General features: G+C 31.4%; 8 protein-coding genes across 15 annotated transcripts; 6 read left to right on the forward strand and 2 right to left on the reverse strand.

The window, feature by feature from the left end:
- The first annotated feature begins 9,287 nt into the window (after positions 1-9,287).
- On the forward strand, positions 9,288-10,212 carry maf-S (MAF bZIP transcription factor K). Of its 4 annotated transcripts, none has more exons than XM_036362091.2 (3): positions 9,288-9,423; positions 9,555-9,599; positions 9,700-10,212. In XM_036362091.2, exons 2-3 carry the CDS (start codon positions 9,579-9,581, stop codon positions 10,063-10,065), a joined length of 387 nt encoding a protein of 128 aa, XP_036217984.1. In that variant the 5' UTR covers positions 9,288-9,423; positions 9,555-9,578; the 3' UTR covers positions 10,066-10,212. The 4 variants fall into 4 exon arrangements, with proteins under 4 accessions (XP_036217984.1, XP_036217986.1, XP_036217982.1 ...); XM_036362093.2 differs by having other exon boundaries at positions 9,555-9,581; XM_036362089.2 differs by lacking the exon at positions 9,288-9,423 and having other exon boundaries at positions 9,476-9,599.
- Positions 10,181-30,666, reverse strand: LOC106622065 (zinc finger protein Xfin). Its single transcript, XM_070110298.1, has 13 exons — positions 30,098-30,666; positions 29,610-30,036; positions 28,989-29,546; positions 27,825-28,356; positions 27,544-27,761; positions 26,761-27,301; positions 26,485-26,681; positions 13,966-14,123; positions 12,329-12,793; positions 11,929-12,271; positions 11,665-11,865; positions 11,069-11,603; positions 10,181-10,503 (listed from the first exon to the last, which is right to left on the reverse strand). The coding sequence occupies exons 1-13, from the start codon at positions 30,527-30,529 to the stop codon at positions 10,296-10,298; spliced, it is 4,815 nt and encodes a 1,604-aa protein (XP_069966399.1). The 5' UTR covers positions 30,530-30,666; the 3' UTR covers positions 10,181-10,295.
- LOC106622063 (zinc finger C4H2 domain-containing protein) lies at positions 13,152-14,898 on the forward strand. The gene has a single exon (XM_014241133.3). It carries the CDS (start codon positions 13,424-13,426, stop codon positions 14,336-14,338), a length of 915 nt encoding a protein of 304 aa, XP_014096608.1. The 5' UTR covers positions 13,152-13,423; the 3' UTR covers positions 14,339-14,898.
- LOC106622060 (zinc finger protein 260) lies at positions 15,370-18,112 on the forward strand. Its single transcript, XM_014241130.3, has 4 exons — positions 15,370-15,888; positions 15,956-16,922; positions 17,001-17,535; positions 17,599-18,112. The coding sequence occupies exons 1-4, from the start codon at positions 15,607-15,609 to the stop codon at positions 17,765-17,767; spliced, it is 1,953 nt and encodes a 650-aa protein (XP_014096605.2). The 5' UTR covers positions 15,370-15,606; the 3' UTR covers positions 17,768-18,112.
- On the forward strand, positions 18,618-22,130 carry LOC138857498 (zinc finger protein 420-like). Its single transcript, XM_070110273.1, has 5 exons — positions 18,618-19,023; positions 19,079-20,180; positions 20,242-20,955; positions 21,035-21,569; positions 21,638-22,130. Exons 1-5 carry the CDS (start codon positions 18,724-18,726, stop codon positions 21,795-21,797), a joined length of 2,811 nt encoding a protein of 936 aa, XP_069966374.1. The 5' UTR covers positions 18,618-18,723; the 3' UTR covers positions 21,798-22,130.
- On the forward strand, positions 22,962-25,552 carry LOC106622059 (gastrula zinc finger protein XlCGF58.1). Its single transcript, XM_014241128.3, has 5 exons — positions 22,962-23,383; positions 23,450-23,774; positions 23,834-24,658; positions 24,721-25,249; positions 25,321-25,552. The coding sequence occupies exons 1-5, from the start codon at positions 23,093-23,095 to the stop codon at positions 25,475-25,477; spliced, it is 2,127 nt and encodes a 708-aa protein (XP_014096603.3). The 5' UTR covers positions 22,962-23,092; the 3' UTR covers positions 25,478-25,552.
- Positions 30,667-30,826: 160 nt separating the features above from the next.
- wus (TM2 and DnaJ domain-containing protein wurst) lies at positions 30,827-32,871 on the forward strand. The gene is made up of 2 exons (XM_070110274.1): positions 30,827-31,335; positions 31,478-32,871. The coding sequence occupies exon 2, from the start codon at positions 31,483-31,485 to the stop codon at positions 32,686-32,688; it is 1,206 nt and encodes a 401-aa protein (XP_069966375.1). The 5' UTR covers positions 30,827-31,335; positions 31,478-31,482; the 3' UTR covers positions 32,689-32,871.
- A 1,718-nt stretch (positions 32,872-34,589) lies between these two features.
- Positions 34,590-110,297, reverse strand: LOC106622067 (UNC93-like protein). Of its 5 annotated transcripts, none has more exons than XM_036362080.2 (9): positions 110,148-110,297; positions 108,262-108,458; positions 81,724-81,826; positions 60,198-60,391; positions 40,216-40,350; positions 39,604-39,800; positions 39,094-39,302; positions 38,054-38,907; positions 34,590-37,987 (listed from the first exon to the last, which is right to left on the reverse strand). In XM_036362080.2, the coding sequence occupies exons 4-9, from the start codon at positions 60,243-60,245 to the stop codon at positions 37,826-37,828; spliced, it is 1,605 nt and encodes a 534-aa protein (XP_036217973.1). In that variant the 5' UTR covers positions 60,246-60,391; positions 81,724-81,826; positions 108,262-108,458; positions 110,148-110,297; the 3' UTR covers positions 34,590-37,825. The 5 variants fall into 5 exon arrangements, with proteins under 5 accessions (XP_036217973.1, XP_069966607.1, XP_036217975.1 ...); XM_070110506.1 differs by lacking the exon at positions 110,148-110,297 and adding an exon at positions 110,004-110,020; XM_036362082.2 differs by lacking the exon at positions 110,148-110,297 and adding an exon at positions 108,894-109,222.
- Positions 110,298-144,179: the final 33,882 nt, after the last annotated feature.

Raw genomic sequence — 144,179 nt, forward strand, 5'->3', positions numbered from 1 at the left:
ATGTGACTCTAATAAGAGCATGAATAAAATTCTTGCAACTGCAACTATATAAAATGTACATATTTAGACACTTTTCGGTGCTGCTTACTTCCCACAGATATCTATGCATATTCTCGCGATTTTATATAAAGTATATTCTTAGAAATCGTATGGCTAAAACCCGCGCTTTTCTAAAAAATAATTATTTAATATCTAATGCTGAGTTTCCCCAGCATGCGGCAGCTTGCTTAAAACCAGTTTATTTTACAAGTATTCTGAATCAGCAGATATAAGCACCATTACCATTAAATGAAATATTTAATTGCTGGGGCGGTAGGGTTGGTGACGTCGCTCAATGCTTAACTTCACATAAAATGTTTTGCAACAAATAATTGTGTTTATATGTTTAACACTATGAAGTTTTTCTTATTCTTAATTTCTAAATTTCCTTCAGGTGCTGGGGAGAGGACGGGGTTATAATCCGATCTCATCCATTTTCACACTGTCCGTAGGGGTTCTAAAGTATTTTTCCTAAGCGAATTTGGGTGATATAGCTGCAATAGTTTGGAAAATATGCACATTAAACTTATTGGAGGGCAGTTCCACGCCCATTTTTAAAAAATTTCCAAACTAACAAATTACAAGGCAATGCTTCATTCGGCGCCAAACTTACTGGGCAAAAATCACTCATACGCCTTACCCTCTATTTCCAATATGTCCTTGATACAATAAATATTTATTTTTATTTATTTATAATTTCTTATATATATAACAGTTATAACAAGTGAGTTCTGCAACATTGACAACATGACGAAGGTAATTACAAACGTGACTTTTGCATTTCACTACTGAAAATTCCTAGCAAACAATATCGAATTCATTTTCATTCATTATTATTTCAGTCGCAGCAATAGTGAGCATGAATGAACTTGCAAACGTTGCTGTTAGTTTGCAATAAAATTGTTTATAAACGTATACACACATATGTACATACGTCACATTAGTTTCTCCCAAGTGAGTGTTACAGATGTGCAGTACTAATTATACACAAATAACAAATTTGCGCAGTTGTGTGTATGTACAAATGTATATTATAATATAAAAATATGTAGGTCTGTTTACACGAGTATACCTGGGCATGCATGCATGGAGTATACGAACAATTTCTAGTTTTACTCATAGTCTGCCTATAAATTTTTGTCCAGTACGAGCGATTGCTTAATATAAATATGTACATACTTACATACATATGTACGTCTTTATGCATATCTGTAAACTGATTTTAATAGCCTATTGGTTCTTTGTAACACCTTAAAGTACGGGAAATGGAAGTATTTTATTAAAATGCTCAGGTAAAATAGATTGATTTAGCTAGTCTGTCTGTCCATCCTTAGTGTTAACATAGTAACCATTATATAGAAATACATAAATAAATCACTCACTAATTAAGCAACACATAAATTAAATTTATTAAGGTGGATTACGGTGATAAAATGCATCAACAGTTTGAAAATCTTTGAAAAGTAGGAGTGGCCTAATGTAGACATCTGACAAACTACTAAAGCAAACAAAGCTTTTCTGGAAACTCGCTCCAAATATACTCACAATCTATCTATACATTTTGCTATAAATCGTATCGAATATACCATCTCATCAAATTTGACCAGGACTGACAACACAAAAATAAATTTCACATAATTTAAAGCAAATCTTTATTATCGCCTTCAAAATAGGCTCCGGAGCGAATATAAACAAGGCAACGTTTAAGGGGTTACATGGGTTGAGCAAAAGCGCCCTATTTTCAATAATTTTTTTCATATAAAAAATGAAATATTTTTTTTAAACTTTTTATTATTCCGAAGACACATATTTCCGCCATTTCTTCGGAAAACAGGTGCTTCCGCGTTAACAGTAGAACTTCTTATAGGATCATCCAAAGTAATAAGAAAAAAATACGTGTTTGAACTAAGACCATTAACTAGATACGGAAGTGAAGAAAAAACAATTAAAATGAAAATTGTATTTTTGGCAAACGTTTTTACAAAAACATGCAAGTTTTGTTGAAAATTTCTCGACGTGTTTCGTTTTTTAAATAGTCGTAAGTGGACAAAAAAATCCTCCGCGGCAAGACCTTGTTTATTATATCAACCGTAAAATCCATGTAACCCCTTAATTCATTTTCCCACACATTTGCTATAAGTCTCGGCTGGGATGGCCTTTAGTGTCTTCAGCGAATTTGTGTTTTTCCATTGTTAATCTTTAAATTCTTCGATGTTACCGTCTTTAACAGAGGAGGTTGGACGACTCAGATGAAGTAAGTTTTCGATCACTGTACGACTTTCAGTTTATGCTTTGTGCCACTAAATAATAGAATTCTTGATAAAGTAGACTCCACAAAACAATTTCTGCAACATTTTCAACAATTACGTATCTGCGATATCATTAAAGCACACAAAATTCCAAGCAAACTCGTTGTTCAATTTGTTACCATAGTAAAAATCGTTTTTAAAGGTTAAAAATGGTTTAGCAATTTAGAAAAAAAAGTTTATTGTTTATATTATTAATAGTCCAGTCCGGGTCAAATTTGATCGGTTGGTATATATACGTGAATCTACCTGGAAAATATATTTTACAAATATTCATAAAACATAAAGTTCCGACGACTTTTCGAGTAAAGCATTCATGTTATTACTCTCTCGATTTACTCGGAATACCTTGCATCTTTAAACTGAACAAAATATGATTAAGTGCAAACTTCCACTGTCTGGGCGAATTCTTTCGAAGTCGATCTCTCCGCCTATCTCTTTCAATTTACCCTGTATAATTAAAGATGCTTGGTATATTTCAAACCCTGCTAGTGGATTTTTTGGATGCATAGAGCACTTTAACCAGAGAACGTAAATGAATAGAGAAGGAGCAAATGTTAAATGAAATCTTTTTGAGTACTAATTTGTAGTTCCAGATGAGGGAACATCGAAAAATATAACTTCGAAAAAGAAAAAATCACCACACAATATGCGAAATGCTATAAATAGACACAACGAATATTCCTATATGAAAAATCGTTGCGCATACCTATTTAGATTTATGTTTTCAATTTCTATGATATGACAAATTTATAATCATAAAAAGCCTTCTGAATTAAAAATCTGTATTATCGGTAAAAACCTCAGAATTCATAATAAAATAAACATTTAATAGGCTATTTTTCCAACTTATGTATGTGCGTTGCGTGAGCAATATACTTATTAAACAAATGATAATAATAAAACGGTGGCTAAGCGGCCACGTTTCCACTTTTGTGGTGGCTTAGGTCGTAAGCGCGAAGGAGTTAAGCTCATTCCGAATACGAGCATATACGTTCGAATCCTAAAACTCATGAAACTGAAATTTTCTTTAATTTTTATTTTATTAATTGGAATCTAAGCATATCATAATTCAATTACTTTAATAGCATATTTAACTTCCTGAGATAATTAAAATATTTCAGGAAAATATGTTCATATGTTTGGGTTTATTGCATATTCCTTTATTTATGCGTATTTACACAAATGTGATAATCACACATACATTCATGAGTACACGTACGCTGATGCTTGCTTCTTCTTGCCCCGCACAAGCAATTTTGTCCACACTTTTTGCTTTTTGCGAGTTGAACGATCGCAGGCAAGGAGGGATTGGGGCGCACTGCCACATAATTATTTCAGATATATATTTTATTTATCGAATTTATTTTAAAAACGATTATAAGTATGAATATATGTGTATTTATATTTTTACGTATATTAATATTATAATTCGAAAATAAGTAATTTATGCATCAGTATTTTTCAATTCAAATTAAGCAGCATATTAATATACTATGAGCCCTCAGTTGAAACGCCTTTGTGTATGATGGCAAGCCAACGAAATAACGGCGAGTTCGCGCGGACATTGTGTTGTTGAAAAAAACCAAATGACGATTTTGTCGACAAACATACATATATACATATGAGCTCGCATACATATTGACGCCGAATTTTGCGCATCGTGGCGGAGTTGACAAAATTTGTTTCAATCGACAATTTTACGACAATGTCGATCGGCTATGTTGTCTCGTTTGTCCTTTTTGCAGGGCTTTCCTGTTGAAAATTGACTTATGCTCTTTTGAAATATTGCGATTACCGATTGGGCTGCATTTTCATAGCGTCGTATTTGGATAAATGGGCTAAATCGACAAACTATGAAATAATGATAATAAATAAACATATAAAAGTACTATATGGACTGTGCTTAGAATATATAGAAGTAGTTAATGATTTCATATGAATGGAAATTTAATATAAATTTTGTAATTTAATGCCATAAATAGTGCATAATATGCAAAAATATAAATATTATTTAAATTCGCTAAGAGGTCATGTTGCCAATTCTCCTTTTTGAAGTGAACATCAGACAAATTCTTCAATTTCTGATTTTTAGCAAATGTTGTGAGGAAGCAGCTTGTGGGCAACATACAAACGCGAGGGGGATGGTAGGATTTTCAGTGATACAAATTGTAAAATTGAAATTTTGCTGATTCTTCAATTTTACTGAAGACATTCAAATTCAATTTCATTCATTTTTATTTTCGCGCATTTGCGGTAGGAATTCTATATGAAAACCAAATGTGGTTTACCAGGCGCACAGAAAAAATAGCGCGGCGCAGAGTTATGAACGAACTCACTTTGCTTTGAAGCAGCGCACGTTCCTTATGAATGAATTTGTTGTCGTTGTAATATGAAATACTTAGAAAATATGCCGCGAGTTCGCTTGAATATTATTGGCCGATGATGGTGCGTCTACGTTTTTTTGTCACTTGCGCGAATGTTTGATTTTTTGCGAAAGACATATTGAGGGACATACATATGTACATATGTGTACATATATGCAAATATATATGGACATGCGAATGAAGGAAGGCAATTTCAAGAATATTCACATATAGACACATAAACATTGAAGCAAGTAAACAACAATAGCTGTTTGAGTTCACAGATTAGACAAATATGTTCTAATATGATATGTGGTGCTGCTTGTATAGCACACTTCCTTATTGCAATGAAATGTTTTGCCTAAGTTCAAATCCTATCATATTTTTATATATTATACTATTTTTTATTTTTATAACCCTTTTTTATGAAATGATATTTGAATTCTATTTTAGTATTATTTCCCTGATTATTAATATTTTCCTGTCAGAAGTCAATTTCTTTCGTTTTTATTATTTAAAGTTTTGTTTATGCGCATATCAAAGAACATCTGTGCATATGTATGTGTATACATTTTGCTTATAGAGTGGTGTAGTTCGTTTCGTACCCTGATAGTTGTGGTGAAATTTTATTTTCCAACTGGCGCGTTTTCGATGTTCCTCCATCGTAATTAACATTTTAGTACTGCTAACATTTGCTCCTTCTCTATTCATTTACGTTCTCTGTTTACGTTCTCTGCTTCTAGCGTATACGGAACTGGCTAAACAACGTGCGCTTATTGGAAACGTTTATTTACCCAACAACAACGTGCTATGTCCAATACGTTCGGCGGGTATTTTCCCGCAGCGATCGCCGGCGTCAGAGAACGTAAATGAATAGAGAAGGAGCAAATGTTAGCAGTACTAAAATGTTAATTACGATGGAGGAACATCGAAAACGCGCCAGTTGGAAAATAAAATTTCACCACAACTATCAGGGTACGAAACGAACTACACCACTCTATAAGCAAAATGTATACACATACATATGCACAGATGTTCTTTGATATGCGCATAAACAAAACTTTAAATAATAAAAACGAAAGAAATTGACTTCTGACAGGAAAATATTAATAATCAGGGAAATAATACTAAAATAGAATTCAAATATCATTTCATAAAAAAGGGTTATAAAAATAAAAAATAGTATAATATATAAAAATATGATAGGATTTGAACTTAGGCAAAACATTTCATTGCAATAAGGAAGTGTGCTATACAAGCAGCACCACATATCATATTAGAACATATTTGTCTAATCTGTGAACTCAAACAGCTATTGTTGTTTACTTGCTTCAATGTTTATGTGTCTATATGTGAATATTCTTGAAATTGCCTTCCTTCATTCGCATGTCCATATATATTTGCATATATGTACACATATGTACATATGTATGTCCCTCAATATGTCTTTCGCAAAAAATCAAACATTCGCGCAAGTGACAAAAAAACGTAGACGCACCATCATCGGCCAATAATATTCAAGCGAACTCGCGGCATATTTTCTAAGTATTTCATATTACAACGACAACAAATTCATTCATAAGGAACGTGCGCTGCTTCAAAGCAAAGTGAGTTCGTTCATAACTCTGCGCCGCGCTATTTTTTCTGTGCGCCTGGTAAACCACATTTGGTTTTCATATAGAATTCCTACCGCAAATGCGCGAAAATAAAAATGAATGAAATTGAATTTGAATGTCTTCAGTAAAATTGAAGAATCAGCAAAATTTCAATTTTACAATTTGTATCACTGAAAATCCTACCATCCCCCTCGCGTTTGTATGTTGCCCACAAGCTGCTTCCTCACAACATTTGCTAAAAATCAGAAATTGAAGAATTTGTCTGATGTTCACTTCAAAAAGGAGAATTGGCAACATGACCTCTTAGCGAATTTAAATAATATTTATATTTTTGCATATTATGCACTATTTATGGCATTAAATTACAAAATTTATATTAAATTTCCATTCATATGAAATCATTAACTACTTCTATATATTCTAAGCACAGTCCATATAGTACTTTTATATGTTTATTTATTATCATTATTTCATAGTTTGTCGATTTAGCCCATTTATCCAAATACGACGCTATGAAAATGCAGCCCAATCGGTAATCGCAATATTTCAAAAGAGCATAAGTCAATTTTCAACAGGAAAGCCCTGCAAAAAGGACAAACGAGACAACATAGCCGATCGACATTGTCGTAAAATTGTCGATTGAAACAAATTTTGTCAACTCCGCCACGATGCGCAAAATTCGGCGTCAATATGTATGCGAGCTCATATGTATATATGTATGTTTGTCGACAAAATCGTCATTTGGTTTTTTTCAACAACACAATGTCCGCGCGAACTCGCCGTTATTTCGTTGGCTTGCCATCATACACAAAGGCGTTTCAACTGAGGGCTCATAGTATATTAATATGCTGCTTAATTTGAATTGAAAAATACTGATGCATAAATTACTTATTTTCGAATTATAATATTAATATACGTAAAAATATAAATACACATATATTCATACTTATAATCGTTTTTAAAATAAATTCGATAAATAAAATATATATCTGAAATAATTATGTGGCAGTGCGCCCCAATCCCTCCTTGCCTGCGATCGTTCAACTCGCAAAAAGCAAAAAGTGTGGACAAAATTGCTTGTGCGGGGCAAGAAGAAGCAAGCATCAGCGTACGTGTACTCATGAATGTATGTGTGATTATCACATTTGTGTAAATACGCATAAATAAAGGAATATGCAATAAACCCAAACATATGAACATATTTTCCTGAAATATTTTAATTATCTCAGGAAGTTAAATATGCTATTAAAGTAATTGAATTATGATATGCTTAGATTCCAATTAATAAAATAAAAATTAAAGAAAATTTCAGTTTCATGAGTTTTAGGATTCGAACGTATATGCTCGTATTCGGAATGAGCTTAACTCCTTCGCGCTTACGACCTAAGCCACCACAAAAGTGGAAACGTGGCCGCTTAGCCACCGTTTTATTATTATCATTTGTTTAATAAGTATATTGCTCACGCAACGCACATACATAAGTTGGAAAAATAGCCTATTAAATGTTTATTTTATTATGAATTCTGAGGTTTTTACCGATAATACAGATTTTTAATTCAGAAGGCTTTTTATGATTATAAATTTGTCATATCATAGAAATTGAAAACATAAATCTAAATAGGTATGCGCAACGATTTTTCATATAGGAATATTCGTTGTGTCTATTTATAGCATTTCGCATATTGTGTGGTGATTTTTTCTTTTTCGAAGTTATATTTTTCGATGTTCCCTCATCTGGAACTACAAATTAGTACTCAAAAAGATTTCATTTAACATTTGCTCCTTCTCTATTCATTTACGTTCTCTGCCGGCGTACTTTTCATACTGTTCAGTTTACAATGTGATATGGCGACGCATCAATCGGAGACACGATCTGCCAGTAATCTTTATCAATTAAATTGTGGCGGTGCTTCGATTTTGGATTTTGAACCAGAGTTTGATATGCCTTTGGGCGCCTTCTTTCGCATGGCTTTTGGTTGAAACTTTTTTTAATTTAAGAATTTATAATGAAAATTTTTTTTTTAAATATTGTATTAATGTTAGCAATTTAACTGTGATATATAATTTTTAAGCATTGTATATACATAGTTTCTTAAACATATATATATATATATTTTTTTTTTTTTTATATACTTCCTATTCCTTATAGTGTATAAAAGAATAGCAAAGTAACGAAAATTGTAAATAAATTATATAAAATAAGAAAAGAAACTGAAGTACCCTTAAAATTTTCATAAAATTACTCCTCTTCGTTCGAAACAATTTTTTTGAGATACCACGCACTAACCGATATATATAATATTGTATATATGAAGTCAACCAACAGTCCAGATATGCTCATATTCAATCAATGGGACCCAAGTTATGGACCGATTTGAATCAGAGTTACTACATGTCGAAAGTATTATTTGTCAAATCAGTAAAATCGTTTTTGGGGCATGATATTTCTTATATAAATGGTTGGTATCACCCCCACAGTCCAACTGTTGATATGATCCACTGTATACTAGTCAATAAATTTAACCTTTTTTCTTTTGTGAAGAATATCAATTTCGAAAGAAAGCTCGTTTTAGCCACGTTCGTCTGTTTGTCTGTATATACGCGAACTAGTCCCTCAGTTTTTGAGATATCGATCGAAAACTTTTGACACGTCCTTTACTCTACAAACCGACCAATCAAACTCAAGTCTTTATATGGTAACATTTTTTATTTGACAAGACATCTCTACATTCTCGAAACAACCCGTTTCAGCTTTAGTTACAACAATAGTTATTGTAAGAAATCAACTGTGAAGGATATTGGAATTTCGGGGCAGTAAATTTTTTTTCACTGGTAATTATTCACCACTGTTTCATTTATTCACTGTGTTGCATTATTCAAATTATGATATGGCAACATCATGTGGTGAGTTTCTTTACTTCACTACATTTAATACTTAACGAAGCAACCCTACAGCTATTGTTGATAAAAAAAATTGAAAAGGTTTCATATTGTTCATCAGTTTTAATCATCGTAAAGGGTTTTATTAGTGAATTTCATATCTATATTGTTGGAGAAATTTCTACATTTTAATTGCAATTACAATTATTTATTCAGGTATTTATTTTCAATTGAAAGTGTGCAAGTGCTATAATTTGTTAAATTTAAGGCGAATCTATTATAATATAAACAAATTTTTCTACGTCAACTAATTTGACTACTGCGCAAACAAAATGGATGGACTACAGCATCGACGTGAACGAAAATCATCAATGGTAACACAACAAATTTACGTAAATGCAATGAATTATGAAAAAAATACTCACAAATTATGTGAAAACAAATGAAGTGGAATGAGATATTAACTTCTTTTATTTTGTTTATTACACAAAGGCACCGCTTTCGCCCTGTCCTATACCTGACATAAGCGACGATGAACTGGTCTCTATATCCGTGCGGGACCTTAATCGCACCTTGAAGTCACGGGGCCTCAATCGCGAAGAAGTTGTGCGTATGAAGCAACGTCGTCGTACGCTGAAGAATCGTGGTTATGCGGCTAGTTGCCGTATTAAGCGCATAGAACAGAAAGATGTCTTGGAGACAGAAAAGTCGCATGAATGGGTTGAACTGGAAACCATGCATGATGATAATGAACAATGTCGTAAAGACATAACTAACTGGAAGAATAAATACAAGGCCTTACTACAATTCGCGGCACATAATGACATTCCCATACCACCCGAGTTGGAGGGCTGTTGAGTAGCGCAGTGCAGTACACGCACATACATATGGTATATTCTTAATTATATTTTATAAGTAGTTTAATGTATACGACATCGATGATGGTGTTTTCTTATTAATATTAAATACTGTATTTAGGTTTTCAATAAATATTATTTACTAAAATTTGGCTATATTTTCCATTATTACATCCTTTTGTGACTAGTAATATTCCATAATGTATGTATGTATAATTCAAAACTGTTATCTTAAACAGACAGCATATTTAATGGAATGTCTTCGGCATGCTCCTCAAGCATTTCGATTGTGTCTTCTAGTTCATCTACTAACTCTGTTGCTTTCTTGATTGCTTGATTTGAATTTGTTGTAGCGATTATATACTTTTTTGCTAATGCATCTGAGTAGTCAGTTTTCTTAAAAAGGTGTTTATGTACGTTGCGCAAATGACGGCGAATCCTAAAAAAAAGAAGCAAAATATATGTATACTTCAACACGCAACTAATTCAGGATGACAATGCAGAAAAACAAACAATGTCACGCCTTTAATGTATTAACGTAAATCGCATACATACGGTTGTGTATGTATATACGTAGATCCATTAAAGAAGGAAAAACGTTAAATTCGGTAGCATCGAAGCTATAATACCCTTCACAAATACAAAAGATTCTATACAAAAACTTGTTTTGATCAGTCAATTTGCATGGCAGCGGTATGTTATATATATGTACGTTCCGAACGAATTTTTTTCGAAGATTGTGCAGTTGCTTTGAACAATGATACAGAACAAATTTCGTGAAGATATATTTCAAATAAAAAAAATTGCATGCAAGGACATGATTTTGATCGTTCAGTTTGTATGGCAGCTATATGCTATAGTGATCCGTGGTGTGACAAATGAGCAGCTTCATGAGGAGTAAAGGACGTGTGCAAATTTTCAGATCAAAATCTCAAGCTTGTTACAAATTTCGTGGCAAGCTTTATATACTTTGTACAGGGTATAAACACTGGATATTTACTTACTTGAATTGAGTTGGAAAGCCGCGCTGACAAACACTACACATTAGTGGCATACCCGTGTGCTCATACTGATGTTGTCGCAAACCGGCCAGATTTATAAATGTTTTCTCGCATTCGTCACATTTGTAACGCACGCCCAGATGACGTTTCTCATGATAGTTAAGATGTCCTTTAATGGCGAATTTTCGGTCACACATCGAACATGAGTATGGAAAGTCGCCAGTATGGAAACGTATATGTATTTCGAGATCTTTACGTCTTACAAACTTCTTATCGCAATGTGGGCAATCCATTGTCTCGCCGCGATGCATTTGCATATGTAAACCAAGATTCGATTTGCGTAAGAATGTTTTGGAGCAAACAGTACATTCGAATACTGCTCTATCTTCGGGTGAAATGTGAATGGTTTGATGTAATTGCAGATGTTCAAGTGAAAAGAAACGTTTGCCACAATCGACACATTCAATATTGCGATCACGCTCTTCGGAGTGCAGTTCCATATGTTTTTTTAGTGTGTAACGCGAAACACATCTTTTTGCTGAAACGAAATAAAATTTTATATTAATATAAAACAGTGTAAAATATTTTTGGTAACTTACGGCATTTGCTACATAAGAATTTTAGTTGTTTGTGGCGCCTCAAATGCACGTTATAGAATGTTTTTAATACGGTACGTCCACAATGCTTACAATCCAGATATTCATCTTTCTGATGCACCTGACGTCGATGCAGTCGCAGAGCATTTTTCGTTACAAATCGATTTTGGCAAATGTCGCAGGGAAAATTAAGTGTTTTGTCCGCTATAAAACATATTGAAGCATTGTGTAAAACTAAAAAGCCATTCAAGCACCCATTTTACATACCGTGGTCAATTTCATAATGTTGCAGTAAATCTCTTTGAAATTCGAATATGCAAGTACAAAACTCACATTTAAATTCAAAATATGTCTTGTCTGTTTCATCAATATTTGTGTCTTCCTCATTTCGGTAGGTGTTAGCACTTAGTACAGATTCTTTACTGGCTTTCGATGTCTGCGAATTATTGACAGCATTTTTAACATTTTTAGAAATTACTCGTTCAACACTGATTAATGTTGTCGGCGCGATTTCGTTATCTTCTTGAATATCATCATCCGGCGGCTCAAGTATCTCACTGGCAGCCAACACGGGAGAATTCTGGTTGTCAAACTCGAAATCTGTAAAACTCTAAAAATTATTATTATTTTAGTAGTTATATTAATTTTGTAGCATTTTCTATTGTACCCCAGTTTTCAGTTCCTCTTCATTTTCATCATGTTCTGATTCTTCAGCAATGGATTCGTTTTTATTTTCGATTTCATGTAGCTCACTATCACTTATTGGGGAATGTATAGATTTGGCACGATTATATTGTTCTTTTAATAACTGATTATTTAATTGTGCTCGGGCTATAAACTCATTAGCTTGCTTGAGTTCTAAACGGCAACGTCCACATATGTAATGGCAAGGCGGATATCCTTCAATAATAAAATCTTCTATCAGCACATTTAAGGAAGTGCATTTATTGAAAGACTCTAGTAAAGTAATGCTTCCACACTCGGCAGTAAATGTCTCCAGTAGATCAATATAATCCTCAAGATCATCCTCGGAAGCCACAGACAGACAGGAACGACAGCAACGCATATCTTCAAAGTGGATTTCAGCGCGACTAGGCGAATTCATTTTTATTCGCAAGCAGGATCCCTTTTTTCAAACGATATTCATCTAATAAAATATTTCAATCCTTTTCAATCTTCCCAGATACCATTGTCTTGACAACAAAAAAACTAATGTTGCCAGAAAAATTTATTTTAAATATGTTGACATCTAATAATGTACCGAAATCTAATATAATAGTTGCGTAAGAATAGAAGGCAACGTCTCTTCTCTCTGCTCTAAATAATTCAAAGCTTTGCATTTCATATTTCAATATTTAATTAAACCTAAATAATAATGTGTGTTCATCATTATTATAATTTCTTATTGGAATCGAAATTATCGGCATAAAAATTTACTCGTTTTACTATGGCTGTAAAACAAAGCCGAACCTTCAGGTATACCATTGTGAATCAGTTTTATCTAAAGAAGAAGAACTGAGTTTTGTACACAACATTAAGAAGTTTTAGATTTTGCAAATTAATTTTATTAAGTGAATTTTATAAAATATCACACATTTAATATTATAATACTGATAAATATGCAATAAAATTATTGTATCTGATTTGTGTGAGTGTTATACAAAGTCGACAACATATTTTGTGACGTGACGGAACTCCTGCGAAGAAAACCCCTAACCATCGACCAACGCAAACACTAACAGAAGGGGGTTAATAAGAAAAAATGGCCACCAGCGATATTTCCAGCTCCAATGAGCGCCACTATTATGCCAAACTTGAAGCTATCAAGGATATACGTGATAAAACAATTGCTTTAGAAAAGTTAAAATTGAAAATCATCAAAGAGGTGAAATTAAGTGATGATGAAGAAAAATGTCTGGATGAATACCGTAAAGAAATGGAGCATTTGTTGGAAGAAAAAATGTCACATGTCGAAGAGCTAAGACAAATACATGCCGACATAAACGATATGGAAAACATAATAAAGCAAACAAAAGAAAATCAAACGCGTTCCGTAGACATGGCAAATCGTGTGTATGAAGATTATCTAGCACTTAAATATCAAATTGATCATATGCGTCGCGACTATTTAGGATTAAGTCCCCTACGTGACTTACATGAAGAAGAGGGTAGTCCAATATCAAAAGATCGTTTCCAAACAAACTTTTTAAAGGTGAGCGCCGCTGCTGCGGCTGCTGTTGCTGCAGCACAACCAACATCATTGGCACGTCCTCATCCTCGACATCCACTTCTTCCGGAAGCTACCGTCACTGCATTGCCACCAACGGGCGGTGGTACTGGACCCACTGGTGGGCATGCTTTTATGCCACCCGCTCCACCCGGAACAGGCAATGCTGCCGCTGCTGCGGCTGCGGTACGTTTGGGCAAAAGCGATTTTTCTGCTCCACCGCCGCCTCCTCCACCTTCATCTCGTTTACAGCAGTCACCGGCAATTGGAATTGGTCATCATCCTTCATTTCGTTCAGATTTTAATGTGAACCTACGTCAACAACCGCCACCTATGAAGTCATGTCTATCTTGTCACCAGCAAATACATCGTAATGCTCCCATTTGCCCATTATGTAAGGCAAAGTCTCGTTCGCGTAATCCGAAGAAACCGAAAAAGAAAAACAATTAAACAAGGTTTCTTATTGGAAAATTTTACAAATAAGTTAAAAATTGAGCTTCTCCAATATGATGAAAGTAGATCACAGCAAAATTTAGCTAGTGCCAACAATGACTTCAATATAAGCAACATATGTATTATTTATTATAAAGCGTTAATAGCTTAAAAATAGTAATTAATATTGTGTATTTTAATTTTATACATCAATTATTACATAAATATACTAAAAACATAAACATCTATTAATTAACTAGCTCTGAACGGATAATATTAATTTTATTTATCGTAAAATTGTATTCGTTTTCATATAAATCACGTTATTTTTTTCATTTATATTTGTAAACATGCACACCTCTTAAATGTGAAGCGAGTTCAATTTGATTGCCATTGGTCCTCTTACAATATAATTAGCATACATAAATATGTATTATATAACGCATTTACAGTTTTTTAAATTTATTTTATATTTAATATCTATTCTTCGCTAATTAATTATGTATTATTAGACGAGTACAACCTATTATTTCGTAATCAAATTTTAAATATTAAAACTAACTAAGATAAGTGTCAAATTATTAATGTTATTTTTTTTTTTGACTGCGTATCAAATGCATTAAATTTTTTTTACAAATAAATATGTAGTTTTTAAATTTTTTGCAAGTACTTTCTGCTGTAGTGGCTAAGGAATGCTGCCGATTTGATGGTTCTTTGGCGGATATAAATCCTGCTGCGTTCACGTAGATCCAATGGAAGAGGATTTGTGATTGCTTTCATAATAAACTATGCAAGCCACCTATCGGTTAAGTCACCGGTTAATTACCTAACAGGGACTTCTGTTGAAGTTTTTATGAGTTTATTAAGAACTAATTGACAATTCTGACCATGGTATATACCCTTTACGATGATTCTAACCGAGACACTTGTGAGCGTTTATCCCTTTCTAACGCCAAAGCCTTAAGAGTTGTATTTGTTAGTTTCGCCATCAAATCTTTCAATGGATTTGAGTTTCGATAGCTGTGACTTCCTGGTATGTTATTGATAATTGAATATCAATCGAAAGTAAAACACATCTCTACATGATTAGAAAGGGAGCTCTCTTATCAGTAATCAGCTGTTTACAGACGCTAATATGCAAAATTCAATTCCCTGTTTCTCATATCTCCTGCATCTTTGTAACAGAATTATTTTGAAGAGTGTAATACTATAAAAAGTTATTAAAAGTGATAATTAAGTATTATAAAGTATTAAAGTTATATTTAAAGAATTTAAAGTATAGTAAAATGCAATGCCGAGCGTGCATGAAAGCAAACTGTAACAGCTTAATTGATATGAGTGTTGGTGGAGCAGATGGAGGACAAACACTTTTTGACTACTTCAATGATTGTACACAGCTATGTGCAACTGCCAGTGATAGTTTTCCTAAAACACTGTGCAAAACCTGCACTGGAAAACTACGCATTGCATATAGCTTTAAAAAATGTGCACTGGAGTCTAACGAAATGTTTGAAAAGTTTCTAAGACTACAAAAAATTAATACACAATCTCCTACTAATTCAATTGTGGTAATTATACAGAAAAATATGTATTACTTTATGCAATAACATAATTCGATGAAGATTTATTCAATAGGATATTGAAGATTGCTCAAACGATCCTTTGGAGATAGAATTCTGTGAAGCGGTGAAATCTGTAAAACGAACTGATAGTGAATTCTCTCTGGTTGAGGAAGCTTGGAACCAATTTTCTAGTTTCGAAGGTGAATGTTCCAACGACCATAATCAGTCACAAGCGGATATAATAGAAGACTCTTACCAAGAAGATTCATTTCCCGGTATTGAGGCATATGAGACTGATGCAGTAGAATATAATATAGGAGATTTGCAGACACATATAAGGAGTCACAGGTTAGAAATGGACAACACTTCCACATCAGTTTTTGATATACAAAATGACAATAAAACGCTAATAAAAAAGTCGAATGAAACGAAAGAAGATAGTTCAAGTTTAAGTTTTGAAGAAACTAATCATATAGAAATAGAAATCGATACTACTAGATTACCGTGCTTGTATTGTAAACAATTATATTCATCGGATTTCAAACTTCAGCTTCATGTAAAAAAACATTTATTTAAATGTCCCTTCTGCTCGAAGATTTGCACAGATGTGAGTAGGTATTACAGACATATTAAACGGTTACATAACTGCTCAGAAACTGAAGTCCCTGCTACGCAGGTTGTTATGAAAGGAGTTGAAATAATTGAAGACCAACTTATAAATTGCAAAATTTGCAATGTAACCTTTGCAACTATAGCTGCCTACGACAGACACTTACGCCGAAAACATGAATCTGATAAAAGCGATGCAGAAATGCTAAGTGACAATAGTGAGACAGTTAAATCTAATGTTTGTCATGGAACCATTTCTAACGTAGAAGACGACGTTGAATCCAACGATTGTATAGAACAGCCTGAAAAGAGTTTGTATAGAAATATATATACCTCCGAATGTGAACAGGAATCTCCTAAGGAAAATCTGCAAGCAAATATACATAAGCAAAATCTAAAAGCGAAGAAAAGGTTCCTTTGCTCATTCTGTCGTAAGTGAAAATCATTAACTAACATTGTATATTTATTTCAAAACGTAATTCTCACTCTACTGTATACATTTTTTTCAGCCCGTGTATTGTCTACTAAACGTGCTGTACAGATTCATGAAAGGAATCAGCATTTACACATTGAACCTGATCTTAAGGAATGCTCATTTTGCCAAAAGAAATTTGATAAGGCATATTTAAGAAAACATATCGAAAATGTGCACATTGGAGAGCGAAAATTTAAATGCGATATTTGTGGCAACATGTATAAAACCAATGATAACGTTATGCGACACAGACTTTTACACACCAAGGATCGCAATCATCCATGTCCAGTATGTGATAAAAGGTTTACTGAAAAATCTGAACTCAAAGTGCATATGCGGCTTCACACAGGTGAAAAGCCATATGCCTGCCATTTATGTGATCGTCGCTTTCGAATAAGAGTTCATCTCACATATCACTTGCAACAACATGCTCGTATTAAACACAAATGCAACGTTTGTGGAAAGGAGTTCAAACACGGCAAATCTTTAAGAAACCATTTCTATGTACATACCAACATTATGCCATATACGTGTTCAGTTTGCGGTTACGGCTCTGTCAAACGAGATTAGTACGTAAATTTATTATTAATTTTAATTGAATATTTGATTGTTACATTCTTTACTATTTATAGTTTCGTCAAACATATGTTGAATAAGCATGACAAAACGATGTCAGTTGATGAGTTATTTGCAATATTCCAAACGAATACTGGCAGATCTCCTTATGTAAAGGTAGTTGACGACGTTGTATTGAACGATGAGCTGTATGTCCATGACTTTAGTAATGGTAATGGCGAATAGAAATGGGGTTTAGTTTATTTTACTAATTCTGTAATTATTTACAAAAACAGTAACAAAAAATATTGAAAGTTTTTAAATTAGAAAAACGCATTGGAAATAAAATAATCCATTACTATTTCAACATTTTTGACATACTTTGGTTAAAGCCTGCAAAGGAAGCATAAATAAAACATGTAACAAGAAAAAACGTTAACTTCATTTGCACCCAAGCTATAATATTAAATATTCCATACAAGAGCTTGATTTTTATCGTTCAGTATTCGGAGATTGCAGAATTGTTTTATACAATTATCCACGCCAAAATTCATAAAGATATCTAAAATAAAAAAATTGTACATACGAAGACATGATTGTGATCATTCTGTTTATATGCTATATGCTATAGTGGTACGATATTAGGTATCGGTTCCGACAAATGAGCAACTTCTTGGAGACGTGTGCAAAATTTCAAACTGATTGACTAATTTGCGTATGTATAGGCAGATGAACATGGAAAAATCATCTCAGCTCGCCATGCTGATCATTTATATATGTAAGTATATATTTTATAGGATCTCCGTCGTTTACATCTGTGGGTTACAAATTTCGCGGCAAATAAAATACCATGCTCAGGCTGATGTGGTTTCCCATCACTTGAACATTCGAAATACAAAGCTTTCTGATTTAAGTAAACTAAATTCAGCTCTTCTTATCATTCCATATTTACCGCAGGTAATCAAAACAAAATGTAATATCATTATATTCATTGAAGTAATTTTAATTAATTTTAGTTAAAACATTGCAATAAAAGTATTTTTATATCGATTTGTTATCGATAAATTTATTACAACAGTTTCATTACTAATGAGATAATCAAAGGAATTGTATGTAAAGCGGTAGTACAAACTAACATTTATTTACATTTCGCCTAAATTTAATTGGGTGTAATACTTCTCCATGTTAAAATAAGTACAAAAATGCATTGTCGGGTGTGTATGCAAAGTAAATGCCAAATCTTGTTCGAGATGAATATTCTTGGCACAGAAGACGGCAAAAACCTTTACGATTGCTTCAATGAATGTACACAACTAGATGCATCAGCAAATGATGATCTGCCCAAAACACTTTGTAAACTATGTGCACAAAAGCTAGAAATAGCATATAACTTTAGAAGAAGTGCACGTCAGTCGAATGAGGAATTTAAGAAACTTCTAATATCTCAAAAAATGGAAACTGATTCGGTTGATAGTTCACCAGAGGAATTGTGTATGCTGGAGGTAAATATATGTTAAATGATTAAATGAATAAGAAATATTAAAATTTATATCTTAGGATACGGAAGAAAGTACTGAAGATCCATTAGATATGAGTTTTCATGAAGCGCTAAAGGCTCTTAAGAAACCTTCGGTGGAATTGCCAAAGGAAAAGTCTTGCTTAGAGGAAGATCCAAATCGATCTTTGGAGGAACCTTTGATTGAATTTCCAACGGAGAAGTCTTGCTTAGAGGAAGCTCCAAATCGATCTTCCGAGGAAGCTTTGATGGAATTTCCAACAAAAAAGTCTTGCTTAGAGGAAGCTCCAAATGAATCTTTGGAGGAAACTTTGGTGGAATTTCCAACGGAAAAGTCGTGCTTAGAAAAATCTCCAGATCGAACTTTGGAGGAAGCTTTGCTGGAATTTCCAACGGAAAAGTCTTGTTTAGAGAAAGCTCCAAATCGAACTTTGGAGGAAGCTTTGCTGGAATTGCCAAAGGAAAAGTTTTGCTTAGAGGAATCTCCAAATGGATCTTTAGAGGAACCTTTGATGGAATTTCCAACGGAAAAGTCATGCTTAGAGGAATCTTCGAATCGAGCTTTGGAGGAAGCTTTGCTGGAATTGCCAACGGAAAAGTCTTGCTTAGAGGAATCTCCAAATGGATCTTGGGATGAAGCTTTGATGGCATTTCCAACGGAAAAGTCTTGTTTAGAGGAAGCTCCAAATCGAACTTTGGCGGAAGCTTTGGTGGAATTTCCAACGGAAAAGTCGTGCTTAGAGGAAGCTCCAAATCGATCTTTGGAGGAACCTTTGATGGAATTTTCAACGGAAAAGTCTTGCTTAATGGAATCTCCAAATCGAACTTTGCTGGAATTTCCAACAGAAAATTCGTGCTTAGAGGAATCTCCAAATCGATGTTTTGAGGAAACACAAATAGAAATCGTAAGGGATAGCACACCGGTGGCCACCACAGAAATACAAGATACAGCAGCGGATGACAATGATGAACAGTTGCAAGTAATCATGGCAAATGAAACTAAAACACATAATTTATTTCGGCAGGACGAATATGAAAGTGAAAAGGAGCGCATAAAAAATGTGGATTATAATTGTGAGATATGTAGTAGTACATACACAAACAAAAGTGAACTTGAAAAACATATATCACAACAGCATAAATGTAAGTCCATAGGTATAATCTATTTATCACCTTAAAATATTTTTATATTTATATATTTTAGCTGAAGTAATTTGCTTAAGTTGCCCAAAGATTTTTAATATGCCTATTGAGTTGAGAATTCACTACCAACTTGTACACGGAACCGATTCACCAGTACAATGTAATTTCTGTAGTGAAAAACCTCTATTGCCTCGTAATGAGCTTGTCAGTCATTTTCAAACAACTCATAATTCCCGCTACTTTTGGTATTTCCCTTATGTACAAAAACGACATGTAATCGATACGGATATTCGATCGCCCACAAAATACACATGTAAATATTGTCAAAATATTTACACAACGGTTATTGATTTAACAGAGCATATTAGATCACACCTGGTTAAATGTCCATTCTGTTTAAAAAATTTTAACAGAATGCGTACATATTACTTACATGTTAAACGTTTGCATAACTGTTCAGCAAGCCAATTTCCGGCTATACCATTAGCGGGAGATAGCAAAGATAAACCGATTCAATGTAAAGCTTGTAACAAAAGCTATATAAATTTAGGCTTATACAATATGCATTTAAAAGACAAGCACAGTAAAGGAACAGAATCAAAAGTTAAACAAAAAACGACAGAAAATCAAGCAAAGGAATCATCGATGTCAGAAGAAGAAGACGAGGACGAGGACACCGTTCAAGCGCCAAAAAAATCGGGTAAAAAGGAAAAAAGTAAAAAGAAAAATATTCCGCAAATAAAGGAGAAAAAGAGGTTTCTCTGTTCATTTTGTCGTAAGTATTGACGTTATAAATAATTTGTATACCAATTTACGAAATAAATGCTTATATAAAAAAATCTTTAATATTCCAGCACGCGTGTTATGTTCAAATGTGTCGTTGGCGTCGCACGAAAGAAGTCAGCATCTCAATTCAAAAACAGATATTAAGGAGTGTCCAATATGTCAGAAAAAATTAAAGTCGGATTACATAAAGAATCATATTAAAACTGTACATATAGGGGAACGTAATAACATTTGCGATATTTGTGGCGGTGCCTATAAGAGTCCTAGTCAACTTAAACGGCATAAACTGTTGCATCTGACAGATCGCCATTTGCCATGCAGTGTATGTGATAGGAAATTTACGGAAACATCTGCCCTGAAAGTGCATATGCGCATTCACACGGGCGAATTGCCATATGCATGCCATTTATGTGATCGTCAATTTCGAACCCGGTCACACTTTACCTATCATTTAGAACACCATGCAAATATAAAGAAAATATGCAAAGTTTGTGGCAAAGAATTCAGCGATGGCACAACATTGCGAAGACACTCGTTCGAACATAATGGGAAAATGCCATATAGATGCACTGCTTGCGATTATCAAACTGCAAAACGTGAATAGTAAGTTTTATTGAATTTAACATTGTCTGTTTAATGAGAATGAGAAAACTTATATATTTTTATTGCAGTATAACGACACATATGCTCCGAAAACATGACATTAAAATTACTGAAGATGAATTATTTTTAATGTTTAAAACGAATACTGGTAAATCGCCTCGCGTAAAAAGTGTTGAATACCTAAAAAAGTTGACAGAAAATTTGCAAACATCAGATAATTCAAATTAATGCATAGGGGTAGTGTTGTTTTTATTTAGAAAAATCTTAAAAAATGCTATCGGGTTTATCATTATTTTTCTTGAAAGGAAAAGTGTAATTAATTTGTGCAACTTATAACATTGTATTTTAGTAAGAAATTGTAATGTTACTTATATCTACTATTTGAATGGCAACCAAATATTACAATAGAAAATCTATATACAAGTATCTAATCTCCTTTTCTTACCAAATTGTGCACCACAGTAGATATACTGGTACATCTAATTTCGTTTTGTTACACGGTTTTGATTTAACACGGTTTGAAAATAAAACATTTTTCAAAATATTTTGAGCTCAATTTTATTTGTCAGATTTAATTTTTGGGAAATACTATGTTCATTTCACAAATTTAGAGGTATTAGCATTTTATGGATTCAAACAAGTTTAATGGTCAGAGCAGTTGTAAATAGCACAAATATAGGGGAATGATCAATGTTTCTTTTTACAACCAAGCTATGTAAAACAGAATAAGGTGTATATTGAGTTGTGCACAAATGCTGATTTAACGGTTTACTATTGCCGTACTATCGATATATAAAAATATATATACCAGGGCCTATTGATGATACTTCTCCGATATATCGAAACTTAATGCCCATCTCTGGCACATATAATCTGCATTTCAAAAATATTTTTAAAACTTTGTTTATTATTATTTTTTTAATTTTATTATATATATTTTAAAATTTTTTATTTATTTTTATTTAATCTTATTATTTGTTACATTTTTGTTTTATTGTTTTTATTATTAATTGGGTCGGCTTTAGAATACCGTCCCAGGATTTCGGCGATAAAATGGGTATACGCGGATAGAGGAGGTCCTCCAGATCAAGAATGTATATAGATATAACCGTAAAAAACTTATAGTTTTCGAGATATTTGGGTTTAAAGTTCAAAATCTCAATTATTTCAAGTATGTATTTTTTCCATATGAAATGAATTTTACACTTATACTTCATTTTTATATCCACTAACACTTCACTAATTCGTTTTAACATACCAGCGGCTATCAATGTTATTCCCGGAATCCTGGAACGGTATTCTAAAGTTTTCCCATTAAGTTTTTGTTATTTGCGCAGCTGTTTATTTTATCTGGTGTTCCTACCGATATTAGTGCAGAACTATCGAGCAAAGCAAGAACATCGGTAAAATCGATATTGTATTGCTTGTTTTATCATCACTAATTAGCATTAAAAAAGATCGTGAAATAAGTATATTTTGTATCGCAAACAAATTGGAATTGCAACGAAAACAAAATATAAAAAATGCACTGCCGTGCTTGTATGCAAGTGGATTGTGAAACGGTTGTGGATATGAATTATGCCGCAATTGCGGAGGATGGTAAAACTTTATACGATTACTTTAATGAGTGCACTCAACTACAAGCAACAGTGAATGATGAACTTCCACAAATATTATGTACAACTTGCACAGAAGACCTACATGATGCCTATAATTTTATAAAGAGGGCTCGTAAGTCCGATGAAGAACTTAAAAAGAGTTTGACAACACAAAAAGATGGCGTAGGCATTTATACTACAACCCAAACTACACAGGTACAGGAAGACCATCGAAAATATGTCTCCACCATAAATATAAAGTTTAATAATTGTTTTCATTAGTATATAGTGGAATGCACTAATGATCCTTTAGCGACACCAGAACGACAAATTGTCGCAACTGAAACTTTCAACACTGCTGGCGGTGCTGAAGTGGCTATATCTGCGTCAGAAATAAAGGTGGAACTAGAGCTTTCAGAAGATTTTGAAAGAATAATGGAGGATCATGTTGTGAAAAGTGATTCCGAACCTTCACTGCACGGCGGGGACAGCGATGATGACAGCGGTGACGTTATCAAGCCAGGCATATCACATTCTTGTGAAATATGCGATTGCACATATTTATCGCAAAAGAAACTGAAAGATCATATATTCGATCTGCACAAATGTAGGATTTTTAATTGTTGAATTTTTCCGTTTCTATGTAAGTTTATTTTCATTTTCTAGCTCACATCATTTGCATGAAATGTCCAAAAGTATACGAGCTTCCCACCGAACTACAACTTCATGAATCTCTTGTACATAGCACAGAATCGTCATTTCAATGCACATGGTGTAGTGAATCCTTACAACGTGAAGATCTACCTAAACATATTCAGAAGAAGCATAAAAATTCTTATAGAAAATATTTTCCGCGTACGAGAAGACGTTGTAATGATAATGATGAGAAGAATACTTTTGGATGTGACGATTGCCAACTGCAATTTTCATCCATACTGGAGTTATCCTATCACATAAAGGAACACAAATTTGACTGTCCATTATGTTTGATGAGTTTTAGAAAACATGGTACGTATCGGGCGCATGTTAAACGCATACATAATCATTCCATAAGTAGCTTAAAAGCTGCGGTTGGTGTTGAGGATGACGATGCGAATAAGCCATACAAGTGTTCCTTATGCGCCAGACAGTTCAGATTAAAAGCGTCTCTTCAAGGACATTTGAAAGTGAAACATAACCAATATACACGGCAAAATGCCAAACATGACGACGATAAGTTATTTGAATGCGCGTTTTGCAATATGCGTTTTGCAAGCCAAAATTCGCTTTATCACCACAAAAGACGCAAACACCAAGATTTGTTAGCAACGCCTGTTGCAGATAGTGAAATCAGTACTACGGTGGTGGAAATGGAAAATGAAACAGCAAACAATGGATTTGTTAATTGCACATTTTGTCATAAGGACATACCAACAAGTGAAATTAAGTATCACGACAGACGGCACAAGTATGCCTTGAATAAAAAAAGAAAATTTCTGTGTGCATTCTGCCGTAAGTATTAAAAAAAAAATATTTTCAATAACTTATGCAATAACTCTTTCTTATTACTATAGCGCGTGAATATAATTCGGAAACGTCTGTTAAATTGCATGAGAAAAAAGTTCATATGTGCGAGAAACCCGAACCCAAGGAATGTCCAATATGTCAAAAAAAAGTTGATCCGAAATATTTGAAAAACCACATCGAGAACGTGCACACGTCCGAGCGTAAATTTATCTGTGATATTTGCGGCGATCCCTTCAAGAGTTACGTTTTACTGCATAGTCATAAACGTTTGCACTTGGAACGTAATTTCGCATGCACTGTGTGCGAAAAAAAGTTTATACGCTCATCTGATTTGAAAGTCCATATGCGCATACACACAGGCGAAGAGCCATACGCTTGTCATTTGTGTGATCGTAGGTTTAAAATCAAAGTGCGCCTTAATTATCACCTGCAGCGTCATGCTGGCATAAAGCGGAAATGCCAGGAGTGCGGAAAAGAATTCAATCATGTTAAACAGTTGAAAATCCATTCATATAAACACACTGGCATGCCATATAGATGTTCCGTTTGTGAATACGGCTGTGCGCAGCGTGATGTGTAAGTACTTCTTCACTTTTTGTATATATTGTCCTTTGTTGATATGCGTTTCTTTTGACATCATTTCTTAGTTTTCGAAAGCATTTATTGCGTATGCACGATATGACTATGACTGATGAGGAGTATTGTGCAATGTTCAAAGCGAATACTGGCCGAAATCCGCATGTGAAAACTCTGGAAGAATTGCAGTCGGAGGCGCAAAATATAGAGCAAGAGCAGTCAAACTAAAACATTTGTACAACAAACAAAAAATATTATTTATATTTTTAAATATAATAATGAACTTAAAGTTGTACAAAATAATTTCGTATTTCTTTTATTTATTGCTTTAATGACCCTATAAAGTTAATAATATATAACCGAACAGAGTGAAGAGCTGTGTCGATTTAGCCATGCTATATCTGTCACTCAGTTTTCGAGATATCAATCTAAAATTTTGCACACATCCTTATCTCTTCAATAAGCTGCTCATTTGTTGGAATCGTCTATATTGGTTCACTATAGCATATATCTGTCATTCAAACTGAACAATCGCAATCAAGTTCTTGTATGAATTTTTTACGAGGTATCTACACGAACTTTGGCATAGATTATTGTTGTTGTTGTCAAAGTCAACACTATATTCTTCGAACAAATTATTCAGATCGGCCCACTATAGCATATAGTTGCCATACAAAATGAACGCCGTTCCCTCGACAGTCGGGTCTAAGTAAACGGGACGGACCCGGACTGTCAACTCGGCACCATTCCTCCAAATTACTTCAGGAATGTTTTCTGTCGCTACTACAGCAACAACAACACCGATCATAGGGTTACTATAGCTTCATTGCAATCGAAGTTAACTTTTTTTCCTGTTTTTAATATATTTGATAATCTATAATCTGATAATGTCTGTGTAAGGTAGAGTTAATTTAATTTGGAGTTATAAAATCATTTTGTACTATAGTAGTTTAAAATTCTACTCATCGAGACTTTGCACCATTAACCTCCTCTTTTTATAGCTCTCCTTTCCTTGCTTTATTAAACCTGTGTGGTGATATTTATATTAAAAGCTAATTACCACTAAAAAAATGTGTAATAATCGCGTCTATTCTAAAAAAAATCTTTTATCTTTAATTAGGTAATAGCATTTACATATATAATTTTTCATTATTTATTTAATGCTTAAATTTTTTCAAATTTGCTATACATAAAGTTATAGAAATAATTTTCATAATTTACAAGTATGTATAATCAAACTTCATTAACCATATTTTCATCTTCTTTCTCTTCATCTACAATGAAATCAGCTAATTCCTGTGAGTCCATATTCTCCTGAGATTTGTTGCTGGAATTGAAATGTATCGCCTTTCCCGTGTATTTCGCAAAAACAGCTGCCAATTCGTCAGCTGTTAGAATTTTATTATGAACGCGTTGCATATGATTGGAAAAACTAAAGGTAAATTTATTAAAAATTAACACGTAATTACACACACACAAATGCTTTAAACACTCGTCAAAGACGCGCTTACCGCAAACGGCGCGTAAATCCAACATCTGGACACAATTCACAGCGATAAGGCATGCCAGTATGCTTGAAGAGATGCTCTTTTAGTTGATTACGATTGTAATAAACACTCCCACAATATGTGCACGGATGTTTGACGCCTTCATGCCGTTGCAAGTGATATGTGAGTCGTACTTTGATTGCGAAACGTTTACTACACAGGTGGCAAGCGTATGGCAGTTCGCCGGTATGTGTGCGCATGTGCACAATTAAATCTGCTTGCCGTGTGTATTGACTTTGACAGTGTATGCATTCGAAAGACTTGTCTGCGGCATGCAATAGCCTGTGGGCGGTCAGCTCCCAAGCGCTCTTGAACGCATTACCGCATACATTACAATAGTGTTTGCGCTCCGCTAGATGCACGCGCTGCATGTGACAATTGAGATCACGCTGTTGATAACATTTGCGCTTACAAAAGCCACATGCATATTTTGGCTCCTCCAATTTAACCAGATGCACGTTGTGTTCATGCACACTGAGCGATTTCGCATTGGAGAATTCACGTGCTGCAAAGCAGGAATTTGTAGATTGGTTATTATTTTAAATTTTGAAAATTTTAGTTCATCACTTTGTAAGTTGCAAAGTTGAAATGTAAAATTAAAGTAATACATAATTTTAAAGTGCATGTATGTTCGTATATTTGGCGTACTTTTTATTTTATTTTATCTAATCTATCGTCTAAAATGTTAGATATACATATAACTGTATATACAACATAAAGTACAAAATCTCTACTGCAACTACTTTCAGCTGTGCACCACTTCCGATTCCAGTGCAATTTCGTCGGCATTAATCAAAGTATTATCCGCTTCCGTAGCTATTTTAGAAGCCGTCCCTTGCGAATGTTCGTCAAAATATTCAATCTGTCGTATGCGTGTGGCCTTGCCAGTGTTTTGCTGGAACATAGCAACTAACTCTTCGTCGCTCATACTCGTGCAATGTACGCGCTGCAAATGTCGTTTGAAGCTGCAATAAAATGAAACGAAATTAATATATTGTAGCAATTGACATTGCTCTGTCAATACTTACACATCGCGATTGGCAAAGCCATGTCCATCACATCTTTCACAACGATAGGGCATGCCCGTGTGTTTGAAACTATGCGCTTTTAATTTCTGTTTCGAATTGAATTCTGCACCGCAATCCTTACAACGATGCTTTATGCCATAGTGCTTCTGTAGATGGTATGTCAAACGTACTTTTATTGCAAAACGTTTCTCACACAGATGACAGGCGAATGGCAGCTCTCCCGTATGACTGCGCAGATGCACATCTAGATCGAATTTACGCGCATAGCATTTTTCACAATGTGGACATTTGATATTTTTTTCCAAATGCAATTTCATGTGATTTACCAATTGATTCTTGAGCTTAAAACCATTGCCACATATCGGGCAAAAGTGATCTCGTTCTTTGTGCGCTTGTTTGCGATGCTGCTGCAACAAATGTTGTGTAGCATAGGAACGATCACAGTCCGAGCAAATGTATATAACATCCGGTGATGCCCCCTGATGCATTTTCTCGTGTTGATTGAGGGATTTTTGACTTTTACACTCGCGTGCTGAGAAAATATTTAGCATGTTCATATATTTTTAATTACTTTTAGAAACTTTACTAGAAATCACAGCTTAATTTTTAAAACAATTTAGCACTAATAAAAGTTTCGGCTTTGAAAAAAAAATCGTATGCTAGATGAGATTTTTCACTAAACCAATTTTAATACTAGCTATTATAAGGGAAGTCAAGCAACATTTGTTAGACGTTTCAAGCATATTTGTTGTTGTAAACATTTAAGAATCCAAAACGATTTGTAAAATCTTGCTGTGGCGACATTTATACGCCAACTAACGTTTAATAGATATACATAGATAGTCGCGATTTACAAATCGAATTTATTTCAGGACAGGCACGTTCGTTTTATAAGCATTTTTAAAAATATTTGTTGAACGTCCTTTAAGTTTACAACAACAAATACGTACAACGTAAGGTTTATGAACTTTATGAGAAGTTTTTATAGAAGCATTACAGCTATTTTATAATTTACTTTTTTCGCGAACCGGACACAAATTCACGTTTTTACAAAAAAAAAAACATGTTTATAAAATCTCCTAATATTTTTAAATATTTCGGTATAAATAATAGTAAAAAACATTTGAATACTTACAGCTAATAGAAAAATATTTGTTTACTTACAGCAGTAGGCACAAAGAAATTTCGTTTGCGTCTCCTTCGCCTCGCGCTCCTTTTTCACATGTAAGGCCATATGTTTTTCGAGATTTCGCCTGAGCAGTTGTTTTTTACACATTTCACATTGCACTATCGTATCACCGCCTTCACTAACTAACTTCTCATATTCCTCCGTGTGTACACCGCGCATATGTTGACGTAAATTACTAGTAGTAACAAAACGTTTTGCACAAAATTGGCACTCATGCGGCCGTTCATTCTGGTGCGTATGTCTGTGATCACGCAAAGCGGCTTCTGAACGCATAAAACATTTACACACTTCACATTGCCATGGTGTTGCTTTGGCTGGATCGTTTGGTGGTCTACCAACTGTGGGAAAGTATTTTCTATGTTCTGCTGGATGTTCATTACGAAAGTGTTCCGTTAATTTTGTTCGCGCGAATGGTGGTAACAACGGACAGCGTCTACATTGTACAGGATAACTATCGGGATGTATTAGTTCTTGGTGCTCTTTCAATTCTTCGGTTGCCTCGAAAGTTTTCGTACACTTTTTACAATTGTTTACTGGAAATGAAAAAAAAAATTTTTACTACAAATTATACAAATATAATGTTTGGAAATTCATACGATCGGTGGTTTGTAGTTCGTTTTCTTGTGCATGGCGCAGTTGTATATGGTTGTCCAGTTTATTTTTGCATCGGAATGCACACATGCATAGCGTACATTTGTACGGTCGCAATGAACGGTGCATATTCATATGACCCTCATAAGAAACATCACCACACAAAACACGTTTGCATTCTATGCATTTCCATTTTCCTCCTTTACTGGATGTATTGCTTGCGTCCGATTGCGCAACATTTTCTTTGTACATTTTCAGGTATTCTTCGTCACCTTCGTCTTCTGCATAATATCCTGCTGTTTTTGATTGTGATTCACGTTCCTCGTCCATCTCAACCTCCGTTGTCTCAACAGTTTGGTCCACATAACTGTTATCGATAAGTTCTATGTTATCTAAAGAGCTTTCACAAATGCTTAGTTCATTTTTTTCAACCTATGTAATAATGATGTTAAAATATATTTCGTACATAAACACTAGTTGTATATTAAGTTACCTCCATTATTTCTACAACACTGCTCTCTTCATGCTCTTCGGAAACTTCTCCTGGAACATGTACGTGTTCTATGATTTCCTCAACCACACAATCTTCCACTTCACTGCCTTCTACTACTTCTAAAGGCTCCATTACTGTATCACCCATTTCGCTATCTAATGAATCCATTTCGGAGGACAAGTACTTGTGTGAAAAGCTTTCACGAAGTATTCCATCAGCCTGTCTGGCATTTTGTACGAAATTAAAAGATATTTCGAGATCTTGAGAACAATGTGTGCACAATACTCCTGGCAGCCCGTCATCAAGTCCCGCTTCCAATTGTGTGCATAAGCTAAAGCATGTAAAGAAATCGACACCATCAGCTATGTGCGTCTCCATACGAATAAAGGAGGTGTCGTTCGAATTGAGGCAGGCGCGACATTGGTTAACCATTTCATTTGACGCTTCTCGTTTAAATCTTTGCAAGACTTATTAGTAACACGAATTTATATAAAATTAAAGATTAAAACTTGCCGTTTATTATTTACCTCAATAACACGTATGTTCAACCAATTAAATGTATTCAAGCAATGTGTGAAATGACAGGGTTGCATTTTATGCATGAAAATTAAAATTTTACCACAGTGTAGTAAATTAAAAATACTGTCAAAGGTAACCCAGGCTTTTAAATGAGCGTATGTGTAAAAAACATGAGAGAGTAATCGAATCGCGTCGCGCTTTCAGGTGTTGAAATTCTTATTTGAATTTTCTTTATTAATATAATAAGAACCACTTTGTAATGAATAAAAGTGTAGTGTTATTAATTTCTTTAGATTAAAATTGTGATTTTGGTTTGAAGCAGTGACTTATATTGACTTTAATCAGCAACTGTAATTGGCCTATTTAAGCCGCGTTCACGAATTGGAACAAACGAGCAATTCATTAACGCAGCAGTGAAAAAAGCAAATCACGACAAACGAAAATAAACAACTTTTTTTTATGACTTTTAAATTAAATAGGGTAGAAAAAGACAATTGACTTAGAGCCGCCAGTTCTTTATACTTATGTGAACGCTAAAATTTGCAGTTCGTATTGAATGTTTTGGTATTTTAACTTTGTGCTGCCAAAGAAAGAAGACAGCCTAACTGTAGAGTTGAAGTGAAGCGTGTATGGAATTTGTGAAAAGAGAAAGTTGGCTAAGACTTTGTTAAAGCGCTCCAATAAGGAAGTACACGTAATCCAGCAAATCAACTGACACAGTGAGTAAATTTTTAGAATGTTGCATTTCTTGTGTAAAAGCATTGTTTTCTATTTTATTAATGATAATTCTACTTAATTTTGCCTTTATTTGATAATTGCTGCATTATCTAATGCACTTTTCTTTTTTCTTGAATTTTTAAGACACCATGTTAAGAGTGAAGGCAACGGAGTCCCACTCCACTTCCGCAATAGCGAATGGGAAATCATTGGCTAACGGTAAACCTGTTGCTAATGGTAAAAGTGCACAACCCGCAGCAAATACTTTGCCACAACGGAAATCGGTAATAATCGCCTATATTCTTTGGCTTTTTGGTGGTATTTTTGGACTACATCACCTATATTTGCATCGGGATCGACATGCTTTCATCTGGTGGTGCACTTTGGGCGGTTATTTCGGTGTCGGTTGGTTGGCTGAAATAGTTTTAATACCGGAATATGTGCGGGATGCTAATGAGGATCCAACATTTATTAAATCGTTTGTGGCAAAATTGCAAACAAATCAACGGCCGCCCTACTCGGCTAAACGTTTTGTGGGTGAAGTTATGATTGGTTATCTCTTTGGACAAGTGCTGCTCATGGCCATACCAGAAACAATATTCGCTGGTATAGATTGGGGTTTCTTGCATTGGCTTATACCGGTATTTGTTTCGTTGGGCGTCTGGACTGTGGGCAATATCGGACGCGAACGTGGGGTTTGGTGGCATTGCTTAATCGGCGCCGTCGCTATATATCCAGCGCGCTATCTAATTTATGATGAGACCTATTCATTGCTATTGACCGCGCTTGTTTCTGCGCTTGTTTTCGACACATATTCAAAACAATGGTTACGTACACCACCGAAACGGCACGGCGTTGGCGCACGCTCGGTGAAACTGACAGCTGCTTTGTTGGTTTACTTTTCATTATGGGGATGTTTTCTTTATTTCAATGGCACGATTACCGATGACGATGGTGGTGAAGTGCCTATACATGAAGCTTTACGGAATTTCCTTACATCAGCTTGGTGGACAGATTTCACACAAGCCCTTACGGATACATATCAATATGCACAACATCATGGCTGGTATGAGACATGGAAGGAAATATTCGAAAGTATGGACGTGGATGGCGAGCGCAATTCCTACAAAGTGTTGGGTGTAAGTGCAACCGCCTCACAAGCCGAAATTACATCAGCATATCGTCGCCTGTCCAAGGAATTCCATCCGGACAAGGTCAAAGATGAGAAATTGAAAGCGGCTGCAAATCAACGTTTTATTGAAATTCAACAGGCATATAACGTGCTGAGTAAAATCAAATCAAGCCGTCGTCGTAAGAACAAAAAGTCCGTTGACGATGAACCGATCGTTTTATAAAAACAAAAAAAATTGGACGAAAATATACATAGTATGTTAGTGAACAAAAACAAAAATTTTTATTTATATTTTATGTATAATTAAGTTTGCATTTAATTAAGTCATCATCATAAATTATTTAATTTATTATCTGCAGTTTATAAATATATGCATTACGAATATTTATTAAAGTAAAAATGGCATTTTTGCTATTAATTTTATTTATTATCTTTATTAACGAAGTTGCAGTTTTAGAAATGTCGAAAACAAAAATAAAATCAATTAATATAAAAATATTTGTATGCGACTATTAATATCTAAAAATTTGTGTTTTATTTACATACAAATTTAATTAAGTTCTAATGTGCCGTATAAAGAGAAGGGTTGCATAAAATGCATTAACAACTAATTGAATTAACATTTAAATAATTTTTTTTTTATTACATTTACATTTTATATATACCCGAAAATCTTACATAACATTTTTTTTAATTTCTAATCCCTAATACCGGGTTAAAAAATAATGTTAATCAAAAGTTTATAATTAAAAAAAAAAGGTTTTTCAATTTAAAATTAAAAAAATTTTTTTTTGAGCTTGCTTCACGTTCTACCAATTTTTAATTTATGATTAACATTTTTCTTAGCTTAATACCCAAAATTGGAACAAAAAATTTAAAAACAAATTAATATAAAAATATAATTTTGAATCCCAACAACAACAGCTTTAAGAATAGATATACATATGGTAAGACCATTCGAATTTATTTATATCTGTCCGACTACGATATCTTCATATATCTTCTCCCTACTATTTTTTAACTTCCATATCTCGAAACTCCCTCCTCTACCAGAGGGAATTTCTATTACCTCGTACACTGATGATTTGCATGATACAGACGGCAGACAATGGCACCCCTGATATGTGTTTAAAAGTGGCCGTTTATTGACCTTGACCTTTCCGCTCCTTCACTGAAAAGAGGCTAAACCTCTTCCCTGCTGAATTCATAGCTACCACATTTACCTACTGGACGAACGAAGAAATACAGACTATACCTCAATATTTTTGTCGATGAAGCTAAAATTCTGACAGTGAAAACAAAATTTTTGAGTGTTATCTCTTGCTGTCCCCTGTGGAACACCGCTAAAGCGAAGTCCGCATTCTTCCGGTTAACGAGCATACTCCTCTCCAAGCTGTTGCCATACGTCGATGAACTTCAAAAATATACCGACGCAGTTTCGGACGCGTCCAACTTCAGATGTGTACTGAACGCCATTCACAGTGAAGCTATTAAGGACTCCAAACTCCACTCATCAAAAATCGTGAGCTCGAGTTGTCACGTGAAATCAGAGGAACTATTCGCAACTTCGTACTGGTTAAACTCCTACTTATCTAAAATATGGTAGATCCTCACATACAAAACTTATGATCTGCATACAAAGTCCCCGCATGGCAGTAACCCCTTTTTTCATGCCCCGCCAAACTCATTCACTTACCAACGCTATCCCCCGACGAAACAGTCTCTTTGCCATATCTACCGCTATTGATTTCATGATGACAGTTGATTTTTCACTTTCTTCCAAACAGGTACTCGCTACAACAACAACAACGGTGTCTTGATTAAATATATTAATTTTTTATTTTAGAAATTGCCTTCATGAAATTTAGCGCATTCTATTGTCTTTGGCAACGCTACAATCTCCGGGCAAATTGTTCTGATCGGAACACTATAGCATATAGCTGGCGTAGAAACTGAACGATCAAAATTCAGTTCTTGCATGGAAACGTTTTTATTTGAAGCCGAAGTTCGCATTTTTTCGTGTTTTTAATTCAATCCAACTTCACATCCGCCTTCTTTTGATTAGCACTTAATGTCGGAAATAAAAAATACAAATAAAATTTATTTAAACTAAAACAAAATATATTCATTTATTACATCGTAAATTTATATTTATTTATTCATTTTGTAATATTACGTTAACATTATACTACAGATTGCAAATTATGCTATCGAATTGTATATTTCAATAGTGTATTTATTAACATATATGTACTCGTATATATATATATAGATATATATATATATATAACTTTATTCAATACAATTGCTTTTACCACTTCGCTTCCCTTTCATAACTATGCATACACTTAAAAATTTTATCTTCATATGCGTACAATACACATACGCATACAATTTTTAATACGATATGATTTTTTTGTTTAATATAAATATATTTAGTATATTGCATTTATTACATAATAGATTATACATGAAGTCCACATTTAATGTTATTAATTTTTTTTCTTGCTTATTGTCTTATACTTATAAGTATATAATTGCTATATATGTATGCAGGTAGCAGCTATATGAAATAAAACCACAACTTGTAAGTATGTACTCGTATGTGGATTTCAGTTATCTTCAAATAATACACAGGTATGTACATAGTTAAGGTGAACCAGAACAGGAAAGGAAGTGTAAGGTTGCAATAAAACTACTTAAAGGACTATAATAAAAATGCAGGTTATGTTATTACATACATATGCAGTTAAAATAAAAGGAAAACAAGTATGCATACGTATTTATGAGCGTAAAAAGCGTACTAAATAATTAGTGAAGAAATAGAAAATAATTTGGTTATTTGTCGTCTAATTTTAATATATAAGAAAATGAAAGTGAGAAAGTTCTGTGAAAGGAAGCGGAGATTGAGTGTAGTAAAAACAGTAAAATGTTCAACTTTATATAGACAGCAAAATTAAATAAAAAAAGAAGAAGAATATTTATTAATTTTTGTTTTTAAACTTTTCCACGAAAGATACATGTTAAGAAATATAATGAGTAATACACAGATAGGGTGATAGTGAAGTATAAGCTATTTTCTCCAAAAAAAAGCATCACTTAAACATTAACATTATAATACTGAGCAAAATATATAAGTACATTTTATGTTACTCATTGTGAATCATACTCGTATATTTCCATTTTTTAATAACTTTTCTTCAAGTATATGCCTTTTATTTCAAGCAATTTGTATACATATTAAGTAATTTTTAGGGCTTTAACAGAAAATTTACATTAAAAAAAAATTTTATTTTAGTTTTCTTAATCACTGTTTTAATTTTTTAATTATTGTACTTAATTTTTTAACTATCAAAATTGATTTTTCAATCATTGTATTTAAATTTTCAATTAGTGTAATTATTATTTTTAATTAGTGTAATTCATTTTTCAATCATGGTATTTAATTTTTTAATTATTGTAATTAATTTTTCAATTACTGCATTTAATGTTTCTATTAGTGTAATTACTTGTTTTTAAATTGCATTTAATTTTTCAATTAGTGTAATTATCTTTTTAATTATTGCATTTAATTTTTCAATTAGTGTAATTAATTTTTTTAAATTGTATATAATTTTTCAATTAGTGTAACTAATTTTTTTATTATTATATTTAATTTTTTATTTACTGTAACTAATATTTTAAATTTAGTTTTTATTAACTGGAATATTTTTTGAGTTGCACAAGCTAACGTTACTATTTCTACTACAATTCGGCTTCTCAAAAGATGTAATGAAAAGCAAACGCAAAATAATTAAATTATTTAAAAAATTATTTGTGCGCGCATAAAAACATTATTTAAATTTATTTAAAATAAAAACAACATAAATTTAAATGTTTGTTAATTATGCGCTCACTCACAAATGTATGCGTGCCTACTATTACATATTATTATGTTCTTTTCTTCTTTAAATAGCACGTCTAGTAATTTGTGCTTTCCTTTTTATTGCAATATTTTTTGTTTTTGAGCGTTGATTTCACATTTTATACCTATATACTTTTATACTAGAGGGGTCTTACGAGCATAACGGTTTACTTAAAACTAATTTTTATGTATATATGTATGTATATATATATATGTATGTGTATTATAATTTTCTTTTTGCCATCTACTTCGGGCAATAGCTTGTATACATTAATATTTTCGGTTTGTCTTATTTAAGCAAATTTTTTCACAAAATTTTTTTTTGCAAATTTAATTTTTGCAATTATTGAACGGCTTTTGGAAAGTACGTCTATTAATAGTTTACAGTGTTTTTAATTAGTTTTTGTTCATTTATTTTGTAAGCGCCGTTGGTGTGTGAGCTTGTAAGGCACTAAACAGCACACCATTAGCCTCACATTTTATAATTTTTTTTCTTTTGCTTTGCGATGGGCACTAATTCTGAAGACGCCCTTTGTTTTTATAATGCTCCGAAAGAAAAAATTTCAAAAATCTATCTCTCATTCTGCGCAGCTTTTGTTTTTGTACAGTTTTGGTTTTAAATAGTTTTTTTCTTTAACAATTTCTCTTCGTCTTTTATCGTTTTCTACAGTTCTTACTGATTGCTCCGCTCTTCTGTGCTGTCTTCGGTTGATTACTTTTCGGTTTAGTTATTTACAAATTGCACTTACTTTCTTGTAAGCTTATTATTATATGATCTGAGTGGACTTTTTCTATGTTAACGCGTTGTGTGTGTGTGTGTATGTGCTTGTGTAAGTGTTTGCAATGTTTCTATTGTACTTATTGAACTAAATAACTACTAAACTTTATAACACATTACTTTCAATAATCATAACTGTTATTACTTCTGCTACTATTTACTTTAAACTTCTGTCTTTTTGTATGCAAAATTGTATACAATACAACAAAGTAACAACTGGGGGAGGGTAAAATTGCTTGAAACGCGTGCGTTCATGCAAAAAATCACTTTCGTAGCTTAAAAATGAATTTTTGACTTATGCGCATTTTTGTGTTACGTACATATACGCCCTTTTATAAAAGAGCTTTTCTTGTAGTCTAAATAAAGAAACAAAAAAGTTATCAAACACGCTTACACGCCAACACTTAAAAGCTCTCATACGAGATTAACAAACAAAAACAAAAGCTTTCATCGTTTGAGTGTCTGTATAAATGTGTGTGTGTGTGTGACTTGTGGTGCTCTTAAGCTTTCAGCAAGGAGCTTTTACAGCCAACACCGATTCAAACTTTCACATGCATACATACATACATATATGTATTTTACATACATACATGCTAGGTTGCATTACTTTATGGAAGGCGTATTTGTTTTGCAGATGCGTGAATGTATGAGTATGTGTGTATGTATGCGGAGTTGGACTTAGAAATGCGTCACAACAATATCCTCTTCGAGATCATCCAGCTCATCGTCGGTCTCCTCCACTTCAGCGGTGGCATTAGCCTCGGCGGCGGCTGCTGCTGCAGCGGCTTCCTTCTCCTTGGCGGCAGCCTCCAATTTCTCTTGTTTCTTTAGCTTGCGTTGCTGAAAAAAGAAAAAATAATTATTATTATTAAAACTTTTGCGCTTACAAAGTTCATCGGCACTTACCTTTCTTCTGTACAGAATCTCTACAATAGTATAGCCAATGCATCCCAAAGCCAAAACGGCCATAAGCACATAAAGCTTCATGCGCGCACACAATGTTGTAGCATATGCATAGGCGATAACAAAACCGGCTGACTCCCAGAGACGGTAGTTGGAGAAGGCCGCTTCCTTGTTGCGACGGAAGAGTAGACCGTATAGACCGTTAATTTGTGTTTGCCATACAGCATCGCCGACACCCCACAAACCAGACATAGCGTAGAAGATGAGTGGATTTTCGGGGCTGGGACGCCAGAACAATTCCACGGAGATAAGTGTGAAATGCACGATAGCGCCGAGTATAATAATGGGCAAACGTCCAATATATTTCATCACCGAACCGAAGAGAATCGAGCAAATAGCATTGACCACGCCGAAACAGATCATCACGAAACCAATTTGATGGATACCCAAAGCGCAAGACACATAAGCTTGTGTGAAATCGGCACCAATGAAAGCCTGTTCCATGCCAATGAAAACGGTGATGGGAATGAGCAGCTGTTGATTGGGCTTCTTCATTTGACGGAAAGTGGCCGATAGTAATTCCATGCCGGATAATTCTTGTGCAGACTGTGAGCCCTTACGTTTCTCACCATAACGTTTTAGTGGATCCAAGAAGATGGCAATAATGGCAACAGCAGCAACAATACAAGACAAGTAGATCATGGTGATTTCGAAGATTTCATGATCTGGTGGGCGGTTCAAGTTGCCATGTCCATTGGATACTTGCACACAGAAGTTGGCACCGCAGTATTGCAGATCCTCTTCGGAGATGGTTGTGTTGGCATCGCCGCCACTTCCATGAGCGCCGCTCGAAAGCACTGTAATCGAAGGAATAAGAAATAATTTAAGTAACGAGTTGTGCAATAGTTCAAATTATTCGTTAATGTCGAGCAAATATTACTTTTGAATTATAACAACGGTTTTTAGTTAAAACTTTTGATATACATATGTATGTATATATGTATATAGTTAATTAATAATAGGAAAATCAATTATCTACTTACCCAAACTAGAGATCAGATTTCCCCACAGCTCGGCCGTTTGCCAGGCCAAGAAGAAGAAGCCGAAGAACCGCACAATTATCGCATCCACAGCTTGTTCGGTTATTTTCGCATAAACTTGACCGACCTGTGTCAAATAGGTGGCCTTAGATGCCCACATAGGAGCGGCACCCAAACCGACTAGAATACCAGCAGGAACCAATGTGTAGAATCTAAGCAAATTAATAGAGTACAAGCGAATTTAATTAGCATTAAAAATATTACGGTAAACACAGAAAGAGTGCTGGAGATTGCATGGAATAAAAATAAATACTTGAAATGATATTTTGTGACGTCAGTTTAGCGATTTATTTAACCATGTTGTATAGCATGTTACCATTAAAATACGCTAATGTGACGTCAGCAAACCAGCTGATGTATAAACAATCGTAAAAAAACAGTTTTTAGTACCGTTGCAAATATTCGCTGCATTCTCTCTTCGACACTCTATCAAACTAATCATAAACCACTTACTTTGGGAACAATTGGAAGGCAATGTACGGCGCATAGCACAGCATACTGAAGACCAGCGTCCATTTCACAGTCAATTTGCGTATAATAAGTGTGGGTAGGAAGATGCATGAGACGACGAGCGCCGCGTAAATTGCGCTCAACGACACAGTGCCTAAGCCATCTTTGGCATTAATCGAGGACTGTAAATTGGCCGTGCCCTGGTTGACGGAAACAAGACAAGCATATGTAAAGTTAATGAAAAAGGAATGAAAAAGAAAAGATGCATAAATATGTAGTGAATGTATGTATGTATGGTGTAAGAAAATAAAGAGAAAGTGAGTTTTAATAGTATAAGCATGTGCGCATATGTATGTATATTTTTTTTAACTTGTACGTATGCACCAGTGTTGGGCAGTGCGTGCGTATGGTAATCATTGGCGCTTGTATATACTATTTCTTTATATTTAATTTCTTTTTTGTTTTTCAACTATGAAACGAATCAATGCGCTGCTTTGCAATATATTGGACTACAGGTGCGCATGCACACATACCTACGCACACACACAGCTGGTTTTTTTGTTGTGTTTTTGTGTATGTTTATAGGGTATTCATATGACATTTTGCTGGCCTTACCTGAAACGCTGTGAATTGTACCATGAATGCAAATGATATGATGGTGATATTTTTCAAAATTCGCCATTTTTCGCCCGGATTTAAAATGACTTTCTCTCTGAGTGATGCTGTGTCTGGCTCAAAACCAGCTTTTGGCTGCAAATAAAAAGCGAGAGTAAATTTATTAAAATTTTTTATTTTTTCGTATAATACTTAAATATAAGTAAATACATATTTAAAATATAATTAAAACTAGGTTAAATACAAAAAAAAAAAAACCGAAAAATCGAGTATTCATGAAATAACGTAAAATAGCAAATGCAACCGTGTTTGAACGCAATTGTTCAGGCGTTTCACTGACAAACATTTAAAAATTCCAGCAATTGAACCCTTTAGCCCACCATGCTCATGAGTATCACTTGAAACTGTATCGGCGGTAGGAGAAGCAACGTTAATACGACCGCTAGTACACCGCTGGCGGCGCGCTAGACCGCTTTTAAATTAAAGCGTTAGCTTAGCTTTTCTACAGCTACTTTATTTGAAACAACATTTTTGCTAAAATTCATTATTTTTTGCTCCTTTTGCTGACGTAATAAAATTAATTAACCGCTCGATTTGCATACTGGCGCGACTGCCAATCTTTCTTCTATGAATCGACTTGTATTGTGTCGCAAGAAATAAAGTAAAATAGGTATAATATAACAAAAATAATAATTAACGCAAATTTTAAACATTTTCACCCAAATGCAAACTAATTGAAAGTCCTCTAGCGTATTTAATTCGAGCGTGGCATATGTGAGTGTGGCTAAGGAGTGACGCAAAAAAGTTTCAAAATTTCATATAATATTGTCATATTTTATTTTATATCTTTATTTACTATTTAAGGTATTTGCTTCTGTCATTGAAAAATGCTATCATACGCTTATTTTGGCTTTTCTACTTTTATACACATGTTTTTTTCTTATATGTTTAAATGTTAGCTGCAAATTTCTTTAAAAATGTCGCGTTGTGATCTTTAGCTAAAATATTTGCAGACATTTGTTGGGTGTTATTTAATTTTTTTTTTTTTAAGAAAAAATATTTAGAAATTATTTTATTTACCAATCGGCTGTATTATAGCAGACAATGTTGTAGGAGTGAGAATAAAATTAAAAATATATAAATTCTTCGTTATATAATATAAAAAGTTAAATTTAGTCTCTTACTTTAATTTAACACCTAATTTTGTTTTATGTTGATAATAAATTACCAATAAAATTAAGAGTTAAACAGCAGTAGGAATTTTTGCGGCGTTTTCAGTTTTCGCTCATTAAATATATAATACGTGTATACAAAATGGTTATCCACAAAAATGTATATATGTGCGAAATATGAAATTATTATAAAAAATTTCAAGCTCATTTTTATAAAAAAAAAGATGTTATGTAATTTTTCAAATTTATTCATTTGAAATTTAATATTTCGCAATAAATTCTAAGCGGCAAACGCCTTCTGTTTAAATTTGTGAACTGTGGTAGCTGTCGATTTAAGTTAGTCGAATAATAAAATAGTATATAGGTATTATATATTTTTCACTTAAGCAAATTATTCATAAAATAATACATTTATAAAATACTTTTATATATATGTGTATAATCTATTTCTTTGCTAATGTTTAATTTTAATTCCTGATTTTTTAAAATTTTTCTGTTTAAGCAATTAATTTTTATATAATTTTATTTTATTTATTATACAATCTAATTATGTATATTTTAATTTTTTTAAATTTAAATTCCTGATTTAATTTTAATTTTTTTAATTTTAATTATCATTTAATTTTAATCTAAAAAATGAGACAATTTCTTTAATTTTTTTAATTATCTTATTTGAATTTTTATATATTTTATTTAATAGTTTTACCAAATTATGAATTTATTTATTAAAAAATATATTTATGAAAATAATTTATATATATTATATTTTAAAATATTTCTCAGTTTTTTTAATATTCCATTAATTAAAATAATTAGTTTATATAATACTAAATTCTTTTTTTGATACATTTTTTTTGTAATAATTAATATAAATACCCGATTTTACATGAATTATGCAGGTTACTTATTTTTTTTAAATTATTTTGATTTATTTTTTATGTAATTAATTTTTTAACTAATTTTCTTTAGTTTTTTCCTATATTTTTTTCAAAATTTTTCGATTCACCAAATTGTGAAATTTAATAAAAAAATATATTTATAAAATAGCTACACTTTAAAGTAATTATAAAACAATTATTCTTTAATTAATTGAAACATTTAATTTATGTAATTATAAATATCATTTCATATGATTTGTTTTTTTGATAAACATAAATTTTAATTCCTAGTTTTATTTTTAATTTACGGATTAGTTAATTAATTTTTTTATTATTTCATTTCATATTTATAAATATATATTTTTTAACTGAATTTTATATAGTCACATTTTTAATTTAATTTAAGTTTTTTTAATTTTCTTTAATTTTTTTTTAATTCGTTAATCGTAGATTTTGTGAGCAGTCTTGAAGCCAAACTATTTTTTTGCGGTCATTATCCTTCGGCAAATGAAAACTCAGAAGCCGTTTAGAAAACTTAACTTTAGACTAGTTGAATGAAAGTGCCATATATGTAATGTTATTATTTTATAGCTTTTAATATTATTAAACTTTTTCTAATTTTTACTATGATTATTGTTGATAATATTAATATTTTTATTATTTTTAAATTTTTTTTTATGGTTTTTGTATTTACTTTCACTCTTAATATTAACTTTAATATTTATCATTTTGTTTTCAATAATTTAATTTATATTTAATTTATGATCAAATATTTACATCAAAATGTTTATTTGAAATGCATTTTATTTTATATATTTGTATTAAAATACATTACGATTGGTACGTATTTAATTTAGCATGTTTTCTTGTTCAAAACCTTGCACAAGTTCAAGTACCCTGGCGTTCAAGACCCTAAATGCTATCGCAATACGCCATTTAGACTTTCGACAATTTATTTTCGTACTAAATTCACCTGTACAAATATGTACGTACATATATAAATTTATGTATAAATGTTTCGTTTTTAATTTTGTTTTCCTCGGTGTTTCTTTACTTTTCAGACTGCTGTTTTTATTATGTACACATGTCCATATATTTAATTTAACCAATAAATTTCTTTTATATTTACGTACAATTGAAACGAATGAACCAATCGAGCAAAATGAAAAGTTTTGGTGTAATGACATCTTCGGCAACCTTCATGCGTCACGTCTCTAACTAGTGAAAAAATATGCGTGTTTCGCCCGTGAAAAAGTTCACATACGACAAGCACTATATAGGTATAATGGTACTATGTGCAATAGCACGCGCACAATAATCACGAATGCGTACGCACGAGTATACGCGACAAAGCTCAATGTGACGGACGATCGCGACGACCGTTATACGTCACAGCACAAACGCAGTGTAATGCACCAAGAAAATGCGGCAAGGACTAGCGACAAGTTAAAAGTTTCTTATGTGTTGTTCTTTATTGCTCACTTCGTGCACACAAGCATGTACATATATTATGTATGTATGTGTGTTTATAATTCGCAACTTTTTTATTTTTATTTTCTATTATTTTTTTTTCAGTTTGCGTTTTTAACACACGCGCGTCTTCCGCCAACGGAAGAACATCTAATATTAACCGAAAGAACCTTTTATATTCACCGTACTAAAATTTACAGTTATATAGTATTATTATTGTTATATATTATGTATGTATATATAGTATAGCTTTAGCGCAACGGTAAAACATTTGAGAATTTTCTTTGCGGAACACTTTTGTCCGAAGGATGTTTCTATGTATAAGATCGATTGGCAACTGAAAAGTAAAGATCACAACGAACCTAACTGATGCTTTATATTTTTTTAAAATAATCATCTACTTATTATGTTCATTCTCGCTGAAGCACAGAGGCGAGAAAATGTCTTGACAATATATACTATATCAACATGAGTACACTAAGTACACATGCATATGTGTACGAGTATGTGTGTGTTTGTATTTGTAATATGCGTCCATTAACGAGTACGCAGTATTTTCGGGTAATATCGTGAACGCCCCTTGAAAATTCGACGAAAATGAGTGCTTTCGTCATTATAAAGTAATTGTCAACCCCAAAACGAATACACGTTAATATTTAATTAATGTATGCATGTTTGTGCCATTATCGTACGATTGGCGAAATGCAGTCTTGCGAAAGTTTCGAAATTCTTCGGCTATTGGCTTTCATTAAGCAGATGATCTTCGGTATGACCAAATTGCTCGATGCTGGTAATTGAAGTCCAATGCGTGTGCGTTTTCTCTTTTTTTTCCTTTTTCTTTTGAAGTATTAATAAATTAGAACAGCGGCGCGCGTAATGATAGCCATAAAGCGATCTTCAATCGCAAAGAGTAGTGCTCATATGGTTATATGTTATATGCCTTTTGTTTGTCAGCCAATCGAGCGGGTGGCGCGTTTATTGTTTGCTCTCAATTAAGAAACGCGAAATTTTACTTCTTGGAATATTGCCAGCTGGCTTTGGCAGGTTGTGCGAGTTTTTGATTTTCGTTTTTCAAAAACATATCTAGAAAAACTTGTGTTTTTCGCATAGAAGGATTAGCTGCATGTGCATTGGCTGCTTATAGAAGCTAATTTGACGTATTTTATACAAATTTTATACGAAAGGGAAGCATATAAAAAATGTTGAGATGTGTGTTTTTATATTGATTTTGTTTTTGACGACTTTTTTAAATTCCTTATAATGTTTTCCTCTGACTATAAAAAAATTTATTTAATTGGTTGAAATTATTTAAATTTTTTATTCAAAATACCGATATGTATTGGTCAATATAAATATTAAAAATCCTTGGTAATAAAATTTTGTTGAAAAAATAATAAATTATTTTTTGCCAGACATTTAAAATATGTTTTTATTGCATGGTATATTTTTTATTTATTTCAAAGACCACAATTTTTATAATCAAAATTAATTGAGACGCACTGCTTTACTGAATTACTATCCAATAACCCAAGAAACCTCAGAATCAGCTTAAACTGAATTTATACCTGTACCACTAATAGTAAAAAAAAATTTGTTTTTGTTATACCAACCATTTAAAATATGAAATTCTTAAACATATGAACAAGCTGGATAAATAAATCCTATATCTTACCATATATACACACATACATACACGCTTAAATTGAAGATTAATCAAATTGAAAATACAAATACTAGCCCCTAACAAATAATTATGCCAATTTGCACAATTACGCACAATGTTATCAACGAATGGCTCACGGTAAAAAAAAAACGAAAACGAAAACCAAAAACAAGTAAATAAAAATATATAAATACAAAAAGCAAACAAAAAACACAGGCGGCGCGGCACGTACTAGAGATGATTAGCGATATTGTGGAGAGAGCAAAATAACTTGACCACACAATTTTATACAAATCAAAATTATAACAAATTATTATATTATAATTAAAAATATCAACAATAACAAAAATATGAAATGTCTACAAAGTAGGCAGAAGCGTCTCGAAACGCGCTACAGACAAAATCAAATTTATTATGAAATACAAAAATTAATCGCGTATTTGTCAGGTAATTCTAATATTGCCAGACGATTTTGAGTATGTGCGCTACACACGCACACTTATAACATATATTCTTATCTGCTCGGCAAATTTTGGCCGCCACACATACGCACATCGTGTTTTAGTGCCTTCTTCGCTTGTGTGTGCGTGCAACACGCCGCCTGACATTGAAACGAAAGCATGCATTGCTGTTTGCACCAGCTTGTGACCAGTGATTTTCCCTCTTAACCGAAGCATAGCGATGACGTTGACAGTGGAAAATTTCTGTAAACTTTTTTTATAACTTGTTAAAAGTTCCTTAAGCACTTTTTCACAATTTGATTTAGTTTTTTCTTGTAATTAAATTCAATTGCACTTTGCAACGCCATTCTATTGCAATTTATCGCTACAGCAATTGACAATGCAAAATCAAAGGTTGATCACTGATTCGGCGACAATTGATGAGTGTCCGCTTGCTGATGAAGAGCGTGCGCGAGCGTGTGAGTGTGTCGAAAGCGAAGAGATTCTACTAAAGATTATGTGTTGCTTTTGTTGTTATTATTGTTCTACTTGTGGCGCTACTACTACTTGTATATGAAATCAATGAAAACACAAAGCCAATTTGCTGAAACAAAAGCAAGAAGCAACAACAAAACGGATAGTAAGTAAAAAACAGCGCGATCAGCTAGCGAACAAAGTAAATGCACACGCAAACACACATATACATATATGTACATACATATGTTCCATATAAAAACAAGCATTAAAAGAAAATATTGTGTGAAAAAATTGAATTTTCAGTCAAAAAACAAGCACAGCTGCCGCCGTAGACAATAGTTAAAGCAACAAAAAACAACAATGGTTAGACACCAACAACGTTTCGTGGGTTGCGACATGTAAGCGCCTTGCAGTCTTACATATGTTATTATTGTTGCTACGATATTTGCAAAAAAAAAGTAATTTATAAAAATATGTATGCTTATTATTAATATTTCTTTTCCTTTTTTTTATTTATTGTACGCAATATAAATTTATAAAAAATAGTTAATTTATACTATGTATATATAGTATGATTTAAAAAAATGTATTCAGGTTTTATTGTTTTTTTTTTGTTATATTTAATAATTTTTTTTATTTATTGTACGCAATACAAATTTATAAAATATATTTAATTTATAGTAAAAGATTTAAAAAATGTATAGTAAGTTTTTAATTTTTTTTAATTATATTAATTTCTTATTTTTTATTAAATAAAATTATAAACTTTTATTATATTAATTTAATTGAACTTTTAATTTTTATATTCAATCCTTAAAACATATACTATATTAAATAGTTTAATGGGAAATAATTTATTTTTAAATACTTAATTTTATTTCTTATACCCTGAACAGCGCATATTAATTTTAGCACGAAAGAAACGTCGAGGACCCTTTAAAGTGTATATATAAATTATTTTATTTATTTTAATTTAATTTAATTTAAGTTAACATTATTAAGTTTTATTTTTGTATCGTTTTATTTATTTGTCGTAGTTATTTTCCTAATTAAATTTATTTACTTTTTTAATTTATATGGTTTTATTTTTTTATTGTACGTTCCCACTGCCTAAGCATTTACGCCTACTTAATTTACAAATACTCTAAAAATGTTTAAATAAGTACATAATATATTTATTACACATAAGTATGTATGTACAATATGTATATAACGACTTGTAATGGAGCGTTTGAGTGCATTCATACGCCGTGGTGCACCCATTAGCACCTGCTTAATTGAATTGCGCGCTGCGAAATTGATGGAAAAACTAATCGAATATACAGATTTAATAATATGAAATTACTCTCATTGAAAATTGTTTTTTCTTTACAACAACAATAATTAAAGAATTATTGCAGCATTGCAGCCACGGGTGATTTATCGATTATTATTATTTTTTAATTTTAAATTGTGCATATTTTCTATAAGACAGGCTTCTAATCATAGAGAAATTCATTGAAAAAATAATTTCATGCATAAGTTATTATTTTTGATTTATATGTGGCGCTTTGTAATACAAAAGCATGCATTTGCCTCACTTTTTCTATTCAATTGTACATAAAAAAAAGGTTATAGCAATCTAGAAAAATTTGTTTATCTATTGTTTTGCATGCGCAGTTTAATTGTGCCAATCCGGGTACAATTTATTTCGATGGTATATATCAACAACTTGTTTATGTTGAAGTTGCTAGTTATTTGACGTCATGAGTTTGCCAACTGAATTCCATACAAAAATTCTCAAATTTTAAGCAAATAATTAAACGATAAAAAAGCAGCAGGAAACCCCCGAATTTTAGATCGTTAAAAATTGGCGTCTAATGAACAACCAGTTAGTGCTGCTAGTTAATACTAATTTGAAAAAATGTGTGCTTATAAAAAATATATTTACTTCACTCATTCTTAGCTTGACAAGTGTTGTTGCAGTTTTCATAGAACTATTTAAACGCGACTAAAAATTTTACTTTTTATTAAAAAAACAAAGTATATATTTACATACAACAAATTGTGTTGTTAAGCAAAATGTGCGCACAAAAAGTAATTCTAATAAAATATCGAATTCTAATTAAATTGAAATTATAGAATGCATGCTAAAACACATATGCACATACATTCTAAGGTGTACAAAAATTCAAAACAAGCCACTAACAACTATGCATTTTGGCGCAACACAAAATCTGCAACGAATTGTGTGAATTTCAAGCGAAAATTACCGTGAAATAGACACACGAGATGTGAAAAATATTTTTTAACGCATATACAGGCATGTGCTTATCTTCTTCTATAAATTGATTATATTATTTATTATGTATATATGTATGTATGTATTTGCAATACCTGCGCAGTCACAATGAAAATTTGCATTTTTGCTTCGCACTACGTTCGCCATATGACCGCGGCCTTGTCGTTTTCATAATGTCGTAATAAATTAAACTCATATAAAACAACAACAACCGCAATTACATTGTAAATGAGCATTTAAATAGTTGCAGCTGCAACAGCTATCGATTGCACAAGCATGCCACAACACGCGCATACCGACATGCCTACGTATGTATGTATGTATGTAAGTACATCAATGAGCATGACTTGACTAAAAGCGGCCGAAATTCCTATCACAACGCCCAGCAGTGTGTCAGGAGAAGCGAAAAATAAAGCGAAACAACACGGTGCAAGCGTAGCCAACTAATTTGCACCGAAAAACAAGAAAATAATGGACAGAAAGAATAAAAAATTACACACACTTACGTATATACATACTCATGCATATGCAATGCACCGCAGTTAACCAAGAGCGCATCATAAAAATAATAACAACAACAATAATAAAAAATACTGCATTGCAATAAACAGCTACCTTGAGATTTATTTTTAATTCACCGTCCATAACATACATACACGCAAGCGCAAATAATGCAAAAACAAATCTCAGACAACACTTGCTCGCTTGGTCCGCTAGGTACCTGGCACTGCCACAACGGCGGCGAAAAATGACGAAAAGCGAGTGCGAGCGCTTCTAAAGAATAAGTTTTATAAGACAAAAACAAGCAGAAAATATTTTGTTATTGCTGAAAACAAAAAAAAGCAAAACACAAAACAATTTGCAACCACAAAACACGAGTACAAATTACAACAAACAAGCTGGCAAACAACGCTGAAATTTGTTAAAGCTTGCGGCGCTTAGTTGTTGGTAGTGTTTTGTTATATTTTTTTTATTTTGTTTTCATAAAAAAAAAATATATTAATAAAAATAAAAAAAAAACGAAAAATTATGTTATAGTAACTCTTTACTATAGTTTTGCTTATCAAAAAAGTTTCCGAAACAAATTTGCCTTTACGAGTTTTCTACTATTTGTTTTTTAGTTTAAGTATCGGAAACTCCTATATTTTTACCCTGCACACTGTATATTAAGTTTGCTACGAAGTTGGTACTACCCAGAAGAAAGCTTCGGAGGCTCTATAAGATAATATACTCGTATATAAATGAGCAATGTGACGAGCTGAGTCGATTTAGCCATGTCCGTTTGTCTTTCTGTCTGTATACATCCGAACTAGTCCCGTAGTTTTTGAGATATCGATTTGAAATTTGGAACACATTCGATTAAAAACTTTCACGATTTTGGAATTTTAGCTTTTTTATTTTTTATTTTAATTACCAAAGTTAGGGGATAAATAGAAACCCTTGAAATATTGTCCAATAAATAAATTAATTAGTCGATTGAATCGTATCGAAAATAATGTTCTGTGCTTTGGTTTGTGTCTTTACTAAGCGAGGAATATTACTTAAATTTAACTTTATGTGTGCTTTGGAGTTATGTGTTCTGAAAACGACTTCTGAGATTATTGATAGGTTGTCAGGTTTCTGAACGTTAATAATTAAACTGAAAACGGAGTTTTAACTTGTTAGTCCTATTTTTTGAGGTTTTATTAACCATGGCAAATATTTAAGTCAGTAAGATAGACTATCGCGGATAGATAAGATAGAAGTCGCGGTCCGAAGACATAAAAATCAATTTAAAATTACATATACATATAATTAACCGTAATATTCCACATTAAGCCAATTTACCAAATTGTGAGAGGAATTTTCCATTGAGCGAGCAGTGAAACTACCTATTGCCGCCTATTTAGATCTGATTTGGTTCAATATTTGTTATACATAGAAAAGGTAAATATTAACACAATAATTTCGCACATTTTTCTCATCATCCGGCACCGCTCATTTTACTTGTATCATTCATGCCTCGCTGCTTTCAATATCTGGTTGTGGAATTACACTTACTATCAGCATTACATATAAATTTAACAATATTCATAAATTTTATATTACTCCATAAACCTCTCCCTTTAAATTCATGCAAATTCCTTTAATTTCACTTTACTTATTTGCTCTTTCTTATTTTACTTTGCTGTTGTCAAGATGTCATAGCCAGTCAATAGCCACTCCTTCGATCTCAAAGAAAGCAAATAAAAAAGAACGAAACGAAAACAAATGCACTCGTACAAAAGTGCAAAAAAATCATTGAACGCCTCTTGACCGTAAAAATCGACGCGAACTCTCCAAGCGCGTTGAATGCGAAATTATTGCAGACAAAGGAAATGAAAATGCATTTATACAGGTAAGTAAATAAAAGTACTACAAATATATTTATATGTAAATATTTTCATGTGGACAAAGTGTCTAGAGTGAACATCCATTTAGTAAATAAGTGTTTGATTTCCAATCAAGTACCTACTAATTCAAGGGCTATTTAATAAGTAGAAGTACAAAGTGGCGTAAAAAGCGTCTAACTCGAGCATGTACACATGTAAGTGCATCACTTGTTATTTCATATTTAATTATAGCTTGTAACGTAAGCGCATCATTAATCTATATAGCAAGCATAGTGTACAGATATTGATTTGTTGACGTAGTAGGCTTAGTAAATGATAAGTACTCTAAAGTACTTTATACACTTCTAATTACTTAAAACATATATCGATAATTGTTGATTATAAGCTTATGGCTCGATATTTATTTCTGAAGATCATTCATTGTCACCATGACACTTTGATTTACCTTGACCCTACTAAAGCTGCTGTTTATAGTAATTCTCTGCTAGTTTGAAGTGCAAATCGATAAGCTTCAGTGTTTAACAAATATTTACTTATTTGCATAAATTTTATTTTGTACTATGCTGTGTACTTGTATGTAGGCGAAGATACACTAGCGTGACAAACTTACAAAAGTATGTAAATAGTTTGTTGATTTAACTACGGCAGACTCGTTGAAACTGGTTAATAAGTTGAGCTTCATTCTTGCCTTCATTCGCTTAATTACTAATTAGTGGATTTCTTATACTAATGTGGACAACCACTGAAGTGCCACTATGATTTCAAGCATAAGCTGGTGCTATATATGAATATGTACTAACTTCGAATGTGTCTTTCTTATTTCATAAAAGGGTATCAAATCAAATATCTTTATCTTGATTTTGATCAGTTAGTTTATGTGACAGCTATATACTATAGTGCTCTAACCTAAGCAATATATTCGGAGTTTGTAGCTTTGCTTCAGAAAATTCGTAAAAAGGTTTGTCAAATGAAAAAGCTTTTCATACAAGAACTTGATTTGGATCGCTGGGTTTGTATCGGAGCTATATGCTATACTGGTAAGATAACGGTGGTTCCGATAAATAAGCAGCTTCTTGTGGAGAAACAGAAGTTTGCAAAATTTCAGATCAATATCTCGAAAACTGAGGGACTAGTTCGCGTATGTACAGATAGACGGACAGACATATGTTTATAATACTGTTGTTGTTGTAATAACATAAAATATTATAAGATATAATTTGGGGTACACAAAGTGTCAACCTTCGGTGCAGTTTTGCTCTGACCTACGCACTAATGTTGAGGGAACTAAGTCAATTGCTACAGATAAATATGTTTAGATACATGTGGCAAATGTTCCAAATGAGTATTCGATTATTTTTAATGTCATGAATGTATATATAATATATACATATAGAAAGATATCAAAAAAAATAAAAAATTAAATAAACATGATGTTGCCAGCAGCAAATGTTTATAAATATTGTTGACAAATGTGAAATGTTGCTGTACCGCACACAGCAGAAGGTGATTGCTGCAAATGTCTCCATCGCATGCAATCTTTATGGTTTTTTGCTATTTCTCCACAATATGTTTTACTTTTATTTTGTTTTTTTTTTTCGTACTTTTGCTTGCGCCAGCTCAGCTGTGGCTCAAATTGTCGGCTGCCGCCTGTTGCTCGGTCTGTCTGTCGTGTCTGCTGACCGCAAAAGTTAAGCAAAATTCATACAAAGAAAAATCAACCGCAAGCATATAAATAGCGACTACAGAAATAGCAACAACAATAACAACCACCAGTTAAAACAAAAAAGTGCGATTTGACTTTGCGTGTGCGCACATACATATATTTTTCTCCCCAAAGGCATTTATTACACTTTGGGACCGGCTTAGCGACCGCAGCCATATGTAGTTGCTGTAGTTGGGGTACTCAGCATCCCAGCAACATTGCCTGCGGCCGACAATCAAATATTGCAAACGAAGCGACCACCAACACCGGCCACTCAGCTGCAGCTTCGAGCCACAAGCATGGCTTGGCCGGCTGGTTGGTTGACTGCCTGTCAGTGAGGTTGGTTGGTTCGGCCGAAACCCACTTTTGGTTACAGCACGAGATTTGCACACAGTTTGAATGTTTATTTTTAGCTGTTGAGGCAAGTCATGCTTCTTGTTGTAAGTGTTGGCTTTTTTGGCGTCTTTTTTATTAGTTTATACCATATTTTATTATGTCGTGGCCGTCGTTGCCGCATTGTCGCTGAGTGGCGTAGCATGGCTCTTAGCTGCCCGGTTGCATGTTTGGATTTGGTGTATAATTACAATTTACTGGCAGCCGAAAATTTGTTGCATGCTTGCTAAAAGTTTTCTGGATTTTTTCTCAGCTGCATTTATTGGCCAAACACGAAGTGAGCCAAAGTGCAAACGAAACGGTAATGGTTTACATAAATATGTCGAAGTTATATATGTAAAGTTTGAATAATTTATGCTTTCGCGATATTTCGGTGACTGTTTGAAAATATTTCAAATCCGGTATAAATTTGTGTGTGCACATAACTTGCAAAAAGTTTGTACAATTACATATATACTAGGTGTGAGACTTTAGGGTGTGTGAATAAACTAGTTTGTAAGAAAAAAATGTTATTGCTTTTGAGATTCCATTTTCGGTTCTTAACATTAGGTCTTTTGAAAGCTCAAAAATTTATGTTCAGTGGATTATCCAATAAAGTAACTCTAGATGGTATAGATTTCGCCATTTCAGGTGTGTGACTTTGCTAAAATATGCCATGCTATCCGACACTTAGGTTTTTCCCGAACTTGCGTTTAGTTGCGTAGTATTTCTCAAATCCTAAAAATTCGTCCGATTTACAATTAAATAAAGTTTTCTTTACTTCATTTTGGATATCAAATTGTGAACTATTAGATTTATTCGATATTTATACCTGTTTTTTTATTCTTCTTCTTTGAATTTTATATCGTAAAGAAACAACAATGTTGCCTACATTTAGGGGTAGTATCGATTAAATGCAATTTTGAAACAGTATGACTAATAAGCAAATTCAAAAATATATTATATTGAGTATCCAAACACATTTTAACCACCAAGCAGGGCAGAATTCCTCTATTATAACCACTAACCTCATAAAGCTTATATAATTTTTTCAGTATTATTTAAGAAAGTGCTTAAATGAAATTCAGCGAAGAATTATCTTTCCCGAATAGTGAAATTTTTCTTTTTTACTTTTTTTTTTTTAAATTTATTTAGCAAGTGTCGGCTACTCTTTAATGTAATTTTATTACCTAACAAAGCCAAAACATCGCCTACACTTGTGCATGCTGTTGAGTTAGAATTACAATAATAGTATAAGCCACGACATTTTTAAATAAACTGGATAAAGCTACTAAAATATCTAAGTATTAATCTTATAATTCTATTGGGGAGAAACAAAAAATACGCCCACCTTTTTACTCCAAGATCTGTACTTTTCCATTTAAAAGAAAGGGGTCGCACTTGCGTTATTTTCCATTACTATAAGATTTCTTTAGCCATTTCAATTTCTACTTGTATTCATTTATCCTGTTAAAAAAAACTATGACGACAGACATTGTGAATGCATGTACATATATATGTGTATATATCGTTTGTGCGTTACTAGAATTGAACGGGTATATAATTTTTAAATTTTTTAATTGAAATTGTGTCCACCGAACATTGTCACTGGCAAGCAAGCGGTTAAAATAAATGAAATAATGAAAAAAATTTTGAAAGAAAAACGATTTGGCTTAGACTGGACTGGTTTGGTTTATACCGCCAAGTACTTGACTCTACTGGCCGCGCACCGTTCACACGAACACACACAGAAAAGCAAGAAGTATGTAGTATGTAGATACCAAGCCTGAAGTGAAGAAGAAAAAGTGTCGTATGGGATACGAATGGGTGCGTCTCAGGCGAACAAAAGCGAAGAAGCTCTAATGAATGTACATGGTATATCTTTGTATTGTATGTATGTATGTGCGAGCATTGTGGGTCGGTTACATGCGCATGCGCAGTGAATACATTTTGAACACTACTTGCTGCAAGTGGCTGCTCATTCTCCTGTACTCGCTACAGAGCGCAGTTCTTGTGCTGATCACAATTCTTTTCAATTTATGACCCAGCCAATACCATTTTTTACGAGTACAATTTCTGTATATACTGTATGTATGTTTGTATGCACGAAAGTGTTTATTTTTACTGCTGGCAAATAAGTATTGCCAACTGATCTGTGTTTGCTATGGATTTGGCACTTGCGAATCGCATTGCTCTTTTTACGCGCAGTCTTTCTTTCTGCTTGTCTTGTCTTGCCTTAGCATTTCTTTGTATATAAGCCCTCAGGCGTTGCTATTTAAATTAATCTTGAGTCATTTATTTATGTATTTCTGCCATTGGCGTATATTTATTTGCATTAAGGTGCCTTCGAGTCAGGCGATGTCTTTTTGCAATTTATGTTTTTGTTGTTTTAATTTTTTTTTTTAAATGTTGCTTTTATTTCATTGCGTTCTGTGTAATTCTTGCTTGAAAGCGTCACGTGCTTGCTGAGTGCGGTTTGAGTTAGGTTTGTTGTTGCTGTTTTTGTGTGCTCTTTACACTTGAGAAAGTAGAAATCTTGCTTATCGCCAGCGTTCATGCGACAAGCTTGCGTCTTAAATACAAAAATACGAATTCGCACTTACTCAGTTATTGATTTATGTACCCTTATATATTTATGTATGTACATAAATATATGTATGTATATGTAGGCAATTAATTGCCGCCTATTGGATTGCTACGCTTTCGATGGCCCAAGGCGCTTTTTCGTTCGATTCGTTTATACTCTTGTCTTAACAATTTTTTCTTATTTCATCTATAGTCATCTTATAAAAGCGTGTTTATTTGTATAGATTCTTTGGTTTGCGAGTAAAAAAATTCTGAGCTGTCGCTTTGTGCTTTGTTGGTCATATTGTTATACAATTTTATTCTGAAGCAGCTTATTTAAGCATTGAATTAACCCAGAATGCAAAAGATATCTTTTCATTAGGTATTGTTCTTTATTGATTACCGTTACAATTTGGACTTTCAAAAGATATGTTCTCAAATCGAGGTTAAACTAAAGTTTTTATTACTTTTCTTTAATATTTATTGTCCAAATTTAGGAATGAAAGGTTATCGATCGACACCAGTATGTAAAATTTTCTGTTCTTATATAAATGACATAAAAAAATTAATTTTTCAGAAAATGTTTTTTTTTATGTTACGAAATGTTCTTTCATTCAGTATAAGTACTTACTTTTTATAAATAGTCACTAAAGTCCATACAAAGGCTTGATTTAGATCGCCCAGTTTGTATATGATCTAGCTTTAGGAATTCGAAATTTCTAAAATTATCTATCTCAAATTTCATGAAGATATCTCGTAAAATAAAAAAAATTTTCTATACAAAAACTATATTTTCAGCAATAAGTTTATATGGCAGCTATATGCTATAGTGGTCCGATATCGGTGGTTCCAACAAATGAGCAGCTGTTTGAAGTGGAAAGAATTTATGCAAAATGTTCGATCGATATCTCAAAAACTTAGGGATTAGTTCGCGTTTATACAGACGGATACAAAGAAGAAAATGTTCAGGTTTAAAAAACAAAGCCAAGCTTAACAAATAAGTATGGCTGAACCACTAGAACCTCTATTTTTATATTCTAACATACTACTATTCAAAACTTTTTAACGTACTCAACCGTGTTGTAACAACATTCTACACCTCTCTTTACAATTATCATATTTTTGCGATTAAAGTTGGTGGTCATAAATTATGAATGGTGCTGCCATGGAAATAGCGATTAAATATTGTTAATAAGGTTTTCATGTGCAGTAGTGGTGAATGAAACAGAAGCATATGAAGCACATTTGTGTATATGCATCAATAAACAATACAAGATATCAAGAATTGTAAACTGACTTCCTCATACGATGTAATGAAAGTTAATATGACAAGTGGCCGAAGTGCTTATGCAAACCTGTACATGTGTGCATGTACCCTGTAGGAAAAAGAATATGAAGTGATATAGACAGATAATAATCAACCTGCAGTCAAACAATCAAACAGAAGAAGACTAGTTGTAGTAATTATTGGACTTATCAAAAAAAAAACTTTAAGCTTAATAGTTTATAACTAGTAATTACTGACATAAAACGAACCAGTGCGAAAAAACCAACCTTGGACTAATTATGAAAGGATTTTCTCCGTTTCCTAGTTTCAGTATGAACTGTCACGCAAAGCGAGGAAAGTCGTATGTGAATAGGCCTTTATGCATAAAATACAGATGCTTATATGTTTGAAAGAAATAATGTTGTGGATTCGTTGAGCTGGCTACTCATATTAGCTAGTTTCAAGATAGTATACTCGTTCAATTGACAACCGAGTACTTCAGCGGGGTAACACATTGGTTCAAGTTGAAAAATTATGTCTAATGAGTTCGAGTTGCAGAATACAAGTTGCTCTAAACCAAATGCTCATAAAAAAAGTGCTTATACACACACATATAAGTATCATATATCACTACTTCAAGCCTCTACAAAGTTCATTTTCACAAAATATTGTTGAAATCCCAACGCAACAAGTAGTTTGCACTTATACTTTTCTATCTGCAATCGATGACTCGTATAATTGAATGTGTACAAAGCAGTTATGAGCAATCGAGATATTTATTTCCAGACAAATGAAGTGTAATTAATAGAACGAAATAACACTGAGTGCATAATTACAAAGTAATCTTGCTTTTTATTATAAATGAATGTTGTTTCAAGATAAATGCTGTCAATTTGTAGACTACTGATGTTAGCCGCTGATTGTTAGCGAAAATTTAAATGTAGTAATAGCTGCACCCAAAGAAGCCTGTACCTACGCGCTGTTGATAAACTTTGAACGCCTTCACGCAACGGAAGCTTCTCTAACTAAATATGTACACATAATAGACAAGTGTCTTAAATTGTTAGAACATTTATTCACACAATAGAATGCTGTTCTACACACGCAAACGAAAATCAGTTATTCGCGTGTGCTGGACATATTTGCTGCGTAAATTCTTTTTTTACTTGACGATCGTGTCACAAATCGAACAAATATATTCATAGAAAAGAAAAAAATAAATAAAAATACAATAATTTATGAAAAAATGCATTAAAAAGTACGTGTCTACACACAGCTGTCATAATACTAACACAAATATAATCATAAGTACTCATATTGCATGTATGAGTATTGTTCGTGTTTGTGTCACACACACACGCCTGCCATGATTATTCCACAAAAATTAAATTGGCTTCATTTGAAATGCGTTATTCACAAATTAATCAGACATTGAAATAATTGCAGCAAAAAAAAAATATATATATGTATATCAAAAAGAGTCAAGCAAAATTGAAAGCTGCTTAAGAGAACAAAAGCGCCGCATTGTCAAGTGAAAAGCCGAAAATTGCTGAATTAAAAATGTATAAAAATAACTGTCGAATTATTTTTACCGCCATATGCGTATATATATGTAGGCGTACATATTTTTTAAATGTTTGTATACATATGTAATTACATGCCATAGAATTGCTACAAACATATTTTTCATTATTTTTTGACGTGCCACGTGTCTGCCACACAAAGTGTTGTATGGCGTGCCGGATATAAACATTAAAATCCTATTTTTGTTAATTTTCCGTTCTATTTTCTATATTTTTTTTTTTACTTTTCAATCAATAAATATTTTAATAGTCTTTTTTTAATGGAGCTTTAAGCTTTCTTTTGTATCGCTATAAAGACATTAGTATTTTTTGTTAATTTTTTAAAGGTATTCAAATAATTAATTTTATTTTAAAATTAAATTAATTTATTTAAAATTAGTTTAAATAGTTTTATTTTTTAATTTCTTTGCATAATTGAGAATATATATGTTTTTAATTGTTGTACGCAGTGCTGCTAGATCAAATCTTTCCTTTTTAGTTTTAAATATTTTTTACTATCCGAAGGCTTTACAAATATTTTGAGTTAACTTTTAGAGCAAATAAAATATCTCATTCCAGCATTTTGTGTTTTGAAAATGATTTTCGGATGCATAAACTATAAATATGAATTTTAAACCTGGGACATAATAATATACGAAAACAGCTGATATCTGATAATTATTGGAAATTATTTTTGAAAGAAAACTCACGAACTATCGGACAATTTTAAATAATTAGATTAAATTTAACTCCAAAATGGTTAAATGAACGATTTTAAAGATCCAGAAAATAATAATTAAGAACTAGTTACAAGCACAACATCTCAGGTTTACTTTTTTTTTTCAAAAAGGCAGGGAAAAAGTGGCGTTCATACCTCCAATAAATTATTTAAAAATTATAAAAACTATACAAATTGTAAATAATTTATTTAATGCAAATATTTGTGTATATATTTTGTCCATTTTAACATTTATAATTATATGTGTGTGTAACCTACAAATTACCTTAATTTATGTGGGAATTATGTTCAAGTAAAACTTGTGAGAAACACTTGCGCTCATTGATATATCTACATATAGTACTTTCATTAATGTATAGTGTTTGAACAAAAAAAAAAAAGTAATAGTAATAATAGAGAGCTATTCAAGATAACATACTTCATACATATGTATGTATGTACATCACTGTCTGTTCTATTCTGTCAAATGACTACGACAAGGAAGTGCTGTATCCACTTGTTTTGTATTTATAAAATTTTAATTTGATTTATTTGGTTACTTTGCTTCACCATTGCCCGTGCACAATAAACTAGTAATGTATGCGCATACATACGAGTATGTACTTATTAAGCAGCCTGCTCAGTCACTAAATTTAAACACATACATTTTTTTAACAAATCAATTTATTGAAGAATTCTCTCAAGCAAAATAACTACTCGCAGAAATATACGCACATACAAACACAAATAAATAATATGCTTTTGATGGCAAAGTAATTGAAAATAGCGACAAATGCACATAATTACGCATTCCATTACCGGCTGTACGGTCTATAAATAGCTGGTCATGTTCGATAACTGCACTCAACGTTGGTTTTTTTTTATTATTTGAAATTTTTAGCAACTCACTAATATTGTTGTTAAACTTTTTTACTTTACCTCAATTTTATCTTATTTTTCTATAAAAATAGCAATGCAACATTTGCGTGCATTACAAATATACGAATACTAGTAGTAGCATAAATAAGTTTCTATACACTCACCTTCACTGGTTCATCGTTTTCGAAACCTCCGTTGCTGAAACCTGTCATTTTGTCAGCTCAAATAAATCACAAGCCTTGAATAACTTCTCCTTATTATAAAGTCTCTCTCTCTTTGCGCTCACTGTTTCTATTGCGTTCTCTTTATTATTGTTGTTATCAATTGCTATTTCGTTTTATTTATGTATAAATTAAAGCTGCAAAGAGAAGATGAAAAGATCATATTTTAATTATTTGTGGGAATATTCCGTTAATAGCTGGTTTTTTAAAAATTAAAAATATTTTATTACCATTAAATAATATCAGCTATACTATAATATAAATTTAAAATAAATTGTTATAATTTTGTGTCTACAACAAAAAAAAGTATAACAATATATGATATACAAAATAATAAAATTATTATTAATTTGATTTGTTATGAAAATATTTTTTTAGGCAGATGTATTTTGTTTGTTAAATGTAACTCTGCTAGTAGTAAGACAATTTTCAAAGTACAAAAACTCAATTTTGAAGAAAAGTTTCTTTTTTGGTCAAAATAACAGAGGCACTGTCGAGTATACTTAAAACTGAAAAAATCTATTCAACTTTTTTCCAGCTTTTTCTAAGGAAAATGCATACTAACATTATTAAAATTCTGTTACTGTAACTGTGAATTATGTAACTATTAACAGGAACGTAAAATTTTTTTGGTAACATACCAGTGCTCGTTTTGCTAAAATTTGATAAGTGGTGAATCGAACAACCAACCAGCCTAAATCAAATTGCCTGATAAAATTTAATGAAGTGAAATAGAAAGAAGTTCGAGGTGTCCACATACTTTCTTGTATTACATTGAACTCTATAATTTTTTTGTTGTTGTTTTCATATGTAAATTTTCTAACGCATAGAAAGCGCGAATAGAAGACGGCTGTAAATTAATTAACTTATTTATCTGCAAAAGCAGTGTGAGAGACTTTTGAGGATCGGAAATAGGGTGCAACCGTGTTCACGGCATTTTACAAATTTTACAAACAAAAAAAAATTTATTTTTGTTATTTTAGACTGAAAACCTATTGACTGTAATGACTATGACTTAAGTAATAGTTAGTGGGAAATAACACCAAATTAATAGTCCCTTTATTAATATAAAAGTGCAACCTTTAGCTTTTTAATTATATTTTTTGTATATAAAATATTGCTATAATTAATTTTTATAATTAATTTTAATTTTTATAATGAATTTTAATATCACCATTATTTTTATATTAACGCTTTTCTTAGCTGAATAATTTATTTAGTATGATAATACTCAGTTATTTCTTTTTTTATGTTATAAACTATGCGTGCATATAATTGATTAGCTGGGCTTTAAGGTCTTTTGTTATTCATTATGATTTTCCAATTAAATTTTATACAATGAAGCTAATTGACTCTAAGTACTAGAATATACCTATAAATGTAATATTTTTAAAGCCACTGGAATTAATTTTTATGTACAAAGAGAGTATTATATTACCGTTTCGAGATGTGGTTGTCATGCTAAATATAGTTAGTTACTATAAATTACACAATTGCTTTGGCTGTTGACAAATTGCAAATTACTAGCAACTGGGTATAACAACTTTTTTGTTGTGTAAAAAAATAATTAACAAAAATAAATAGATATAAATAATAAATAACTAATAGCTTAATATAACCAATTTTGTTAGTAAAAAATTAAAAAAATAAATAATATAGCATTTATTTATGTAGCATTTTTTGTTCGAAAAAAAATTAAATGTTTTTTTTTTAATTCTACCTACTTATTAACATTACTTTTCCGCCGCACTTACTACTTACTATTCTCTTTACAACAACTGTAACAATAAACATTATTGTGTACCGCAAATGTTTATACCGACGCTTTTCATAAATTATATTTTCAAATTACTGCCAAAAAGGTGAATGAAAATAATTTCAGTAAAAAAAAAAATTATTGTATGTGTATACATTTGAATAGTTATCGGCTATCGTTTGTTACTCGCGAATGCACTCGAGCGCAAACTCGATGACTTGTGAATGGCACTGGCGCATCCTATACACGCACATACACACACATAAACGATCAAATTGTTTAGCACAAAAAGTCACACGCTCTCATGGACATACACACACACGCGCACTAACAGGCATCAAAGCGCTTATAATCACCATCTCAAGCGAGTGCTGAAGTTCAAGTTCATTTATTCAATTTGTGACTTTTTTCTCACACACAACGCGTTTCAGTTCCTGCATTTTCATCATATTAATAATTATTAATTTATTGTAGTATTTCTTTTTATCGAATAACGCGATTCCGTTGATTGTATCGTTAATAATGTTTTCTTTCTGTGTTTTTGTTGTAGTTGTTGTCTTGTTTTGTTATTGACTTTTTTACAGCAATTAGTTGCCAACAATTTGTTAGCTTATTGCTATTGTTGTTATATTGTTCTGTGTTCTGTTTAACCCCTGCTTAAATACACTTTTGTTTATTGTTTATTGTTGTATTTGCAATATGTTGTGTTTTACTTTTCTTTGCTTAGGTTGCTGCTACTATAAAATACGTATTAGCATTAAACTTTGTTGTTGGCGGTAGTCAATATATATTTACGCATGTGTGCGTGTTTGTTTGTACATACTATGCTTTCATGTTCAATTAATAAAATTATTTGTAATCTATCGTCACATCTGCCGCACCGACGATCAATTAAAAAATCACTAAAAAAATAAATAAATAACTGGCGACTTGTACATTAATAATAACATACTAAATACATAAATTTGTAATGCAGGTGTGCACATACATAAATTTGTGAGCAAAACTAAATAAATTTGGTTCTAGTGCTGATAGTAAATCTGTTTGAAGTTTTATTTTTTGTGTAATTTTTTTTTATATATATTTTTGTTGAACAATATGCTACATGCAATATAAATATAATAGTAATATTTTCTGATTGTGATTTTTTATTTTAATTATTTTTATTTATTTATATTTATATATATTTATTTTCGAATACAATGTTTTTTTCTCAAAAAATTTATATTTTAATGAATATTTTCATGAAAAATTAGCATGCAATATTTTTATTTAAATATAAATAATACCGCACACTTTCTTAAAAAATATGACAAATATATTACTCATTTATAATATGTATATATTTATTACATTATTTTAATTATTTTTTTCAATATATTATTTTATTTTGTATGCTCGCTTTTCATCAAAATAATTATTTTCTGAGCAAAAAAATGTTATAATATATAATTATATACTATTTTTTAAATTTACTTATGCTACATTTTCATCAAAGTAATTATTTTATTTAAAAAAACTTTAAAAATGCATATTTTATTGTTTTTATATTTTAGAAGCCATTTTATTATGTATTACATTTATTTACCAAACTTTTTATAATATTATGCATGAAAATTTATTTAAAATAACTATTACGCGAAATAGAGTGTGCGGAAAATATAAGAATTTGGAAAAAATGTTTTTCGTAACACAAAATTTTTTTTTTGGCATAGATCATTTGAAAAAAATTTCTAAAACCACAATTTTTACTGTTATACATTTTTAAAAATATTATTATATTTATTATTTTATTACATAAAAAAATATTTTTTTTTGTAAAAAGAAAACATTTGAAAATTCCTTATTCCATCAAAAAAAAAAAAAATATTAGACCGCACGACAATTAACTTCAGCAAATCTTATTTCACCAGTTAACGAAACTCGCATCTTCTATAATCATTCATGTTTATTATTATTGTATTTGCTTAAATGACGGCATGATAATAAAACGTCAGAGAATGATCTGTTTATTAAGCAAAAAACAGTGATAAAAATTTCAAGGTAATAAAAAGAAATGCTTAACGAGCAAAACTGCATCAGCAGAGCTGGAATTGAAATCATCAAATAAAAAAATTAAATACAAATTTTATTTGCTTAATGGTTTATGATAACTAAAAGCCTGACATTGCTATATATTTAGATCAGAACACATTATTTTAAACTGCATATTTACGTATATGCTAAAATTTTACTCCAAACTCCGACAAAGTAATACTTGAATATTACATAATTTTTGCTAAATTAAGTAAATTAGTTTTGCATAAGCACTAACTGTTAGTCACTGTTTTGATTTATATTTAAACCAGCTTATTAAAATATCGTTGACACGTGAACGCATTAACAGTGGAGGGCATAAAAATGCACAGATGTGACAAAAAATATTAAGAATGTAAACGCTACCTGATTACAAAATCTGCAAATGATATCGTGAATATTACAACAAATGAGTAAAAGAAAGAAACAAAAACAAAAATATATATATATAGAAAATAAAAATAATAACACTTCATAGAATCAGATTATGCAAGGATATAACCATTGTAGTCTGAAATTTTAAAGGGTCGCTTATTTTATGCCATGTAAAAAAATTTTCAAAATTCTTTGTCGATATTATGTTTTACAATAAAAATTGTGGACCATTTTACAAAAATACATTCCTTTTCAAAATTCTCAAAGGATGTATATTCCTTAGGATTTAAAATATGTTCCCGAATTATTTTTGCTAAGCATATTTTACAATAAAAATCTAAATATTTCCAATTTTTCACAAAAATATATTATTTTTAAAAATATTTTTAAATAACTAGACAAATTTTAATTTTAACGAAAATCAATTGAAAAAAGAAAAAAATTTTTTGTTTAAAAATGTACACAAACATTTAATTATCTTATAAATTTTACCAAATTTCTCTAACTCACTGTAGATGCGCTTGTGCACGTAAATCATCATATATACTTTTATTTGCATTCTCATACGTTAATAATAATAAAGTGCAGTAAAAAATTGCATTACAAAAGGCTAGTGTACAATTAGTCTGTCCACGAGTGCTGTCAATTGGCTATTGTCAGTTCTACCGGCACTCGCCGCACAGATTAGTCAGCGCTGAGAACAAAAATATATGGAGTAACAAAGCAAAATGCAAATGTTGGCGGCTTGTGATGCAAAGCAGAAACGGGTGTTTGAAAAGTTTTTGATTTTTAATTTTTGTATTATATTTTTAATTTTATTTATCAATTTTCCTTATCAGAATTAAAAATTCATCGATTACTATCGACTTTTGCTCAATAATTGCCATTTGATTGCTAACTTTTTTCCAATCACTTATTAATTGTAGAATATCTGCAAATAATGTTTTTTGAACGACACGATTTCGTTGCGAAACGTCACGTGTTTTCTCTTAATACATAAAGTTCGTAAGTGGTTTCAAAATTTTTGCATCACGTTTTTAGTATTTACTAGTGTTAATTAGAAATTTATGAGTTGCATCGCCGATAAACCACACACTCTTGTAATTGACGCTACTCAGTCATCAAATCGAAGTCACATGTGATATTATAGCAATAGTCGCGAGAGAAAATCATCAACTAAGTAGATGCATGCTATTAGATAGAGTAGGTAATTATTGCTCATACAAGTACATATGTATTATGGGGCATAAATATTTTGGTGCTAATATTGTTTATTAAAGCTATTTTAAATTAATCAGCTAGATTGCAGAGAAAAAAATTTAAAAACTATTGTTAGATAAAATTGTATAATTCACGGCACGTGTGTAAGTGTGTGCAAATTTGTGACTAGAACCTGCAAATTTTAATTATAAGCCAACTTTATGGCGCCTAAGATAACAGTGCAGGGTTTTCTCGGTAATAGATTTAATAATTTATCGGCAACTTTCTTTGAAATTTTGACGTCAAATATTAAATTTTTGGCGAAAATATTTTTATGACGTTATTGGCAGAATGTAACTATTTGGTAAAATTGTACTTTGATAAAGTTCATAAATGCTGCGAATTATGATTGTATGGACTATGCAAATTCGTGTTTATCTTGTTTTTTAAATTATTTGTGATAACAAAGTTTTAAAAAATATCCGCACCGGATCACCCCAGCTTGCTTGAAGTATTAAATTCTTTAGTTTCCACGTAATTTCAAAATGCTTTTACCTATTCGCTGTCATTTTCGCTATTGTTATTATAAACTTGCATTTCGCATGTGCTTGGCTTTGGTGGTGACGGCGGCGGTGGCGTATACGTAATGTAATTAATTGTGTGTGAATAAAAACGCGTTGGGAATATTTATGACATTAATTACATATATGGTATGTATGTAAGCAGATGCATCTTAATATTGACAAGCATGGATATATATCTATTTATTTGCACATAGACTTAACCTACATAAAGTATGAATTTAAGAAAATATATGCATTCAAAGAAGTTGGTTGGTAGAAACGTGAGACGGGCTTGAAACGAGAATATTTTGAAATCACTTATGAAGAGAAAGTGAAGTGAAATACTTGAGAATATTAAAAAGGCCTTGGAAAAACAAATTTTCTGTTCTATTTTGACTTTCCTTTTTAAGAATTTATGGAAATCATACATCCATAAGCATGAGTGCTAAATTTTTTAATAGATTCAAAATAATATACAATTGATTATATAAATAAATATAAAATTATATAAATATTGTATATATAAACCGACTCATTGACCTGCTGGCTTTCTCTGTTCTCAGAATAAATTTTTAAATGATTTTATTTCATTCAACTGTTCGTCACTTTAAAACACCTTGTTTATTACTTTTAATTACTGTAGGCACTTAGCTTAGTATTTAGTAAACAGCGGATAAAAAATGATAACTGTAAAAAAATACAAGTAAATATATGAATTATAGCACGTGTACAGTTAATATAAACAATCATCTCTACAAAAAAAAAATATATATTTGCTAAGCATGCATTTAATTGTTTCTACAAATTTATATGTACATACAGTTAGTGATTTTTTTATGATGCAATTAAGTTAATTTTTTTTTAGCAAATATTGTAATCCTCTTACATCTGCTTTTATTTAGTCAAAAAGGTTTATGGTATAATGAACAGTGAAATACAGTGAATTAAAATGCATTGTAATGGAATGTTGTTTTATTGTAAGTTTTGATTTGTTTATTTTTCAATCTGAATACTTTAAGCTTAATCATATTTATTCTGTCCTCTGGCATGAGCTTGTGTTTTTTACGCGAAGATTCGAAAGCAAAAATTATTTATATTTATAATCAGTTATTATTATAGTCATAATCTTAGAAGAGATAAGTACGTCTGAAGAAATGCGCAACAGCATGAAATTTAGACTTTTTATATTATTTCGAAAAAGACCATTGAAACTAGACCACTTAAGTGAAGTGACATGATGATGAGATGATATTTCCAAGTTAAAGTTGGTTTATTTAGTGTCTAGTATTTAGGCCCAAATTCAAACAAATGTTAGCTATTAATAGTGATTTCAGAAAAAAATATGATTATATACTTTTATAAAAAAAAAACTGTTTTAGTTGTCTAACATGATCTTTATTTTTAATTTTTATAAAGTTGTTTTTATTATTTCATGAATTCAAATTTTTATACCAGAGCACATAATGTTTTTTACTTCTTCCGAACTTTATAGTGACTAGGATTATTTAGCGATGCGAATTTTTTAAAATATTGCTCATTCGCTACTTAAAAATATATATTCTATGCAAACCAGTCAACGAACTATATCATCACTAAAAACCCATCGTATCTCCCCATAGCTAAACATTAAGCCTGTGGTAAAACTCCACAGTTCCAAAGGTTTTTCTATAACAAGTGCACACACACACGCACAACTACCTCTACACACAGATAATACACATGGATTACAAAAAGCATATTACTACGTAGGTTTGCAATATTTATAGTCAATTAGAGCTTACAAATATGAAAAAAAGGTTAAAATATACATAAAACATAATCATATACCATGTATGAATGGGTTGAGATATATACATATGTGCGTGCGTGTGCTCACCATATCTACTTGTAATTGCTCATTTTCCTTTTGATATCTACTACTGCTTGCTTTGATAAACCACTGTTAATCGTTAACGCCAGCGTGCTGTAATCGCTCAACTTTCCATCAAATCTAATCGAAGCAAAGTACGTGAAATCTAAATTAAAACATACACACCACCACTTCAATGCAGCCGCGATTTATTGAGATTCAGACGTGATTCGTATAAATGTGCTGACAACGATACTTTTTTCTAAATTAATTTTATGATTTTATTACAGAATGGTCAGCGAGACAGCAGTAAATATAAATGCAACAGGAAAATAATTTATTATTTACGAACAATTCTGGTTCGAGTGCAACATGAAATTGCATAATGATTTATTACAATTGATATTCAGTTTTGGCTTTTACTCGGTTATAACCAATTTTATTACTTCAAAATTTCCGTCTGATAATAAACTCTTTTTTGTTGTTATTAGTTTGTAGTTGGCCCTGTGGACTCGTGTGAACTTTACTGATTAATTATTACGAGCTTTACACCACAGTGTAGTAATAGGTTTTTGAATTTTGAGCAGTAAATCATAATTTCATGACTGAAATGCATAAAGTTGCTATTCAATGTTCTATGATTTAATAGAATGTACAAAAACAAAAAAAAAATGTTTACATAGGAAACTGGCATACAATTTTATATAATTTTGTACATATATGCATAAATAAGCATATTTTTATTATATATTTAAAATAAATAAATTTAAATTTGTAAAATGAATTAATGGTAGATTTTATGCAGTTTGTTTAACATCAAACTTATTTCAAGGACTTCAAGACATATTAAATTTTATATTTTATACATTTTTAAATCTAAATAATTACTCTGTACTTTAACTAAAAAAAAACTCGATTTGGTTTAAATACAAAAAAAATAGTTTGCCTTCTAATTTGAAAATTTCTTATTAGTATACTGAAACTAAAGATAAATTGGTTCCTAAGCAAAAAAGGAATAATAAATATTGGTCTATCATTCCCAAAATAACCGATAATAATATTCTCTTAAACGTCACTCACAGTTCTGCATCTGCCGCGAATAATTACGCATTAATTCATTCAAACTTCTCAACTTCTCACATAATGCAACACTAATTATCCCAATCCCCTAATAACACCCATAAAAATATGTGAATCATTTCCTAAAGTATAAAAATTACAGCCCTTAAATATATAGTTGGGTGCCAGGTACCGCATAGCTTAACTTAATTAAAACACTAATGAAAATCATTCAGTTATAGCCGCTACTATTAGTCAGGGAATGCACAGTAACCAGCTGGACAGACAACATTCCTTACAATAACCGACAATAACGAACATTTAATTCAATGTGTGAAATGCCACATAACAAATGAACATAGCTTAATTCACTAAGTACTCGAAGTGACTATTTAGTAATGTGTAATTGAGTAATAGCCCATAAATATGTATCGGGTTAAACTGACAGTTGACTGTGATTTACTAGTATTACAGCAAAGGTATTATTTAATAATATTATTCTCAGTCTTACAGCAGATAGATCGGTTACGATTTATGTCCGGCCTATAGGAATAGTCGAGCAGCAATTATTGATAGCTGTGCGCTTTGTGAAATATATATCAGCAACAATTATATGCGCATTTATATGCAGTTAGTGAGATATATGCCACAATTACGAACATGTGAAATTTGAAACTGTATAAACAGCGAAATTTGAAGTCGGATGTCAGTTTGCGAATTTTCATACCGTGAACAGAGTATACTATTAAAGTTGGAACACGCAGGGGGAAACGTCGAACACCCTATAAAACAATATATACAAAGGATCAGCATGACCAGCTGAGTCCAATTAGCCATGTTCGATTGTCTGTATGTTCGTGTATACTTGTATATACGCGAACTAGTTTCCCAGTGCTGATCTGATGTAGCTACATTTTCCAGTAATTTTAGTGATTTTTAATTAATTATTAATTTTTAAATGAGTTTACTGTATTATGATTATAATGGCACGTTGCTACACGTAGTAGAGCATTTAAATACGTTTTTCATTAGCATACATTAACAAAAACACATAATTTTTTTTACTGTTTTAGAATAAACTTTTATCGTCCTTTATATAAGGAATAATAGATATTTGCGTCTTTTAAGGCTATTATTTAATAATTAAATTAAAAAAAATTCATAAAGATAGTTTAAGCACTCTAAAAGAAATTTAGAGTAATATAAATTATATAAAAAACTTAATAAAAACAACTTTTCAACACTCACTCTTGTTAACTGCCAATTTGTTACTTCACATGGGGAAAGATGATGAAGATCGTATCAAACGAAACGAAATTGTCGAGACGATTTCAATTTGTGCACTTGTCGGCGTACACGTTTACCGTTAATAACTTTTGTTTTCCAACACAACTTATGAGTAACATTTATTAATATCACACAATAAATTCGATACTGAACTAATTCAGCTTCACCTCAAGTGTTTTATTTACTTATATAATTTTTATATATTATTTGTATATATAGATTTATTCAACGTTCTTCTCAACAACTTAAGACACAAATACGCTTCACTAGTTGAGTGCTTGACGACGTTTGTATGTTTATTGGAGCTCACTTACTGCTAACGCTTTCTTAAATATATATGTATGTATGTGTTTGTATATATCGTTTACTTTTCTACACTTGAGGTGGGTGAGTATATATAAATTTGATTTGACGAGCTCCTTCTCGTTTAACGGTCAAACGATAAATACCAAATATTAGCGACACTTGGCGAATTTTAAATGAAAAATATCTCGGCGACAGTAACTCTTCAAGAAATTGATAAAGCAGTTGTAGACATTGTTGTTGTGATTATTATTCTGTTACTCTGTTCCTTGCTATTGCTGTTGTTGTTTTTGCTGCAGTTAAATATTGTTGAATATTTATTTCCGAAAGATACACAGCCACAGCGTAAACAATGTGCGATAATAAAAGTTGGCAATAAAATGTAAATGCACACGAGTGCTACATATGCTTAACTGTCCGTTTGTCACTTTGTCTGTGTGTGTGTGTATGTACGTTTTAATCAATATTAAGCAGTTCTCTGATTGGCAAATTACACTTCAAACTGGTCAGTGTCAAGGAGTATAATAGAAAGTAGAAATAATCAAATTAAAATGACATCCTCCAACGTTTGGGCAGCGCTTAGAGACAACACGTCGTATACGCAACCAGCAGCGACGCGTGTTGGACTGTTTTTTTTTTTGCTCCCTTTTTAGTTTGTGTCATCACATTATTTGCTGATCACTATCTGATTGTACGATTATTTACACAAAATTTCTATGTATGTATTGGAGTAGTTGTTGGCTCTCAGTAAATTACCCTACAGTAATGTAACTAAAGCAAATGTAGTCTACTTAGCATTATTAATGCGGCGTATTTGATTAACTGTATTGTAATATTTTCAACTATGTGCAGACAAATTTTCAGTGCACAATTGTGATTTTTTCGTTTGAGAATTCAATTCACGAGCGCTAATTGTTTAACACAATTTTTTGTCAGTAATTAATATCAGAACATATTTATTTTTACATTTTTACGATTAGTGTGATATCACTATGTTTGAATATATTTCTTACTAGTTTATTAAAATCTGATTGCTGTCACATTTGTACATTTGAGTGTAGTAATAGAAATCCACTTGAACATTATCTATATGCGGTTTGATAGTATGAATGGCACGAGGCACACGAGTATATATAGGGTGCTTTTTTGGAGACTATATTTTATGTGAATTAATATTTGTGAAATTAGAAGCGACTGCGTAAATGATGATTTTTGGTCTGAAATTATAGCAATCGTTCGTAACACCCATGGATGAGACCATCAATAAACTATCCATCAGTTTCGAAGTTATGAATAATCTCAGTGATCGAGTAACCTTTGAAATTTCGTCAATAATATTCTTGGTCACTTTATTCAAACAAAATGAAAAACGCTCTCTATTTTTGCGCTTCGCTCTACTGGCCAAAAATTTACCCATGCATTAGCCCTGCTTACTATTTTCGAGCTTCAGTCTCTTGACCGAAATATACTGGTGAAATTCACAACATGGTTATCCACGTGAATTCAAAACCAGGTAGAGTGTGGTTACCATATTTAAGTGGTTTCAACTGATTCAATTATAACTGTAATTGATTATATATAGTTTATATGATTAGTACTAGTTGTTTGTTCGATTTACCACTCTCCGCTTTTTAGTGCCTCGAATGTTTCGAGTCAATTAAACCAGTATGCAAGTGTTTGTAAACTGGAAACAACTAGCTTCTGTAAATCCTAATTGATAGGATAATATAGGATGATATATACATACAATATAACCTCAAAATGGACTAGTGCTCAAATGCCTAACACATTTGAAAAAACAGGCAATTCAATTATTTATCTTAAAACTTTTCAATAAATTTTAATTGAAATGATATCTTTCTTCTTGCTATTAACTTCGCACATAGTAAAAATATTGCAATTCATTTAAAGTTACTAACTGCAAGCAAAATAAACTAAAAACAAAAAAATATATAAAAAATAATGATATGAACGTGAATATAAAGATAAAGATAAGATAGTGACGTTCTCATAGTAGTTTAGAGACTTCCGTTGCTAATTAAAATACACAACGTGCTACAATCTTTACAATTCTTCTGTATAAATTACAGCGTTCCGTTAATGATATTCACAAACACAGTGACACATCTGCTAGTTGGACTTTTTGATTTCATTTACTTAACTCAAATAAAGCTTGATGAAGTGTGAGTCATGCGTACACTTGAGTGAGTGACAAGCATGTGAGATAAATTTATAATGCGAGTATGTAAATAAATATAGAGTAGTACAAACACACACAAATGTATTGTGAGCTTTTATTGAACTGCAACTGATAAATGTGAAAGGCGAAGCGTGTATATTGTTAATATGAAAATTGGATTGGAGTCAATTAAATTTTATTGATTATTAAAAAGTCCACGACAGCAGAATTTTTTAGAAGTGCTATGACCAACAAATTTAATGCATCTTTATAGAAGAATTTTGTACGCGTGCCGATACAAATTCCAAAACACTTGCGGTTTTTTAGAACTTAACATATCTTTAATAATTTTTTTATTGCTTTGATATCACCATTTCAGCAATAAATCAGTTAATAACCTTACCCTATACAACTCACTATTCATGACCGTTGTATATATCGGTCAATAAATACCATTATTCAATAAATTATATTTTTCACAACAATAAATGTAAGTGATATTTTGGAAAGAAAACCTCCTTTAGTTAGAAAAATCGGAGTGTAAATTATTCTTAGTGAAAAGTTAGAAAATAAAATAAATAAAAAGACCGCATTACTTGCTTTTATATTTATTTTTATTTTTGAGTATGTCAAAGTGTTGTAAAAAAAATAATACGAGTACAAGTACAATACACATCGTTCTTTGTACGCCAGTAAATTTTCAGAAACTTAGAATTTTATAAATCATTAAATACATAAAAAAAAAAACATTAAACTAACACCCTTCATAGACATAGGGTAGTAAGGTAAGGTTGATAATATCTTGTCAAACAATAAACTTTTCCATACAATAACTTGTGTTTTTTCGGTCAGTTTATATGGCAGCTATATGCTATAGTATTTAGATATCGGCGGTTCCGACAAATGTGCAGCTTCATGGGAAGAAAAGAACGAAGGCAAATTTTATCGATATCTTAAAAACAAAAAATTATATATCCAGCTCTGGGCATAAAAAATCATAAAAAAAGGAATAATAAAGTAAGATTAAATAAGCAGAATCAAAACAAAACTATAAAAATTTGTCTAGATATTCAACGCAGTACACTGTACTACTATCACTATCTGTATCAGTAAATAAAGAAAAAAAATATAATAGGTATACGATTATAACGGAGATATAATAATATGGCTGTAAAACGTGAATATTTTTAAGTGTGCGTTAAGTGCTTTAAATAATTTGTGAAATTAAAATTATTTCTAATTAAAAATAGATAGAGAACACATGTTGATAATTGTTATTCTGAGATTAGGAATACTTTGGTTACCAGATTTTGATTTCCATTTGATACTCAATTTAGGTAAAACATAAAAAATTTCTTTTCATCGCATTTTTGCCAGTACGCCGAAATATAGGCAATATTTATGGTAGTATATTAACAATTGGAACATGACCAGAGCGAATAAAAAACTGGGTTTTGAACTGCAGATACAAATGCAGTTTTCTTACAATTAGCTATAATTGTATACAAAAGTAAGTTAGTATGTGTCTAATTCTACTATATATTGTAAAAACTTAGCGCCAGCGCCACCTGATGGTATTAAATTTGGGTGGTTTTTTTAAATATTATTTTAAATGTTTTTTTATAAATCACTGATATCAGAGCGCCTAATTTTATAATTCAATATTAATAAATAATAATAAAGTTATAATTCTAAGAAAATTTTAAATGCTATTTGTTGCGACGTTAATAATGCTTTGCTCATTATGTTAAAAATAGATAATAGCAGTTAGTTAAAGTGGCTGATAATTATTTGAATGGGTTTTTCGTGCTCAAGCGGAAGCGATAAGCTTGCACAGGCTTTGTTTCGATGTGTGTGCATGAATAGATATAAGGAGGTAGCAGGACGGAAGGCGATAAAGCAATTGAGAGCTACATTTATGGCTACTGTATTTGTCGGAGCGCAAACAAATTCAAGAGTTGATCGTTTAAAATTATATCTTCGGCAGGCATAAGTCAGTGTGGACAAAAGCAGCTAATTTCTGTTTATAAGTTTTGGTTTAATAATAAATAGTTTGCACACATTTTTTTTTTTTTTAATTAAAAGAAAATCCCCGCAGACAATATTTTGTAGATATTTATAGTTTTGCTTCCAGCACCTTCATGCAGTTATTCCTTCCGCTTTCGCGCAACTTATCGCAAGAGAATTAAACTGACAAACAATTTAAATTATGACACCGAATTGCCGTTTTTATCAGCAATTTCTGATAGGCGACGACAATTGAAAGTGCGCTTATGGACTTTTGCTTCAATGAAATAATGAATAAATATAAAAAATTTTTAGCAACATTTTGGGAGTCTTGCAATAGCTGCGCACACACGCATACACACAGTATTTAGCTACAAAGTAACCAATTAAAAAATGTATATTTATTACTATACATCAGCTTTGTAATTATTTTAAAATTCGATTTTGATTTTGATATTTTTATAACACACTGCCAAATTTACTTTTATTTACACTCACTCTATCACATACCACCTGATGGCATGAAATCATTCATCAAGTGTTTAATGGCGAATCGGCGTGCAATGTGATATAGCTGCCAATATTATAATCACTGATTAGCATTTAATTATTTATAATATGCAGCAGGATTAATGGGTTTTTCCTTTAGTAAAAATGTGATTATTGAACATTGATTACACTGTTTTATAAACGCAAAGCATGTGATTAATAAAAGCAAATATGACGTTATGAGTGATATGACAAAAATTGGCTAGAATTTATATTATAGCTATGATGGTTTAAGTAATATTTTTTAAATTTGCTAAATAAGAAATTTAGTGTGTTTTTATTTTGTAAATATAGTAGTATATAAAAGTAAATATATTTCTCTCATTTTATAAATAATACAAAATTTTGTATAAATACTCCTTTGATTTTTTTAATAATTTATAATTTTTTATTTTTGTAAACTTTTTGTTATAATTATGTTTTTTTATAAATATTTTTCTGTAAATTATTTACAAATTTTTTTTTTGGAATTTTTTTTAAAATACATTGTTGTAAGGTTTCTTATAAATATTTATTTTGAAATTTAATTTGAACATTTTTAAATGCGGAATACAAATTTGATTGTTTTTAAAGAAAATTGGTATTAACAAATGTTGCTTTTATATCGGAATTTCTATTAAAAATTTTATAAATAATTTAATAATGCCCAAAAAAACAATTTGGAGAGAAAAGAGACGAGTTTTAGTTTTTTGTGTCAGAGTTTTTTTTTAATACGATATGAAACAAGAAAAAAACGTTTACTTCGGTTGCATTGAAGCTATAATACCCTTCACGAATACAAGTACTCTTAGTACTCCTTACAAGAACTGTGATCGGACAGTTCATATGGCAGCTATATGCTATAGTGACTCGATCTGAATTTCTTGAGAGATTGCACCATTGTCTCAGGATATAACCCATGCCAAATTTCATGAGCATATTTCGTCAAATTAAAAATCTTAATAAATAAATTTAAAAAATATAATATAAAATATATTATCTTATTAACAAAGAGCAGCGCCACTAAGGCTCTCAAATTCTCTTATTAACAATATACATAACCACACATTCAGATGTGTACAGTTAAATAAAAATGAATTAGATTTTCCTAAATGCAAACAAGAGCTTTATGGGACTTAATTGCGCAAATGCGCAGCGCTGAACGCGTTAGCCCACCCACCAGCCGTGGCGATTACGCTCTTGTCAGCACAAAAACAACAAAGATTCATATTCCAATTAGCATGTAGACAAAAGAGTAACAACAAATTGTGAGTAACAGAAATTTTAACAGCAGCAAATTGCGTGTAATGTAGTGTTTTATTGCATTGTTATTATTTTATATTCCTTAGAAATTAGCCTCTATTATATTATTTATATGTACTTGTATATTACTATTATTTGGTTATAAAATTCGTTGGAACGACACTGAACACGTTGTTTTCCAAACCAGCTAACAGCGTAAATGATCTCGATAGATTATCAAAAAACTATTGTTGTTATATATATGTGTCTTTGTTGCTCTTTTTAAATAAATATTGCAACAGCAATTTGTAGTTGCTGCTGCGCGTCAACAGATCTGTCATTGAATGCATGCAAAGACTGAAATTCATAAAACCAACAACTACATAACAGCTCAACAACACTACACGATAACTAACGGCACGAAACACTCGTCAATTATATAATATAATATTATACAATTATATAAATCTGTAGGCAATTTGCATATGCATATAAATACACACATATGTATGTGATATTTGCTGTTGCAACACCCGCTATTTAATGCGCTTCGGAAGTTGTCCATCGTCACTGTGCTTTGTTCTCATATGATTTGCACATTTTCCGATTTTTTCTCAAGCAGTTTATTATTATTATCTTCTTTCCTTTTTCGTTTCGTCGCTAAATTGTTGCTATTAACAGCAAATAGTTGAGTACTTCCAGCAATTATTTATGCAAAAGTGCCGGATTTCCTATTTTTATAGCGAGACAGCCAGGCAGAAACACGAAGAGAAGCATTTTTCTTAGAGAATAATCGAAAAAATTTTAAAAGTCAAATTTGAGGGCAAATACCTGATAAGAAAACATACAGGCAAAGTATCGCAAGTGAAGGTCTACTGACGGCGTACTATATAGGTATGGTTATATAAACGCTCAATTTGTCCATCATATTTTTTTATTCTTGCATTTCTTGGCAATAAGCTTTTATAATAAAGATAAAGATTTTAGATAAAGAATACATAAAAAAATTTGGACGATTTATTTATTACGAGTGTAAATAAAATAATCGGTAAACTCTGGCCTTTAGTTTATTATACCACCATAACAGAACTACGATTCATATTTCTTTTTTAATTTGGATGCCAGAAAAATTTTGGAAATTTTAAATAGTCCTTCGATCATTATCTGTATCCATCTATAGCACTAATAAAGTTTTAAAAAGCCTCACAAAATCACTAAACTAATTTTTTCTGAATTGCAAATGGATGTAAAGCCTTAAATAAGAGCTTATTATTGAGAAGTTATGAAAACTCCAGTAGAAAGAAGACATCCAGCGATTAATGAAAAATCGATAAAACTTTTAAAAACTTATCAACTTGGCTCTCTGCTTGGGATCACCAATTGGATGCTTATTTTCGCAGACAATTTAGTGACTTCTGAATAGCAACGATTTGTTTGGAAAAGTCAAGGAATGTAAGATACGAATCTCCGAAAAATTTCAAAAAAATTTAAAAAAATGTTTATAGAAATGTTTCTATTAAAAATAGGCCACATTTCTTCATAAAGCTTCCTCCAATGCTTTAGCTACAACTAATAGTTATTTCTCGAGAATCAAATTATAGGATATTATATATGTGTATTAAGAATTTATGTCACTCAATTAATGCAAAATGCAGTAATGTGCTATTAATAATACAACCATTCAACATAGCGGTAAATAAAGTATTATGAACATTATCAAATTGCCTGCAACGTGATTTATTAATAACGTTTTTCTTTGTTTTTGTAAATATTGAGCAAGTGCCGACGGAAGTGTTTCCCATAGTAATAGGAAATATGCAATTAATTAAACAAACAAATTACTAATAGACTTGTATATATACAATTTATTTGTTTAACAAAAATAAAATAACTAAAATAACACTAGTCGACATTTATTGAAACGACAGTGATCTTATCAAAACTCATAAATTAATCAACGGTACATAGTCTAAACACACCGCCACGGCAACATCACTCGGCACTTTTGTAGCGCCAGTGCGAAGTAGCAATTCACCAACACTTAGCCTTTAATTGAGTTAATATTTATTCAAAGTATTAGTTGTTGTTGTTGCTCATGTTTTCATTCTTTCCTTTAAATTTTTTCTTAATGAACACAACAATTATTACATTCTTTCACACCTCCAATTGCTTCCGACTGTCAGTAGCTGTTAGATACTTTAATTTGCTACTTGTGAAATGAAATGTTGCCGTATAAAAGGCATTTAGAAGAAATATGGAAACGTAACTGTATATATGTACGACTGTATGTGCATACACTATGCGCAATGGAAAGAAAGCAAGAGCGCTGCAAGTCGGTGGGAAGGCAGACCTTCATGGCGATTAGAATGCCAGTTAGCAAAAAAATGTATATATGTAAGAAATTGCGCACATACAATAGTACTTATGAAAATATTAATTATGCAATTTTTTTCCCTTTTGAAGCAATGCTGAAAATTGCAAACCGCAAATGCGCAACTTCCGCAACAACGAAAGCTGCGGTGATGATGTTGAGCGGCAACAAAGCACAAGAAAAGTTATGTATGCGGTAAAAAGTTTGGAATTTGCGGCAAGGACTGTTGTTTGCTCAGCTGTTGCCGCCACTAGCTGTCGATTATTATTTATTGGTCAATTGATGGTTTTTGCTGTGTTTGCTCATTTTTTAATGCTTTTTTATCGCTTGCCATGGCAAAGGTAATTGCAATTCAATTAAAGTTTCGCAATAACGTCTCACGATTGCAAGCAGTTTTGTTTTCGCTTTTTATTGTTGCTTTACGATTGCCAGTAGTGCCAACATGTTGCAGCGACATAATAATGCACGTTTGCTTGAAGTTTACGGGTGTATATGCTATACCTGTGTGAAGGCTGTGCTCAAAGAGGGCTTTGACCCCCTAAACCTACTTACATATTTTCGACTACATAAAGTAAGCTAATTGACTTTAAACAAGCGGCTAGCTTAGTCAATGCTAGTTCAAAAATACTAACAGATTTTATACAAAATGCCGAGGTTGGCTATGAGAGCATGAGTATGCTATAAAATTGATATGCTCTGAAAGTAATAGAAATCCGGTTACTAATGGACTGAGCATCTAGTTATGTGTACAATATATACCGCTGATGATTTCCTTTTATTTTTAAAAGATACTGTTACTAATGTTGATGAGTGTCTAAGTTTTCAGTGTACTATATATGGTATACCGCTCATGAATTTATTTATTCGGAATTTAAATGATAAATTTCAAATTTAAATGTGCTTCATTCCTCCTGATTAACATATTGTGTAAGTTTTACAATTTTTATTTAAAAAAAGTGTTTGAATTTTTTTTTCAATAACATTGATCGTCTGTAGCTTCACAGCATTTGGCACAAAAATCCCGTTAGTTTTCCATTGAAAATAATACTGTTTTTTATAATTTATTTTTTTTGCAAAACCCCTCCCTTCCAAAATTGTTGCTTGCGCACCTGTTCTATTGCCTAGCGAAGCTTTTAGACCTGCTGAGCTCTGAACAGTAAAAAAATATTTTGACGTTACTTACCATATATACATATACATATATACATGTATTACATAAATATACATCTTCGTATTGCACATCATTCAAAGATATTGGCGGCTATTTTTAAAGTTATATTGGCATTTTTATTAATACTTGTGTTATTTTCGTACATTTTACGCTCGTATGTATGTATTTGTATTTTTTCCAGTGTGCAATGAAGCAAATTTTGTAATGCCAAAAAATATTTTATTCCCTTCACTTTGTGTGGGGCTATTAAAAATTCTATTTTTAGAGAAAAAATGCAAAATGCAATCAGCTGTGATGGCAGTGGAGGCAATTAACTGCAAAAGACATACTACAGACGTACATATGTATATATATATGAGTATCAATGCCATTTTTTGGGTATTGAGTTTTTGTAACGGTAAATTTTAATTTAAATAAAGAAGAATGATAGAGAAGAGCAGCAAAGAATGAAGTGAGAATTCATTTATTTGCATAAAAGAACTGTTCGAAGCGTTTCGAATGTTTTTGTTTTGCTTTGGAAAAATTTTATGACGGTATTATAATAACTCGCTAAATTTTGCTATCAGCATACAATTCAAATTGAAAACAAAATCAACTCCACCATTTGTTAGAAAATATTTCGTCACAAGAATCTTCGTCATCACTCACGAAATATCAGAATGTGGCTAATCAGATGACTAAGCAAGCTTTTGTGAAACTGTTGAGGGATTTACATAACAAGTGGTATGAAATAAATTAGCGCTTGCAATGATTAATTTATTATTACCGAACGATTTTTCTGTTCTGATTTAATTTCTTTTCGACACGCTGAAGTCCTCAAACTCTCCATACGGTCGAAATTTCAAAGCAGCTGCGATCAACACCTTTTCAAGTGGCGATAAGTCGCGTATAAAATATGACCCAAGGTGAGAGTGCGGTCATATAACATATAGTGTGATGATTCTGAAGTTATTTCATGTATAGGTGCGTGCGTGTTTGAGTTTTTTTTTTTTCCAATAAAAGTGGCTGTATGTGCGGAAACATTATCAATATACTTGAACAAAAACTATGTAAGTTGGACAATTTTCACATATATGGAGGTAAAAATAGATCTTAGAGAGGATGTAAGATTTACGATAGGTTTTTATGTACAGTTGTTTTATATTCCAAACATTTTTTTTGCCAGTAAATCTAATCCAAATTGTTGATGGTGTTCAGTTATTGAATATAGTAATATAAAACAAAATCCGTTTTTTAATTTAGTTTATTGAAAAATAAAATATTTTAGCAAGGAGAAAGCTTCTCATAATATGTAATTTTTGCTATAAATTTTTTTAATAATTTTTTTGCATGTATACATATTTTATATACAAAATTTTTAACTATTATCGTATTATTGTTGTCCCTTTTTTACGGTAAGAACAAAAATAAATATATGTGTGTATATCTATGTTTACACAATTTAATTAACTATATTTTAAGTTTGCTCTTAGTTATTTACTCTTCGCTATCATAATAACTCACCTGATTAGACTAATTGACCAAGAAGTTCCGCTTTGGTGATTCCCATCAATTATATACGAATAAAATTAACGGCTACAAACATCACCCGAAATCTAGAAAAGATCTGCAAATAAAAATATAAGACGTTTTTTGAAATATATATATTACTTTGATAAATTCATAATAATAAAATGAGTATCTAGTAGAAATATAGAAACTCGTGTATAAAAAATTAGTTACAAGATTGAAAAAATGTCCAAATTTATTAAAAATTCTACATTTTATTTATTATTCAAAAATTTTTTAAAAACCCTAAAGCCTTTCCTCTGGTCACTTACTTGATAAAATTAACTGTCTTCAAATGGTTCAGAATGGATAAGTGGTGAATCGAGCAGACAACTGGCAAAAATAGAATAGACAACCATAATCGAATAGAAATCAATTGATGATCGCTTGCTACCAAAGTAATAATGTAGCTTCGCCTTCTTTTACTAAACGGGTCAGAAAGAAAACGTTTTATTGTGATTTTTTTTTTAGATTTTTGACAAAATGATGGCTCTCCAAAAAAAAAGTAGAGTTTTGTTAAAAAATTTACACTTGAGACTGGCTTAAGATATGGAAACTATTATCAAAAATATTATTTCAATATAAATATATCTAAGAAGGTCGTGTGAAAATTTCAAGTCGATCGGTCTAGCTGTTTCGGAGCAATTTTTCTCACCTTCACGGTGCTTCAAGAAAAACGTGTTTAAAGCTTTGGAAGCCGATTATATTCAGTTAAAAATTCTTACAATATCTGCGAAACGAATATAACTCATTAAATTCAACTGTTTAATTTTCTTATTGCTTTCACGTACAAATTTCTTTACAAGAGAGAAATTCATCAAAAAAATTAAACTATTTAATTTTATAAAATTGCAAAGTTAACCACAATTTATTAACCGCCCAAATGCGCTAGCAACAAATGTCATCGCATCGTTTGTAATCGTTAACAGTAATAAATGCACCACCATTTCTCCACTGATTGCCTATAAATATGCATGCATGAATAATATTATATTTGTGCGCGTATGTCTACTAATAAACTTGTAACTAATAACGTCGGAAAATTCCAACAGCACTACACAACGTTTAATGAAATATATGTAGATATTCACATTTTGTTTTCATTTCATATATGTATATCTAGTTTTAACCGGAAACAATAGGAAATCAAATCGTACAACAAACGCTGCGCCGCGACTCTCATACGGTTAACTTGTTTGTCTGTCGGAAGAGCCTCCAAATGGCGATCGCACAGTGAAACCTATTAAGTAGCACTCATCTTTATTGCAGTTACAGAATGTAAACACACGCACACACACAGATATGCACAAGTCGTATATATTAAAATGCCCCTCCCACCGCTTTACATTTGCATTTGAATAATTTGCTCGTTCAATAGAGTGTTGATCGAGCCACTATAGTTTATTTACCAATTTGTTTTTTCTTATAAAGTTTTTTGATTTTATAAATGCAAAAGTAACGCCGCTGAGCGTACGTAGCAGCGATTAAAAGTGACATGCTTATATATAATTTTGATAGTGCTATCGATTCTGTGAGAAAACAGCAGGAGCGGCATTTGTGTTACACGATATGCATATGATCGACGAGCACTTAGCCGACTTGTAAATGTTCGTTATATATGCGATTTGCTATGAATCAATGAACTGGAAAGATCACGTGAACACTGAATTGCAGTGCCAACGTGAAATTGCGACTGCGGCAACATCTGCTGAGCGTACAAATCTGCATAAATCGTTTATAAATCGTTGACGCTTTTGATGTAAGGCATTGGGGTAGTAAAATGTGTGGAAAAGGCAAGTTACAGAGGCATGCTAAAGCTAGACTCATAGCTAGGTATGCATTTGTAGTAGGTTTTATATAGATAACTATTAGCTTAACGCTGATTATTTAAACGTAATCGAATAAAACGATATCGTCTATTATGAAATTTGCATCTGCAAACTAGATAAAAAAATCTAGCTATAAAAAAAATCCAGAATTAAATTTTAAGTAATCAAATAATATGTATTATAAATTAATTAATTTGTTGTATGTAGTGACAATTTTTCGATTACTTACAATCTAAGTATAGTTTTCATCACTAGATTTTAATAAAAAAAATTAATTACTGATAACCTTGCATAAGCCACTACTGTAAAAATATGCGCCTCTTTTTCTTGCAATTATTTCAATATTAACTTTATAAGTACCAGGGAAATTGTACACAACTTGAAATGAATAATTTCAGTATGACCACAATACACTTAATTAGGGATAAAACAAAAACAGCTCATACATATGTATTTACATAACTCTATACTTACTCAACATCTGTAATTAGACAAAATTAGTTGAAGAAAAACGAAGTTATTCGAAGAAAAAACTTTGTACGTGATTGAAAATCAAGCAGATTACATTTGGTGTTGTTGTTTTTCACCCAGGCAAAGCCAAACCGAATATCCGCCATAAATTTGTAGACGGCTTAAGTTAATTAACCAACAATGAAATAATATCGAGTTTTTTTTTAAACAATAACGTCATTAAGAACAAGTAATTGAAATTTATAGATTATAAAGTGAGATATAATAAAATTAAATACGGAAAATAACAATATTAAAATAATAATAATAAGTCAGCTTTTACAATGGCGAATATATGTTTTTAATTAAAATTTGCCTTAATATTTAATAGATATAGCCTAATGATAGCAAATTAGGGCAATAATACAAATGATGAATTTTTATAATTTGCCGCCATTTGCCTGCATTTATGTTGTCACCTTTAAAATAGTGGCCATTCGCACTTACACTACCGCTTCTTCGAATCTTCGGAACACTTCTCAAACTCGATTTTCTTTTATACTATGAAATGATGGTCCTTTAAGTTTTACTTTATTTTTGCAAATAGGAAAAAAGTCGCACGCAGCTATGTATGGCGAATATGGAGGCTTGGGCATAGTTACAGTATGGTTTTTGGTCAAGAATTAACGAACCAATTCTTTCATCTATTTCTTTTAACAAACGAAAATCGCCAAACTCATAAAAACACGTCTAGCCTTAGCGGCTGCTATAGACAAAGCTAGCAATGAATACAGCTGAAAATTTTATCGTACTTTAGGGGCATGTATGTATATCAAGATAATAAAAAAAAAATTGACAATTTGCCTCTCCAAACTGGCGAAATTTTAATTTTAAAATTCCCGTTATTTTTAAAACACATCACGTATACACGAACGCTTTGTTGAATAATAATAAAACAAATAAAGAAAATAAACGTGTTTGAAAAAATATTAATATGTTTTTACAACAATTAAATTAAAGTCGGTAGCTTTTACGAATGTCAACTAGATTAATTTACTACAGATAATTTCATTTTTTATAATCAATTTACTTATTTGGAGCAGTAAAATTAGCCTCTGGCAATTCCAGTTGAGCACACAAAGATTTATGCATTCAAATGTAATTTGCAAACAATTTTGCAATGCAATTTTGACTGTTATTACATACGAGAAATTTCTATAAAAAATTAGAATGAAATGAAAAGCAAAATATGAAAGCTTGTAAAAAATAACGCATACAATTTCGCTGTTGAGTGAAAATGAGCTGTAATGAGAACTAAGCAGCTTTTGAACAGCAATAAGCATGAAAACTAAATTACAAAAAGTATGAAAAAAATACAAAATCAATTAACAATAAAAAAAATTAAAAAAAAAAAATTTTTTTAAAAATATCTTAAAATATAAATTTAAAAAAAATTATTACAAACTAAAAAAATATTATTAAACAAATTAATAAAAGTTTAATAAATTAATTTGAATTTTTTGTTTTCAATTTTTAAACTTATCAAAACACTTCAGAATATCCATATAATATATATATACCGGATATACCATATAAGAGAATGCCACATTACAATGCAATTATTGCAAACCAAAATTCGCCAATTCATCAGCTTTGCGCTCTTGAGTATTTGTCTGCGTCACTAGTTTTTCTTTTGGGGGGGTTTTTAAATTGTTAAATAAATATTATTTATATTACTTAGAAATATCAACATTATTGCTATTAAAATTTTGGCGTATAGATAAAATTAAGCGGTTTAAAAGCATATATTTCTTAAAGCAAGTAAAGTATCATATAGAGTCACTTGAATGACTTCACTGACTTTTAGGAATTTTTTTAAAGTTAATTAAATACCATTGATGATAGAATTGCGCGTTACAAATTGCTTAGCGCTTGGAAATAACACATTTGGCCAAGCTAATTTATCAAACATAAAATCAGAATAATACAATAGAATTAGAATTTTTTGGATACTATATGTGTACTGTTATACTATGTACATACTGTTTTTTTTCAACAAAACGGATATAATAAAAATTCTGTTTTTAGTGCACGTTCTATTAAAATGTTGATTTACTGTAGTTAAGCCTTCAATACTTTAGCAAAATGGAACTAATTGTATAATACGAGAGTATAAGTTCCTATATTCCTAAATTTGAGACTATATTAATACACTTAGTTTTTACACAAATTTTGTCTATTAACTGCAAAAAAGGTTTTTTTTCATTTCTGACTTTACTAAGTTGATTTAGAAAGTGGCATTAATAATATTTTCTAAAGTAAGTTTATTGGACTTTTATATTATATTTTTAAAATTTCAAACCCCTTTTTAGTTTAATACAATGTTTATTTTAAATTTTGTGGTAATACTAAAACCTAAAATAATATGTGATGATGGGTAATAGACTTTCAGCGTTCTAATAAAAACTGTCTTACTAAATAACTTGATAAATCATTTGTTGTTATATATATAGTTGTTGTTTTATTTTATTAATAAATTTCGATAGCAAAGAAAGTAGCAGAGTTAAAAATAAAAGCCCCATTAGAAACCGTAAAGTTTTCATTTATTTCAGTATGCAATCGAATATTTCCATTTTTGTTACAGAAGAGGTTTTTATTAAAATTTATATAAAAAATATTAGAGTAATTAGAAACACTTAAGGTCGCTAAAAGCTTTTTCTAACATAAACTAAACGAAATTTTAGAAAAGAGGCAGTGACCATCGGGTTTGGATTAATTTAATATCATATTTGAAATAAAGTAAATAAGCGAAAAAATATTCCAAAATTTCTTTTCACGTTATTTCTTCATTTTTCGAAAATTTTGAATATGAAAAATAAAAATTGAAATGTTTATAAAAAACTGATCTTCACAGCGATCGTCAATGCAATAAATACATTTTTTCACTGAAAAATAAATTAAGGGATTAAATCCACTTGCATGTAAAAAAAACGCTTTTTTCTGTGAATTTTTTTATAGTTGCATTTTATTTAATAAATAAATAAAAATAATGCACTTTTTCAGAGTTTAATGTACTTTAATATATGGTAATTCATTATTACAAATTTGGAATCTCTTGAAGCCATAGTCGATCTCCAGAAGGAGCTCCGACAAAAAGTGTCTCATGGTGGGGAAGATTTTTCTACTTAAAATTATCGCAAATCAAAAAATCCAAAAAATTTCGCATTAATATAGATAAATAACGAGGAATATTCGTTTTTGAACAAATTTACACTTAAGAGTAGCCTAGAAAATCTAAATTATTATCAAAAATTTTCTTTCTTCGATCATCACCTGACAAATTTCTAAGAAGGTCATGTAAAAATTTTAAATCACTTGGTCCAGCGACTCTGAAAGCAGCGTTTTAAGAAAAAAGAGGTTTTTTTTTGGGATCCGATTACACTAAATTAAAAAATTAGTACATATACGCTCATACCTCCTAAACTATTTGGCGGATCAACTACAAATTTTCGGGAAATATTTTCAAATATACATATATACCTAAATGCTAAAAAGAAATCGATTTTTGAACGTCACAACGTTTTTATTCAATATGTATATATTACAAAAACTATTCTGAAAACTTGTACATTATTCTTATTATTAAAAACCATTTCGTAGTGCTCTTAAACTGGACTACTCTTTGCAATGCACAAAAGGAATTGATTTGTGGAAGGATATGTTCCTGTGAAATACATAGAAATCATGAAGCGTCTGAATGTACTAAAATATGTTAAACAATCTTATCTGAATTCATATATACTTGTATAGTACATGTATAGTACATGTATATATATACAAGTATGTACCACCACCCGCCTAATTATGCAAATTGCAAGCGGAGCAAATGTTTGAACTCGTAAACTACAATATTATTGATGTATTTGTGTGTGTAGATGTGTATATATGTTTGTATGGGTATTTTTTAAAAGTACTGCATATTTCAAAGCCACAAAGGCCTTTTTGTTTCTAGCGATTTAATACCAACTTTTTTTTACATAAACTCATTATCACTTCCGCATAACAAGCGATTAGCTATGCAAGTATTGATTGTTTACTTTTTTAGAAATCAAATCAAATTATAGATTTATATTTTAAATACGAGTTCAATGTATGCAAATGAGCGGGTGATTAACATAAGAATGAAATTAATTGTGTATGTGCATGTGTGAGTGTGTGCAATAAACTGTAATAAATCATAATACAATATATATATATATATCTGTATGTACTCATACTTGATTTGAAGTTAATGTTACGATTATACATTATAGATACATATGGTATATATATTGTATTCTCATATAATTATATACATATGTATATATATTTATTTTTTGCTGTCAATCAGTGTAGCTGCATTCAAATACTAATACTAAAAGTAATTTATTCCGTTATTTATTTTTGTGCTAGATCTTAAAGTTGAATGCTCTAACGCTTAATTCTTCAAATCAGACATCATTTAAGTTGAATTATTTAAATTTGTTGGTCTACCTAGAAGGCGATAAATTAGTGATTTCGGCAAAATATCACACATAGTAAAAGGTATAACCCTATATATATGTATATATATTTTATAACCATGTTTTCAAACGCATATACTTACATATTAATTTGCATAAATATCTGAATTCCTCTTTATTATATATATATATTTATATTCTACTATTTATTACTATAATTTCTTTTATTTTTATTTTTTTGTTCGTCTTCAACAAACAAGCGCCCAAAAAGTCAAGTGATGTTAGAAAACCCCACCGTATCTGGTTTTATCCAGTTTACGCCGGTATTGCACACATTTTTCGTTCGACCAACATCATATACATACATATGTAGGTATATACAATTATATACAATATATATAATATATATACCGTATGCATATTGTATTTCTCATTTCTAGTTTTTACGCGCTTTTGGTGTTGTCTTCAATGCTTTATCTATCAGCGGCTTGTTTTCGATTTGTGCTTTTACCAACTCAACTCAAGTCAACCAACCGCCAAAGTATTGGGTACTATGTTAGCGTCTGTTGGCTATCGCATGACGCTGGCGCTAAGTATAATATAAAATACTTAACTCGCATGCATTCGTTGTGTGTTTATGTAAAACCGAACCGTATATCAGCTGTCTTCTACGACTGATTGGTGGGCCAGTTATTTGAGCATTTGAAAAAAAGCAATAAAAGATTGAAACATTTGTTTAGTTAGTAAAGCAGTCGCGTATTTTGCGTTTTCGATTTTTAAACCTTTGCAACTTCTTCTTTTGTGTGGTTGTCTGTGGTTTTCATGCAAATTTTAATTACTGCGACAAGGCGATTGGCCTATGCTTCTAAAAATATTTTGCTGACGCTCTTGTTGACTATTTAGACTTATGTCTTATTAACCTTTCACCAAATTATGTTGTTTTATGTTAATAAAATTATAGCTATATTTATAAGAAAGTTGAAGATAGTTGTAAATATTTGGAGCATAACTAAATATAAAGGTGGTGGGAATCCCCTAGAGCAAATATATATATTTACGCATATATTTAGCGTTAATATTATAATATTTTTAAATAAACTATTTTATAGGTGGTTATTTTCCAAATTTGCTGGTAGAAAAATTATATTGAATTTGATTTTCAATTATATGAGCTAAACTTGTTTGCATATAAGTTCTGAAAGCTTTCTGAAAACTTGTATCAAAAGCGTGTTGGTCAGCAATATTTTACTAATAAATATTAATACTCATAACAGTGTATATTATGTTGGCCACGAAGAATGCAACAGCCGAAAGAAAACGTCGGAGACCCTATAAGTATATTTATATAAATGTTCAGCGTGACGAGCTAAGTGAATTTACCCATGTGTGTCAGCATAAACGAGTACTAGTCCCTCAGTTTTCGAAATATCGATCGAAAATTTTGTACAAAATGAAGTTCTTGTATGAAAAACTTTTTTTTTATTGGGCCGAAATCTTCACGAAATTTTTCATATAATATTACTTATGACAATTATAAAATCTCAGAAGAATTTTTCTAGATCGGACTACTATAGCATATAGCTCCCATACAAACTGCACGATCCAAATCAAGTCCTGGTATGACAAACTTTTTTCTCTTACAAGATATCTTTGCGAAATTTGGGAAAATTATTTTATATTAGGTTATACTTCTAAATGTATGCTTTATTATATGTTATATAAAATAAATCAATGCCTCTAATTAGGCTGTCTTCTATCTAATAATGATGAAAAATATGTCTAAGTCGCACACCAAAAACATTGAAATTATAGAGAGGATTACGAGTGAAAATTTTAGTTGCCGATAATCAGTTATCCAAAAAATATTTCAAATACCTTCTATAACTAAATATATGACAATAATAAAATAATAAAATATTTAAAAATTTGTTAGCAATTTCCTTCAATATTAGGTTAAACTATGTAAGCAATAATTTTAAAGGAAACTTACTTTTATTCCCTAAATCACGGTATTTTAATTTGAGACGACTTCCATTAACTTTTTCTGATTAATACTTCTTATTAATTTTATTTTTGCTTGCAGCAACATTGGTCATTCGCTTTAAATTCTGATTTGCAACAATTTCTTGCTTATAAGTGCCTCGAACATGTTGCTAGCAACATCGAACAACTGTCTGCAACATGTTGCTAAACACATTAAACTAGTGTGCCATTTACATTGCGAAGTATAAAATAAGTTTCGCACATTGTTATCTTTCACTGAAGACTTTAACGACTATATATATATATATACATGCATATGCACACATAATTTTACATACATATGTTTGTAAGTATATGCATATGTATACATCTAATATGTAGCCATCAGCTGTGTATAATACCTATGTACCTGTGCATAGATGCGTTACCATATAGCCAAAGTAGGCCAAAAGTGACGCGACTGATCACGTTTTCGCGACGGCGCCACTCAGGTATCTACGCTAAGCGTCTTTGTATGTATATGCCTTTACGCTTTTGTTTGTGTTTCCTCGTCACTAATGAATGCCACCACCAATGAAATTTCGCCAATATTCGGTAACGTAAGTGCCCAAATAGACTTATATCGTTATGACCGATTATTATAATGCGGTTTTGTTGATATTTATTTCGTTTTATTTCTATTTACAATTTACTGTCTCCTTTTTAAATAATTATTGAGATTGTTATTTGTTAAAAAGCGACCATTTCGCCTGTCTATGAATTCATGTCAGTAGTACTTTGTTTCCTGGCGAGGAGTGGATAATGAAAAGTTTATACGAGTAAAACATAACATGTGGCAACATTACTCACACTGTACTTTTTTTTTAAAACTTTGCCTTTATTTCGAATTTCTTATCCATTTTGATCCCCATCATAACATGCCTTCGCAACGCCTATTTTCTTCCCGCTTTATATTATTATTATTGATCATCACTTTGCATCCGCTTACAAACCCAACAACCCGCCAAGAATATTTTAAGGAAGAAAGCAACCGCGTCTCGGCTTGTCTCTGCGCAGATCAATTGAGTGAGTCACTAATTTTCCGTTACACAGTTGCAACTGCAACAACTACAAATGGGATTTCAGCAAACAGTAAATATCACAAAGTATTCACTCACTTTAAATACAATGAAATGTTTTCATTTAAAAAGATTTATTATCATTTTTGGTGTTGAAAGAAGTATAAGAATTCTTCATTGTTTAACGCAAGAAGCGAGTATAACAGCATTACGCTTAAGTACTTGTTATGCCTGATATCACCCATTATATGTACATACCTAATTGTGTATGTTTGTATGTAGCGTAGTTGTTGTAACGTTGTTGTGTTAACTTCCTGAATGTTTTTACTTTTGATTGGAAAATATTTCATTGAACGCTTGTGGAATTTCCTTACAATAAAGTTTCTTACATAAAATACACATTTCAACGAAATTTCCGCCATTTTTTATCATGAAACATTCAATTTTTAAGTGGGAAAAAGTTGAAAAAATTTAAAATGTATGTTGAAGAAATACTTTAGTTAACTTAGTTAAATTTATTTTGTAAAATTAGTAAGAAATACTTTGAATAACAAATAGAACAGGCCAATTTTTTTCAGATAGTTAAAAATCAGAAATCCTCAAAAAGTAAGAAAAATTATAATAAGCAATAAACAGCTAAAGTGCCATTAAATTTAGTGCACCTAATAAAAAAAGCAAACACAAGTAAGGTCAAATAATGAGACGTATTTTATACAACAAACAAAAACTTAAGCAACACTCAACGCTTTCGTAAGAAATATTCGCTGAAACTGATAATGTGAACTACAATTATTTGCAGAGCCCATTAACAACAATAGCAACAATAAAAAGAGTAATATGTATGTTTAAAATAAAAATATCTTGCGTATACTGAGATCCATAAGTGTTTGCGGTTTTTCATAAGAAATCGTGCTTGCAGGCGGCGGTTTGATGGCGACTACAGCAGCACACGACATGGCGTATGAGTAACATAGTAAAACATTTCTTATAGCGAATGAGGAGGTTATGTGGTTTATTATCAATTATTTGTTTCGCTTTATCGTTGTTGTAGGCTTGTGGCTTATATGAATTTTCCCAAATTTATATATAAAATTGTAGTAATTCTTTATTTTTAACCTCAAATCTTAATATGCATGCTGCAGCTTCTGCCTAAACGTCTGTCATTAATTTGCTGCACACGATCTGGGTAGAAATTTTAAATTTATTGCACAAATTTGCATAATTTGTTTTTCTTTTTATTCACAAAAAGTAAATAAAATAAAATTATGCGTTTTCAATTTAGCACTGCTCATATTCGTTGTGCTGTTTAGCAGGAAGTTCAGTTTTTTGTGAAATTTCTTTGTACACATCGCATTCACAAGCTGTCGGGGAAGATGATATTTTGATTGTGCAAGTATTTGCTAAAATGCGATTAATAAAAATTTTACACCCTCTACGTGTTGTACTTCACCTTTGCTGGCGGGTATTGCGGAAATTCGCATAAATCATTGTTACAACTTCCCTTTTATCAATTCCGACAATCTGCAACAACACTCCTATCTTACATACGTGTACTTGTTGTAGTGCTCGGTGCAATTATTGGAGTATCTGATTCAAAAATGCTGCATAATACGCTACCGTTTGGGAAAATTTTTTTAAATTGTAATTTGTTTTTGCTAATTTCTCATTCTTTCTATTCTTATTTTTGTTTTTGCTTTATTTCTTAATGATTAATTATTTTTCGGAAATGTGTAATTTTCTTAATTACAAAATTCTGAGACAATTGGTTTGCTGTGGGCGTTAAAATTACATCGGAGATTCTAATTATTTATGGCTATTGAATTCCGTTGACGTTGGCAGTGTAAAATCATCGAGTTGATATGCTATACAAAATGGGTGTGTATAAATTAAGGAAGCCGGGTTGGGTGGCGCAATAAATTTTTGATCTAGCTAGTCAGTTATATTTATGATGATAATATAAACACCATAGAAAATACCAGAAACTAGTACTTTAAGTTGTTCAGTAAACGTTTTCAAAAACACTCCTCGGCTTTTTTAACTTTTTAATTAATCTAATGCACACCCAGAAAGAAAAGTAAATTAATTAAACTGAAATGGTTTCGTACTATTTCTAAAAATGTATACAGAAAATTTTTGATTCTGAAAAAACTAAACCATCAAAAAACTAATATTGTTTGGCCACATTTTTCCATCTTTCAGATAAATTAAGTCTTAAACTGTGGTTATCTCTAGCTAAACGCCTAAAACGATTTCACATGAAGAATTTTTTTTCTTAAACTCGGTGTTTAACGATTAACACCAAAGTAACCAAGAAATTTTGTTCACGTTGAGGTGACCAACCATTCTTATTGCCTTTAACATAACTAGCCATCTACCTAGAAAACTAGATAAATTGCATGCCCTAAAATTTAAATATCATCTGTTAAACTCGTGTTAACCAATAAAAATTGTCTTATGTAATATTAAATTTTTCGGCTTGTTTTAATGACTACAAAAAATTGCCTTCCACAAGCCAATAATAAATTCTAATTCGTTGCCTCCAAGCTGGCGGCAGTGCCAAAAAGCGGTAACTATTTTTTTTCAACCAAATTGCACATATTCTAACCAAATCATCGATTGATAGGTTTGTCAAATTGCGCATCGAAATCGTATTACAAAAATTAATAATTTCTTTTTAAATTTTGCTTACATATTTATAATTCAAATAAACATTTTTATGTGGATTTTAATTTCAAATAATATTATTTCATCGAATGACATCAATTAAAACAACCATAATTACCATTAACCAGACAAGCTCAATAAGTGTGTGTGTCAGTTTTAAAAATCTTTTTCTTTTTTTTTTTGTTTTGTGTTTTTCGTTTTTTTGTTAGCTTTTGTCATGCCATCACCATTTGAAATGTACAGCTTCAGCTGATATTTTTGATATCTTTATTTACCTTATAGATTTTTTTATTATATGCAAGTCGTTAGAATTCTTGTTTAAACATTATTATTCAATTCAAAATATGTCGCTCATTAATCAATATTTAAAGGCAATCGATCAGCATTTTTGTCAGACAAATTAACGTAGCAAATAAAACTAATTATTTCTCAGAAATCAGCTGAAAGCGCTTAAATGGATTTTAAAAAAATATGCTTGCTATTCACTGAATACATTTATTATTATAAAAAAGGTGGAAATTGATGAATTAGCTATAATTATAAAAAAACAATTGGAGACAAGCCTACGCTGTAGGTGCATTGTAATTGATGATGTTGTTGATGTTAACAAAAAATAATAAGATTTTCGAGCGTACTTTCTTTTGAACATATATTTGAGAACTTGTGAAACTTATTTGACTGTATTTAGATATTTTAGTAACATGCGATTATATTTCCACGGAATTTTGATAATATTTCAAACAGAAACTAACATTTTATAACAACTATTTGATTGTATTTAAACATTTTTGTAGCATGCGATTTTATTTCCACGGAAATTTAATAAAATGTTACCAAAAAAAATTTGCTTGAATTTTGATGTTTTTGTAACATGCGATTTTTACCGCCGAAATGTAACACAGTTTTAGCAAAACTTTCACTTTAAGAGATATTCTTTTGATTTTGTTGAAATTTGTTTGAGAAAACTACTTGATTGAATTTTGAAGTTTTGTATTGTGCGATTTCAAAATTAAAAAATTCATTTTAAACATTTAAGACTTATATCAACATTATTATAGTTTTATTCTAAATCTCTTTTCAGCATTGAATCCAACTGAACCTGTGTTAGTGTAACTAAATTTAATTAATTGCTATTTAATTGAAATAATTAAAAGTGTGTTAAATTATAAACTGACCCTGATTTCGGTATAAACAATAAGTGGTAAGTACATTTTTTGTCACTACTATTAACTATTTTTCGTTATAATTACTTTGCAATAATTTTTATAAAACCGTAATTACCGTTTGCTATTTACTTATCATCAACTATTCTATGTTTACTTATATCTGTGCATTCATATACCATATGTATATAAATGTATGTGTGTATGTAAACCACAAGTGTTATAAAAGTGTATACATACATACATACATACATGGGTGTAGATAATATAATAGTTCAACAACATTGAAGTGCATTCAGCCATAAACTGAAATTTGTCAACTCACTTACAGAAACAAAAAAAAAAAAACACATGTCATTAAGCTTAATTAAATATGGAAAATGTGCCAACTTAAGCCTGTGGCAAAACGTAAACACTGATTTGTATCAGAAAGCTGAGATAAAAAAAATTGTGAAATTAAAAAAATTATTTCAAAATTTATATCAATTGCTACAGGCAGCTGAGTAGAAATGGATTTTTGGTGTACGTTTTCGTTAGTCTCCTCATATGGGACTCAAAGTGAAGATGGGTTGTAAAGAACCGTCTGAAACTCTATAAAAGGTATATATAAATGATAAGCTTGACAAGCTGAATCAATTTAGCAATTTCCGTCTGTATGGACGCGAAACAGTCCCTTAGTTTTTGAGATATTGGTGCAATTATCTGATCGTTGTAGCATATAGCTGTCATACAAACTGAACGATCAGAATTAATATCTTCTAGGGAAAACTTTTTTATTTAACGAGGTATTACAATGAAATTCAGCATAGATTATTACTCAAGGTAACGCTACTATATCTAAACAAATTATTCAGATCGGAACCCTACAGCATATAGCAGTCATACAAACCGGCCAATCAAAATCAAGACACCAATCTTTTTGTACACTGCTGAACTGCTTTTTGTACAATGCTATGAGAAATGCAACTGTGAAAAGTATTATAGCTTCAATGCAGCCAAAGTTAACGTTTGTTCTTGTTTTTATTATTAATTTGAAAAACAAGCAGCCAAAAACTTATTCAAAATATAGTTAGGTACAAACATATGCACGTCATAACACCCCCACTACAGCTCATAAATATCAGAGCAGCTGCCAACAACTTTCACTAAATATTTTTGTTTTTTACAAACAATAACTTTTTGCTCGCCAATCACTGCATTTGTTTACTCTTTGCAGCTTCGCACTGCACCTTGTTGTTTACCGTCGTCATACGTTTACTGTTACACTTGCTCCACATTAACACAGGTGACTCATACGCCTGGGTATCCTACATTAAATATATGTGTTTGTGTGTTTAGCGCTGATTTGTTTATTTGTTATCGTGTGCGTGGAAAATTTTCAAATCATCTACGCAATTCACTTGACATCAAGCACACACACACAAAAACAAAAATGTATCAAATGTACCAAATGTATATACAAGTATGTATGGTATGTATAAATGCAAGAGTACAGAGACAGACAACAGAGCAGCTGAGGTGCAAAAAAATTGAAAATACACACACATACCCACAAACCGCAACTGTCTGCGGTTGAAATATATTTATATATATGTGCTGGCAAGTGCAGCCGTTCGCCGATAAGAGCTAAACACTGCGAATTCGGGCAATTGAATTACGGAATGGCTTTATAAATAATCTAATTAAAATTATAATTGTTAATGTCGACCACAAAGGAGTGTATGTCAAATTTATTGAAGTTTGAATTTAATTAAATGCGTCATCGCATATGAAATATTTTGTGCTAAGCGCATTTCAAATTTTGTGTGAAATCATGCAGAGATCATTAACTTGTAAATATGTATATATGTGTGTACGAAACTTTTATCATGAGTCTCGTTTTATTTTCACTAATTTTTGTTTACTTTATTTTTCAGCTATTGGAAAACACATTTTATATTATATACGTATATATACCTACATAATATATATATATTTGAGTGCATGTAGTTCAAAATAGGTTTGACCTTCACCTAAACTGCGGTTGTAAACATAACTACTCGATTCTTGAACAATGTTTTGGTGCAGATAATGATTTTTGTTAGCTAGTTTTTTTTTCATAGAAAAAATAATATCTTGACTAAAAGCTGTAGATCAATAAATTAAGTATAGTAAAATTATTAATAAATTTTTAAAAAATTGTTGTCATTTGAATTTGTCAAACAAATATTGAAATTGTTCTTAAATTTTTTATAGTTTAATAACATTTGTTTTATAATTTTCTTTATTTTTTTTTATTTGACATAAATTTAATATTATAATTTTTTTTTTTTTGTTTTATATAGTTTTTTAATTTTTTATTTCTGTCTTCGTATTGCTTAGCCAATTTTTTTAAATATTTGCCATCATCAAAAAATAATAGTTGTTTATACTTTTAAATTTAAAATATTTTTTAAAATAATCTTGCTATATTTTTTTTTTTAATTTTGGTTACGTTTTATTACTCAAAAATTTTGTTAATTTTTTTATTGGATTGCAAATTTTTTTCAAATATTTTTCATCATAAGCAACAAAAACGTATTTCCTTGAATACATTTAAAATAAAGTTTTCAAAAATAATTTTTCTTAATTTTTTTTATTTGTTTTGAATCAATTTTTTGAATAAAATTTGTGTATTTTTTTTAATTATATTTTTTTTTTTCGTTTTTCTTGCTATGTTTTTCAAATATTTTCCATCCTTAATTCATAAACAAAAACAAAAAAGTATTTTCACATAGCCGAATTGATAGCTGAATCACTTTGCAATGAAATTATTGAAATCATTTTAAATTTGCAGTGCATTCATTATTCATTTTTAGACAATCGAACAAGGTGAACAACCACTAATCGGCGAATTTTGATTGAAATTGCAAAATTTGATTGCGTTAACTTCGTTGTGTTCATTGACTTAATAAACTGGGTGATTTTTTTTAGCAAAAGATAATTATGTTTTCGTTCATTAAGAAATGTAAAATTAGTTTCAGTTAAACTCCTTTAGGGTCAAGGGAGCTACCATAAATGAACATGAAAATCAAAATTGAAAAAAAAAAATTTATTATATAACAAACTACAATTTTTCAACAGTAAAAACACGTAAGCATCAGAATACTCTTTCTTTTCGCAAATACTCTTCTACTACATGTATGTAGGCTTCACAACCGCTAGCTCAATAAATCACGTGCCAAGCTATATGTTTCTAACTGTTGTGCGCCTCATCACATCAGCAATAAGCACTCATTTGTAGCCTAGGTAATATGTTAAATAAGCATTCGAATGCATTAAACGGTAGAAAAATAGCGTAACACAAACGCAGTACAAAGTGTTGTAAGTAAGGTTGTTGCCTTCCTTTATTAACGAAATACCTTTGGCCCCGTGCCAGTTGATTACTGTAGGGAATTTTCATGCTTCTTGGCAGCAGACGTTATTATTGGCCAAACAAGCACACATATATAAACACCGATTTACGTTTTTGAAAAGTGTTGACGTAAAACTATAGAAATATTTTTTGTCTTTTAAAGATAATTATTTTAAAAATATTCTTTAAATAACAAATAATGCACTGCAAATGTTTCCTGAAATTTTTGAGTGCGAAGTATTGTAAAAAGTTAAGACAAAAAATTCAGTTAACAGACATATCTTGTTTGACTTTTCCTTAGGATTTGAAACATTTATAAAATATCAAATCATTTGCCATATATCATATGGAATATTTATGGCTTTATTTTATCTCAAGGCTTAATGCTTTCTCCATAACTCCAAAATAGGAGGCCTCTGATTCATAAGTGTAGTTATTAATATTATATAATTATGAAAATTAGTTCAACTTGCCGTAACAAATTTATTTTAATTTCGTGTTTGTTTAGTCATTAGGTGCTTTATATTTGTATATATATGGTACATAGGTGAAGATGACATAGATATATATGGTATGTACAATATTATACAATAGATTTATGAGAAATAAAGAAAACGAGAGATTGATAGTTGAGTATAATTTCAACAAGTATTATTCTCAGAGAGTTTTTGTAATATTTATATTCCCTTATATTCTATTTTATTATTATTATTATCAAAAATTCTTTTCTATTAAAAATATCTTCAACAAATAATAAACTAATATTATTTTTACTTAAAAATATTTTTGGTGAAAAATTGTTTATCATATAAAAAAATATTTTTGTATATTTTAATTGATAATATTTGCAAAAAATTACATTTTTTTTGGGCAAACAAAAATATTTTTTTTAATATTATTATCAATAAAAAAAATTGTAATTTTTATAAAATAATCAATTTTGGGAAAAAATACTTTTTTTTAAATATTATTATCAATAAAAAACTATAATAATTTTTTTATAAAATTATAATTTAGAAAAAAAAATAGTTTTTAAATAAAAAATACCATTTTTTTCGAAGGCTAGTATAATTTTTATAAATAACACCTTTATGTATATTATGTTATTGTAGTGCATTATATATTTTTTATCAAAAAACGTATTTATTTCAGCGTTTTAATATTCTAGCAAAAATACGTTCTTTTGATAAATTATAATAAAAAAATATGTATATACATGTATATATATTTAATTCTAATGTTAAAAATATTTATAATAAATAAATATACCTTTTTTAATATGAAGAAATAATTAACATTAAATTTTGAGTTTGAAAATTTTTACTAATCTTTAATTTTTTATAAAATGAATTTTTCTCAAAACATTCACTGATTTATAAATTTTTCTTGTTAGTAATAAATTTCATATTTTTCGTAACTCATTTTAAATAAGTTTCTGCCTGATAACTTCATCCAACCATAATAACACTTGTAAAATTTAAAAATTTGTAATGAGTTTGCGACGTGTCGAAAATTTTCCGTTCACCCGAAAAAGATTTAAAAATAGCAATAGGAAAACAAGCACAATTCGTAGAAATTAGCAAATATTTAGCTTTCAGCCCTTTTCAATTGAAACTACATCTAAGGTTCTCAAAGCAGCTGCAACAAAGCAGCAGCTTTTATTTGATACATAAAGGAAGTAAGTATCATATATTATTCGAAAAAGAACCCACAACGCATCAATTATTTTTCTAAGAATTTTTTGTTTACATTTTCATGCTTTCTTCGTTAAAGAATTCAAGTGCGCCAGCATATGATTTCAATTGTTATTGCAATTGCAGTCGAGCGACTCGCGCAAGTGAGTAAGCAGAAAGCTGTTCGCGTTGCCAACATATATTGCCAATTTATCGCATTTCGCTGACGCGACAAACGAAATGGCGGCAATAAAACCGATAAAAAAAGAAATTATTATTAGAAGAAAATAACGTGTCAACTAAGAAATCTCAGAACGCTAAACAGAACGCATGCTAGACGACGAAAATAAATACATTTTATTGCAATTGCTGTCACAATATGGGAATAGTGAGAAAACTGGCGAAAACAAAACATCAAATAAAGTCAGCGCAACAAGCAAGTGCATAAATAAATAAATAAATGAATGAATAAATAATTAAAATAGGAAAGAAAACTATTAAGATACAGATACAACAACAAGTGCAAACAATCAATACAATCTGCACAAGAAATGTGTTGCATTGATGAAATCGGAAGTAAACACCAGTAGGCCAACATGTCGTTTTACTTGTACTTGTACACACATACAAACAAAAATTGCAAAGCAAAAATCTTTTATACACTGATAGCAGTGCAGGGGAAGCGATCGCGACTACGCGCTAGTGCTAAAGTACACATAGCCCCAGTAGGAAAAATAAAGAAAAGTGAAAAATATTTAGCAACAAATTTTTTTTTTTAATAGAGCTCGTTATTTAGTTAGCTTATTTAAATTAAATATTATTTTTTTTAATTTTGTAGTTATTTTGTAAATTTTTTTAGATGTTATATAAAAAATTCTAACATTTATTACAAACTATTTTTTTTAATTAATCTTTTAATTTTGTTATCTTATTAAAAATGTACATATAATTTTTTTTTTAATATTAATTTTATTTATACAAGTAATACAATATATCCTATTTAGGAAAATTTATTTTATTTTACTTTTTTTATTATAGATTAGTATTTATTTTTTGTTTTTACTTTTATAACCACTGCAACAACAAATCATAGAGGTAGATTAAATAATACTTACAATAGTAGAACAATTAAATTTACAAGCTATATATGTATACATTTATTATGGTTTTTTTTTGCTATTTAAGTAAAATAATGTTTTTTTTAGTTATTTTATGTTATTAAAAATTAAATTAAATACAAATTAAATACTTTTTTTGATTTGTTTATACAAGTTATGTAAAACGTAAGGAAATTTATTCTTCTTTTTTAGGTGTTATTTTTTAAATTTAATTGTTATATTGTATTATATTATTTATTTTAAAAAAATATATATTTTATTACAACAGGTTTAATTAAATATCAAATATTTTAAATCACTTAATTTTTTATTGTAAAACCAAATTTTATTTTAATTTATTTCTTATTCTATTATTTATTTAAAGAAATATATATATATATATATATGTATACATTTTTCATTCATTGTTTTACTAAAAATATTTTTATTTTAATTTCTTGTAAAATCACACCTGGGTATTATTTATTTACTTGTAAGAATTTTGTGCAAAATATTTAGAAAAGCGCAATCATATTGTACATACATATATGTACCGTCATGGCCTGTGTGTGGTTTTTGTAGGAAACACAGACTGCCGGGCAGACATACAAATAAACGAGCAGACAAGGTTGAGAGAGCGCCAGCAAAATATACATACGAGTATGCGAAAACAAAAAAAGCATTTGTTTTACTTAATCACATACACATACACATGTACTCCACTTATATGCTTGCTAGTTGGCAGACTGACTGATTTGATTTGTAAAATAAATTCTATTTTTGACGATTATTTATTCAACTTTTTTCTTGTGTCTATTTTCATCTGTTGATATTGTGCTCGGTGCGTTATTGCTATTTTGTTTTGACTGCATTCTTTCATTAAAAAATTTTTGTTTTTTCTTACTCTGTATCGGTGTGTGTGTTGAAGCATTCTTTCATTACAACCAGTGTGTCTCAAATTTATCTTATTTAGTTGCCATTTCTTTATACAAATGCCAATGCCAAGGCAAACACAGTCGGTCAGCTTGATAAGTAGGAGGTTGAGGCGATAAATTGAGCACTCATTAAAAAAATGTGCATAAAATTAGCTGAGTGTGTATATACATATACATATGAGTATAATAGATTTAGAAGCTGATCTGAATAACTATTAGATACGAATTTTATGGCAGTAAATTCAATAATAATTATATTGATGAAAAGAAGAAGAAGTAAAAAGAAACTGAAAATTAAGTGATCTATATTGAATCATATGGTTATATATGTATGTACATATGTACATAATTAGCTGTATTTGAAGAAACAAAAAAATAAAAGTGACAAGATTTCAGATATAATAATTACCGTTCATTTTAAAATTACCTCTCGATATTTAAAATTTTATATATTATCGGCATCATCATATTAGACTACACTTTAAACGAATTGGCATATCTTGAAGACCCCAAACATTCCGTTATTTAAGAAAAAATATTTTCGCCAATAGAATTGTCACTTTAACCATTTTTTTTTGGCGATTTGAATTCTTGTAAATATTGAAACTTAAAACTTTTTAAAATTTATCGGATAACAGCAAAGCAGTCTACAAATATATATGAAAAGCTAATCTCAGCATTTAACAGAATTTTAAGTGTCACTTGTATAAATTAAGAACCATTTGCGACAAAGACAACAGTAAGCAATTCATTAAAAATAAAATCATGTCGCAAAAAAAACACTATTATTTGAACAGTCGATTATACCATATATAATAGCTTTCATCAAAATCATTTTGTAATGGAATAATAGTGAAATATGAAGCAATATAAACATTGCAAATAATGTTTGCGTGTACATACATACATACATATATATGTATTAGCGATAATAATTACGTATACGTATAGGATGACCAAGCAGGTGGTTCCTGCATATGGTCAAGTAATACAATACCCACACATATACATATGTGTAAATAAACAAATTGAGTGTAAAAAATTGCGAAATTTAATTATATTTTATATAAATAATTATTGCTATACATATTTATGTATGTATGACATACGAGTAGTTACTTGATGTAAGTATGTAATGGCTTTGTGTGCCTTAGCCACGCCGGCCAGCAGCGGTCGTTGTACACAGTAATTTAACGTTTTTGTTTGCTACTTTTGTGGCTCTACTATAGTGAAGTAATTATGCAAAATTGAGTGGCAGGCGAAATATTTTTCTGCGCAATCAATTTTAAAAACGCACACATACTATTTTATGCCTCGAGCGATATTATTCCACAGGTTTTGCTTCTTTTTTCTATTCAAATATCTCTTTGCTATGGTTTTGTTTGTTTGTAGATTTTATGGTTCATAGCCTAGGGCATATTTACGTGCTACAAAGTGTCTATTTGATTGCTATCAACTTTTATATGCCTATTCTGCTTCATTATTCCACATCTTTTTGCATGACATCTAATGTATTTGATTGTGTGTTCGGAAGGTATTCTAATGGCACTCCGCATGTATGTCTGTATTTTCGAGTGGTTAAAAAAATAAATATAGTTTTATCAACACAGCACTTTTTGTTATACATATCTGTTTGTAGGTCATATAAGCATGATACTTTATCGTTTAATACTTGTACTACACATATGTATGAATACATGTCTTTGAGCAAAAAATCTGATATCCGGGTTATAATTGTTGTACTGTACTCATATTCTTATAATGCTTGTGTATGGTAAATACAGCGAATCCTCAAGCTGATTTTGTTTCAGTGAAGCAAAGCATGAATTTTAAAAACATTTAATTAGCTTGGCAATTTCAAACATTTTGTGCGAAGTATTATTAGAAGTTTTTGCAGATGGAATGATAAAAGCAAATGCAATACGAGTATAAGATACAGACGCATTGTGGATTCGAAAAAGATCATATTTTTTACTGAGACTTCGTTGAATCTGAACATTATGCATATTCAGAAATTGTACCGTTGCGTTGGATAATAATTTATTTAGTTATTGAAACAGATCGACTTTTGTGAAGGGTCTTCAATGTCGACATAATTATACAATATATCAATAAATTATACTCATAGACAAAGCTTATAGTCGAAAAATATATTGCTTAAGCTATAAATAATGCTAAAAAACTAAAACGTATAACAGAGATACGATAAATAAATTTCTAACAGTTTTCTTGGAAAAAATTTATACTTTGAAAAAAAAATCAAAAAAATCTGCGGCCAAACTTAAAAGAAATATTTTCACAATATTGATTTCATATGTCATACACTTAGCAGAACTATTTTTAAAACATACTTATAACCCATTTGGCGTAAATGTTTTAAGTAAGTTGATTTCATAACTTCAGCAACTTAGTAGAACTATTTAAATACATTTAGAGAACTACAACCATGCTTTCTAAGGAAGAATAGCGCCTAAAGTATGCAAATATTACAAACACTTTAAACTACCCATGTTAAATAATACTTTATAACCGATATAACTTAACGGTGCTTTCGCTTAGAACATCATTCAGCAAATTTAGATTGTCATAAAGTACTATTTGTTATTACATTGCATAAGATTCTTAGGAATATTTCACCACCTCATATGGTGGTTTTTTCACTACATTATCTCATTTACGCACCAATACTTTACCAACAGACTGTGACTTTAAGTTTTCTAAAAACACAATCAAATGAAATTACATTGTCTTAAGAAGATTTGTGATTCCATAACATTACATATATTTCTTAAAATTTCACCACTTTGCGTAGAGGTTTTTCACTACAGTCACTGACTTACGCATCAATAATTTACCAACAGACTGTGGCTTTAGATTTTCTAAGAATGAAAAATAACTTACATAAAGCAATTACTACCTTAGAATACTATAATTATTGTGTATCTTAATTGTCATTACTTTATCGTGTAAAAAACCGCCGGCTGGGAAAAATAATTAGTTTTTGTAAAACATAGTACTCAGAAGTCTTAGGCTAGCATATGATGCTTAATAACATTTATTTATGAATAAGAAAATATAATCTACGATTAAAAGAGTGTCTAAACAATCCAAAGGGTTTGTCCCATTGTCTCAGATGACTAGTCAGATTTTCGCGAACAACTAATCTTTTATGTAATTTTATGTCAATGAAATTTGTTAAGAATTATTGAAACTAAAAAAAGTTGATTTTTTGTACATATTTTTTATGTGTTTTGGACACGCAACTGCTATCTTCGCCTTATCAATACTGAAATGTCGCGTGTACTAGCGCTAGGCTTGCGCCTCGCACCATTTTACAGACACGTAAAATTAATGCATGAGCATACACGTGCGTTTATTTTTTCGTATACCACATACATATATACTACATGCGTTGGTATATATGTATGTATACATCTTCGTAGTGCCTCTTGACGTTGTGCTTTAGACAATGAAAGCGAAATCTTATGCAAATATTTGCTTGAAAATATCTGTTTTGTGCTAAATTTAATATCTACAACTAAGCAAGCGTTCAAGTACGCTTGAGTCAAAAAACGCAAAATTGAAGATAAATAACTAGAAAAGGCATGCTCAGTAAAATATGTATATGTATATAAGTACAAGTACGCTGACGCCTATATACAAATCGCTAGATGAATTTTTACTAAACATACGTATATGAGGAGCACAATATGTGAAAAGGGAATGGCAGTCAGCTGGAGAAAAATATCAGCATGCTAAGGTTGCAAAGAGAGACCAAGCAGCCAAGATAACGAAACAAGTAACTGGTAATTACGGTGCAAAAACAAGCAAGAGCCAAAAGCAAAGTGTGTGCAAAATGATTAAACACATTTCGCCCAGATAGACCCATGAAGTGCAACAATTTTTTTTTTGTTAAATAACACCAAATGCTAAATTTCATATATTGTATGTACATATGTGCGAATGTTACCTAGTTATTTACTGCAGCGCGCTGCAAGGTAATTATTTTTCGTAATAGTGCTATAAAAGTATATTTCAGACTGTTATTTCATTAGTGTTTATGGCTTAATAATTTGAAACTAAATATGAATGGAAATTTACTAGTTAAATGTTTGGAGTTTATTTAGAAGTCTGTATATAATGTATGAAATCAAGCTATATTTTTGTAGGTTAGTGCTTTTTCTGAAAGGCCTTGGTAATTAAAATTGTACAGGTATTGGTTTTAAACATTTTAGGTTTTAATAATTTTAAATTCTCAAATTATTTTAAAATTTCAAATTTTGAAATTCAAATGCATTTCTGTACAAATTAATAACACTATTACTAAATTAAAATAATTAAAAAAGTATTATGAAATTTTACACGTATTTTCAATAAAATTGTACAATAAGTATAACATAATTAAATACTTTAATTGAACGTATTTAATGCCCACAACAACTTTTATATACTTTTTACAACCCGAAAATAATTTCATTTTAGTACTATATACATATAAATATGTACAAGGATTAAAAAAAAAATCGTTAAAGTAAATACGAAATTTCATCCTCATAACAAAAGTTAAGGTGTTACTAATTTTAAACCAAAAACGAAAAGCGAGAATTATCACGTGATGATTTTAAAAGTATGAAAATACTTAAATTTTTTTTAGTTTTACTTTTCAAGTGATCGTCAAATAAAAGTTGTTGAGTATGGAAAAAAAGGTAGTTTCCATAAATTTCTAATTTCTTGAAAATATCCGCAATTGAAACAAGAGATAAATAATTCGTGCAAAACAATCATGTTTCTCTCACTTTAACTTTTATTATTGTAAAAAGAATGTATTAACATATTAGGAAAGAGCTCTCTCGCATTAACATGAAAATTATGTACAGAAATAGTGTTTCAATTTCAAAAGAATCGGTGATATCCTCCTTGGATATTCTTGAAATATTATTGATTCAACTAAAAAAAAATTTTTTTTAAATTTTTATCTTCTTAAGACATCTGAGAAACTAAATTAATCCTAAAAAGAAGCAGTCATTGAGTTTATGAAAAATTAAAAAAAAAATTTGATTTGTTGTTTAGTAAAGTGGGATAGTTTTCATAGCAATAAAACTAATTATGTAATTATGTTAATTAAATTAATTACCCTTGGAGCAAAAATTATGTTGTTTAGTGCTAATTAAATTCTTACATAAGCAAAAAACAAAAGTGTCTTTAATTTTAATAACAATATTACAAGAAAACAGAGTTATAAGCAAATTTCCTTAAGGTATGTTCCCAATATGACATTAAATACTTATTTTAGTATAAATGATGTTGAAGTGCATACTTTATATAAGAAAATTGTCGAAACGTTTATTGAATAAATTTTTACATTAAATTTGCAAACCAAAAAAAAAATTTGTGAAATCTAACCACATAACCTCCTAAAGGCCTAGGTGTGTCGAAAGACAGCCACTCTACCTACCACCTAAATTATCTAAGTTATACTTAATTATTATTCGCTCTCAGTTAATGATTCAATTTCTAACGTTATTACGTTAGCCATAAATACAGCATTGTATCTCACACATATGAAAAATGTTTATTGGTACGCGCTCTTAGAAGCAAATAAGCAAATTTCTTCCACTCCAATATCTATTTTCACCTGCTAAAAAATTTCTTGCAATATTTAATCACTTGCGCTCTTTACTGTCCGTTTTCTGCGACACAAATTGTTATCTCAATGCGGCATTACGTAAGCATTATAAGGAAACATAATTTTTAAGTCAAACTTACCGTTAAAGGCACATGAAATGCGCAACAGCCCTGTTGTTCGGCTGCTATAAAAGCGTGCAAAGTCGCCAACGACGCGTTAATTAAGCGTTGTACGCTGGGTTTTCCTTTTATTCCGATATTTTGCGTTTTGTTTTAATTACGCTTCGTATATGTTATTATAATCGCCGAGTAACGATAAGTATATTTTTATTTAAGTTCTGAAAAGTGTGGTTTTGAAATTAATAATTAATAAATAATAATTCTTATTTAGCGCGTTTTTAAATTTGTTTTAAGCTGCGAGGCTTACAGTTCACTCAACAAAAATAAAAGTTCTAATTTTTTAGTTTTTTTTTTGAGTTTATTTTTTTTATATACAATTTTTCATATATAAAATTTGTGAAACTAAGCCGTATTGCACACGACTCGCGTTGTCTATTTTTTATAGTTATTTAATTTAAAATTTTTTTACAGTTATTTAATTTTAAAATTTTTTTCCGCGTATGTTTCTTATTTTTTTGCACGCGAACTTTTTTGAGTTTACGGTTTTTCAAATAAAAACTTGAAGGGGGCGAATAATTTACATTTCCGTTATACGTTTTACACGCCAAAATCGAAGGAAACAAGTTTGCAGTGGAAAATTGTACGCGTTTTACCTGCTGTGTGCCTTTTTTGCTACAACCGAAATTCGCCGAACGAAATGTCTTATGGGCATCAGGCTTCGTTGTCGTCGTCGTCGCCGTTACTAAGGCTTAAGCCAAATTATTCAAGCGACAAAATTGTTAATGCGTTTATCAACAGCAGCAGCCCCTGATTTTTATTTAATTATAATTTAATTTTTTCCTCGAAAAAAGGAAGCACAAACTGCTTTTTAATATTCAAAACACTTTCAAAATTTATTCTAATGATTGTAAGTTTTTAAAATATTTAATTTATTTTTAGAATTATATATTATTTTTTGTTTCTCAATATCTCAGTAGTATTGTTGTATAATATATGTACTGCACAACCGTAAAGACGCTTAGGAGCTAAACACGACCAACTCGAAAACACACCAAAACGGTATTGAAACCTCAGATACGTTTTAACTTCGCAGATAGTTTTGCGGTAATAAAGCTAACTGCCGCCACTAAGGTGGCTGCTGCTGCTGCCGCTGTGCGCTCGTGGCTGCGACGCTGGGCGATCGTGTGTGTGCTGCGGAGATCACTCATTGCAGCTGCGTCGGCGGTAGCTGTAGCTATAGCTTTGGCACTGACTGTGGCTGCAGCGACGACCGTTGCCGATGATGAGGTTCCGCGCACACGACGAACACCTTAAGCCCGATGAAAAGCAATCTAAGCCGTTAGCATACAACGTCAACGGTAATAATGACGACGACCACGACCACGACAACGAAAAGCTGGTGGTAGTTAGACGGATATTGTGACAGCGTGACAACATCAACAATTTTTGTACCAAGATGTTGGTCGTGTCTACAACGAGAAGTTCACTTCATTGTCACTTATTTAGTTCGTTACTTCATTTGAAATAAAATATACAAAAAAAAAAAAATACGAGGCACTCTACGAAACCACGACACAATCCACTACTCCCGCTCACTTGTTTGCTTAAATTTGACGCGATCTCCCAAACGACACTCAAAAACACAACACAGCACAACAACAACAACAGTGCTAGTATGCACAGCGTTCGCGCTGTCGTCGTTGTTTGCAATTCGGCTTAGTTGGGTTGGATTAGGGTGGTGTTTGGCGTAGGCGACAATTTACACTTAGCCGAATATAATGGGCGTAATGATGCGAAAGCGCCTAACTTAACTCGCGACTTAGTCTTTATTTTATTATTTTATCAATTTATAGTAACGCGTATTGTTGTTGTTGTTGCGAATAATTTTCGCTTTTCTTGCTACGTACGGGTTTTTCAGATGCCGTTTATTGCTACTACAAATTGACTGCGACTGAGAACGCTCAGTTATGGAATGATGTTGGCTCAAAACCGGACACAACGTTATATTTAACTACTCTGCTCCGATCGAGCCAACGAATGTTCACACACTCACTTCGGCTATTTACTTCTCGTTCGAGAAAAATACATACAAAAAAAAAAACAAATACTCATTCGTTCGCTAACACGACTCCCAAACACGACAACTACAGCTACGTCAATAACACCAGCATCGACGATGTGTGTTTGTTAACAATGGCGGTAGCACCGTTCGAGCTGGATCCTGTTCGCCAATACCTACTTATTGGCAACACAATGCTGCCAACGAGATTGCCGCGCTGCACGTGATGAGTTACTGTTCGGCGCCATCGCTGCATGTGGGGGAGCGCTGCCTCAAGGGCGTCCAAGGTGTTAGCGCAGCAATAACAGCGGCAGCAACAGCTGCAGCAGCACCGGCAGAGAAGAGCGTCAGCAATTAAGAGTACGTGCTGAGTTGAAGAGAGCCAACACTCAGCAGTTACTGAGCTTTTAACTCGGGTTTAATTATTGCAGTTGGCTTAAATCTACCTGTTAAGTGTGCGCTAATTTAAATGGTAGTTACTCAGCGTTTAAAGCGCTCTGCTATTGAACGGTGCACGCTTTTTAACCAATCATAGACGCATCTTTGACTGGGCTCATGTTTTGACGGTGCGTGTTTGTTGTATTTGTAGTTGTATAAAATTAACTCACAATGCGGAACGCTTGAAAAGAAAGTTCAAGAATTAGATAAATATACCATATATATTGTACATATATGAATTGGTGGATATATTTTTTTAAAATAAATTGTATATAATTGCATATAATTCCAATAAATTTCTTAGGTTTCTTCATTTTGTGTAATGCAAACTTATGTTATTCCTCAAGCAAAGAGTTCTTATAGTATTAAGCCGTTTCAAAATACCGATCAATTCTTTAAAGATTTTGCTATGCCTGTCTATATTTAAGATTTCTAGCACCTATCTTGGTGTTTCATACCTCTGAATTGATTTCGTATTCCTTGCTTACTTATACATTTTAATAAAAAATACATATTAAAAACCGATTTTCTTCTTCATTATAAATAATTCAGGCATGTCGGTAGATTTTACAGTTCTTTTTCTGTTTCGTAATTTAGCGCTTGTTAGAAACATTAAGTGGAGCCAAAAGGTTATCTCCTTTATATTTAAAATCGAGGAGGCCACTCACTACTAACAGTTACAATCGCTTTTAGAGCTGGTAAGTGTCGCTGTGTCTTGATTGCAACAGTTCGCTATTTTCATCACGAAAACGAGAAAGAAGAACTTTATTTTATAATTGGCTTCATAATAAATCTATGTTGGATAGATGATAAAACATCTCTTTTGATAAAAAGACAAGAAGAAGTAAGGCCAAGTTTTCTGTAAACTACTCTGCTTAAGGAAATCCTAACCAACGTAATTTTTGTTGACTTCATCACAATTGTATGTAAACAGTCTACACACAACAGGTCACAACGTTAGTTAAAATTTCGCGAATCACTTAAAAGCGTAGCATTACCTAATTGTCAAGAAAACACACCAGAAACCCAAACTTGTTTTGATGAAACTCCCTTGTAACATACATAGTTTGATCATAAAAACAATCAAAATAAATATTTACTTAAAACCTAACATTAATATTTTGAAGCCGTTTTCCAACAAATAATAAATATTTTTATCCATCAACATCGTATTTTAGTCTCAAAGTTTTTGGAGCACGCCTTCTTTATAGATTGAAATGATTCACTTATACACAATATACACAATATTTTTAAATATTTTTTAGTTCAATTTTGATTGTATTTTATATTTTGTTCAGCAATTTGAGTCAGCTTAATTTTTATAGTGGACACTGTCATAAAACATTTTTGTGAAAGTCGATACCGTTTACCACTCAAAAGATTTCGGTTTGTAATCTCAAAGTTGAATACTTTATTTTTCAAAAGAAAATGTAACTTGATAACGAGAAAGTTGAACGCAAAAGTAACCTCAAGTATTTGAGACAGTGACTATATAATTCATTTTGAAATTAATAAATGTAAGCAAATCAAGCATAAAGTATCTCAGACAACAGCTGCTATTTGTCCTTATGCAAGCGTTTTCTTTCCAATTTCCAAACACCTGCTATAACATTGCAATACTGTGTTTATAGGTTCCGAGAAATTTTCTCTTTTAAAAATGTAGAAAACCGCATTGGAAATATTATATTATGTGGTAGCCGATTGCCGATGGGAAGAAAAAGCAGAAATTATTAAGTTTAATCGGTCATTCAGATATCTTGCAAAAAGTGGTTGAAAGTGGTCGCTGACTTATAGCATAAAATGAGAGATATAATGGTTTTGGATGTGTAACAAATGGTTGTGGTTTCAGTACGCCTCATTGTTTTTTTTTTTTTGTTTGAATTCAGCAAATTTATGACTGGTTCAAACTACTTTGTCGATTTATGACGCTCCTTATGATCAAGAGAATAATATGAGTTTTAAATATCACAATGGACCGCTATTCTAAACTGTCCAAATGAATTTCTTTGTTGGCGTTTATAGCAGGATCGACCTTTTAACGTAACCTAATACAGTCCAGACAGTTCACGCTCTGCGTCGGATTGTAGCTGATTTGCTATTGAAACTATGTATATCCACAACTTTTACTATTATTTTCCTGTTCATTGGATCTATAGAGTTTTATTACCATAGGGGGTCTGGTCTTGCCCGTGAGTTTTCCAATTAGCCGTAGATGAAGTCTCATTGTTTCGACATCATTTGTGTTCGAAGAACACAAGTTGTACTGAGTGACGACGTAACAGTGAATATATTCCGCTCTTCAATTTCGCAGCTCCTCTATTTTATACGGACATTAGGCTCACATACCACAATATTTATATATAAGCACTTATGTAGTATACATACATATATAGCTTACATTCTACAATTATATACCTAAATTATTATCGAAAAAGAGCATAGAAGAAGCATACTAGTGTACTAAACGATATTTGCTTACAAATATATATGTATATTTATATATTTTAAAATTATTAACACATAAAAATAAAAAAATACACATATAGTAAACATGGACATCTTATGAGCCATCGCCAATTATGAGACGATCGGGTGCCTGACTGCTTGACAATCCACACTTAAGACAATGTGCTGATTAATAATTCATAACAAAAGTCAATCAGCGCTGGAAAGCCATACAAGTGCAACGAGTTGGATGAAAAGAAGGAGTGTGACTACGCAACAACGTGAAACGCCTTTAAGCGCATCTCCATATGCGTAAACGTTTCCTAGCGCACTTACGTAAATGGTTCTCACTCACAGGAAATACTTTGGGCGCATCGAAAATCTCGAAATCTCGAAAACTCGAAATATCTCATAATTTTGGTATTGCTAGCAATTGTCTTTCGTTGAGTAATTTCAAATTCTCGGGCGTAATTAACGACTGAGGTGCTTGATTGTGGGAAAAAATTAAATCAATAGAATAAGAAAGAGGTAAAAGTAAGGAGAAAGGCAACAACAATTGATATTTAGTGCTGTGCTTAATTCATTTTTGATTTTTATTAGAGCGCAGTGAGGTATTGGGAATTCAAAACGAAAAAAAAAAATGATTCTTCTATACCTAGTGTATATAAAGTTTGTCACGAATCTTGGGAACCTATAAGAAAACGGCGGAAACCCTTTATATATATATACAAATGATCGGCATGGCGTGCTGAGTCGATTTAACCCTGTCCGTCTGTATTTACGCGAAACATTCCCTCATATTTTTGAGATATCGATAAACCAAATTCAGGCTCTTGTATGGGAAATTTTATTTGACCAGATATCTAAACCTAATTTTGTTCGGATTATTGTCCAAGGTAACGTTACAATATCCACTGTAAGATACAGCTGTCATATAAGCTGATCGATCAAGATCATGATCTTTTTATATCCTTTTATGCTATAAGAAATTCTCCTGTGAAATATTGGGTATTATTCCCCAAATTTCCTAGTAAAGATCATTTTCATATGTAATAATATATGATTGATATCAACTATCACGCGCATGGAAATGAGCAGCAGCAAAGCAATTAGCGTGCGCGCATGCGCAAATCAAATCAATTAAATGCTGGCTGGTAAAAGGTTGATAAAAGAAGCATGAGCATTTAAATGGTGTAAATTTATGCAATGCAATAATTACATAAAAATGTATATCTGCGTAAGAGAAATGCAAAACAAACACATTACAAAAGAGTTGAGTTAATAAATAAACTGAAAAGTGCACGCAAATATGCGACTTGCTGAAAGAAAGCTGAAAGTCTTTTGTATGAAAATGCAAATTTTTAAATTTACATACATTCGCATATATGCACATATGTATGTTTACGAGTATTATAAGAACGTAAATGCGTTGTAGTCGAATTTAAGTAAATTAGCGCACTGTTGATCAACTGACCAATCATGTGTGGATTTAAAATCACACAATTACGCATTTTCTGTAAGTATAAGGTACGTAGACCTGCTCTGATGCCAAAGTCAATACGATTTCGAGCTATTAAATATTTAAAATGCCGAAAGAAGGCGGTCTTAAACGGCGTTTATAAATATATGTATATACATATACATATGTATAACACACACACATCCACTAAACATCACAAAATATGCGAAACGCTCATCTCCAATGAATTAGCGAATAAATGTCAAATTCTGTCGTGAGTAAGAAAGAGAAATAAGTTTCACTGACCTTTCTAAAGAGTTTGAATGCATGCGATTTGTTGTTATCCGATGAGAGGTAAAAAAGCTTAAGTAATGAATAACATTATATATGTACATATGTATGTATATTCATGTAAAAAACAATGTTTTAATTTTCGCAATGACGAAATAATTGAATTGTTTGCTCTGGCTGTTAACAAATTATTTGGAGACGCTTTAAATTTAGACAAGAGTTCTGAAATTTGTTCGACTCAAGCAATTCTGTCTTAAATAGTCGCTAGTACGTAAATGGACGTGACCACCACCATGTATATGGGACATTCCACCGAAAATTTACATAAAAATTTTTTTTCGTACAAAAAATTTGTTCTGTTCTTTGATTTAAAATATTGGAGCGTATTTTTTTATTTCGACTCAAAATGAAAAATAACTAGCCGGCATATAGTTTACGATTTTTTCTCAGCTCTCCAATGAGATACACATGCTTTATTAAAAAAACACTGAATAAAAATAGTTTCATATTAAAAAATAAATTTTTTTGTTTATAAAAAATAAGTCGAAAAAATTCAAAATTTTTCCCATTGGGAATCTGAGAAAAATTGTAAGGAATAAGCTGTCTCGTCACTTTTATATAGAAATACTTTTCTTCATATACGCAAATATTTAAAGGTAAACGAGGTTTTTCGAGGTATAGAACTTTAAGTTGGCATTACTGTTCAAGATGGCGACCGAATTAACAGCTGTCAAGTGATTTATTCTCAGTTTGGTTTGGCAATTCATCATGAATAGACTTACGCCTGAACTACGCTTGTAAATAGTGCAATTTTATTTTGAAAATAATGGTTCTGTGCGGAATACGTATCGCGCACTACGTTCATTTTATCGTCGACAATTTTTTTTAGCGATGAAGCGCACTTCTGGTTGAATGGCTACGTCAACAAACAAAACTGCCGCATTTGGAGTGAAGCTAATCCTCAAGTGTATGTCGAAACACCGTTACATCCTGAAAAATTACTATTTGGTGCGCTTTATGGGCTGGTGAAATCATTTGTCCGTACTTCTTCAAAAAGGATGATGGCCAGAACGTTACAGTCAATGGTGATCGGTACAGAGCCATGATTACTAACTTTTTCATTTCTGAATTGAACAACCATGATGTCCAGGAGCTGTGGTTCCAACAAGACGGCGCAACATGTCACAGTTCATGCCACAATCGATTTATTGAAAGACACGTTTGGTGACCGCCTAATTTCACGTTTTGGACCTGTGAATTGGACTCCAAGATCTTGTGGTTTAACACCGCTAGACTACTTTCTGTGGGGTTATGTAAAGTCATTGGTCTATTCGCATAAGCCACAAACGCTTAACCATTTGGAAGACAACGTTCGCCGTGTTATTGCCGATATACAGCCACAACCGTTGGAAAAAGTCATCGAAAATTGGACGTACAGATTTTGCTATATCCGAGCCAACCGTGGCGGTCATATGCCAGAAATCATATTTAAAATGTAATGCCACAAAACTATCTTTCGGATAAATAAAATTCATGTCAATCGAATAATCCTTCGTTGTTTTATTGCAATTTAAAGTTCTATACCTCTAAAACAAATACATCCTTTACTTTTTTCAAAAGTTGATATTTTGAAAATTCATAACTCCAAATTTATATACATTGAGTCGAAAGAAAAAACACGTGTCCAATACTTTGCCTCAAAGAACACAAACAGAATGTTTTGTACGAAAAAAAATTTTGAATGTGAATTTTCGATGGGATGACCCATACTTGTATATGTATGTATATAATTAAACCACAAAACGTGGATAAATACAAAAGCCGATTTGAAGTCATGAAATAGATGGAGGGCCCCTAGCCCCTATATACCCAATATGTATAAGGATTTCAAACGTCCGGTTGCCCTTATACCTTATATTTTTGTCAATATGCAAGATAAGATTATTAGAGATTAATGCAGAAAAAGGGTAAAATTGGTCAACGAATTACCCAAGGTACCATATACTAAAAGTAGCCCAAATACACCCGGTATAATGATTTCCGACTTACTTGCTGACTTTAAGCCGTTTAATTAATGTGGTTTAGGAATGAATTCGGTCTAGAAGTGAGCCTACGACCTATAATATAATTATAATAATATATCAAATGTGATTGTATTCCTTTTCCGTTTTCGTCAAAAAATTAATGTTGAATCCTTTCCCAACATTCCTGAATATAAAGTTTGGCCAAAACCTGAAGGTGCCGGCTTTTAATCTTGTGAGAGTATAAAATATTTGGTTATACCCGAACTTAGCGCTTTCATACTTGTTTTCATCCAGTTTTTATTTTGAAGGCCATAAAAAACTTCTTTTAATATGCTTAGACTACGGAAAATGAAATCTAAAATTTCGGTAAAAATAAAACCAACCATTTCTTGAAGCCTCATTTTTATGGTTAATGTTCCAGTTCAGGAAACAGTTTATTAATTATATGATAAAAAACCCTTTCGAGGGAAATAATGTTTAATATTTTGTGATTGCAGATAAAAATTGCTGTCAGGATATTGTACGCCAATTTAGATGCGAATTTCGAGCGGCATACTACTTACTCGAACCACCATAATGTAAAATTTTTTTATCTTTTTAAAACAGTGTCCTAAATTTAATTATTATAAATTTTATCTGGAATTTTCTTTGTTCTTTCTTTTGGCTTTTACGGGTGCTTTCACCCTTAAGGTAAGATGCCTTTAATTTATTTATGTTTATCTATGAACACTCACTATAAACTTCTGCGTTGACATGAGTTACATAGTAATTTTAGCTGGCGACATAAATTGTCTTGCCATCTATGCCTTCATTAAAAGCTGAACGAAAAAGAATTTTCATTTTTAGTACATTGATTTTATGCAAATAATTGATACATTTATTAAATAAATGCGATCCTAAAAGCCGGAAATTAAAAAAAAAATGTACTCAAGGTTGCAAACATTGTGAAAAGTTTCTACGAATTTAAATTTTTGGGGTTTACTCATCACACCACTCATAAAATAGAATTATTGACCGTTCTATATCGTATAAAGCAAAATTGTTCACAAAAAATCATACATAGAATATTATATATGCAGTTTTGGGCGGTTTGATGCGGTTTTGCCATTGCTTTCTACACTTGAGATTGACATATGAGTCAACCAATTAAGACAGTATTGAGGATTGACTCTGAAAGTTCAAAATACGCAGAATAACTCAACGGCGAACGTAAAAACAATTAAATGTTATTGATGATGTAGCATTAAGCATAAGTACAAACAACAATTAAATAGCAAGTAAATATACATTAATATGTACATGTGTAGCCATGCACATATGCCGGACGAAGAACAAATTACAGAAATACATTTTCCTTAAGTGTGCGCTTGTGTGTAAAAAGTATTATTAAATTTGATTAGCAAGCTTCAATGTGCTAATGTTTTACGCTTAAATTCACCTTGAAGAGTGTAATTTTTGTAATTTTCCACACCGACATAAAAATCAATGTTAATTTATTGAAATATTAATTTGAAAACTAACACTATCCAACATTGTTTATGTGAAAATCCTTCTTTTAACTGGTGAAAATGCAGCATTTTTCTTGAATAGACACATAACCTCATATGCTTAGAATAAATTTTAGATTTCTACGATATCATTTATTTCTCATTTGCCTAAAAATACTGGATAACAAAACTATTATACAAGTACTCTATTGCAACATATTGGGAGATTATAAAAACATATGTACATTTATTTCTTACATACACATAAATATATTATATACAATTAGCACAAAGATCTTCGATTGAGCCTCAAATGAAATAAATATTATAGGTTAATATATTTACTTATTGTGTGAAACAGCCAATCAGTTCTGATCCGTCGAAACAGTGAAACACGACCTTCTAACTCATCAGCTCATAATAACTCTCTTTTCTTGCTTTCACTCTGCTTAGGTTTTCAGTTTCACATTTCAATACTTTTTACAATAAAATTATTTCTATATCTTTTATTTGGAATTTCAACCGACCGAGCTTGACTGTTTTCAGAAATCCAAAGAAAATTACTGATTTCTATTGTCTTTTCAATACTAAAAATAATTTTCCATTATTTTACTACCGTCAAGGAACTATACGTTAGTATAACTAATTTACAGCAACCTTCAAAAGTTATCATAGATATCACACTCTCAAAAACAAGTGATCTATTGGTACTTCCGATACTCAGGAATAATATTACTGAGTATTTCCTATAGTGTTCGCAAAAGTAAGTAATTAGTTGATTGAGTACCAATAAAGTAAAAAGTTAAGCTAATTAGAGAAAATGTTCCCCAAATGTACTTTAACTAAACTATACACCAGAGTGCGTCGCCAGAAAAGTGAAAATTCAACGATGTGGCTTCTCTTCTCCTCCTAGATAGAGAAGAAAGATTTACATACACTGAAAAAAGCCTCTAAAATTCTTCTAAAGTAGAGCTATTGCCCCACTTGCAAGGAAAAAAAGAAATCAATTGTGATATTCAGTCTATCTAATCTAAAGGATTTAGCACCGTTCAAACAACATTTGCTCTCTTTCAAAGTCATAGTTTTTCGAACGCGAAACAGACGTGCGGTATAAGGGAACGTGAAAATGATCTCTGCTGTGTAATGGAGTCGATTTATTACTACCCACTCTTCCCTTTCAACAAATGAAATTATGAGTAAAAATATTAATAAAAAAAGGGAAGCTCGTAGGGGAATTTAGGGAAGTACAGAGATGATTTTAATGGTAACTTGATCAGAACTTTGCAAGAACTCCTATTATTACAACTAATTCTGCTTAATAAAGAAAATTTTACTCTTTCTTATCTATGACTACTATTTCACCATTTATGACGACAATAGCATTTCTTAAGCAATATAAGTTATTTCTATGCACTTAGCATCCTCCAGCTGAACTTAGCCTATCTAAATTGTCGAGATTTCGTTTATTTAAAATACATATATAAATGTACCGATGCAAATAGCTCAAATTAGCAGCTATGTCTTATGATTACGAAATCTGCATCACAAGTTGATCAGATAAGTGTCATATAATCACAGTTTATGTAATTTTAGCAAAACCACTCATAAATCTCTCAAAAATAATCTTATAACAAATTATCAAAGTACGCAAAAGAGTGATCGCATCTTACTTAAGTAAAAACTAAGCTCCACAAAGCGTTTAAAGAAAATAATTATGAATATTATGCAGACATTTAAGATAATACTGGTAACAGTGCCGAATTTAAAAGCGAAAAGCTACCTACTTCTTATACAATATTATTTATCTAAGAAAGTGTATGGGTACGAAGACACATGCCAACACTCAAATATCATACAATTTCGTATGACACTTGCGATAAACGGTAGCGACAAAGTTCGGCGTAAGACTTCTGAACGATATCTACTTCTCAAGATAGCGAATATTTATGGAGGTGCCAACAACCTAGACACTGAACAGTCCCTGCTTTATATAACTTATATATTTTATTTAATTGCCAAGGCGTGATTTTCAGTATAATTTATCATATTTAATTATTATAATAACAAGGTGATTCAAGGGTTATAGGCGCTTCAGACAACTTTACTGTATTTTTCCAACTTAAAAGTGTAGCATATTTATAAGGAATTGCAAGGGATTATATTCAAGTAGTATTTTATAATACGAATTGAGATAGTTTCAGCAATTTAACCAATATTTCTTCACGTTATACTCTACAATATTCATAGCTTGTAAATAGTTAGACAAGTAGTAATTAATTAAGAATCCAATTGTAATTGGTGTAAAAGTCCACAGCATACTCCAGGAGAGTAAAGCGTTTGGAAGAAGGAAAAATTAACACAATCATAAGAAGAAGCGGAGAAGTAAACAACGAAGGTGACTTTTAAAAGGTTTTTTGTAACTTTTATTGTAATAGACCAAGAAAGACTGCCGGCAAGAAAATTATAATGAGGTATTAATTACAACAATAATATTGTATATTTATCGAAATGTTTCAATATTTTTGTTAAAAATTAATTTAACTTGTTTCGAAAGCATTATATATACTAGTTATTTGAGCTAAGTTGAGTATGTTTGAATACCAAATATCATGAGTCAATTAACGACTTAATTGCTTCACTTTGGCCATAGTAGTTGAAAGGATGGCAAAATAAGAGGCCCAATAAACTCAAACCAACATATGTATATCTGTAATATATATGGTATATATTGTATATATGGAACGAGATTCGTATTTATGTATATAAATATACTAGATCTTGGAATATAAAAAGGAAAGGAATAAAATAAGATAATAGTGATTTGTAGTTTCGAGACCGCGCTATATCATAAGATGGATTAGAAGATATATAATATAATATCTATATATATATTATATATAAAATTTTGGGAAATAATTTTACGGGTTACTAGTGATTGTGTCGAACTCGTTGCGTACTGTGTTATATGATATTTGTTGAACCGCGGAATAAACATATTGGGCAGAATCAGCTCTTTAATAAATAATAAACTGAAAAGGAGGTTCGCTAAAGTTTTGTATTGTATTTCATCAACTTATTGCTTTCACATATGTATGTATATTGGGTCGAAAACTATATTTGTGCGATTTTTTTTTTTCAAAATTTGAACATTAAAAAACATCTACAATAGTATTATTTAAAGTATTGTGCAACTGAAACTATTTTTCCAGCTTAAAGAACTATTGGCGGCCAATAATGAATCAAGCCAACTTTTGATAAACTGTTCTGATGTGAACCGTATTTTATTGACAGCGTTCTGCATCGAATGGAACAACCGATCTACGCTATAAGGCAGCCGCGACAACACTTTCCAGCGCTTATTTCCGACTAGTTTGTAAGATGGAAAATATATTAATATATACATTTTTCATCACTAGGTAGTGTTCAAGTTCAAATCCTTAGTGAAATTCAAGGTGAAGAATCAGAATTCTTTGCGCTCTCACTCTGTGAAGATTGATTCCAAATATGTAAATATTTATACGCCCAACTTTCATTCATAAATATTCACACTCATAGTGGCTTCCGTACAGTTACCAAAAGCAAACAAGTAGTTGAAATGTTTCAAGAATTAAACAATAATATTATTTTGTTGTTGGCGCCATATAGACGCTATTTACCTGGTATTTATTTCATTACTCCTTATACTCTGTTTTGCTTTTTGCTTTTGACTTTGAGTTTTGCTCTATTCCGTCTTTATTCTCGATGCGTCGTAATTTGTTAGTTGAATTAAGATTAAAGCTTCTACTGATTATTTATTTGGAGCCACCACTATCTCTACAGTAATTTGGTGTTCTGATAGTTATGTTGATTGTTGTTGCTATCATTTTTGCTTTCAGATACACTAAGGTATGATTAACAATTGCAGTTGATTTTTGCACTTTATAGCCTCAGCTCTTTGCATAAATATGTAGTAGTTTTTGTTGTTGATGTAAGATTTTTTTTTTCGCTTTTACTTTTATTTTATTTGTTTCCTCATGCAATTAAAATTTCTTACTGTAGCGTTTTGTCCCTGACGGTTGATTTATATTTTGTTAATATTTTTAATTTTTGAGGGTTCTCATCTTTGTATGTATGTATGACTACTGTATTACAGGAATTATGAAATTTTTAGCCAGCATTTTATAATTCCATATACGTCTATAATTTAAAATTAATTATTTGGCGTGCAAATTTCGCGATATTCCTACACACACGGGTATATATATATCCATCATTCATAAATATACATATACATACATATTCATGCAAATAAAAAGTCAATGCCAACAAACACGTGTTTTCGCCACTTCAAACTATCTACAAACACATATGTTGAACCCTTACTAAATTGTATACATACTTATTCTCGTACTCTTCTTTCCTATGTTATATTTATTTTGAAATGCATGTAAGGTTAATGCTTGACAATGAAAACCGTTTTAGAGCAAGGATTTTCTACTGATGTAAATGTTTACGAGTAGTGTAGTTTTGTCGGTTAATGTACGGCGCCTTAAATATTTGACAGTTGACATTAATGACTGCTATTTGTATGGAATAAGTAGAATAGGAGGAATAATATTCTCACATTTTCTGTTTCTCATTTTGAATTTGAACCCGTAAACTTTATAATGCATAAATTGTTCCTGAAAAGATAATTCTAAGATATTTCACAATTACAATATTTTGTTTTGTAACTATCGATAGTTCTTGATAGATATCGAAATTATTGCAAACGTGTTTACAGACGACTTTGCCTTAAAAAATTATAGTTTCTGGCACATTTACTCTGCCGATTTTAAGGATCATTAAACTCCTATGACTTCATTGTCAATTTTTTATTCAAAATTCTGCGATTCTTCTGTTCAAAATACAATAGAATACAGAATATGCCATACTATTTTGTATTTTCAAATATGTACTTTCATTATGAGTCTTATGTCAAAATGATTAATTTTCGCTCATAACCTCGTTTAACACTTAAATTAATAATTCTAATTTCGATACGAAAATCCAGTTGTCCTAGACCTAAATATCATTATCCCCCTTTCTTCAATTGAAGAACATCGCCGATACTTCGTTTACCAAATAATATGATTTAAAAAAAAACACACACAATAAACACAAATACAGAAGGGCAAAGTTTGAATGTAACCAAATATTTTTTACTTTTGCAATTTACAAGTATCAAAGCCGGAGAAATAACATACTTTCAGGTGTTTTTAAATTTCTGTATCAAATAATAAAACACTTTAATTTTGGTTACACCGAAGCTATAATATGTATTACTAAATCACAACAATATTTTCGGAGAGCGTGGTCTTGGACTATAATCTTTGCCTTGATTTTAATAGGTCAGTTTGTATGACAACTATATACTTTAGTGGCTCGATATCGACGGTTCCCAGAAATGAGCAGCTTCTTGAGGAGAAAAGGGCATGTGCAAAATTGTGTGCAAAAACTGTCGGACATGACTAAATCAACTCAGTTTTTCACGCTGATCAATTATATCAATATAAGTATAAAGCAATTTCATTCCTATTTAGCGCTAAATCATATTATTTTTAAGAAAATTTGTCTAATTAATTTTATCAAATATCACACATATTGACTGACATAAACGCTTTAAAGTCAGATAGAAAGTGAAAATGAGAAGAATAGCAGAAGATCTGAACTGATTGTATCAACTTTTGCCATTACTCAAGTATATTCGAGAACATATTTCATCGAAATTTTATAGACTCACACTGACCGACATGTTCGACATAAAGTCTACTAGAATAACGAAAATTATTATAGGTAGTATATGGCAGATGAGGTAATTTGGGGACCGATTTCACATAGTTTTGAAAACCGAAAGTTTAAAATTGTTATATTAAATATATGGGTGATAAGGATAGCATTAACTCGTATTTATCCAGTTTTGGCATCACGACACTATCACCAGATAAAAGTGCTTTTTGAGTTTCATTAAAATAACTCATATATGGACTGATATATATGGCTTAAAGTCAACCGGAAGTTTAAGAATTTTTATATTATATATATTAGGACTAGGCGAGAAAAATACCCGTTAAACCTATTTATATATATATTTCGCTTGATTTTCGGTGTTACTGTACAAACAACCGTTAGTAGAATAAAACTATTATACTCTGTAGAAACATGTTTCGATTCTATTGAGTCACTAACTACTTACAAATATTTGTAAAGTGATGATCTCACGATTTAAATAATGCAAATTTCATAAAAATAATAATAAAACATATTTGTACATATTAACAGTTACAACATTCATTACAAAAAAATTATGCATTTACGTAAATTTATTGTTTAATACAGTGTTAAAATATATTAAAAAGCTTAATATGTAAGTTTTAAAATATGCTTGAATTCAACAAAACCTTTTCGCAAATGATTTAATCGAAGTCATGTGCGGATTAAGCACGGTTATTCAGCAAAAAATTTATAGCCTTATTATAATCAAATGACTTTTTTTAGTTGGCGCCAATGTTATTTATGTAGATAAACTTAATTTCACATTAATTTAATGAAGTTATATTGATTTGTAGAATTTTTATGTGTAAATCGAGGTACTTAAATTTGAATTATATACTCGTAAGTATGTGGAGAATATACACATATATTTTAATATCGATAAAATCGGAAGCGCACATAATGGTTTCAAACATGCAATAAGCAAACAAATAAATCAATTTGCCTTTTTCTTGTATTTTTTTTTTTTTTATTACATTACATAAATTTAAATAAGAAATTTTCTACAGATATCAGATTTTTCTGTGATGATCTCTTCATAGATTTTTTAACCAAATCGTAGCTTTGGTAGTTTTTAAACTAATTGAAACCCAAGTAAAACGGAATTTTTACACTTGGCCTTCTCTACACAGTAAAAAGTGATAGCGGAGAAATAAGTAAGCTACCGTCCCAAGTTTCCCCATTCATGAAATATTCTCCACATTCCTCATCAATGATTCGAAATTCTATTCATACTATTTTCCCGAATACTTCGAGTGCTAACGCCTTGGCTGTCATCACGATATTTTGCATACATGAGGGGAAATCGCTGTGAAATTGATATATTGGTCTGTGATATCTTTGGCATCTAAAATAGAATAGAAGGGCTGCCGTTGATTCCAATGTAAATGAAATATTCTTAACAAAGTGCTGTAGTTGTGTTGTTCGAACATTTTTGCAAAGATTTTATATTAAACAAGTAAGGAAGGGCTAAGTTAGGAAATAACTGAAATTAATTGCTTCTGGCGTTTTTATTTATTGAGTTATCTCACGTTTAGTAGTTCTCAATATAACTGTTATATGAGGAGTGGGCGTGGTTATCATACGATTTCATCAATTTTTATGCTGTATGAAGCGGTGCTGGAAAGGCTATTTCTCAAAAATTTGGTCGGTGGTACTTTAAACCTATTAGGCGGGGGTCACGACCACTTTTTTATACCCAGAAAAGGGTATATTAAGTTTGCTACGATGTTGGTAATACTCAAAAGGAAACTACGGAGGTGAAGTATATATATAAATCTATACAGCGTGACGTGGTAAGCTGATTCAATAATGTTCGTCTGTCTGTCCATCTGTGTGACTGTCTGTATAACGCGAACTTGTCTTTCAATTTTTGAGATATCTGTCTGAAATTTCGCACACGTCCTTTTCTCACCACGCTGCTCATTTGTTTGAACGGCCGATATCGGACAATATATATGCACTTTAATTTCCATACAAACTGAACAATCGAAATCAAGTGCTTATATTGAAAACGAAGTTATTGCTACAATCTTTGAACAAATTGCTCAGATCGGACCACTATAGCATATAGCTGTCATACAATTTGACCGATCCACACCAACTTTCTCAGAGACTCCAGACACGTACACATATTCGTATCAAGTTTCAACCATATATCTCAATTTATTTCGATATAAAAGTATATAAAAATCTGGATTAGTTTTTGGTGATACAAACAACCCTAATATGAACCAAACTCTTATGGTACATTCTATAGCAACATGTTGCGAGTGTAAAATATCGCTCTTCTGCGTTTTATTCTTCTCCGAGATTGTAGGCTAGTTTTGAGATGCTTTAGGTGAAAAAGAGCTCTTTAAATAGCATTTATATGTATATTATTAAAGTTAAAATCTTTGACAATGTTATTTTGCAATTTTTTTGAAATTTTTTTGGCTCAAACTCGATTTTGATCACCTATCCTTGAAACATATCAAACCTATTTTGGTTTTCTATGAAGCTAGTATGATCAAAAAGTTTTACTCATTGAACTATCCCACTATAGAAAAACAATTCTTATTGACTTTTACAAAGTTAGCTCAATAAATGCATATATCCTTGTTTGCACGGAAATCCTGATAATAAATAACGCGATCACACATAAATAACTACAATCATATATACATACATACATATACGAGTACCTGTTCTATTCACGTTTTATGCATAATAAATCTCATTTAGCATGACAAATCAACAAACATAAACATACTATATAAATATATCTATGTGTATTTGTACACGTGTGCCTACTGCTACATATGTGCTTATCTAGAATATTTCCAATAGGCATTAAAAATTTTGCGCACAAAAATGCAAATGTAAATGACCAATGGCGGGGACATTGACAGCAGCGTAAGCGTGTGCGTCGCACCTCTTGTGCTTAGTACGTGTATTAAGGTAATACACTTGTTAATTGATAGGTATCACCCCCACCCAGCACCGCCAAATGTCACCAGTGCCCCTGCCCGTGGATACCCTCGTGGAATACTAACATTTTGTACGCATAGAAACATACGCTTAAACGACTATACAGCTACGAGTATGTGTGTGTGTGGTAAGTGGGTGCTACCGTGATACTCAATTGCGTGAAACGTGCTCTAAAAATATAATGATTATTCACATTCTGTCGGACAATTCAGCCATCAAACTTGAAAAATTTGCAAAGCATATGAATTTGTGCGTACTAGCTTATGTATGTATGTGTGTGTGTTTGTAGGTACTGGTAAATAATGCCAAAGACAACAGTAAAATCGATAAGTGCGCAACTTAAGTACTAAATATTATGTGCATATCTGCCTTCTGTTGGAATCTTTCGTAAGTTTTTTTTTTGCTAGACACTTGTTTGTAAATACTGATTTGATTATCCATCTGTACATGTATATGAGTAAGGTGTGTGTATGTATTTCTAGTTGTGTATTGAGTATATTTCTGGTATTTAAAAATATATTTTATTTACATATCTAATATTATATATATTTATTTTTTCAGTGTTGTTGCTGCAGTCAACCATCCACGACTGTCGTTGCATACCAAGTTGAAATTTCAAGTACGCGCTGTCGAAAATTATTCAGCAATCAACTTTGTGCAAAAGGTAATAAAAATATATATGCATATAGTATATAAATATCTATAACAACATATTATTACTAAGAATAGCAAGTCAGTGGGTTTAGAAATATTGGCAAACGTTCGTGTCTGGATTTGTCAGCTGTCGGACTTTATTCTTATGCCAACTTTTATTGCCCATTTTGTTAAACAAATATTTACTCACTACTTACTTATGTGCCGATTTTTGCAATTTCATTATTTATTCAAATACGCTCCTCCTTAGGAGAGTACCATTAATATTTCAACTCCATTTTTAGAGGAGCAGTCATTGTCGGAATCACCTTGTGCTTCTTCGAGGACATTGCATTTTCGAAGATGTGATTTCTCTAAACAAAATTGCAGCGCCCATTATATTCAGATTGTTAAGGGTGTTTTTTTTAGACGTGTGATTCTCAATGAGGTAATCATTTTTACCGAATTGGTCTGATTTGACAGCTATTACTTGATTCATCCGCCATCGCGCGCAACAACTGGAGCTCTGTCCATCCACTTTATGGAAGATTTCGCGGAAGAAACTTGGTTTGTTGGCTTACAAAATCCAACACGTACAAGAATTGAAGCGATTTCACAAGAAGATTATATATAAATTAATTATATTATAGGCAGAGGGAATCATTGGTCCATACTTCTTCAAAAATGAAGCCGGCTATAATGTTACATAGGGAAAGCTATTGTGCCACGATTAATGACTTTTTCGTGCCTGACATGGAGGTGTTGATGTGGACGTTCTTTGATTCCAACAAGACGGCGCTATATGCCATATAGCCAACGAAACCACCTATTTATTGAAGAAAACTTTTATCTCTCGTCGTGGGCATGTGGCGTCGCCTTTAAAATCCTGCGATTTAACTCTGCTGAAGTATTTTTTGTGCGGTTATGAAGTCGCTTGTCTACGTAGATAAGCCCAAGACGATTGAGGCCTACGAACAGAATATTCACTACGTTATTGCTGACATACGACTGAAATTACTGCAAAAAGTAGTTGAAAAATGGGTCTCTCGGCTGGAATTTAAATAATTACCGAAAAGGGCATTGAAACCTGAAGATCGCCGGTAACTGCTGGGAAGAACCAGTTCAACAACATATCTAGACGTTAGGCCTCAATTTTTAGTCGTTTATGACCGCACACAACTTTTCACAGATAAGAATTCGAAATTCGTCTGCTATGAAATTCATCAGAAATGGTGTTTATAAATTCTTGAAGCTTGAAATTACATTAGCCAAAATCTGCCCCAGTTTACCCTACAAAATATAAATTGGTTTGCTATTATTCAATTCTGATATTACTTATTTGAATATTTTTCAAAAGTCTTAACACTCTAATTTGCATTTGCCTTTACTTATTTATGTGCTTACATAAAATATTGCATTTAATGTCTGTCATTGTTGTACCCTCGCAACAAGTTGAGGAAATAGATAATAGTTTTATTCAGGCACGGTTGTTCATAACAGCTTGTAAAAAGAATTAAGCAACCATACTAATATATATTATATTACTATTTAGTGGGTTCATTTAGGGAACTTTTTCATCTGGTAGGCACATTATTATTTGCACTTAACAAAAATCGATCCACAACTTTCTCTAATAACGAATAAAGTTCTTTGTGGAGAAATTGTTGATTATTTTTCATTTGAAAGGGTATTTTATTTTCACTTCCGCCCGAACTTAGGAGCCCTTACTGATTTCTATTTTTCTGAAACCAATAACCCTGTTGTGCCAAAGTTGTGACGAATGCAAATATGCATAATAGTTAGTTAGTTGTTTGTTGTTGTTACTGATAGTTTGTTCACGCTGTTAATCTTGTTATTATGCAGATATGTACATACATACACACATAGTTATGTAGGTATATATAAAGTCACAATAAAATAAAACTTGTCCTGTATTTGTCTCGCTGTTTACTGTCCGTCCATTCGTCTGATTCAATCTCACGTTTTGTGAACCAATCAATTCTGGTTGCTATTGGTTTGAACCGGTAAATTACACTCAAGGCAAAATGATTCGAAAACAATAAAGTGTCTGTAAAATATTTTACATAATTAGTTATAAACTGGTTGTAGGCAAAATTTTTGAAAATGAGAAAAACATGTTTAAAGACCTAAGTCTCAAGCTGATATGAACCTTTACAGTTTTAATAAGAACTTATAAATAAAATATGTAGTATGTAAATATGTATGTAGTAGAACAGCAGTCAGCACTATATAAATAAATATTTGAAAGACACATGTACGAAGGGCTTTCAAATAAAAGTAATACATCAATCTCCACAATACAAGGATACCATCATCTGATCCAAGTTTCCATAACTTGCTATAAGCCTCAGCTGGAATGACAATGTTTGCGTTCAGCGAATTAGGTTTTACTTGATTTCGGCTCATTTTTGGAGCACCATTGCCCAGATTGTTGAACAGTTTCGACGTTATCTTCATAAACCCATGTCTCGTCACCACCACTGATACGTTTGATAAAAGTAGGGTTCTCGGCTACATTGTCAAGCCTCTACTCGACGTCGTTTTCGCAAATGATACAGGTCTTTTGTTACGAGTCTAGTATTAACACACTTCATACCCAAAACATTAACCAAAATGTGTTGAATCGATCCACAACAGATATTTAAATCCTCTGCAATTTCCCTGATGCCAACACGACGATTTTCAAGCACTGTTTCTTTAACTTTTTCGATGTGATCGCCAGTAACGGCGGTGGATAGACGAATCGCATAATTCACATTTTCGATGACTTAACGGAAGTGTTGAAGTGAACTCAACAAAACACTTCAGCAACATTTACAAAGATTTCTCGTTGTTAAATTTTTTTTGGTGGTAAAAATCTCTAGACAAACTTTTTGCGTCGTAAACAATCAGCTGGCAAACACACACTAATTTACTTAAGTAGATCAAACTTCAGCCGAACATAAAAAAGGCATATTCTACTTTTCGAAAGCCTAGAATCATCATCCGGTAGTCAAGCGAATCGGTTAGCATATATGTATGTCTATATATATAAAGATGCATATTTCCGTTATTAAGATATACTCGTCTGTGAACTCGAAATTCTTGCCTTCATTTTATCGATTGTTTCATAAAACATCATAAACTTAACACTTCACAGCATCTACTTATTGACATATACTATGGATATTTGGCTAAAATTAAAATGTTTGCACAAGAATTAGGACATTAATTTATTAAAGGGTAGACCACCGCCGAGAGATGTGCAAAATTTCTGCAAGATTTCAATTAACAGCATGTCAATACGAAAACCTCGCTTTTGAATGCATGTGCAAACAATCAAAAAAGGCGTTGATGCATTTAATGCTTAAAATATTGCGGAAGACGCAAGTGACGACTGATTACCGCATTAACTGGATATGTCTAAAGAAGCGAGCTTCCTTCACAGCGATTTCGTCAAACAAAGTATTATATTAAAAATGGCACACGTGCCGGTGAAAATAAAGAAGTAAATATTATGCTAAGTAATTAACGGTTTCTCCATAATTGTTATTTTACCTTTGTTATTAAGTAATCCCAAATGAATCGCTTTGTTAATACCGCAAGGAGATACCTTACTGCGCACTCTGATGACTGAAATTTATCAACCTAACGTTATAGCGGTAATATTTGCATTCGTTGCCAAAGGCTGTTGAGTCCACATTTATGATTTATATCTTGTTGAAGAGTTCGGGAGATATATCCTCCCCTCACTGTCGTGCTCACATTTCTCGGCGTGAATTTTCTCAATATCATTGTCTTCTACCTTAAATTTTATTTTAGAGTGGCATTCATTCCTTCTCAAAGTTTTTGGCGTTATAAGTCATGGCAAGTGCTCTCAACGTCAGGATCAACGTTATAAAGGCAGATTCTTCTGACGATTGTACATGTTACATTGTGACACGATTTTCTTTATGGCTTGCTTACCTGTCAATCTTCCGCAAAAGCGATGCTTGGCAACGGAACTGCAGATCCTGCATTCATCAAATGCATCATTACTGGTGATGAGACGCGAGAATATGATTTTAAAACTGTCCAACTATTCAAGGAACGGCGCTCCAAAAATGAGCCGAATTCGAAAAAACCAAAATCGACTTAAGTCGCTGAAGGCCATTCCCGCCAAGGCTTATAACAAGTGTATGAAAAATTTAATTAAGCGCTGACATGTTTGTATTGGCTTAGGAGCATATTTCGAAGGCGATAATAAAGATTTGTATAGACCTACATATTACAATTGACGTGGAAGTGTTTTTTTATAGTCAGCTAAATTTGATGAGATAGTATGTATGTATCACTTTTTCCCGGCAAAAATCTGCAATCTTAAAATATCTTGTATCCTGTCTGCACTCTTGTCGAAATTTGTGGGTCACATTCCAGCTCATCTAATTTCACTCTCGCTGCTCTACCTCTTTCTTTTTTTTCCAAACTGAATATTTGTATTGTCATCTTTTCTACTTTTTATAGCATGTATATATACTTTGTGAGAAGAAATAAAATTAAATAGGTGTAATAAATGCCGTGACTCATGCGTCGTGAATGCAACAAATTAATTTGTTGTTATTATGCGCATTAATCAATATCAAGCAACAATTTCTGAGCGTTTAAATGCCAACTCGAACCGCTATCCAGTTTGAGATATCAAAAATTTTCCGTCAACACTCGTAAATAAATATGTACAAGTATGTATAAATTTATACATAGAAGTATATACACATCGCACTATTTATTTCAAAGCATTAAGTATCTGAGTCTCCTATGCAATGCGTTGCAAACATTTTTCATTTCTTTTTACTTTAATGTTGGCCACCCATATTCAAGCGTGTACATTTATATGTATGCTTATATATGTTAGATAGTATGTGTAAACTACTAATAACCGGTCCGAAATATTTCGACGCTGCATTTTCTGCCTTTTGATCTATGTAATATATTTATTTTTAGACAAGTGCGCCAGTATGCACATGTTCAAATGCTTCCACCGGCAAACAATCAACCTATTAACAACCTGCATACATACCTACAGTCCAATAACTGCGCTAAAACCAAACCCCACTCACATGTTTTGCCAATTTCAAAGTGTTTGTACACATGCGCAATGCGCTACTCGTGCTGCAAAGTGTGTATGTATTGCATATTCATGCTACTGCCCACTACTACTGCAGCTGACAATCACTTGCAATCAAACAAGCTGCTTTAAGGCATGCGCCACCAACTGCGTGCGGACTAAAGTAAAAACGCAAATATTTTTTACACTTTTATGCTCAAGATTATTAACAATTATAATTGAAAGAACAAATACATAGGCACACATGCAGCAATAAGTAACCAACGGTCACACTTTGCAAGACTTACTTTCTATAAGTGCCCCTCCAAGTGACTGACAATGGCTTTTATTTATTAATTTCCACTTATCTTCCATAAAAGTTAGTATTTATTAGATAGATTTCTTTATGTGCTATTCATTCTTAAACAAGATTTTTGAGTTCACACACACATCCATATATAAGTTGTCTTCGAACACAACACGTTTCACTTTCAATTGCTCTTATTAAATCTCGTGCAATTACTTATGCATCAGGTGGGTGTCACCTCATCAATCGAAAGTTGTTTCTGTCACACCCTTCATTGTTTTACTGATCCGGATAAGTTCTCACGTTCTTACAAGATATATAAATATATATAAATATGCTGATGTAAACAAAACATAAATATAGATACGAGTTTATTCTTTTAATTAGGTAATGAAAATTTCATAATACCTTTTTATAGCAATTTGATATTTTTATAATATTTCAAATTAAATAACACGTGCATTTGATACAAATTTAAATCCCAAATAAATTAAATTAAAAATAATCAAATTTTGAACGATTATTAAGAATAAACCCATCAGGTTTTTGTTAATATATCTGAAAACTTCACTTAGGGTTTAAATAATTCATTAAGGGGTTATATCCTTACAAGTTCGAAAAAATCACAACCTTTTTTTGTTTGTTTTTTAAAAGGGTGTTTTTATTAATAAATAAATAAAAAATGTAAATATAGAAAATTTAGTGTACTTTAATAAAAGACGAATAGTTTTGAAATATTTTAGGTTCCATTTATCCGGTAGCCGATCTCCAGAAGGACCTTCAAAAAAAAATATCTGGTGATGAGGCAGACTTTAGAGAGTACAAGTATGAAGATGGAAGGACTCCTATAAATGTTGATTTTTGGCAAAATGACCGATATCCCAAAAACAGCAAATAATTTGTGCAAAAATTTACACTTCTGAGTCACTTAAAAACTCGAAATTTCTATCAAAAATATTATTTCATTGATTATCACCTGACAAACACGCTCATATTTTCAAAACTATTTGGCTCAACTTCAAATTTTCGGAGAATACGCTCAAATATGTACAACATATAGATTCGATATATCATACATATGTATATGCAAATACAAAAAATTGATTTTTTGAAATTCACTAGTTAATATAACCCCTTAAGCAAAAGTAATTTCCTCGAGAAGAAAATTTTGTGAAGGAAGCACTGTTGTATATCTCGATTACTTTTTCAGTTTTATTTTGAATTAAACCGCCTTGTTTCAGCGCTGGGTTACGCTTCTTTCTGATTTTTAACAAACAATTTGTTTTTATTATTTTTAAAAATTGGTTATTTTATAAACCTATTTATTTTTATTTTTTGAATGTATATTTGAAATTGAGTACAAAATTTTAATGAGTTACACAGTTGAGATGCAGACTACCAAAGCTGACAGTAAGTTAAGTACCTCCCCTAGCTGAGCTATATATTTAATGTAGCTTTAAAAACTAAAGTCTCGTGGTGTTTAAGCGCAAAGCCAACTAACGAAAATAGTTATATTCCATATACGGTGGCTAAGAGAAGGCCTGAACTGATTTTGATCACATTCTTGCCAGGAAAAGACGCTCACTTAATCCAATACAGTTATCTCAAAAATTGTCTTACGGTCAGATATCAACATCAGATCAGGATTTTATGCGAATGTTGTGAAGAAAATTTTATGCAAATCGAGAAACTAGTTGCTTACCCAAAGCAACGGTTTAATCTCCAAAAAATTGTTCGGATCGGACCACTATAGCGTATAGCTGCCATACAAATTAAACGATCGGAATCAAGTTCCCTCAAGGAATGTTTTGTATTTGTTAAGGGTATTATAGCTTCGGTGCAACCGAAGTTAACGTTTTTTCTTATTTCAATTTAAATGTTGACCTAGTTATAGTATTTCGGTTATTTTATATTTTATTTGGTTAGGATATCTCAATTGTTACAAAAATCGCTACCGCAAAAGTCGGTTCGTCTCATCACTCTGATTGATATAAGATAAGATATAAGGTATATAAGATAACCCTATCTCCACTTTCATTGCTAATTCTGTAAATTATTATTTTTTTGCCTCTGGAACCTCAATTAAAAAGTAATATTGTATAAAGAGCATGGTTTGGACTAGCGTTCCGAACACGACCGCCGCTACACTTAACAACTTCTTTTTCAGGGCCAGAAACAAAGATCCGGTTACCACAAAAAACATTAATTGAGGCTATAACTTTGAATTTACATTTTTTTTATATCAACAGTTATTCTCCAAATTGTCGTAAATTTACATACTCAATGTTAAATATGTCAATATGTAAATAAATATGCATGCATTAATTTTTTAGTTAATATTATTCACAGTAATTACTAAAAAATTATTCGAAAACAATATTATATTTAGCAACTATTTTTGGTTGAGTACTACGAACACCATGTCTAGCTGCATTTAAAAATAAACTTGCATTTATTTTTTACACAAATGTATGTGTATATAATCTTGTATAATCGTGTATAACAGTCAGTTCTTGAGGCCTTTAAGTTTCTTGACATCTTGCCTTAACCTCAATACTGCATTTCTAGTTAAGTCATTACAAATGTAAACAAATCTATACATAGTTGTCATTTGGCAGCCAGCAACTACGGACTTACATAAGTACATAGACATAAATCCACTACAACAACAACAATAACAACTAAATGCATTTCCAAGAACTCCAAAAATCCCCGAACTCAACATTCAACAAATTTATATGTAAATAGAAAAACAAAAATTAGAAAAGCTCACAAATGCTGTTACAAGAAGTGCACCGAAAGAGCGGCACTCTTAAAAATTGACATAAGAGAAACGCTGCGCCAAAAGCATAATGTGTGCCAAACCGGCAAACACCGGTTTAAACCAGAATCGCAATGAATACAAAAGAAAAAAAATTAACAAAAATGTTGAAATGAACAATGTTAAGACGCAAACACGTTAAGAAAAATAGAAACAAAACAAAAACCGAAAAAACGAAAGCTGCTTTTAAAAGCCAAGCTCCAAGCAAAACAACAACAATTGCAACAACTACAACAACAGTAACCATAAACAGCAATAACTGAAGCACGCTTGCCGCTCGTGCTGATCTGTAATCCAGCATGCCAACGGGTGTTCGCCTACAAGCACACACGCATACACACCCACCTACTATATGCTGACTGAACACACCGCCGGACAGACGGTCGAACAGATGGACTGACAGTGCGGCAGACAAAGGTAAACACCGCATGTAGCGGTGGAGTCGATGCATTTGTGTAGGTGATTAACCACAATTAAGAGTCGGCTTAAGCCAAATGCATATTAAACAGCTGTTTTAATTATACATTTTTCTGTACACATATACATTTGTACAAGCGCATTTGGACATGTATGCAAGCCAATGGCACTTGTATATAATTTCAGCAACAAAAAGAACAACAAGTTGTTCTATAAATGTAGCGACTATTACAAATGACACTATTCGTTGGAAGGTAAATGAGAAGATACGAGCGCTTGGCTACAAGCAGAACTGCAACACAGTATGTAAACAATCAATAGCAGAGACAAAAATGTGGGTGTGCAACACTTGTCGCAACAAGTGGGACAAAGTAGAAATCGGCTATTAGCGAGAAAAAAACTTTTGAGATATCTATTTGGTTATTCCTGGTTGATTTTGTCTAGATCAATGAAGCTTTACGGAAAACGAAAAATTATGCTTATATGAATAAACTTATATCTAACGGTAGTATTAGATCTCTTGTATTAATTAATGCTAATAACAGTCACTCTCTTTTGGCAGCTCTGTCAAGCAGCCATAAGTACACATTCTATACAATAAACTGCTATACGAGTATTAGCCATTCGAAAACCATGTTATAATTATAAGATCCTCAAATCATCCGATAAGATCAAGGTCATCATGACAAATAGCCAGAGAAGATCATCGAAATAAAACATATTCTTTATATTTACATAAACTTTAATCTTCATGAAAACCTCTTCTCCAAACTCTCTTTCCCCAAACATCATCAGAAAATTTAAATGGAGTATTACTGCAGACAGCTTAAGAATTTTTACTACAAGCACAAATATGCATAGACATCATCTGGAGAAGGATCTTTAGTGTGGTTCAATAAAAGGAAACTATTCTATCTGGTGTTTGGCAATACTTCTTCTTCTTTGGCACTACAAGTACAACCTCAATCCACGATCTGGGCCGAAAATACAAAACTTCGTTAGTTGCGTCTATCCCAAGTTGTATTGTACATCTCAAGTGCAGACAGGTCCTTATGCTCTTAATATAATATATCCATTGGATGCGTGAGCGACCTTGCTTCCGTTGTCCACCCTTGATCTAACTACATCAATGTCGCAGTAGAGCTCATAGAGTTTGTGATTCTATTTTCTACGGTACTTATCACTGACGCGTACAGTCCCAAATACCTTTCGGAAAACAGTTCTCTTAAATGCTCTGAGTGTTTTATCATCTCGGTTCACCATCGTCCATGTTTCTGCGCCATAGAATAGGACGGGAATGAGAGAGAAATCTGCTTCTCAATTGCCTACAGCTTCCAAAGTAGCACTAAATTTTCTATAAGACCATGAGCTTTGCAATTTAAAATAATGTTTTTTTCATTGACAATTGAAAAAAAAAAAAATTTGCCTTGAAGTAGTCAAACTTCAACCATTAATATCTTTTAAATGTTTAGGTTTACGAAACAACCGTAAGAGACCTTTTTTTACAGCATTTAATTTCCTACAAAATCCATAAAACGATACAATTTTTCAAGTAGTTGGAAACGAGATTCGAACTTTTCTATCTGATGATAAGAAAAAAATAGAAAACCGTTATACGGAGGACCTTCCTGTTGCAATTAAGAGCTCATACTTGGAGAGCCTTTCTTAGAGGTATTTATCAAACAATTTTTCAGACTACGAAGCGAAAAATAAACATTCTAATGTATATACTTATAAGTATAAATTAAGATAAACTGGTATCAAACGAGCACGATTTTATAAAAACTATTTGAAGAAATATGTTTCATTCACATTACATTCTTATATTTACAATTTAATATTTGAAGAAAAATATTCCGGAATGTGAGGAATTTGCTGAATAGACATTAGTAAAAAAAAAGAAAGGCTACGCTCAGAACGAATATCAGATTACGCGAGAGTTTATAAAGAATAGAGGAATGAACATCACTAAAACACGTTTTCGAGTGAATTAAAAAAATTTGAACATTGTCTGATACATACTTACCTACATATATAAAATAAAATAAATAGCAGACAAACTTAAATCATAGATCTTCAAGAATCACACAAAATCATATAAAAATGTTCTTCAATACGAATTCAAGCATCACAACTTGCGTGTTTCGATAGAAATCAAGTGCCAAAATCACAGCTGACAACAACAACGAATAAACAGCGATAAAAGAATGTATGCTACGCAGCTGTTGGTTATTAATGAAGCGAGGTACACTTAATTAATTACAACGGCAGCAAGGAAAAAATAAAAAAAGAACCGGTCAAACCAGCATTTGAGGCAAACACAGCCTCAAACATGCGCAGCTAAAAGCGATTGAGAGAAGTGGGTAAGTCCGATGTCAAAAACGCGGATAACTGACGTCATAAATAAAAAAAAAAATCGTGTCATGAAGTTCGTAAAATTCTGCAAGAGGCCAACATGTAAGCGTTAATTATAGCAGTAAAAAAATAAAAGATCATAATTTTTTGTTACGACACTCGCAATAACAAACTGAACACGCTTGAATGAGTGCTATGCAAATAGTGACTTGTGGATATTTTCATGCGCAAGTGCACGTGAAGAAGGATAAGCAAAAAACCCTTCACACAATATATATTTTAACCGCTTTCGCCAAAGTTATTTAGTTATTGAGTACAATTTCATTATTTATCAATCAACAGGTAAATTATAATTACGTCAGTAAATGTGTTTTTAAAACAAACACACAACTTTTTCTTATCCTTTATACATTAAAGAGACAGACACAATATTTGTTTAACAAAAAACGCAATAAAGTTTTTTTTTCTCATAATTCTCGAGCTTTCTGCCATAGCGATAAATTAAAAATACATATTTACATTGAACCGTTGTTCTGCTCTTAACACTATGGGTACGTATGTGCATACATATGTATATAATTCGCTCGCTCGTATAGATTTCACCTGAGTATACACGAAAAAAAAAGATTAATTAAAGCTACACTAACAAAATGAGCCGTTAACGAATGCAACGGTCATTTTAACGTCAGCTCAGACGCAAACAAGCCGGTGGCGCCAATTAAGCAAATACAAAAGGCCATTCTAAAGGCTCAATCAAATAATGCAAAGTACGCACTCGCTCTCAGACGTGAGCCATTTGCCTTTGACAAAGCCGCTTTAATAAACTCATTAGTGTGTGTTTATAAGCTTAAAGGCTGTAAATCAATTATTCATGTAAACATATTAACAAGTTGTATGTTTACACGAAGTTATGCAAGATTAATTTCCTTTTTTTGAAATGCAAACAGCGGAATTTGAAAAAAATTCCATTTACTGAATCGTGAATATTATTAATTCAGGCAATGCATTTGTAATACCTTCAATATTAGTTCCCCAATGTATAGACTGTAGTCTTAAGCACGTTTGTTATTCGCTTTTTCACATGGCCTTGAACTCTCCCCTATTGTGTAAACTGTTAGTTTGTCAAAAAAAAATTCTAAGGATCTTGTATTTTGACAGAGACATTCAATAACCTTATTTCACGCCTCTTGAATAACATTTTATGTATAATAATACAACAAATATTATAAAATATAATATAGGCTAATTTCGGATGTTACCGAATTTGGAAAAATTAATGGCTTTAAACTGGATTATTCATAAGAAACTCTAAATATTGTTGATAGATTATAGTTATTTACCGTTATATATGAGACAAAGTCAACTGGCAGCTCTATATTAGGCATATAGGGCCCAAATGGGTCTATATCTATTTCCACCATTTTAATAAAAGAGTTATCACAAGTCACAGGCTTTGTTAATGTTTTATTGCAATATTTTACTGTTATTTGATTTAGCTATTGCAAAATTAATGCCATTCAAAAGACTTTTATATTTTTCGTATTCTCCTATTTGCCAATTATACTCGTATCATAAGGGTCCAATGAAAGTGCTAAGCAGTTTGGGAGATATGAAATTTTTCCTGAAAGTTGGCAGTGTCTGTCACATTGTCTAACCTATACGTAGGACCGTGCTGGCATTGCCAGTTATACAGCTATCACTCTTTTAGTAGTTATGAATAAGACCGTTATATTATATGAGAGCTGAGCGTGGATATTATCAGATTTACGAATTGTACCTAGAGCAGAGTATATCAAGTTTGTCTCCAGGTTTGTAAGAAGAAAACATCGGAGATCCTATAAAGTGTACGTTCAAACTTAGCCCCCCGTATTCACGAAATTTTACGTGGACTATTATTCAAGGCAACGCTACAATCTTTTGTTTCATTCATTCACATTGTTCACATCGGACCACAATACCACGTTAGCACTGCCATGCAGGTGTCTTTTTACCATATACCCTTTTATGCTATAAGAAATACATCTGTGTTTTTCACTCAGGTTTCAGGAATTTATAAGATGTGCAAATTGGAGGCAGGATAGAGCTACAATCATTTTCAAAAAATTATTTATCCCTTTATATCTCTTTTCTATTTGACAATTTTTGTGCTTGACAACATACTAATTTTGCTTATCGGCAATACCTACTCTCAAGGAATACATACTCGTATACGAATTTTCATCGAAACATCATTTTTACCGGAGCTATCACCTGGACGAACTGACAGACGATCGTGCAAGCACGTGGATTTTAATTCACTTTGTTGATGTCGTGATAATTTTAATTAGTTTGTATATTAGCTGAAAAGTACTCGGTTTATTATTTAGAGTATCGGTTCTCATATATTTCCATAGTGTGAAGCTTCGAATTCTTCAAAATAGAGGTTTGCTTCCATCTTTTGAACCTCGAAAACAGAAAATAGTCGCTGTGGACAAAAGCTGGCGAGTTCGTTAAAGGTGGACCTAGTTTGTTGCACAATTTTTTAAATTTATTAGTAGTATAACAAGCTGAGCGGAGTGTTAGCTTGGTGTGGCACAAATAGTCCCTCTTATTCTAGAAATCTTAATTACATGGATATTTTATTCTTCCAACAATTAAAAAGGGTTGGCTACGTTGCCATAAAAATGTAAGCGATCTATGATTATTTGCTAATAATTTTATGAACTAATTACTAAACTTTTTTAAATTATAGTATTGCATAACCAATCATGTGATATGTAGTACTGAGTTGAATTGACTTCTTTATGCTTTTCAGCATTTTATCAACAATCCGAAACTTCGTGTTAGAAAAACTTCTGCAAATTGCTTGCTCAACTTATAATTATAAAATTTTCTACTTTCGTGTTTGTATGGGCAAATGTTTGTTTTCCAAATGCAATATAAGTGATATAAAGATCGAAATTATCCGAATAAAAGGAGTTATTTCCAGTAATAAAAGACAATATAATGCTCAAACACGGGAGAACACAATAAACACGTTAAAAAAATGCATATCAATATATAATATACAAATACTTGCTTATGCAGACAAACTGTTCAACACAATATTTGTGCTTAGTTCAAATGAATTTACACATTCACAGAATATCACAAAACCATTGTTCGGCAACAAATGTTCTCCGGCCTACACAACCATAAGCACAATTAAACGAAACAAGATCAAGCATTTTAGCAATTTCTTTATCAGCAGTCAAATTCACGTCTATGCATATGCCATATGCATGTACCCTATGTATTTATGTTATGTGCTCGTATTTCACTGCGTCAATGTACTGTTAGCACAGCTGAAGTTTCATTTGAGCTGACGCCAAAGGTTGTTGTCTTGTTTCAAGTTAAGTTCAATATGAAGTGCAGATATCACACATACATACATACATATGAGGAACGATACATCAATTAATTGCATATTTTTGATGATTTCTATTGAATTTGAATTTATTATAACGAATTGTTGTTGTTGTGCATGCATTTGTACTTTAATTGACAGCTAAGTTATGCATTGAGAGGCGTGTAATCCGATCTCAACGCACGGCTTGACTACTTGCAGCCACTCCAACAACAACAACAGCAATTTAAAAAAAATCAGCAATTGTGATCGATGTGCATTCGCATTCATCACAATCTAGGCCGGTTAACAGCATTCGGTTATTGGGTGATGGTCAGGGACGAACGTTAACCAACTGTGAAACATGACGTTGTCGTGGCTGCCGTCGAGTAGCGCCTGTAGCCGTTTGTCAGCAATGTAATAAGCTTTTACAGCACTGTTATGTATATATTATATGTATATAGTATATTACCTGCTAATGTGTGAATATGTGTGCTATTGAAGTCCATTGCGAAAATTCGCTTTTGTGGCATGAATTCAATTTTGTAGCGAATAACAAACAAAAGCGAACTAATCACTTTTGTTAACACAATACAAATTTTGTAGTTACAACAAAAATATAATCATAAAAATTGTATAACAAAGGATTACTATATAAAGCAGAATAAGGAACTTCGGCTGCACCGAAGCTATAATACCCTTTACAAGTGCATTTTATATAGTAACTCTATGTATTAACAAGAAAAAACGTTAACTTCGGTTGCACCGAATCTTTGATACCATTCACAAATACAAAGGCTTCTTACAAGAACTTGATTCCGAACGTTCAATTTGTATGGCAGCTATATGTTATAGTTCCGATAAATGAGCAGCTTCTTAGTGAGAAAAGGACAGGTGCAAAATTTCAGATCGATAGCTTAAAAACCGAGGGACTAGTTTGTATATATACAGACAGACGGACAGACCGACGGACATGGCTAAATTGACTCACCTCTTCACCAATCATTTATATATGTATATACTCTATCGCTTCTTCGACGTTTCCTTCTGGCTATTACACAATTTTTGGCAAACTTAATATATCCTGTTCAGGGTATAACAAATTAATTGTTGTTATTTGTAAAAATATAGTATAATAGTATCTTAAATAAATATATGCTAATTATTTATGAAAAAAAAAAAACGTCACGTTCGACGTGCTTTTATTTCAACAGTCAATATTATACCGCAAATAATTTCATTAACCCTACACAAATCACTTAAATGACACTGATATTGACCTATTTACTCTTTTGTTCTATTGTAATGTAAATAAGTTAGTGTCAAAGATGTTACTGGTTTCATTGACATTGTTTTTCGGGCATGTGCTTTCTAATATGGAATACCGAAACTCAAGTAGAATGTCGTATATTAACGAGTAAATGACTATCCCACGATATTCAAGTCCAATACTTAATATCTCTACTAGACAAATATACAATACGTTACTAGTTACACTACTTAACCGTATATCATTTTGCTCTGCAATTTAGTCCAATATTACTCATACATTAATAAATTCTTCATCGTACGGACATCATCTAATTAAAGCATAAACAAATTCTCTATAATCCACAAAAATATATAAATAATATAACAAATATGTACTTAAATCTAATATAAGTTAATAATCTAGAGCTCAATTATTTTTCCATCTTTGAACCGTATAAAATAAAATTAATTTCAAAAGAATCAGAAATTTTCAAAAGTTCTAAGTGTTTCTTTATTTATAGTGCTTGCTGGTACTTGTTAACGATAAAAAAAGTAACGTCAAATGTTTCACTTTAAAAACAGCAGTAGAGCCGATATCGTACATTTTTGATATACTTGTATAATATGTCTGCAGGTTTTAATTGACAATTTTTACAAAAATTGTATATTAGTCATTAGTTGGGGCGAAAAACAATTTTTTTTGTTTTTTGCTTAGGTAGGTAGGTAGGTAGAGTGGCTGTCCAAC

The sequence above is a fragment of the Bactrocera oleae genome, chromosome 5 (genome assembly GCF_042242935.1).
Source record: "Bactrocera oleae isolate idBacOlea1 chromosome 5, idBacOlea1, whole genome shotgun sequence".
Taxonomy (NCBI): Eukaryota; Metazoa; Arthropoda; class Insecta; order Diptera; family Tephritidae; genus Bactrocera; species Bactrocera oleae.

What these genes read in the sequence shown, in the direction of transcription:
- maf-S (XM_036362089.2), top strand. Translation starts at nt 9,540, where the DNA reads ATGGATGGACTACAGCATCGACGTGAACGAAAATCATCAATGGTAACA. An exon ending in TGGTAACACAACAAATTTAC is followed by an intron (nt 9,600 to 9,699) that starts GTAAATGCAATG and finishes TATTACACAAAG; the next exon opens with GCACCGCTTTCGCCCTGTCC.
- LOC106622063 (XM_014241133.3), top strand. Translation starts at nt 13,424, where the DNA reads ATGGCCACCAGCGATATTTCCAGCTCCAATGAGCGCCACTATTATGCC.
- LOC106622060 (XM_014241130.3), top strand. Translation starts at nt 15,607, where the DNA reads ATGCAATGCCGAGCGTGCATGAAAGCAAACTGTAACAGCTTAATTGAT. An exon ending in CTCCTACTAATTCAATTGTG is followed by an intron (nt 15,889 to 15,955) that starts GTAATTATACAG and finishes TTTATTCAATAG; the next exon opens with GATATTGAAGATTGCTCAAA. An exon ending in GGCTCTGTCAAACGAGATTA is followed by an intron (nt 17,536 to 17,598) that starts GTACGTAAATTT and finishes TACTATTTATAG; the next exon opens with TTTCGTCAAACATATGTTGA.
- LOC138857498 (XM_070110273.1), top strand. Translation starts at nt 18,724, where the DNA reads ATGCATTGTCGGGTGTGTATGCAAAGTAAATGCCAAATCTTGTTCGAG. An exon ending in GTTTCTCTGTTCATTTTGTC is followed by an intron (nt 20,956 to 21,034) that starts GTAAGTATTGAC and finishes TTAATATTCCAG; the next exon opens with CACGCGTGTTATGTTCAAAT. An exon ending in CAAACTGCAAAACGTGAATA is followed by an intron (nt 21,570 to 21,637) that starts GTAAGTTTTATT and finishes TTTTTATTGCAG; the next exon opens with TATAACGACACATATGCTCC.
- LOC106622059 (XM_014241128.3), top strand. Translation starts at nt 23,093, where the DNA reads ATGCACTGCCGTGCTTGTATGCAAGTGGATTGTGAAACGGTTGTGGAT. An exon ending in ATTTCTGTGTGCATTCTGCC is followed by an intron (nt 24,659 to 24,720) that starts GTAAGTATTAAA and finishes TTATTACTATAG; the next exon opens with CGCGTGAATATAATTCGGAA. An exon ending in GGCTGTGCGCAGCGTGATGT is followed by an intron (nt 25,250 to 25,320) that starts GTAAGTACTTCT and finishes ATCATTTCTTAG; the next exon opens with TTTTCGAAAGCATTTATTGC.
- LOC106622065 (XM_070110298.1), bottom strand. Translation starts at nt 30,529, where the DNA reads ATGGTTAACCAATGTCGCGCCTGCCTCAATTCGAACGACACCTCCTTT. An exon ending in CGAACTACAAACCACCGATC is followed by an intron (nt 29,547 to 29,609) that starts GTATGAATTTCC and finishes TTTCATTTCCAG; the next exon opens with TAAACAATTGTAAAAAGTGT. An exon ending in GGCTTTGCCAATCGCGATGT is followed by an intron (nt 27,762 to 27,824) that starts GTAAGTATTGAC and finishes ATTTTATTGCAG; the next exon opens with CTTCAAACGACATTTGCAGC.
- wus (XM_070110274.1), top strand. Translation starts at nt 31,483, where the DNA reads ATGTTAAGAGTGAAGGCAACGGAGTCCCACTCCACTTCCGCAATAGCG.
- LOC106622067 (XM_014241137.3), bottom strand. Translation starts at nt 43,452, where the DNA reads ATGTCATTACACCAAAACTTTTCATTTTGCTCGATTGGTTCATTCGTT. An exon ending in TTGGTTCATTCGTTTCAATT is followed by an intron (nt 40,351 to 43,398) that starts GTACGTAAATAT and finishes TTTTATTTGCAG; the next exon opens with CCAAAAGCTGGTTTTGAGCC. An exon ending in AGATTCTGTACAGAAGAAAG is followed by an intron (nt 37,988 to 38,053) that starts GTAAGTGCCGAT and finishes TTCTTTTTTCAG; the next exon opens with CAACGCAAGCTAAAGAAACA.